We start from the raw sequence: 143,787 nt of genomic DNA on the forward strand, positions 1-143,787 counted from the left end.
TTCTGCACTTATTTTCAAAGGCAAGGTATATCTACTACTGTTTGAAGGTTAAAAGTAAAGTTGGGTATTTCTGTTTTTTGACTTTTCACGTTTAAACACTTGATCTGTCTTGAATTTAAGGCTCCACTTTTTTTTCCCTAGGTAACTACCTAATTACTGCAAGACTGTTTATTAAATCTATCCTTTCCTCACTTTTGCAAATGACCCTTTTATCATATTGCAGATTTTCATATTGTGTGGATATGTTTCTAGACTCCCATTCCATTCTCTTCAACTGACCTGCCTTTCTTTTTTTGTACCAGTCTTCCACTGTTTTAATAACTGTAATTTTTAAGTATTCCAATATTCTTGCTTATTCTTCCAGTTGAACTTTAGAACCAACTCTTGTGTTCCACCAAACAAACCCATAGGACTTTTTTTTTTTTTTTTTTTTGACAGTTTTATAGATCAGCTTGGGGAAATTTGACATCATTATCATGTTAAAAATTCTGTCTAAACCATCCAAAAATGGCTCCCATTTGTTCAAGTCTTTTTGTTGTTTCCTTTGAAGATGCTTCACGTTTTACTTTACTGAGATCTTGTAATGTTCTTCAAGAGTTCTAGGAAATTTTATTATTTTTGTTACCATTATTAAGGAAGTCCTTTTGATTTATAATTTAGTCTTATTTTAGTATATACAAAAGGTAAAATGTTTTCTACTCAGCTACCAGACTCTGATTTTCTTATGGTTTCTAATAGTACTTCACTTAATATTTTTGTGTTTTCCATTTATACAGTCATGTCTTCCAGTTTGCATACCTCTTTTTATGTCTTGCTTGCATTGTCTAGTATTTCTAGAATAATGTTAAAATATATTGGCTACAATGAACTGGGTTGAGATATATACATTTAGTTAATCATATTAAGGAGTATCTGTTGACCCCTGTTTTTTAAAAAAATTAGTCAAGGTTGCATGTTGAATTTTATCACATGCCTTTTCATTTTCTGTGGAGATGATCATATGATTTTTCTCCTTTGACCTTTTAATATGAGTTTTATTAATATATTTTGTACCATCCTTAAATTCCTGAAATAAACTCTACTTGACCATATGTATTACTCTTTCAATGTATTTCCAGATTATTCCATATTTTATTTAGATTTGCATCTGTATTCATCAGTGCAATTAGTCATGTGTGTGTGTGTGCATGCACCTTTGAGCACTACCTTTAAGAAGCTTTGTTATTGATTTTATGCTGGTAAATTGGAAATATTTTTCTTTCTCCTGAGTTCTGGAACAGTTTGCATAACAATGGAATTTTCCTTAAGATTTCAGTGAAATTACCTGGTGCTGGTCAATGTTTGGCAAATAGCTCTTTAACAGCTCTTTTGGTATTTATGGTAACTGGTGTGTGTAGTTTCTGTGTCTTAGCTAGGACCATCAACCATCCATATTGTCCAGGTTTTCAAGTTCATTTCCCAGTGGTGAGCAGAGTTACCCCTTCCTCTTTTGTGTGTGTGGCTCTTTCCCCTGAGTATGTATTATGCTTGCTCCCTTATTTTCTTAATTAAGATAGCTAGTAGTTGGCCTAATTTGCTGTTTTTGTTTGCTTGTTTCACCCCAAGTGGTATGCTTTGAGTGTCTCTTTTATTATTTTTCTGTTTTCCAATTAATTGATTTCCTTAAATAAATGTCCTACTTTTTGCTTTCCTTATTTTGTTGTTGTTTTTTTAACTCCTTGTTAGCATTCAATTTAATCGTTTTTATATTTTCTTAATTATTAATATGAGATTTAATTCTGTTCAGTTCAGTCACTCAGTGTGTCCAACTCTTTGCAACCCCATGAACTGCAGCACGCCAGGCCTCCCTGTCCATCACGAACTACCAGTTTACCTAAACTCATGGCCATTAAGTCGATGATGCCATCCAGCCATCGCATCCTCTGTTGTCCCCTTTTCCTCCTGCCCTCAATCTTTCCCAGCATCAGGGTCTTTTCAGATGAGTCAGCTCTTCGCATGAGGTGGCCAAAGTATTGGAGTTTCAGCTTCAGCATCAGTCCTTCCAATGAACACCCAGTACTGATCTCCTTTAGGATGGACTGGTTTGATCTCCTTGCAGTCCAAGGGACTCTCAAGAGTCTTCTCCAACACCACAGTTCAAAAGCATCAATTCTTCTGCACTCAGCCTTCTTTATAGTCCAACTCTCACATCCATACATGACTACTGGAAAATCCATAGCCCTGACTAGATGGACCTTTGTTGACAAAGTAATGTCTGCTTTTTAATATGCTGTCTAGATTGGTGATAACTTAATTCTGAGCACTGCTTAAATAGGCCAAAACACTTAGGTGTATTAGTGTTGTCATTACTTTTTTATTCCAGGTGTTCTGTTTTTATTTCCTCCTTAACCCACAAGTTGTATAAAAGAAGCCTTTTTTTCCTTTTTTTGCTATGTATTGTTTTTTGTTTTACCAAATAATAGCAGATTCGGTGTGGATATTGGTACTGTTTTCTGATTGCTTTATTCTCTTTTTTTTTTTTTTGGCATCAGAATCAGAGAATGTTATGTGTATTATATTTACTGTGGGGAGTTTATTATCTTTCCTTAACTTTTAATATCCAGGATCATTTTTTTTGACGTATATTCCCTGTTTACAGGATGTAGATTTTATTAGATATTACTCAGTATATCATGTACCATTTAGATCTTCTCCCCTGTACTCTGTCTTATCAGTCTGTCCGTCAGAGCTCCAGTGTTGGTATGAAGGAAGAGGGGCAACCACAGGGCTGTGTCACACAGGCTCAGAGGTCGCAGCCCCGCCTGAGCTCATGTCACTCACTAGGACTGAGAACATAAGCACGTGATGAGGGGAGTCTTCCAGCAAGACGTTGGGGTTTCAGCTGCTACTACTGCTTACCACTGTCATCCACTGTTAAGCTGGAAATAAGTGCATACGACGTTTAGAATAAAGGGAAAAAGCAGAGTGAATTCACTAGGTGTTCACTGAGTCTCTACCACAGACCCAGCGATGCTGCGGTGACCTGCCTGCTGCTCGCCACTCAAGTTGCTTGGCCATTCCCTCACCCTTCCTCCTGAGTTCCAGGGAGAAAAGGACTGCAGCCTGACCCATTTTACTCAAGTGGGCCCCTGTTTAAAAACTGATGGACATCTCTGCACAAGCTTCTTAGGACCTACTCTCAGAAGGGCCAAAATAACACTTCTACTGTATTCTGTTGGTCAAACAAACCACTAAAACCAACCCAGATTCCACAGAAAGACAAATAGACTCCACTCCATAGTAGACATAGCCAAGAATGTGTGACATCTGTAATCCATCTCAGGAGAGTACCTGATGCGTAAGAAACACCAAATTGCCAGAATTAATATCAAGCAGAAAAACAGTGCTACAGTCCCAGTAAGGGTCACTTGTGAACTTCCCTGGTGGTCTAGTGGTTGGGAGTCTGCCAGTGCCAGGGACACACTTCTGATCCCTGGTCCAGGAAGATCCCACATGCTGCAGGGCAACTAAGCCCACTCACCACAACTACTGAGCCCACACACCACCACTACTGAATCCAGTGCTCCAAAACAAGCCACTGCAGTGAGTGAGACGCCCACACTCCGAAACCCAGAGTAGCCTCCCCTCACTGCAACTAGAGAAAGCCCATGTGCAGCACAGAACACCCAGGGCAGCCAAGAATAAATAATGTTTTAAAAAAACATTTGCTAAAAGGATATCACATTAACTCATCTCCTCTGTCATATGTCAAGTACATTAATTGTGCATATCTTGGTTATTAGAAATACAACAATTAGCCTTAGTATATTTGGATGAGAAATCACAGCACTGGTGCAAATTTAGATAAGCACATTTAGGCAGTATGAATGTTAATGTTATTAATATTTTTCAACTAAGTTTATATGTTATTGTAACCTATGGCTTCCTTCATAGCTCAGTCGGTAAAGATTCCACCTGCAATGCAGGAGACCTGGGTTCAGTTCCTGGGTTGGGAAGATCCCCTGGAGAAGGAAATGGCAACCCACCCCAGTATTCTTGCCTGGAGAATTCCATAAACAGAGGAGCCTGGCGGGCTACAGTCCATGGACTCGCAAGAGTCTATAACATATTTTTTTATTTTTAGAGGCAATGTTGTGGATAAAAACAGCCACATTGCCTGCCCTACTCCTTCCTATCATGCAATCTTCAGTAAGTCCCTTAATCGCTCTGCACTTTAGATCTTCATCTATCAATGGGGATGACGGGCCTCTTGGAATATTACTGTATGTAAAGCTCTTGAAGCAGTGCCTGGCTCATCGTAAGGACTACATCTTTGCTATTACTGTCATTGAATGTTAAACAGAAAACATCTCTGAAGCTTGAATTAGATGAGATCTTGTATGTGAAAAGTCCAGAAATACTCATGGTTTCTGAAGATCATGAAGATGTGCTTCCTGGGTGCTTCTGAGGGCAACCACTTCCCCTAGGATCATGAACGTGAACCAGCAACCCAGAATAAACATCAGAATGGGAGCAAGAAAAGGGGAAAAGAAACCGTAGCAGCCCATTTGTGATGAGTTCAAGGGAGTTCCAAGACCCAAGAGACAGGACCTTGCTGAGCCTGGGATCTGAGGAAATTGCCATAGTGACTGAATCTGGAGAAGGGTCTTCAGGGGTCTCCTAGAACAGCAGTAATTTTAGATCACTTAGTCCCCTGTAGAAAGGATAATTAGTGGCTTCCCTGATGGCTCAGGTGGTAAGAGAATCTGCAATGCAGGAGACCCAGGTTTGATCCCTGGGTCCCTCCTCCCTGGAGGAGGGCATGGCAACCCACTTCAGTATTCTTGCCTGGAGAATCCCATGGACAGAGGAGCATGGCAGGCTACAGTCCATGGGGGTCACAGAGAATCAGACACGACTGAGCAACTAACTCTTTCACTAGCAAAGTCCAAATACTTTTTAAAAATTATTTCCTCTTGCTTCTTAAAAAGACTTTGTCAAAATGAAATTTCAAAGAGTGATTTCTACACCCTCGTGTTCATTGCAGCATTGTTTATAATAGTCAAGACACAGAAGTCAAGACATCAACACACGAATGGATAGAACAGTTTGGCATATACTTGTCATCGTTGTTCAGCTGCTAAGTCTGACTCTTTGTAACCCGTGTGTATGTGTGTGTGTGTCATATACTAAGTCTGACTCTTTGTGACCTCTTATGCGCGTGTGTGTGGCATATATATACTCAATGTATAAAAAATGAATAAGCAGTAACGTCAATCAAATAGAATTGGGAAACCAGAGAGGGAGCTCTCACATCCTGCGCTGATAGCAGAGCCTGGGGCAGTAAAGACTCCTCTCCTTTCAAGAACTCAGCCAGTGAAAAGCCATGGACTCTTGGTTTACTGAATCCAACTTCCTTTTCTTGTCTACAAAAGCATTCTCCTTCCCTTACCCTGCGAGACTTGCCTGTGGCTCACCATGGTTGGAGACTCAAATTGCAATCCTTTTTGATCCCAAATAAACCCGTCTCTGGTAGAGAAACATCTGACAGCCTATTTGTTACAGGACAACAAATGGAATTTTTTTTTTTTTAAGTCTCTCAGTCATGTCCAACTCTTCTGTCCATGAAATTCTTCAGGCAAGAATACTGGCATGGGTTGCCATTCTCCTCTACAGGGGATCTTCCCAACCCAGAGCTTGAACTCAGGTCTCCCACATTGCAGGCTGATTCTTCACTGTCTGAGCCACCAGGGAAGTGGCAACAAATGGAACTGTATTCCATGACATGAAAAAGAAGGAAATCCTGCCATTTGCAACACAATGAATGGACTGTGAGGATATTATGCTAAGTAAAACAGGTCAGAGAAAGACAAACACTGCATGATATCATTCATAGGTAGAATCTAACGAAGCATCTCACAGAAACAGAAAACAGATGGGTGGCTGCCATGAGCAGGGCTGCAAATGCAGGAAGACAGTCAAAAGGTACAAACTTCCAGTTACAAGATGAATAAGTTCTGGGGACAATGTACATTAACTATAGCATGCTGACCACGGTTAACAATACTGTACTGTGCACTTGAAAGTTGCTAAGAGAGTTCATTTTAAATGTTCTCACCATATACACATACACAAAGCTGTAATGGGGAGGTGATTGCTGCGTTAACTCACTTTATTGTGGTAAACATTCTGCAACATGTACATACATCAAATCATTCTGTGTAGCCCTTAAACTTATACAATGGTTATATGTCAATTATATTTCAATAAAGCTGGAAAAAATTCTCCTCAAGATCAGTATTGTGGATCTCACATTTTAAAAAGCAAAGCTATGGGGCTTCTCTGGTGGTCTAGTGGTAAAGAATACACATCAAAATTCAGGGGACATGGGTTTGATCCCGGTCTGGGAAGACCCCACATGCCGAGGGGCTACTAAGCCCATGTGCCACAACGACTGAGCTCACGCCCCACAATTACTGAAGCCTGCACCCTGAGAGCCTGTGTTCTACAACAAAAGAAGCCACCGAAATGAGAAGCCCGAGCACCGCAAGGAACAGTAGCCCCCTCTCGCCGCAACCAGAGAACGCCAGAGCAGCAGTGGCCACCCAGCACAATCAAACATAAATAAATAAACCTTTTTTAAAGTGAAACTATTAATAAGAAGAAAATGCTAGAATAGAAATGAAACCTTTGGTTAAAAATAACATCTGATGAGCACAGTGCTACAGACTTTACATGACCTACGTAATTTAAAGTATACAGCCCTTATGGGTTGCTACCACTATTCCAAAAAAAAAATCAAGAGGCATAGAATTAAGAAGGTTAACCAAGAATCCACAGATGACAGATGATAAAGCCAGAACTCAAATCTAGAGCAGTCTGGCTCCAAAGTACAAGGTTTTTAACCTTACTTTATTATATTCTTTCCTGGTGGCTCAGATGGTAAAGAATCTTCCTGCAATGCAGGAGACCCAGCTTTAAACCCTGGGTCAGGAAGATCCTCTGGAGAAGGAAATGGGAACCCACTCCAGTGTTCTTGCCTGGAGAATCCCATGGACAGAGGAGCCTGACAGGCTACAGTCCATGGGGTCACAAAGAGTCAGACACGACTGAGCAACTAACACACACTCATATTCTTTCTAATCAAGGGGGCACTTCCTTTATTTCCTTAAGTATTATAATATTGCTGAAAAATATTTTGCTAAGAAAGCTCAAAATAACTGGGAAGCCATAGCACTGTATGAGTGAGGTCAAAGGGCAGGAGTTTCTGGATGTATATATTAGTGTTGCTGGCAAAAGGGCAGAAGAAACCTCTGAGCTGTGGCATCTTTTTGTTCAAGGGGGACAATGATAGACACTGACATTGGCTGAATTATGTGCCCCAGAGATACCTGGATGTCCTTCTAGTCCCTGGAATGTTGCTTTCTATGGTAAAAGGGACTTTACAGAGGTGGCCAAGTGAAGGATTTACTGAAATGGAAAGATTATCCTGGATTATCTCAGTGGCACGTCCTGCAAGTTTCCCCCCAGGGCAGGTCAATGTTGGTGTGTTGGACCTGGACCCCCCACATTTCTTACCTTGTTAGAGGAAGGAGCTTTTTATTCAAGCTCATGCTATTAGCTATCTGAGGAAAAACGGATGACTCCCCAATATTTAGCTAACAGTCTGCATGAGCTTTGTAGCCCGCAGTCAGAAGTGCTAGAGGTGTAAAGAGTGATGGATGTGGGAATTTTATGATGGTAGGAGTCAATGCTCCTCTGTTTGTGTAACCTGAAGCCCAAGTGTGGCCAGGATTTGAACTTGGCATTAGAGTTTGGTCTCACATGAGTAAACTGAGTGTGTGCTTGGTTGCTCAGTCGTGTCCCAACTCTTTGTGATCCCCTGGACTGTACCCTGCCAGGGTCCTCTGTCTGTGGGATTCTGCAGATAAGATTACTGGAGTGGGTTGCCATATCCTTCTCCAGGGGATCTTCCTGACCCAGGGACTGAACCCGAGTCTCCCGTGTCTCCTGCATTGCAGGCATATTCTTTACCCGCTGAGCCATCGAGGAAACCCAGGTTCCAGAATGAGAGGTTTACCTCAAGCATTTACAGTTCAGTTCAGTCATTTTACCTCAAAAACTCCATTTGTTAAAGGGGAAAATAGTACTTACCTCAAAGAGGTGTTGTGGAGGACAAAGTAAAATAATGCATGTGAAGCCTTTGGCCCAGGACTAACTTGATTCCAGTACTCAGGAAACCTCAGCTTCCTCTTCTGGTATTTCCTCCCTCTGCCCAGGAGGTTCAAGGAAGAGCTCCCTCTAGAGGTGAGCAGTGGTCAGCTCTCTTTCTCTGGCCCTGCAGAGTCAGGGGACCACACCAGCTGTCATGCCTGTTACTGCTGAACAGAGAAAGATGTTGTCCCTGCTTACCACCAAAAGTTCCCACCAATAACCTACATCTGGATTTACACTCTGTATGTGGAACTCTTTCCAAGAAGATCCCTGCTGCCTCAGTAGAGGCCCCAGAAATAAAGTGAAGTCGCTCAGTCGTGTCCGACTCTTTGAGACCCCATGGACTGTAGCCCACCAGGCTCCTCCATCCATGGGATTCTCCAGGCAAGAGTACTGGAGTGGGTTGCCATTTCCTTCTCCAGGGGGATGTTCCCAACCCAGGGATCGAACCCGGGTCTCCCGCATTGTAGGCAGACGCTTTACCGTCTGAGCCACCAAAATCCCACTAATTACCATTAAAAATTATGACTCTTCTTGAATGGAATGATCAACACTTGAATCACTATGCTAAATGGTAAAGGTGAACACTCCTCTCTGAATGAAAATCTTTTACAAAGCAATACCAAAAGCATAAGACAACTTCCAGTTACTACCAAGGGCTGAAAGAATAATTCACCACCTGATTAAAGTACACATGCTGAAGACACAAACACTATCGGTTAAGTATAGTCTTAAATATACATGCAAAAACCTGACTAATTTCCATACAGTGTTGAAAAAGGTCTTTCAACATCACCTTATTTTAAGACACGGGTTTTGTAAATATGGTTATTATTGAGGTCTCCGTCTCTTTGGGAAATAAAGGATCAACATATTTTTTAGAAAGAACAAATATGTAAATCACAATAATAAAACTATAATATTCATCTATAATATGGCTTCCTTGAACCTTTAAAACAATTTTTTCCTGAAAAAATTAATCTGAAACATGCTGAAGTACATGTTTTCAACATATACTGATCTTTATCATGAATTAAATCCTTCCATTGTAACTGTGATCCACAGAGTCAAAGGCTTTGGTATAGTCAATAAAGCAGAAATAGATGCTTTTCTGGAACTCTCTTGCTTTTTCTATGATCCAGCGGATGTTGGCAATTTGATCTCTGGTTCCTCTGCCTTTTCTAAAACCAGCTTGAACATCAGGAAGTTCATGGTTCACATATTGCTGAAGCCTGGCTTGGAGAATTTTGAGCATTACTTTACTAGCGTGTAAGATGAGTGCAATTGTGCGGTAGTCTGAGCATTCTTTGGCATTGCCTTTCTTTGGGATTGGAATGAAAACTGACCTTTTCCAGTCCTGTGGCCACTGCTGAGCTTTCCAAATTTGCTGGCATATTGAGTGCAGCACTTTCACAGCATCATCTTTGAGGATTTGAAATAGCTCAACTGGAATTCCATCACCTCCACTAGCTTTGTTCGTAGTGATGCTCTCTAAGGCCCACTTGACTTCACATTCCAGGATGTCTGGCTCTAGGTCAGTGATCACATCATCGTGATTATCTGGGTCATGAAGATCTTTTTTGTACAGTTCTTCTGTGTATTCTTGCCATCTCTTCTTAATATCTTCTGCTTCTGTTAGGTCCATACCATTTCTGTCCTTTATCGAGCCCATCTTTGCATGAAATGTTCCTTTGGTATCTCTGATTTTCTTGAAGAAAATTCTGAAAGAGATGGGAATACCAGACCACCTGATCTGCCTCTTGAGAAATTTGTATGCAGATCAGGAAGCAACAGTTAGAACTGGACATGGAACAACAGACTGCTTCCAAATAGGAAAAGGAGTTCGTCAAGGCTGTATATTGTCACCCTGTTTATTTAACTTACATGCAGAGTACATCATGAGAAACGCTGGACTGGAAGAAACACAAGCTGGAATCAAGATTGCTGGGAGAAATATCAATCACGTCAGATATGCAGATGACACCACCCTTATGGCAGAAAGTGAAGAGGAACTCAAAAGCCTCTTGATGAAAGTGAAAGTGGAGAGTGAAAAAGTTGGCTTATAGCTCAACATTCAGAAAACAAAGATCATGGCATCCGGTCCCATCACTGCATGGGAAATAGATGGGGAAACAGTGGAAACAGTGTCAGATTTTATTTTTCTGGGCTCCAAAATCACTACAGATGGTGACTGCAGCCATGAAATTAAAAGGCACTTACTTATTGGAAGGAAAGTTATGACCAACCTAGATAGCATATTCAAAAGCAGAGACATTACTTTGCCAACAAAGGTTCGTCTAGTCAAGTCTATGGTTTTTCCTGTGGTCTTGTATGGATGTGAGAGTTGGACTGTGAAGAAGGCTGAGCGCCGAAGAATTGATGCTTTTGAACTGTGGTGTTAGAGAAGACTCTTGAGAGTCCCTTGGACTGCAAGGAGATCCAACCAGTCCATTCTGAAGGAGATCAGCCCTGTGATTTGTTTGGAAGGAATGATGCTAAAGCTGAAACTCCAGTACTTTGGCCACCTCATGCGAAGAGTTGACTCGTTGGAAAAGACTCTGATGCTGGGAGGGATTGGGGGCAGGAGGAAAAGGGGACGACAGAAGATGAGATGGCTGGATGGCATCACTGACTCAATGGACGTGAGTCTGAGTGAACTCCGGGAGTTGGTGATGGACAGGGAGGTCTGGCGTGCTGCGATTCATGGGGTCGCAAAGAGTTGGACTGATCTGATCTGATTGTAACTATACTTCTAAGGCAGACATTTCAGGAATGGTATGCAACAAATTCTATTAGAAATAAAGATGATATTCAATGAATAATAAGCCATTATCCTTAAGATCTGATTAATTTTTAGTGCCTTTTTTATCCTGACACTTTTCACTGGGAGTTCAGTAGTAAATTCTAGAGCATACGGATGTCCATAAAGACTGAACTTGTTTGTTGATCTTGGTTAGCTATTCCATAAATTCCTACAGACTTTAAACATCATCAAATATTCTGCTGTGAGACATTGAGAGGTATCATCCACCAGGCTGATATCTGAAAGGTGGATAAAGAAATGATCTTCCTGATTCAGATTCAAGAGGGTCATCAGTGAGTGTTTCTGCATTAAAAATAAAGCAGCCCCAAATCTAGAAGGCAAGTGCTTCTTGGTCTGCTATTCACTTACCTAGACCCGAGAAGAGTTTAACTCAGACCTATCCCTGGCACTCTCTGGATGGGTGACTTGTCCCTGTTCACAGAATCACAGGACTGTAACAGTACATGTAGTAGTAGTAAAGTTGCTCAGTCATGTCCGATTCTTTGTGACCCCAGGGACTGTAACCCACCAGGCTGCTCTGTCCATGGGGTTTCTCAGGCAAGAATACTAGAGTGGGTAGCCATTCCCTTCTCCAGGGGATCTTCCCGACCCAGAGATTGAACCTGGGTCTCCTGCTTTGCAGGCAGATTCTTTACTGTCTGAGTCACCAGGGAAGCCTAACAAGCTCTTGTCAACCTAGCTCCTCATGTTTCATTTGAGGAGCCTGAGAGGGACTTGTCCAGACTCACACCAGAAGCTGGCATCAGAGCTGGACTAGACTCCTGATTCCCTTCCATGCCACCTACCTGCCTTTCTATCACTGATTCAGGTTTAACCTCATTCCCCTGCCAGGGACTTTGATACCAGTGAGGGCCAGGCGACCAGGGCTGCCCACAGCTCCCAGCAGGGGCATACTGGAGATGCCCAGCTCTGCCCCACTCTCTCCTTGTTCACTCTGGCTCACACACCCTCATCATCTCCTCTTTCTGCCCCATGGACAACTTTTCCTCGAGCTGGAAACAACTCCCTGAAACCCCCTCATAGCCACAAGGGCCTGGAGCAGGAGTGAAGATGGCTCAGAAGAACAGGGAAAGCAAACTCAGGTCCTCCAGGGTTGTGGAGGACTTAAATATGCCTGAACCTGGAAGGTTTGTTTCCCCCAAAACCTGAGCTGCTCAGAAAAGGAAGTCACTCTTTGCTGCTCGGCCTTTCTATCCCTTGAGACCATCAGTCAGAACTGGGAAAGCCTTCTGACTGCTCTCACCTACACACTGGAGAAGATCCTGATGTTGGAAAGACTGAAGGCAAGAGAAGAAGGAGAGAACAGAGGATGAGATGGCTAGATGGCATCACCGACTCAATGGACTTGAACTTGCGCAAACTCCGGACGATGCTGAGGGACAGGGAGGCCTGGCGTGCTGCCATCCATGGGGTCGCAAAGAGTCGGACATGACTGAGCGACTGAATAAGAACGTGTTTCTCTGGGTTAAGCATCCACAATCCTTGTAACCAACCCTCCTTTAAAGTGAGTCTTCTGAGGAGTAATGGTTCCTCAAACACACTTTAGTATATTAGCCAGTAAAACCGATTCTCTAGCAAGAAGAAGGCAAAACAGCAGGAATCTTGCTTCCCGCCATCCTCCAGTGACAATGCCATCAAGTCTGGGGTTGCTGTTTCCTGTCCACTGCGGCCCACAGTCTGGGTGTGGAGGTGGCTGAGTAGGGCAGAGAAAAGGGAGGTAAGGGGTCTCTGGACAAGCTTCCCTTCTGAGAACACCGGCTCAGACTCAGCCTCCACCAGGCAAGATGGCGGATACGGTCCTGCATCTGGACAGCGGTGAGCAGAAGGGGGCTGCGAGCTGGCTTTTCTCCTTAAACTCACCCTCCCTTCTGTGCAGTCAGTGGCTCTCTATGAGCTATTTCTCCCTGCTTCAGTGACATTCTACAAACCCCCTTTTCTGATACAAGTTTAAGTTAATTAAATGTGGAGCGTTTGCGTTGGGTTGTGTTACAGGGCGCTTTGTGGTATCAAGTGTCTGAGATAAAGAAACCTTTGAAGTCATTCATCTGAGTAGTTTCATAAAGGATGTCAACCACCCTGACACCAACCAATCTTATCTTCCTAGATTGTTGTTATGTGGGTAGCTTGGTGGAGTTTCATTATATTTATAATCATTCTTTTCACCTTTCCACAATGGCCTTTTGATAAAAATTGCATTACCTTCTTGGATTTCTTGTTCCTGGCTTGACTGCCAAAATCTATGGCACTCTATTGATGTTTCCTAATTTTTAATCATTTTGAGGTGTGTGTAATCTGAGACTTGAGGTAATCTTGCATTCCATTATTAAAAATGCCATCTCCGAGGTCACATGTGACTAGTCTCCAAACTCGAAGGGTCTTCCCTTTCTCTGTCAGCTGATGGTTGAAAATGACAAAAGATCCAAAGGAAACCCGCTGAAGCAAACACTGGAGAGTCTGAAAGAGGGGTCATCAGACACGGTTGGCTTCAGGAGTGCCAGCATGTCATGAGAACCAGCCCCTCTCCATCTCTCCTTCCTGTTGTCTGTGCTGGCTTAGTTCGTGGGACTACTCCCTGTTGTAGTTGACTCCCTCCAGGATTCAAGTCCAGCAGGAAAGAAAAAGCTTCCCCTCTGCTCAGCAAAAACAAGTTAGGATCTGCTCTCACTGAGCAGATTAGTTAAGTTAGTCTTCTTGGGACCCACGTCATCTCTGAGCACATCACTGTGGCTGTGATGACTTCCAGCCGTAATCGGGAGCACTGAGGTAAGTAGATCAGTCCCAGAGCCTGAGGCGCCATCAGTTCCACCAAGACAAGTGTTCTGAGAATGCACGTGGAGGATTTCCCGCCAAAGAAACTCCACTGACTACCGGCAGAAGGAGGATGAGAATAGACGGCAGAACAGCGTGCGTCCACCACTCTCCACCACTTCCTTTACGAGGGCACTTGATCTTGGTGCCCTTGAAAAATCCCACATTGCTGTCTTTCCTCACACAGGGCTCCTTGGACTCCCTTCTCTCTGACTGTCCCTCTTTGGTCCCCTCTTCCTGCTCCTCCCCTGAGAAGAAAGGGCTGGTCCACGATTGTCCAACCCTAACCCCTCAGCTTAACCACATGGGGGTCAGACTCAGCTTGCCATCATCTCCTCTGTGCCTTTACCTAGCTTGTTCCTTCACCTAGAAAGCCACCCCTCTCCCCACTCCTCCTCTCTCCATTCATGTCCTCTATGCTAGAGTTCAGGCTTCCCTGGTAGCTCAGCTGGTAAAGAGTCTGCTTGCAATGTAGGGTCCCCAGTTCAATTTCTGGGTCAGGAAGATCCCCTAGAGAAGGAATAGGCTACCCACTGTAGTATTCTTGGGCTTCCCTGGTGGCTCAGATGGTAAAGAATCCGCCTGCAACACGGGAGACCTGGTTTTGATCCCTGGGTTGGGAAGAGCCCCTGGAGGAGGGCATGGCAACCCACTCTAGTATTCTTAACTGGAGAATCCCCATGAACAGAGGAACCTGGTGGGCTACAGCCCATGGGGTCACAAAGAGTCAGACACGACTGAGCGACTAAGCACAGCACAACACATGCCCGAAGTCAAATACTCTTTGTGAATCTTCCATCTCTAATTTTCAAGGCAGAAATAAACTCTCCCTTTCCTCTAAACTCATATATTTACCCTCTCTCAAAAGTAGAAACTTCTGGTTTATGTAGTTATAAATTGAAATATGTATGTGTGTTACTGTTGTCTCTTAGTTCCCTGAGGGTGAGGATGTCATTTATCGTTGTTCCTCACATAATTAAGAATATTTAAAACGAAATCCAGATCAAGTGGCTCTTCCGGGCATGGGTATTTTCACTGTTGCAGAGATGTCTGTCTATCTGTTTCCCTTCCTCCCTCCTTCTGCCTCTGTCTGTGTTTTGGTACAGACACATTTTTCATAAAGAGAAGAGATGAGGTGAATTTCTTTCCCCAGAGTGCCTTTTCTTATAAAGGAAAACAAATATCCCTCACCTTTAAAACTACCTCTATGAAAAGGAAACCCTCCTACACTCCATGAAAAGGAAACTCTCCTTACATTCCTACACTCGGGAGGAATGTAAACTGGTACTGTCACTATGGGGAACAGTATGGAGGCTCCTTGAAAAACTAAAAATATAGCTACCATATGATCCGGCAATCCCACTCCTGGGCATACAGCCAGAGAAAACCATAATTCAAAAAGATAGATGTACTCCAATTCATTGCAACACTATTTACAACAGCCAGGGCATGGAAGCCACCTAAATGTCCACCACAGAAAAATGGATAAAGAAGATGTGGTATATACATATATAGAGTGGAATATTAGCCATAAAAAAGAATGCAGCAATATGGATAGATCTAGAGATTGTCATACTGAGTGAAGTCACAGAAAGACAAACATATGGTATCACTAATATGTGGAATCTAAAAAAAATGATACAAATGAACTCATTCAGTTCAGTTCAGTCGCTCAGTTGTGTCCGACTCTTTGTGACCCCATGAATTGCAGCACGCCAGGCCTCCCTGTCCATTACCAACTCCCGGAGTTCACTCAAACTCATGTCCATCGAGTCAGTGATGCCATCCAGCCATCTCATCCTCTGTCGTCCCCTTTTCCTCCTGCCCCCAATTCCTCCCAGCATCAGAGTCTTTTCCAGTGAGTCAACTCTTCACATGAGGTGGCCAAAGTACTGGAGTTTCAGCTTTAGCATCAGTCCTTCCAATGAACACCCAGGACTGATCTCCTTTAGAATGGGACTGGTTGGATCTCCTTGTGGTCCAAGGGACTCTCAAGAGTCTTCTCCAACACCACAGTTCAAAAGCATCAATTCTTCGGCGCTTAGCCTTCTTCACAGTCCAACTCTCACATCCATATATGACCACTGGAAAAACCATAGCCTTGACTAGACAGACCTTTGTTGGCAAAGTAATGTCTCTGCTTCTTAATATGCCATCTAGGTTGGTTATAACTTTCCTTCAAAGAAGTAAGTGTCTTTTAATTTCATGGCTGCAATCACCATCTGCAGTAATTTTGGAGCTCAGAAAAATAAAGTCTGACACTGTTTCCACTGTTTTCCCATCTATTTCCTATGAAGTGATGGTGGGAATACTAGACCACCTGACCTGCCTCTTGAGAAACCTAAATGCAGGTCAGGAAGCAACAGTTAAAACTGGACATGGAACAACAGACTGGTTCCAAATAGGAAAAGGAGTTCGTCAAGGCTGTATATTGTCACCTTGCTTATTTAACTTATATGCAGAGTACATCATGAGAAATGCTGGGCTGGAAGAAGCACAGGCTGAAATCAAGATTGCTGGGAGAAATATCAATCACCTCAGATATGCAGATGACACCACCCTTATGGCAGAAAGTGAAGAGGAATTCAAAAGCCTCTTGATGAAAGTGAAAGTGGAGAGTGAAAAAGTTGGCTTAAAGCTCAACATTCAGAAAACGAAGATCATGGCATCCGGTCCCACCACTTCATGGGAAATAGATGGGGAAACAGTGGAAACAGTGTCAGACTTTATTTTTGGGGGCTCCAGAATCCCTGCAGATGGTGATTGCAGCCATGAACTTATTAACAAAACAGAAAGTGACTCACAGAAAATAACAGAGTTACCAAAGTGGGGAGGGAGGATCAGGAGACTGGGATTAACATATACACCTATTATATATAAAACAGACAACCAAGAAGAACCTATTGTACCGCACAGGGAACTCTACTCAGTACTGTGTAATAACCTATATGGGAACAGAATCTAAAAGTGTGGATACATGTATAACACTCACTTCAATGTAGACCAGAAACTAACACAATATTGTAAATATCTTACACTCCAATAAAAGTTCATATAAATATCAGTTCAGTTCAGTTCAGTTCAGTCACTCAGTCGTGTCTGACTCTTTGCAACCCCATGAATCGCAGCACGCCAGGCCTCCTTGTCCATCACCAACTCCCGGAGTTCACTCAGACTCACGTCCATCGAGTCAGTGATGCCATCCAGCCATCTCATCCTCTGTTGTCCCCTTCTCCTCCTGCCCCCAATCCCTCCCAGCATCAGGGTCTTTTCCAATGAGTCAACTCTTTGCATGAGGTGGCCAAAGTACTGGAGTTTCAGCTTTAGCATTATTCCTTCCAAAGAAATCCCAGGGCTGATCTCCTTCAGAATGGACTGGTTGGATCTCTTTGCAGTCCAAGGGACTCTCAAGAGTCTTCTGCAACACCACAGTTCAAAAGCATCAATTCTTCGGCGCTCAGCCTTCTTCACAGTCCAACTCTCACATCCATGCATGACCACAGGAAAAACCATAGCCGAACTATGACTATGACTAGACGGACCTTTGTTGGCAAAGTAATGTTTATATGAGTTAATATAAATAACTTTTATATTAAAAGAAGTACCCAATAAAAGTTCATATGAATAAACTTTTAAAAATAAATTAATAAAACTACCTTCAAGGTGTTTCCCTTCTAATGACCAAGACCAACACATACACCAGGATTCAGAGCCCAGAGTCTGAGTTGCACTGACTTTTGGTTGCAACACCATCCTTTGGGCGCAGGCCCGGCCCCGGGTTGGCTGGCGGGACTGTGGTTGGAGATGGATACGCCCCTTCTCCCCGCCCCACCCCGCCCCGCGGCCGAGTTGATAAACCTGGACGCGGGGCCCCGGGGCTGTCCCCAGTCACCGAGGAGGAGCGCGCCCCTCGCCATGGCTGCGCGGTCGCTCCTCCTGATCCGCGGGGGGTGCGTCGTCAACGACGACTCCTCGCAGGAGGCCGACGTGCTGGTGGAGGACGGCGTGGTGCAGGCAGTGGGGCGCCACGTGCTGCCGCCCGGGGACGCGCCAGCCGGGCTGCGGGTCCTCGACGCCGCCGGCAAGCTGGTCCTGCCCGGCGGCATCGACACGCACACACACATGCAGTTCCCCTTCATGGGCTCGCGCTCCGTGGACGACTTCCATCTGGGCACCAAGGTACCCGCCCCCGCGCGCCCTTACACCCTGGACGTCCGCCCAGCTCTCGGCTGCCTCTCCGGCGGTCCCCGGACCCCGAGGAGCGCGCCGGGGCGACCCCGCAGGATGTCGGCCCCCAAGCTGAGCTCCCTTCTGGGTGGTCCTCCTCGGGGTGGCGGGGTGGGGGTGGGGCATCAGTTCAGCTTCGGCCGAGCCAGACACCCGTCTGATCCTCTCTTTGGATAATCTGACTCGTTTAAAGCAACCTATTCCCTCACCCCTGTTTCTCTACTCCTCTCCCCCGAACCCCTCCTTTTCTCTGGGTGTTCTGTGAAACTCCGAAATTCCTCCTTAATATGTTAGACTCTTTGTAGTCGACGCTCTCAGCCAAAACCAAATGAAAAATCCATTCACCCAGTAGTTACCGCCTTGACTCAAAAGTTAGCAGCGCACGGCAGGTGATGGTGATGAGCCCACGACATTCACAATTTTTACTGCCACCCGCCAGCCAGCAGAAAAAGTATTCATGCAAGGCCGACGAGGGTTTCCAAGAACGCTGTTGTAGAAACGGTCTCCCAGCGCTAGCTCTCCACCTGACCCCATCCCTTCTCCGACCTGCTTGCCTGGGGACATCAAATTCAGACCCTGATTCTTGGTGATTGAGCGCCTGTGGCTTTCACAGCAGGGTCGAAGGATCAGATTATAGATCTCCCCAGGTGAGGGAGGCCTGGGTTTCTCTAGACACAAAGGCCTAAAGACTCAGCCTATGAAAATAACTAAAACGAAGGAAAAAAAAAAAAAATCAGAAGATGAACAGGGCAGCTTACAGGAACCTGAAGTTAAAACTGCACGCAGCTACTTTGGCTGGAGCCTGACCTGCACCCTTCTCGAGGCTCCCGTTGGGGCTGTGGTGGGAGAGCTGGCTCCTTGGAAAATTCAAGTAGCGGTGTCCTGAAGGTCTGAGCTCTCTGTAGGGGTTCTTTCTCGTTGACTGTGCTGTGATGTGTATGAAGCAAATCCGGCCGTTAGTCCAAATACAGGCTGTGCAGTTTCAAAGCAGTTATGAGGATTTATCCATTACCCTACCGATTTCTAACAGCTTTACTCTCTCTACACCTCTCTTCCTCCACGTTCCCAATCCTCTATGATTGACCAAAATGTTTAAGATAAAAAGAACTATCTGACCCAGGTCTGGGGCAGGCTGCTGACGCCAACATTTGCAAAGCTTCCTCCTAGTTACTAATTATCAGGACAATGGTCAAGGTCTTTTATAGGAAAGATCAGTATCTGTTAAAGAGTATTCACTTCTCTTTTGCTAAAATGTGAAATTTGCTAAACTTCAACAACTTTATGTTGACATGTAAAATACATTTTTTTCAGATATCCAAGCAATTCACGATTGTAGAAAGTTGGGGGAAAAAAATAGAAAAGTAGAAAGAGGAACAGTATTACCCAGAATCTCTCACTCAGTGACAATGTTTTGGTTTAATGTCTTTATGATTTTCATATGCTTTATTTTACATAACTGAGGTGGTGGTGTGCATGTGTGTATAAGTGCATGTACCTGTATATAGAAATCATGCACCCTGTTGTATTAAGTTATCATACGTGCACTTTCTGTTGTCACGGACTCACCATTCACTCGGTGCATTGCTGATGGCAGGGCATTTCATTGACACCTCCATTTATCAAATAGGGAGCTGCTGTTGCTGATCATCAGTCAGTCACCAGGCCCACTAGCATCATTCCCCTTCGTTATTTCCCTTTCTCTCATCCCAGATGAAGCAGCCAAGAAGGGTTAGGATGCTGTGGGAAAGGGACGTTCCTTCTCTCTCAAGATGATTGGTGCATGCCCAAAGATCCAGGGAGGTGGTTCGCAGTTTTCTACATGTTCTTGTCCATTCTGGGATTCCAGTTTGGAGAGGTTTACGATTCCATTACGGTAAAGAATCCGTACAATTCTGTACTGAAAACAGTACAAACTGTTTTTCAGACAAATATAAAGGTAGAGGTACATTCTGAAAAAATACAGGGATTAAATGAACACATACATACTGAACATATAAAGTTGAATTACAGATAAGTATGTGGGAAATAAATAAATGTCATTATCTCCAAGAAAAAAAAAAAAAGAATCCGCCTGCAATGTGGGAGACCTGGGTTCGAAAGATCCCTTGAAGAAGGGAAAGGCTACCCACTCCAGTATTCTGGCCCAGAGAATGCCATGGACTGTATAGTCCATGGGGTCGCAAAGAGTCGGACATGACTGAGCGACTTGCACTTTCACTTCACTTCACACTTCCATACTTAGAAGACAGCTTTTTGTAGCATACTATTTAAAGAACTTACTGGTTGATTCTTTAGGTGTTTCTCACTTATAGAGTATAGTGAAGTCGCTCAATCATGTCCGACTCTTTGCGACCCCGTGGACTGTAGCCTACCAGGCTTCTCCGTCCATGGGATTCTCCAGGCAAGAATACTGGAGTGGGTTACCATTTCCTTCTTCAGGAGATCTTCCCGACCCAGGGATCAAACCCGGGTCTCCCACATTGGAGACAGACGCTTTAACCTCTGAGCCACCAGGGAAAAACATTAAAGGAAAACATGTTTTTCATGAGCTTAGAATTGCAGCAGAAAATGATATGGTCAGAGATAAGGTCAAAGACTGAGCAAAGACTAAATGCATGTTGAACATTAAACAGTACTCACAAAAGGGCAAAGTTGCAAAAGTTTACTTTGAAATCGGTTGGTTGGATCCCAGGAGATATTCACCCTCCCACCCCCACTCCCTAAACAGATGAGACTTCATAACAGGGAACCAGACAGGTAAATAGAGATAAACATGAGCATTAAAGTATTGGCCTGAGTTCTGAAAGAAGGCCATTATGAAGTTATTTTGTCCTCTTTTCTAGAGTCTTCACGATAATTCCCAACGCAGGGTTCGTGGTTTTGGGTTTGGGGAAATAGGGACAAAGAAGTCTTTTGTAAATGCTGGTCATATTTTATACTAAACTTGAAAGACATGAGTACTGTTGAGCAGCCTTTGCTTCATCAATCTGTGCTATGTTTTAGGCACCTTGCTAAGCTGTGCTTTGTCTTCCAACAATCCCAGGTGCCACTGTCTACCCTTTGCAATTAACGAAGCTGAAATGTAAGTCACGTGGCCATGATTGCACACCTAGTAAGTGGCAGAGTGGTTCTTCAAATTCAGGACCGCCTGCTTTCAATACTAGGTTCTCATCCTTTCTGAAATGATGACTTTAAAAAAAAAATCTAAGGTTTAGATTCACCAAAGTGGCAGTAGGTAGATGAAAAACCTATATAAGTAAGGGGTATGTTACTGTGAGATGTCTTTTGTCAAAGACAGAGCAAAGTCAACCTTAAGATATACAGTAGCCTTTCACCTTCCCAGTGCTGCAGGCAGTTAAGGTTGTCAAAATAAATATACACTGCAGGGAGTGGGTTTGTGAGACATTTGTACCTGCATTTATAGCCACATCATCTCTAAGGGTACAGAAATGGGTACCTTAAGTACAGAAAGCCATAAAGTAAGAATGATATATCATGCTTTCAGGAGATGGGCCCCAAAAGGTTAGACCAAAGTGTGCTTCCTGCAAGCACCAGGCTGATCATTTATAATATCTGACAAACAGAAGGGATACTGTTTGTGGTGTTCTACGTATTGATCACTAGGTTGTGATGGAGCCAAATTTAAAAACTGAAATATAGGTCAACCAAAGGTTACATATGTTGGAAATCTAATTCATGTCAGAGGTAGGTTTAAAGCTTATAATTGATTTACTTAATTACAGGTAAAAGCCTTCCATCCGATATAACTAATGGTAATGGCATTCTGCTTTAAAGAAATCACATTTCATTTTGTTATTCTGTACTAGATATACAGTAGTCTTCCAATAATTTAATATTTGTTGTGAAAGACAATGGGATTCTTTATTCAAATGGGTATTGTAAATTAGATAAACTTGAAGGAATTATGACTGCTTTTACAACATCCTGTGATAAGAAAGTGAATTAAAAGAACTCAGTCAGTTTTCAAATATATATATATTTGTATTCAGACATAGACACAGCTTGGAGTGGGTGGACTCACATTAAAAACCTGGCAGCATCAGTGGCTGGCAAAAATATCATTTTTTTTTTTAATTGAGAGAATGCAGAATACCTTTTATGTGAAGGACAAAAAGTCCTCAAAATGATCAAGAGAGAAAATTATACTTTGCTCTGGAACTTTTTGGTAAAATGCCATGATGGTGATTACTTATAATAAGGGAGTGGAAGGTATATGATTAAGCACACATTTATGGTTGTATTTATAGAGCTTCCTCACCTTGTAGAAGAGCTGTGATTCAGAGAGTTTGGTTGCAAACCAAACCTCTTTTCTGTTGCCTCTCTTTTGGAGCGCCAGGATGGGTTTCAGAAGCTGTGCGGGCAAGTCAGTTCCTCTCTTGGTGTTGTCAATCCTTCCTTATCTGTAAAACAAAGCAATAATAGTGAGAACATCTTTGATTAAAAAAAAATTTTAAGTAATGAAAAATATATATTCATCATTCAGGAAAAGGCTGGAAATTATAGTTGCTTAATATATATGAGTTGAATGAAGAAACTGCTCTTTTAAAAAAAAATAAAAGGAAAATACAGAAGAGTATAAAGAAAAATATAGCTAGATCGCCTACAGTTTCAACATTTTCCTTTCAGATTTTTCTTTTCTGGGAGGGACAGATGAACTTTTTGCCTTGTACTAAATTATGCCTTTGAAATCAGCCTTATTCATGAAACCTTTCCCCAGGATCTTCACTGTTGTCAGAGAATATGATTTCTGTGTCCTGTTGTCTTGTCCAAGACTGAGTCCCAGATCTTTCTCTCTGGTCTTATATCTCTTCTGCATCAGGCTTCCATTTCTGCCCGTCTGAATATGTCCCATAAGCGCCTCAGACTTCAAGTCCTCAAATTTATCCTTCTCTTCTAGTGCTTGCCCCATTTTTCTTCCTATCTTTCCCCTACTGTTAACAACTCCACTCTCACCTTGTTCGTGTTGGACATTTTGGTGGTATCCAGCTTTTTTTGGCTTGTGTATAACAATATAACGTAATTCATTGCTCAGATGCTTGATGATTGACGTGGAAATCACCCCACAGGGTGAAATGCCTGGGCCAGCATTGGATCCATCTTAAAAGAGTCTAACACAGACATCCAGATTGCCTTTCAGTTTATGCCCCAGTCCCCACCCACCTCTGCAGCAATACCTCCTAATTCCCGTTTCACTGCATCCTAGCTAATTGTGGATGTTGACTTTTAAAAAATTGATGCTAATTTAATAGGAAAAGCATAGAATTTCTTACTGTTTTTAAACAAGCATTTCTTTAATTGCTGGTAGCAATGGCACCCCACTCCAGTACTCTTGCCTGGAAAATTCATGGACAGAGGAGCCTGGTAGGCTGCAGTCCATGGGGTTGCTAAGAGTTGGGAACGACTGAGCGACTTCACTTTCACTTTTCACTTTCATGCATTGGAGAAGGAAATGGCAACCCACTCCAGCGTTCTTGCCTGGAGAATCCCAGGGATGGCGAAGCCTGGTGGGCTGCCGTCTCTGGGGTCGCACAGAGTCGGACATGACTGAAGCGACTTAGCAGCAGCAGCAGCAAGGATGAGCTTTGAACATTCTTGTGTTAATAGCTTCCATGTTCCAGCTGTAAAAGTGTGTAATTCTATGATTTCCATCAGTGGCTATTTACTGGTTACACATTTAATCTTTGTACTAATCAGAAAACAAAAATAAAACCATCTCAAAGATTAATTTGAAGCCACTCAGTATGAAGTAGGGCTTTGGCTCTATTGAGGGTGTTGTGTGTTAGGAAGCCTTTCACTGAATTTTATAGACTCTGGGACTTGCCTTCTTTCAGTTTTCATATTTGTGTTTTGCATGCTTTTCACTTCCACTTGTTTTCTCCTTCATTTATCTGGACCTCATGTCTTCAGGCTCTGACAGAGGTAGTCAGGAATCATGGTTTCCTTGATACTGCTATCAGGAAGGAAAAGTTTTCCTCTAACCACTTATGTTTAGTTTGGTGGGTAGCTCAGTCAGTAAAGAATCTGCCAGCAGTACAGGAGACCCAAGTTTGATCCCTGGGTTGGAACGATCCCCTGGAGAAGGAAACCAAGGCAAACCACTCCAGTATTCCTGCCTGGAAAATCCCACGGACAGTGGAGCCTGGTGGGCTGCAGTCCATGGAATCGCAAGAGTCAGACATGACTTAGTGACTAAAACCACCCTCTCAAAATAAACTGACAAAAGATAGATTTGAAAGAGAAAAGATAGATTTTTAAAATTCATGTACATTCAGGCCAAGTTCACAGAAAAATGTGATTCAAGAAGGCAAGTTAGAATTAGGGGCTTCCATATCACTTTGGGGCTTCCCCATGGCTTAGTGGTAAAGAATCCGTCTGCCAGTGCAGGAGACACAGGAGATGCAGTTTCGATCCCTGGGTCGGAAAGACCACCGGGAGGAGGAAGTGGCAACCCACTCGTATTCCAGCCTGAAAACCTCCATGGACAGAGGAGCATGGCCCGCTAGAGTCCAAAAGGTCACAAAGAGTCAGAAATGACTGAGCACAGGCATGCCTATCACCTTAACATGGGAAGGGCACCTATGAGAAAACAAATGGCTTTTAGGAGAGACCGACAGGCTCTTAGGAGAATAGATGGAGATACGATATTTCATGACAAGATCTATTTAGTGTGGTGCAAGCTTCTAGTCTCAAGTAGTAAGAGTCATCTTCCTGGAAGGGGATTTATGACAATTCAATTCTTTTTTGAAAGGCTCTGCTTTCAGGCAGATAAAGGAGTTCAGGGAGAAAAAAAAAGGCATCTATTCTCAGATGCCTTCAGCTCAAAATGATTTTTATGCCACAATGGCATATTCTGGACCTCATCACTGCCATTTAATATGGAATAACCTTAAGTGATGGATTTTTAAAGTTCATAATTAGGTTCCATGAATTCAGGCAACAAATAGTTCTTGGAAACCCCCTAAGTGCCAGGCATTATGGTTGGGGTTATAGAGATGAAACCGTGATCTTTGTTCTCAATGGCAGACAGACTGGAGGTATATGGAGCTCTAATTTTTCCTGGCTTTGGTAATAAATTATATGCAGTGAACTTTTGGATGTGTAGGCTTAACTTGAATTTTGTGTGACTGTTTTTGAGTGAACACTTGCAATCTGGCATTTTTCCTTGTGCTTAGTAAACAGTCATAATTGCTGACATCACTGGGCTACATTTCTGATAAGTGAGCTTCAGCACCTGCCCAGAGCCTTCCCCTCAACACTGCTTTGTCCTCTTCTTTTCAGATGTCAAGTAGCAATCGAGGAAGGACACCTCACTTTTTCTGTTACATTTCATTGCCTCCAATAGAGAAATTGTGTTACAGTGATAGTAGTCATGAGTTCTGAGTCCTGAGGATCTGTTTACCCATAAATGCTTAAAATAAAATGAAGCAAATCATAATCTTAAAAAAAAAACAAACAGGAAATTATTGGAGGCATAGATATAAAAATAGACTGTAATTCTGTTTTGTTAAAAGTCCTATTTAACACTGATTAAGTAACTCAGCAGTGGCCACAGGACTGGAAAAGGTCAGTTTTCATTCCAATCCCAAAGAAAGGCAATGCCAAAGAATGCTCAAACTACCACACAATTGCACTCATCTCACACGCTAGTAAAGTAATGCTCAAAATTCTCCGAGCCAGGCTTCAGCAATATGTGAACCATGAACTTCCTGATGTTCAAGCTGGATTTAGAAAAGGCAGAGGAACCAGAGATCAAATTGCCAACATCTGCTGCATCATGGAAAAAGCAAGAGAGTTCCAGAAAAACATCTATTTCTGCTTTATTGACTATGCCAAAGCCTTTGACTGTGTGGATCACAATAAACTGTGGAAAATTCTGAAAGAGATGGGAATACCAGACCACCTGATCTGCCTCTTGAGAAATTTGTATGCAGGTCAGGAAGCAACAGTTAGAACTGGACATGAAACAACAGACTGGTTCCAAACAGGAAAAGGAGTTTGTTAAGGCTGTATATTGTCACCCTGTTTATTTAACTTATATGCAGAGTACATCATGAGAAACGCTGGACTGGAAGAAACACAAGCTGGAATCAAGATTGCCAGGAGAAATATCAATCACCTCAGATATGAAGATGACACCACCCTTATGGCAGAAAGTGAAGAGGAACTCAAAAGCCTCTTGATGAAAGTGAAAGTGGAGAGTGAAAAAGTTGGCTTAAAGCTCAACATTCAGAAAATGAAGATCATGGCATCTGGTCCGGTCACTTCATGGGAAATAGATGGGGAAACAGTGGAAACAGTGTCAGACTTTATTTTTCTGGGCTTCAAAATCACTACAGATGGTGACTGCAGCCATGAAATTAAAAAACGCTTACTCCTTGGAAGAAAGGTTATGACCAACCTAGATAGCATACTCAAAAGCAGAGACATTACTTTGCCAACAAAGGTCCGTCTAGTCAAGGCTATGGTTTTTCCTGTGGTCATGTATGGATGTGAGAGTTGGACTGTGAAGAAGGCTGAGCGCCCAAGAATTGATGCTTTTGAACTGTGGTGTTGGAGAAGACTCTTGAGAGTCCCTTTGACTGCAAGGAGATCCAACCAGTCCATTCTGAAGGAGATCAGCCCTGGGATTTCTTTGGAAGGAATGATGCTAAAGCTGAAACTCCAGTACTTTGGCCACCTCATGCGAAGAGTTGACTCATTGGACAAGACTCTGATGCTGGGAGGGATTGGGGGCAAGAGGAGAAGGGGACGACAGAGGATGAGATGGCTGGATGGCATCACTGACTTGATGGATGTGAGTCTGAGTGAACTCCAGGAGTTGGTGATGGACAGGGAGGTCTGGCGTGCTGCGATTCATGGGGTCGCAGAGTCGGACACGACTGAGCGACTGATCTGATCTGATCTGAAGTAATAGGCTTGGGACAAAACTGAGCATTCAGCTTTCAAATGTGCTTAGAGTCTACATTCCATGTTAACATTTCAAAGAAGGATCTTGAAAACAACCCAGCCAGGGCTAGCAATTTTTTTGAGAAATGGAATTGTGCATGAATATGCAATCTGCACAGCTTTCCCACTTTGCTATTGGAGAAGTGAATCATCTTAATTATTCTACCTCATAATTTCTGGGAGAAATTCATTGGTCTCTCTTCCTTTCTCCCTTAAACATTTAAAGAATATTTATGTACTATAACAGGCATGAGGCATATGGTGATGAAACTACATCAACTAAATAAAAAAAATCTCTGGAGGATGGGATAAAAGTTCCCTAAAGCAGACCAGTAGGCAGCCAGGGCTAAGATCATGGAACTGGGGACTTCCCTGACAATCCAGTGGTTAAGACTTCATCTTTCAATGCAGGGGATGCAGGTTTGATCCCTAATCAGGGAGCTAAGATTCCACATGCCTCACAGTCAAAAACCCAAAACATAAAACAGAAGCAATATTGTAACAAATTCAGTAAAGACTTTAAAAATGGTCCACATTAAAAAAAAAAAAATTCTTAAGAAAAAAAGTCACTGGATTAGAGAAGGGACAAGGAGAAAAGAATGTGGGTGACTTGACTCTCTGATATGGAAAGGAACTCAGATCATGCAGAGCTTTATGAAGCTGTGTGATAACTGTTTTCCTTCATCCTAACAGTACAGGGAAGTCAATAAAAGATGGAAAGTGGCTAGCGTGACTGGGGACAAGGTGACAGTACACAAACTAACTGCTCTGGTCTGGTCAAGAGATGCAGGTAGCACTCTGAGCAGGGCTGGAAGTATGGTGACTCAGGGTGTATGTTGGGGAGGGGATACGTTTGCTGACGGATTGGATTTGGTGATACCAGGGAAGAAGAGAGGTAGACATCAAGGGTGCCTCTTGAGTCTGTGGTTTGCCCAGTTGGATGGGTGATGGTGTGATTAATATTTCACACTTGGGGAGGCAAGGAGTATGGCAAGGTACTGTGGGACATTTCTTTTAAAGTATTTTTATTTATTTTAAATTTCATTTATTTATGTTTTATTTTTGGCCTTGGTAGATCTTCGTTGCTTCATTCGGGCTTTCTCTAGTTGTGGTGCGTGGGTTCTCACTATGGTGGCTTCTCTAATTGTGGAGCACCAGCTCTAGAGTGCATGGGCTCTGTTGCCCTTCAGCATGAGGGATCTTCCAGGACCAGGGATCAAACCCATGTAACCGGTACTGGCAGGTGGACTCCCACCCGCTGGACCACCAGGGAAGTCCCTGTGGAGGACGTCTTTTTACAAAGCTGGTTATGCTTCTGAAGTTAGAATATAAACTGGAATCATGAAATTTGCTTTCCTAAGTCTTAGTGACTATGAGAAAGTTGAAAATTCAGCCAAGTGTTTTTCTCCCTAAGGCTCAAATGTCCTGTTGGATTTCTTTTTGATTCATTTGGGTTGAGCAAGTCCTGTAATAAATTTTAATGAAACAAAGTCACTTATTCCAAGATGAGCTTAGAAATGAAAATTCAGCAGGCCCATAAAAGAAAACACTTGAGATGCTTTCAATAATTATTTATACTCTAATACAGTCTTAAGTAAAATCTTGTGTTATGTAATATTATAACCCTACTGTTGGTTAGAGTTTATCCCAATTTATGTTCGGTCACAGAAAGGAGATCAAACCAGTCAATCCTAAAGGAAATCAACCCTGAATATTCATTGGAAGGACTGATGCTGAAGCTGAAGCTCCAATACTTTGGCTAGCTAATGTGAATAGCCAACTCTTTGGAAAAGACCCTGATGCTGGGAAAAACTGAATGCAAAAGGAGAAGAGAGAGGCAGAGGATGAGATAGGTAGTATTGCTAACTCAATGAGATAGTATCACTAACTCAATGGACATGAATCTGAGCAAACTCCGGGAGGTGGTGAAGGACAGAGGAATCTGGTGTGCTGCAGTCCATGGGGTCTCAAAGCGTCAGACACGACTTAGAGACTGAACAATAAGGTTTGCACATAAGACAGCAAGTGCATGCTCTTCTCTCCCTAAGAGAAGGTTTTAGACAAATTAGAAGGTTTTCAAGGGAGAACAGCCAAAGTAATGAGGCGCTGAAAGAACTGATATATGAGCCAAGATTAGAAGAGGTAAATGCATTTTGTTTGGCTAACTGACAAATAAAGGTGAAGTCAATCATCAGTAAGTACAAAGGAAACAATTAGGTTTTGTATGAAAATATGAAAGGAATTTTCTCTTTCCTGGTTTTCCCTCCCCTAAACTCTTTATTCTTCAAATGTTGATTCTGGCGAACATGTTGTGAAATGAATGTAAAGCAACTGATGTTAAAAGTAATTCAGTGAATACTGACAATCTACAAAGTGAGCTAGGAATGCAATGTTCTGATGAGTTGATTTGCTGGATAAAGTTAATTATCCTGTGAATAGTAGCTGTGTGGAAGCAAAAAGCATCAAGATAGAGCTTTTCCTTGTAACTCTTTCAGGAGCACATTATTTCAGTGACATTTCTCAAAATGATGAACATGACATGAGCTTAATAAAATTTCATTTCCTTTGTGAATTTACAATTCATAGTTCAATAAGATTTGTTTTGTTTTGGTATGGTCTTGGGTTTCCTAAATGGTTGATTTATTTTACCAACCTGTGCATTTCTCCAAGTAGACTCACTGATGCACTGGGACAATAGGCTGGAAACCGTCACACTGAATTGAAGACTGGGTAAGGGGACAAGGCCTGCATGGGGTTGAGGCACAGAGTAGGCAGAAGGTAAGACCTCCTGGACAAAGCTGCAGCCTCCTCCGTGTTCCCAATGAGAATTGCCAACTGTGTGACCCTGGAGAGCCATTTGACATCTCTGAGCCTCAGTATCCTCAACTGTAAAATAAGAAAAGCAATTTCTATCTCTCAGGACTGTAGCAAGGCATCATTCAATGAGTTAATGTACATAAGATGCTTAACACACAGAGAACAAGATGGCGGAGGAGTAGGTGGACGTGGAGTACATCTCTCTCCACGGATACATCAGGGATACGCCTTCAGACACAGAAGTGCATGCAGAACACCAGCTGAGAGCAGGCAGGAGTACCTGACCAGCGGAAAAGAAGATATAGGACCACACAAAACTCAGTAGGTCGAAGGAACTGGGGGGGAAACAGGAGTATTAGCAGGACTGGACCTGCCCTCGGCGGGTGGGGGAACTGAAGCAGGGGTCCTATCCCCACAGCAGGGCAACTGTCTGAGTCAGAGGAGAAACATTTAAGGCTGAGAGTGAAATAGCTGATCTGTGGCAGCCTAAATGGAATGAGAATCAGACGGCTCCTGCCACAGCCATACATACCCCAGACAGGAACACTGGTCTCCCAGAAGGTGCAGCAGCTAGGAGCTGGAGGGATTGTGGAGCAATCCCAGGGTGAGGGCTGCTGTGAACTGCAGAGAGACAGGTTGAGGAGATGTGAGGGAGGAGACTGTGGTGGAAATTGCCAGTGGTGGAAAGCCAGGCAGCCATGGAAGCAAGGCGATACTGCTGAGTCATGCATCAGGGGTGGAGCCACCACCATAGCCTCTCTCTTCTCACAGGCCAGCATCAGCAGCTGAACAATAGGGAGGCTGGCCCATCACATGCCTGACACACTGAGCTACAGAGAAGGACCCCACCCAGGATGCCCCTTTAAGTGCCTTAAGAGCCGATCTACAGAGTAGGACCCCAGCCAGGGAGGGGCCCTGTATGTGCCTGATATGCCAAACAACAGAGAAGGACCCCAGACCAGTTCAATTCAGTTCAGTTGCTCAGTTGTGTCCAACTCTTTGCGACCCCATGAACTGCAGCACGCCAGGCTTCCCTGTCCATCACCAACTCCCAGAACTTGCTCAAACTCATGTCCATTGAGTGAGTGATGTCATCCAACCATCTCATCTTCTCTTGTCCCCTTCTACTCCCACCTTCAATCTTTCCCGGCATCAGGGTCTTTCCTAGTGAGTCAGTTCTTCGAATCAGGTGGCCAAAGTATTGGAGCTTCAGCTTCAGCATCAGTCCTTCCAATGAATATTCAGGGTTGATTTCCTTTAGGATAGACTGGTTGGAACTCCTTGCAGTCCAAGGGACTCTCAAGAGTCTTCTCCAACACTGCAGTTCACCAGCATCAATTCTTTGGCGCTCAGCCTTCTTTATAGTCCAACTCTCACATCCATACATGACTACTGGAAAAACCATAGCTTTGACTAGATGGACCTTTGTTGGCAAAGTCATGTCTCTGCTTTTTAATATGCTATCTAGGTTGATCATAGCTTTCCTTTCAAGGAGCAAGCATCTTTTAATTTCATGGCTGCAGTCACCACCTGCAGTGATTTTGGAGCCCCCAAAAATAAAGTCTTTCACGGTTTCCATTGATTTCCCCATCTATTTGCCATGAACTGATGGGACCAGATGCCATGATCTTAGTTTTCTAAATGTTGAGTTTTAAGCCAGCTTTATCACTTTCCTCTTTCACTTTCATCAAGAGGCTCTTTAGTTCTTCTTTGCTTTCTGCCGTAAGGGTGGTGTCATCTGCATATCTGAGGTTATTGATATTTCTCCTGGCAATTTTAATTCCAGCTTGTGCTTCATCCAGCATGGCATTTCTCATGATGTACTCTGCATATAAGTTAAATAAGCAAGGTGACAATATACAGCCTTGATGTACTCCTTTCCTGATTTGGAACCAGTCTGTTGTTCCATGTCTGGTTCTAACTATTGCTTCTTGACCTGCACACAGATTTCTCAAGAGGCAGATCAGGTGGTCTGGTATTCCCATCTCCTGAAGAATTTTCCGAAGTTTGTTTTGATCCACACAGTCAAAGGCTTTGGCATAGTCAATAAGGTGGAAGTAGGTGGTTTTCTGGAACTCTCTTGCTTTTTTGATAATCCAACAGATGCTGGCAATTTGATCTCTGGTTCCTCTGCCTTTTCTAAATCCAGCTTGAACATCTGTAAGTTCACGGTTCATGTACTGTTGAAGCGTGGCTTGGAGAATTTTGAGCATTACTTTACTAGCGTGTGAGATGAGTGCAATTGTGTGGTAGTTTGACCATTCTTTGGCATTGCCTTTCTTTGGGATTGGAATGAAAACTGACCTTTTCCAGTCCTGTGGCCAGTGCTGAGTTTTCCAAATTTGCTGGCATATTGAGTGCAGCACTTTCACAGCATCATCTTTTAGGATTTGAAATAGCTCAACTGGAATTCCATCACCTCCTCTGGCTTTGTTCGTGGTGAAGTTTCCTAAGGCCCACTTGACTTTGCGTTCCAGGATGTCTGGCTCTAGGTGGGTGATCACACCATCATGGTTATCTGGGTCATGAAGATCTTTTTTGTACAGTTCTTCTGTGTATTCTTGCCACCTCTTCTTAATATCTTCTGCTTTTGTTAGGTCCATACCATTTCTGTCCTTTATTGTGCCCATCTTTGCATGAAATGTTCCCTTGGAATCTCTAATTTTCTTGAAGAGATCTCTAGTCTTTCCCATTCTCTTGTTTTCCTCTATTTCTTTGCATTGATCACTGAGGAAGGCTTTCTTATCTCTCCTTGTTACTCTTTGAACTCTGCATTCAAATGGGTGTATCTTTCCTTTTCTCCTTTGCCTTTAGCTTCTTTTCTTTTCTCAGTAAGACCTCTTCAGACCACCATTTTGCCTTTTTGCATTTCTTTTTATTGGAAACGGTCTTGATCACTGCCTCCTGTACAATGTCATGAACTTCCATTCATAGTTCTTCAGACACTATCTGTCAAATCTAACCCTTTGAATCTATTTCTCACTTCCATTGTATAATCATAAGGGATTTGATTTAAGTCATACCTGAGTAGTCTGGTAGTTTTCCCTACTTTTTTCAATTTAAGTCTGAATTTTGCAATAAGGAGTTCTTCATCTGAGCCACAGTCAGCTCCCGGTCTTGTTTTTGCTGACTGTATAGAGCTTCTCCATCTTTGGCTGCAAAGAATATAATCAATCTGATTTTGGTGTTGACCATCTGGTGATGTCCATGTGTATAGTGTTCTCGTTTTGTTGGAAGAAGGTGTTTGCTATGACCAGTGCATTCTCTGGCAAAACTGTGTTAGCCTTTGCCCTGCTTCATTTTGTACTCCAAGGCCAAATTTGCCTGTTACTCGAGGTATCTCTTGACTTTCTACTTTTGCATTCCAGTCCCCTATGATGAAAAAGACACCTTTATTGCGTGTTAATTCTAAAAAGTCTTGTAGGTCTTCATAGAACCATTTGATTTCAGCTTCTTCAGCACTCCCCAGGAAAGAGAGCCCTCTAAGTGAACAGGTGGAGCTACAGAGAAAAACTGACCAAAGAGGCCTGATCGCCAACTACAAGAGGCTTGAAAAAAGACTCTGATAGGGCCATAACTCCTGCGGCAGAGGCAGTCTCTGTCCCTACACACTTGATGCCGCCAGGGTCCCTGCAAGCCAAGTAGCTGCACCATCTTAACACTCAACTGTCACTGGGGCAGAGCTGCCACTGGCAAAAAATAAGTCTTGCGTCTATGCTCACAGGGTCACTTCAGTCGTGTCTGACTCTGTGACCCTGTAGACTGTGGCCTGCCAGGATTCTCTGTCAGAGAGGGGGGTCTCCAGGCAAGAATACTGGAGCATATTGGCCAGTACTGGTTGCCATTCCCTTCTAGAGCACTATATTTCCTGCTGTGCTAGCCACCAACCCCCTCAGTGCCTGTTGCTGCCAGAACCCCTGTGACACAAGCAGCTACACCACCTCCACACCTTGCCCTCACAGGGGCAAACCCAAGCCCTCCAGGGCAGCCTCAGGAGCTGGGGACCCAGGGGACGACCCACATGTAGAGGTGGAAATAGAACCTCAATTGAAACCCAGAGGTAGAAATAAAACCACAATTGAAACCCAGGGGCAGTGTGTCTAAGGAAGAAGATCTAAAATCTTCCCACCAGCTATACAAGCTGCAAATTAAGTCCACATGATCAACTAAGCAGACTCTGTGTCTGTGGAATATATAAAAGGCCATTGAGAGCTCCCACAAAAGAAAATGCACTAACGCTGATAGCTGTGGACATTGGAGGCAAGAACACACAGGAGTAGAACCAGATTAGAATCTGTCCCACAGCAGATCCAGAGATCAGCGCAATGTTGGAGGACATCCTAGGGAGAGATCAAGCCCTGAGCATTTGGAGTTGGAACACTGACTCCCAAGACCCTAGACTAGCAAAAGACTACCCGTCGTGAATATCAAATAGTGGGAGCTGACACAAAGGAAACCACTTGAATACAAGACCTGGCATCACCCAACCATGAGTAGCACCCTGTGCAGGATGCCTCATCTAAACAACAAACAAAACAAAGATACAATCCCAATCATCAGCAGACAGGATTACCACCTCACTCAGCCTTGCCCATCAAAGGAAAAACAAACAAAAAAACAAAAACTCAGCACAAATCTTATCCTATACAAAGCTCACACAAACCACTGGACCAGCCATAGGAGAGCAGAAACCAAAAGGAAGAAAGAACTCAACTTTCTTCAAGGAAAGAATTCAACTTTCCTTGAAGCCTCAGAAAAGAGGAGACCTCAAACACAATAGCTTAAAAAAAAATAATGAAAAGACAGAGAAATACTGCACAAATGAAATAACAAACTAGAAACACAGAAGTCCAAATAAATGAAGAATAAATAGGCAAACTACCTGAAAAAGAATTCAGAACAATGATAGTAAAGATGATTGAAACCTTGAAAACAAAATGGAGAAAATGTAAGAATCAATTTAAAAAGACCTAGAAGAATTAAAGAATAAACATACAAAGACAAACTACACAATTACCGATATTAAAAATACTCTAGAAGGAATCAATAGCAGAATATCTGAAGCAGAAAAATGAATTAGTGAGATGGAAAATAAAATGTTGGAAATAACTTCTGAAGAGCAGAATAAAGTAAAAAGAATGAAAGGAGTTGAGGATAGTCTCAGAGACCTCTGGGACCATATCAAACACATCAACATTCAAATTATAGGGGTTGCAGAAGAAGAAGAGAAAAAGAAAGGGTATGAGAAAATTTTTGAAGATATTATAGTTGAAAATTTTCCCACATGGAAAAGGAAATAGTCAATCAGATCCAGGGGACACAAAGAGTCCCATACAGGATAAACCCAAGGAGAAACATGCCAAGACACATACTAATCAAACTAACAAAGACTAAACACAAAGAAAGAATATTAAAAGCAGCAAGGGAGAAGCAACAAGTAACATACAAGGGAAACCCCATACACTTAACAGCTTATCTTTCAGCAGAAACTCTGCAGGCTAGAAGGGAATGACAGGATATATTTACAGTACTGAAAGGGAAAAATCTACCACCAAGATTACTGTACCCGGCAAGGATCTCATTCAAAATTGATGGAGAAATAAAAAGCTTTTCAGACAAGCAAAAGCTAAGAGAATTCAGTACCACCAAACCAGCTTTACAACAAATGTTAAAGGGACTTATATAGTCAAGACTGAAAGTGAGAGGATGGAAAAATATATTCTATGCAAATGGGAAGCAAAAGAAAGCTGGACTAGCAATTCTCATATCAGACAAAATAGACCTTAAAACAAAGAAGATTACAAGAGATAAGGAAGGACACTACATAATGATCAAGGGATCAATCCAAGAGGAAGACGTAACAATTGTAAATATCTATGCAACCAACAGGAGAAGGCAATGGTACTCCAGTACTCTTGCCTGGAAAATCCCATGGACGGCGGAGCCTGGTTGGCTGCAGTCCATGGGGTTGCTAAGAGTCAGACTCGACTGAGCGACTTCACTTTCACTTTTCACTTTCATGCATTGGAGAAGGAAATGGCAACCCACTCCAGTGTTCTTGCCTGGAGAATCCCAGGGACGGGGGAGCCTGGTGGGCTGCCGTCTCTGGGGTTGCACAGAGTTGGACACGACTGAAGCGACTTAGCAGCAGCAGCATGCACCCAATGTAGGAACACCTCCGTACATAAGACAAACACTAACAGGCATAAAAGGAGAAACTGACAGTAACACAATAATAGTAGGAGACTTTTAACACCCCACTCACACCAATGGACCGATCATCAAAACAGAAAATTAATACGGAAACACAAGCCTTAAATGATACCTTAGATGAGATGGATCTCATTGATATCTTCAGGACATTGCATCCAAATGCAGAAGAATACACCTTCTTCTCAAGTGCACATGCAGAGTTCTCCAGAGTAGACCACATCTTGGGTCACAAATCAAACCTCAGTAAATTTAAGAAAATTGAAATCATATCAAGCATCTTCTTGACCAGAACACTATGAGACTAGATATCAATTACAAGAAAAAAACTCTAAGAAGCACAAACACATAGAGATTAAACAACACATTTCTAAATAACAAACAGATTACTGAGGAAATCAAAAGGGATATCAAAAAATTTCTAGAAACAATGACAATGAAAACACAACTCAAAACCTATGGGATGCAGCAAAAGCAGTTCTAAGAAGAAAGTTTATAGCAATACAATCCTATCTCAGGAAGCAAGAAAAGCACCAAATAGACAACGTAACTTTACACCTAAAACAACTGGAAAAAGAAGAAGAACAACAACAAAAACCCCAAAATTAGTAGAAGGAAAGAAATCATAAAGATCCAAGCAGAAATAAATGAAAAAGAAGTGAAAGAAACAATGGTAAAGATTAATAAAACTAAAAGTTGGTTCTTTGAGATGACAAACAAAATTGACAAACCTTTAGCCAGACTCAACAAGAAAAAAAGAGAGAAGAATCAAATCAACAAAATTAGAAATGAAAAAGGAGAGGTTACAACAGACAATGCAGAAATACAAAGAATTATAAGAGACTATTATGATCAACTATATGGCAATAAAATAGATAACCCGGAAGATATGGACAGATTCTTAGAAAAGTTCAATCTTCCAAGAGTGAACCAGGAAGAAATAGAAATTATGAACAACCCAATTACAAGCACTGAAATTGAAGCTGTGATCAAAAATCTCCCAAAAAACAAAAGCCAGGACCAGATGGCCTCACAAGTGAATTCTATCAAACATTTAGAGAAGCACTAATGCCTATCCTTCTAAAACTCTCAAAAAATTGCAGAGGAAGGAACACTTTCAAATTCATTCTATGAGGCCACCACCTGGTTTTGATACCAAAACAAGACAAAGACAACACACAAAAAGAAAACTACAGGCCAATATTACTGATGAACATAGATGCAAAAATCCTCAACAAAATTTTAGCAAACAGAATTCAGCAACACATCAAGAAGCTCATACACCATGATCAAGTTGGGCTTATTCCAGGGATGCAAGAATTCTTCAATATACACAAATCAATCAGTGTGATACACCATATTAACAAATTGAAAGATAAAAGCCATATGATAATCTCAATAGATGCATAAAAAGCCTTTGACAAAATTCAGCACTCATTTATGATTAAAACTCTTCAAAAAATGGGCATAGAAGGAACCTACCTCAACAGAGTAAAGTCCATATATGATAAGCCTACAGCAAACATTATTCTCAATGGTGAAAACTGAAAGAATCCCCCCTAACGTCAGGAACAAAACAAGGGTGTCCACTCTTGCCACTATTATTCAACATAGTTCTGGGAGTCCTAGCTGTAGCAATCAGAGAAGAAAAAGAAATAAAAAGAATCCAGATTGGAAAAGAAGAAATAAAGCTCTCACTGTTTGCAGATGACATGATCCTGTACATTGAAAACTCTAAAGATAGTATCAGAAAATTACTAGAGCTAACCAGTGAATTTAGCAAAGTTGCAGGATACAAAATCAATACAGAGAAATCACTTGCATTTCTATATACTAACAATGAAAAATCAGAAAGAGAAATTAAGAAATCAGTGCCATTCACCATTGCAACAAAAGAATTAAATATCTAGGAATAAACTTACCTAAGGAGACAAAAGAACTGTACTCAGAAAATTATAAGATAATGAAAGCAATCAAAGATGACATAAACAGATGGAGAGATATTCCATGTTCCTGGGTAGGAAGAATCAACATTGTGAAAATGAATATACTACCAAACACAATCTACAGATTTAATGTGATCCCTATCAAATTACCAATGGCATTTTTCACAGAACTAGAACAAAAAATGTCACACTTCATATGGAAACACAAAAGACCCTGAGTAGCCAAGACAATCTTGAGAAAGAAGAATGGAGCTGGAGGAATCAACCTTCCTGACTTCAGATTATACTACAAAGCTACAGTCATCAAGACTGTATGGTACTGGCACAAAAACAGAAATATAGACCAATGGAACAAGTTGGAAAGCCCAGAAATAAGCCCATGCACCTATGGGTACCTTATTTTTGACAAAAGAGGAAAGAATATACAATGGGGGAAAACAGCCTCTTCAATAAATGGTGCTGGGAAAACTGGATAGCTACATGTGAAAGAATGAAATTAGAACACTACCTAACACCATACACAAAGATAAACTCAAAATGGATTAAAGACCTAAATGTAAGATCAGAAACTATACAACTCTTAGAGGAAAACATAGGCAGAACACTCGATGACATAAATCAAAACAAGATAATCAAAGAAAATAATAGCAAATGAAACAACTGACAAAGGATTAATTTCAAAAATATACAAGTGGCTCATACAGCTCAATACCAGAAAAACAAACAACCCAAGCAAAAAGTGGGAAAAGACCTAAACAGACATTTCTCTAAAGAAGACATACAGATGGCTAACAAACACATGAAAAGATGCTCAATATCGCTCATTATTGGAGAATGCAAATCAAAACTACAATGAGATATTACCTCACACCGGTCAGAATGGCCCTCATCAAAAAGTCTACAAACAATAAATGCTGCAGAGGGTGTGAAGAAAAGGGAATGGTCTTGCATTGTTAGTGGGAATGTAAATTGATACAGTCACTATGGAAGATGGTATGAAGATTCCTTAAAAAAACTAGGAATAAAACCACCATATGGCCCAGCAATCCCACTCCTAGGTATCTACCCTGAGGAAACCAAAATTGAAAGAGACATATGTATCCCATTGTTCATTGCAGCACCATTTACAATAGCTAGAACATGGAAGCAACCTGGATATCCATTGACAAATGAATGGATAAAGAAGTTGTGGTACATATACATAATGGAATACTATTCATCCATAAAAAGGAATGCATTTGAGTCAGTTCTAATGAGGTGGATGAACCTAGAGCCTATTGTACAGAGTGAAGTGAGTCAGAAAATACCATATTCTAATGCATATACACGGAATCTATAAAAATGGTACTGAAGAATTTATTTACAGGGCAGCAATGGACAAACAGACATAGAGAATAGACTTATGGGTGTGGGGAGAGGGAAGGAGAGGATGAGATGTATAGAAGGACTAACGTGGAAACTTACATTACCATGTGTAAAATAGCCAATGGGAATTTGCTGTATGGCTCAAGAAACTCAAACAGGGGCTCTGTATCAACCTAGAGGGGTGGGATGGGGAGGGAGATGGGAGAGAGGCTCAAAAGGGAGGGAATATATGTATACCTATGGCTGATTCATGTCGAGGTTTGACAGAAAACAGCAAAATTCTGTAAAGCAATTATCCTTCAATAAAAAATAAATTAAAAAAAAAATAAAAGGGATTTCAGTTCAGTTCAGTTCAGTGACTCAGTTGTGTCTGACTCTTTGCAACCCCATGAACCGCAGCACGCCAGGCCTCCCTGTCCAACACCAACTCCCAGAGTCCACCCAAACCCATGTCCATTGAGTCGGTGATGCCATCCAACCATCTCATCCTCTGTCGTCCCCTTCTCCTCTTGCCCCCAATCCCTCCCAGCATCAGGGGCTTTTCCAATGAGTCAGCTCTTTGCATCAGCTGGCCAAAGTATTGGAGTTTCAACTTCAGCATCAGTCCTTCCAGTGAACACCCAGGACTGATCTCCTTTAGAATGGACTGGTTGGATCTCCTTGCAGTCCAAGGGACTCTCAAGAGTCTTCTCCAACACCACAGTTCACAAGCATCAATTCTTCGGCGCTCAGCTTTCTTCACAGTCCAACTCTCATATCCATACATGACCACTGGAAAAAACATAGCCTTGACTAGATGGACCTTTGTGGGCAAAGTAATGTCTCTGCTTTTTAATATGCTGTCTAGGTTGGTAATAACTTTCCTTCCAAGGAGTAAGCGTCTTTTAATTTCATGGTTGCAGTCACCATCTGCAGTGATTTTGGAGCCCCAAAAAATAAAGTCAGCCACTGTTTCCCCATCTATTTTCCATAAAGTGATGGGACCGGATTTCTAAAAGGGATTTAGAAGACAGAAAAAAAAAAAAGTTGCTTAACACAGGACTGAGTGTTTGAACAAGCTCTTCCTTGAGAGGCAAATACTTAGTAGGAGGTACAGGTCTCCTTCCTACATCTGAGTGTCCCCTTTAATTGAGATTACAGAATTGCTGCTGTGACACATGGCTCCCTGGACCCAGTGGAAAGAAGGGAGTATTTCAGCTCTTGAAATCGTGTTCAGGGATTTGAGATAACTTTGGGCTGCCAAAGGACTCTGGGTGACTAGAGAGACCAAAAGAGGCTCGAGGGACACAGGGAGGGATGCTGATGGTGCCCGACCACTGTTGGCCAGGTCCCAGGGTAGCAGCTAGGATCCTTGTGGCAGATGGATGGATGATGCCCTAGTGGTTTGGGAAAAGACAGATTCTGTTTTCCATCCATTGCCCACTCTGGCCCGGGCTGTCCTCTCCCAGGCACTTTGCTCCCATTTTGAGATTTGAGGAAATGGAGGAAAGTGGGAAAGAGAAACAGAGCAAGAAGAAATGAAAAAAGACAAATGTCTGCTCCTTTTCATTTTATTAGGGATGTGAAGCATTTGTGATAAATATGTATTCATGATTAAATTATAGCTAGCCCCAGGAATTTTAATTTGCTGTAGTTTTAATAAAAGTGGCTGTTTGACCATCACATCTTCAGTTTCATAAGAGACTCATCATTACTTAGTTTATATGGCATATATGCATATATGAGTTTGTATCATATTATGTAAAACCTATACTTAATATAATACAACAGGCTTCCCTGGTGGCTCAGATGGTAAAGAATCCTCCTGCAATGCGGGAGACCTGGGTTCAGTCCCTGGGTTAGGAAGATCCCCTGCAGAAGGGAACAGCTACCCACTCCAGTATTCTGGCCTGGAGAATTCCATGGTCAGAGGAGCCTGGTGGGCTATAATCCATGGAATCACAAAGAGTTGGACACGACTGAACACTTTGACTCACACTAAAACCATGTAAAATCTATTTTTTCATCTTTCAAAAGTTAGGCTTTTTTGTAGAAAATATAGCAACTATGGAAAATAAAAGTTAACTAGAGGGAAATGAAGACCCGTAAGTACGCCATCCAGAAACAGCCACTGAAAACGTTTCGTCCTGACTCCGTCCAATTTTGTTCTCTTGCTAAAGGCTGGTATGTTCTGGAGCGTGTTGCTGTGGCTTCTCTCTCTCTCTGGTTATTTCTGCCAACCTCAGGACCCCTCTAGCATCCTCTCCAAGGTCACTGCCACATCTTTCTCCTTTCTTCCTCATGAGTGTCGTTCAGTCTCAGGGCTGTGTCTTTCTCTGTCCACAAACAGAGTGGACATGTGCCCGAGCACCTCACACACAGGCTGCTCTCCACGGAACCCAGGTGGGCTGTCCTCCTCTGTCCCTCATCCGCCGCCTCAGTCACCCCAGACCCCCATCACCCTTGCAGCCTCCACCGCCCTGCCTTCCTCTGGGAATCACTGCTTCACACGTCTTGGTCATCTTTTCAAGTGTATTTATTTTTATCTGGAGGATAATTGCTTTACAATACTGTGTTGGTTTCTGTCATACATCAACATGAATCAGTTGTCTGTGTACATATGTTCCTTCCCTCCTGAACCTCCCTCCCACCTCCCCCTGCCTTTGAAGTACACTTAGTTGATTTAGAATGTTATGTCAGTTACAGGTGTACAGCATAGTGAGTCAATGCTTCTGCAGATTTCACTCCATTATAGGTTATCACAAGATAACAGCTGTAATTTTCCATACTGTGCAATAGATCCTTGTTGCTGCTCTAGTTTATACATAGTGTTTGATTCTCTCAGCCCTAACCGTCCCTCCCTGGTTCCTGCTCTCCTTAGATAGCCACTAGTTTGTGATCTCTGTGAGTCAGTTTCTGTTTTGAGATACATTCTGCCCTTTACCACTTCTCTGCTGATTCTTCCTTGCAGACCCTTTTCTCAGAACTTCTGCCTGCTCTTGGCTGTTCCCGAGAGCACAGGCTCTGGAACCCAATGCCCTGGGTCCAGTCTAGCCTTTGTCATTCTCTAGCTGTGAGAACTAGGCAGTTATTTCATGGTGCTGGTCTCGGTTTCCTCAACTCTAAAACGGGGTTAATGATATGCCCTGCTGCAGAGCTGCTAAGTTGGTTTAAACACTTCGAACATCAGAATAGTTCCTGGAACATAATAAGTAGTCTCTACCAGTTAGATCTTATTACCATTAGTGGCAGCTTCGAGTGTATGTCCTGATACTAATTCAAATCCCAGCCTCCTCTGATTGTTTCCCTTGGGATTTTCCAGCAATCTTTTCCCTCTACCTCTTCTAGCATGCATACTAAGTCATTTCAGTTGTGTCCGACTCTTCGCAACCCTGTGGACTGTAGCCCACCAGGCTCCTCTGTCCATAGGATTCTCCAGGCAAGACTAGTGGGTTGCCATGCCCTCCTCCAGGGAAATCTTCCCAAGCCAGGGGTTGAACCTGCATCTCTTATGTCTCTTACATTGGCAGGTGGGTTCTTTACCACTTAACACCACCTGGGAAGCCCATCTTTTCTAGGAGCTTAGCAATGTTAGCTTCCTTTTCACAATCCCTATACTGTGCTGGATCATGGAAAAAGCAAGAGAGTTCCAGAAAAGCATCTATTTCTGCTTTATTGACTATGCCAAAGCCTTTGACTGTGTGGATCACAATAAACTGTGGGAAATTCTGAAAGAGATGGGAAATACCAGACCACCTGATCTGCCTCTTGAGAAATTTGTATGCAGGTCAGGAAGCAACAGTTAGAACTGGACATGGAACAACAGACTGCTTCCAAATAGGAAAAGGAGTACGTCAAGGCTGTATATTGTCACCCTGTTTATTTAACTTATATGCAGAGTACATCATGAGAAACGCTGGACTGGAAGAAACTCAAGCTGGAATCAAGATTGCTGGGAGAAATATCAATCACGTCAGATATGCAGATGACACCACCCTTATGGCAGAAAGTGAAGAGGAACTCAAAAGCCTCTTGATGAAAGTGAAAGAGGAGAGTGAAAAAGTTGGCTTAAAGCTCAACATTCAGAAAACGAAGATCATGGCATCCGGTCCCATCACTGCATGGGAAATAGACGGGGAAACAGTGTCAGACTTTATTTTTCTGGGCTCCAAAATCACTGCAGATGGTGACTGCAGCCATGAAATTAAAAAACGCTTACTCCTTGGAAGGAAAGTTATGACCAACCTAGATAGCATATTCAAAAGCAGAGACATTACTTTGCCAACAAAGGTCCGTCTAGTCAAGGCTATGGTTTTTCCTGTGGTCATGTATGGATGTGAGAGTTGGACTGTGAAGAAGGCTGAGTGCTGAAGAATTGATGCTTTTGAACTGTGGTGTTGGAGAAGACTCTTGAGAGTCCCTTGGACTACAAGGAGATCCAACCAGTCTATTCTGAAGGAGATCAGCCCTGGGATTTCTTTGGAAGGAATGATGCTAAAGCTGAAACTCCAGTACTTTGGCCACCTGATGGGAAGAGTTGACTCACTGGAAAAGACTGCCCCCAAGGGCAGGAGGAGAAGGGGACGACAGAGGATGAGATGGCTGGATGGCATCACTGACTCGATGGATGTGAGTCTGAGTGAACTCTGGGAGTTGGTGATGGACAGGGAGGCCTGGTGTGCTGCAATTCATGGAATTGCAAAGAGTCGGACAGGACTGAGCGACTGATCTGATCTGATACTGTGCTTACTATGAAAGTGTACTTGCTACCTGTTATTACCATCTGATTATTTTATAATTGTTTGTTCGTATTTCTGTCTCCCCCTCTAGACTCTTTGACTATTCGTGTGTCTGATCATTTGTGTATCACATAGGGGAGTGACCAGGTGAGCCACTAGGAGTCTAGTTTCTTCCATTCAGTTGCTTAGTCCTTGCTCTGTGTAAGATCAAGGAGTGACCAATGTCTAAACACAAGAAACTGGTGATGTGCGTTGCTTCCTGGAAGTCAGAATTGGAGGGAAGATTTTTCATTGCATTGTGCGTAACCACCCCTTTCACTCCATGAAATAGCTTACATAGGGTAGACTTCTGGGGGGTAACAATTTTATTAAAATGTAATTCATATACAATGATATTTACTCATTTGGAATGTGCAGTTTAATGTTTTTAGTACATTGACAGAGCTGTGCAAACATCAGCACAATTTTAGAACATTTTTATCTCCCTCAAAAGAAGCCCAGTACCCTTTAGCTCTCCTCCCAACTTTCCCCAACCCCCTTAACCCCAACAAACCACTGGTCTTCCTACTGTCACTGTGATTTATCCCTTTTGGACATTTCATGTAAATGGGATCATAGGCTATGTAACCTTTTGTGACTGGCTTCTTTCACTTAGCATCATGTTTTCAAGGTTCATCCGAGCTGTAGCAGATGTATCAGAATCTCATTCCTTTTTATGGCCAGATAATATTTCATTGTATGAACACACCACCTTTTGTTTATTCATTCAATAGTAGATGGGCATTTGGGTGGTTTCCACTTTTTGATTATCATGAATAATGCTGCTCTGATTATCTGCGTACAAGTTTTTGTGTGGACGTGTTTTCATTTCTCTCGGGTATATACCTAGAAGTGGAATTGCTAAGTCGTAGGATAACTCTACGAGGAACTGCCAAACTATTGTCCAGAGTGGCTGCGGCATTTTATTTATATTCTCACCAGCACTGTATTTAGTTTCCCACATCCTGCATGTGATGAGACTTTTAATATGGAAAGAATTGTTCTTTAAGCTTGATTTTCTAGTTCAATAGACACGAAAAAGGTATTTTCTTTCAACACTTTAATTAACAGCACTTTCTATTAGAAAAATGCCCTTCATCCTCCAGGGATAACGGTGAGAAGACATTTTAGAAGGAAGAAGGTGAGAAGATTAATCTACATTCAAATAAAAATACAGAGCCTAAGGAATTTTTTCTGGTACTCTCATTATACCCATAGGGATTTCTTAAGAAATGCAAATATGTATTGTTTCACCATGCATAAAGCAATCGTTATCTAAAGATACAGATAAAAGTATAGAATCCTGTATAAATAGTGAGATTTTTGAGAGCAGAAAGAGTTGGAGTGGGACCGAACGACTTAAGGAAAAAATAAAAATCCACTGAAGTAAGCACAAAAAAAGAGATGGAATACAGCTGGTGTACCTGCTGGAACGTGGGAGCACTCCTGGGAGCACTCTGTGTCTCGGGAGGAAGGCTGTGGGGTGGGGGGTAGGGGAAGGTGACATGTGGGCATACCTGGGAGAGAAGCTGGTGGCACTCCCTTCTGTGTTGTAACATAACATGTAACATTGTTTCCTGGTGATGAGATCAACTAACATATGAAAAGTGGGAAAATGCCTAATTCACAAAGGCTCATTGTGAGTTGAAGCTTATGAAGCACTTACCATGAAGCAAACACCATACTAAGCACTTTATATACATCACCTCAATTTAATCTTCCCAGAGACTCTATGGTTTAGGTAAAATCCTCACTTCACAGGTTAGAAATCAGAGGCACCCGGAGGTTAAGAAGCTGCTGTCTACTTTCCCCTGTTCATTGCAGGATTATTCAAAAGTCAAGATATAAATAAATTTACATGTCCATCTATGAATGAGTGGATAAAGGAAATCTGTGTATATACAATGGAATATCATTTAGAAGGAGGGAAATCCTGCCATTTGTGACAACAGAGACGGACCTTGAGGACATTGTGCTGAGTGAAATAATATGAACTCGCTTACATGTGGAATCTAAAAAAACCAAACTCAGAGAACCCAAGAGTAGAATGTGGTTGCCAGGGGCTGAGAAGAGGGTGCGGCGGGGAAAAGGGAGCTGGTGATCAAAAGACACAGACTTCAGTTACAAGATGTCTAAGTTCTGAGGACATGATACACAGGGCAATACTGTACAAGGAAGGAGGTACAAATGAACTAACAAAGGAAAGAGAATTTCCCTACTGGTCCAGTGGTAAAGACTCCACCTGCCGATACAGGGAATGCGGGTTTGATCCTTGGTCTGGGAAGAGGCCACATGCTGAGAGGCCACTAAGCCCAGGAGCCACCAACTACGGAAGCCCACGCACACCTAGAGCCTGGGCTCTGCAGGGAGAGAAGCCATCACAATGAGAAGCCCGTGCAGCACAGCCAGAGAGCAGCTGCCTCTCTCCAAAACTAGAGGAAGCCCGCCTGCAGCAATGAAGCCCCAGAGCAGCCAAAAATAAATAATAAATAAATTTAATTTTAAAAAGGAAAGGAGGAAGGAGTGAGGGAGTGAAGGAATTACTCGGAGTGTAATGTTGAAGCTGAGCTGTACCCTGGAACCAGTAAACCTGTGTGGTCAGTGCCCTTAACCCACGCGCTAGTATGTCTCTGCCTGTGTGTTCTTCTTCACCTGCATCATTTGAACTGTGGTTGTTGTTCAGTTGCCCAGTCGTGTCTGACTCTTTGCAACCCCATGGACTGCAGCATGCCAGGTCTCCCTGTCCCTCACCATTTCCCGGAGTTTGCCCAGGTTCATGTTCATTGCATCGGTGATGCTGTCCAGCCGTCTCATCCTCTGATGCCTTCTTCTTCTTCTGCCCTTGATCTTTCCCAGCATCAGGGACTTTTCCAATGAGTCATCTGTTCGAATCAGATGACCAAAATACTAGAGCTTCAGCATCAGTCCTTCCAGTGAATATTCAGGGTTGATCTCCCTTAAGATTGACTGGTTTGATCTCCTTGCTGTCCAAGGGACTTTCAGGAGTCTTTTCCAGCACCACAGTTCGAAGGCATCATTTCTTTGGCATTCTGCCTTCCTTACAGTCCAGCTCGCACAACTGTATGTGAGTATTCAACCATTGTTTAAATGCAACAGTTAAAAACATACATAACCATCTTGTAATAAAATCAGTGTCAATAATTAGTCAAAGACTTTTGATTTAACAACTTAATAGTTTTTAATCCAGTCATATTGTACCCTAGTATATGCCAAAGAGACTAGAAGTCTCAAGGCAGATCATTCAGGGCCTTGTAGACCACATGAAGGTTAAAGGCTATCCCAGGGGCAGTGAGAAGCATTCAGTTTTAAGTCTTGGAGTCAAGAGGTCACACTTGTGCTTTGAAATTTCCTACTAATTGCAATAAAGGGGTTTGTATTGGAGGAAGTAATAGCAAAACTGGGGGCGTAAGGAGCAAGCCGAGGGGTGACGCTAAGGCCAGAGCACTGGAGATGGATTAGAGGAGACAGCTGAGGATTAAGGAACGATTCAGGAGTTGCCCGAACAAAGACCAGCTGGGAATCACGTGAGTCTTCTGAGAGTCTGTGTGGAACCCAGTCTCGTTAGAGATACAGTTCTCGAGGCTGATTCTAATGAAGTGGATTTTACAGTGATGAATATAGTTCTCTTGAGAAGAAAAAATGTTTGAATCGTCTCCGTTTTTCTATTTTGGCTTTTCTTTACAGCCTCCATTCTGTTTTCTTTGGATCAAAGCCATTTTCATTTCACCAGACATGTCATTCTTTTTGCAGAAGCCCTTCCAGCTCTTTTAATGCTTCAGACTTTAATTTATGGAACATCTATTCATGTCTCTCTAGATCTTTTACACAGGCAGCATCTTTGTGCAAATACCTGGACCCGTCAAATTTGCCCAAATGCTTATAAATGCATGCTATTCAAGGAGATAAATGACTCAACTGGAAAACCGATGGCTAACCTGTTGAAACTCTCTTTGTCATTTCAGGCTGCCCTGGCAGGAGGCACCACCATGATCATGGATTTTGCTATTCCACACAAAGGCCACTCCCTCATTGAGGCCTTTGACACCTGGCGAAGCTGGGCTGACCCCCAAGTCTGCTGCGATTACAGCCTGCATGTGGCAGTGACGTGGTGGAGTGACCAGGTGAACCATGCAGGGGTCCAATTTCTTCTAGTTAGTCCTTTAATCATTGCTCCGTGCAAAGATCAAGGAACGGGCAACGTCAAAACATAAGAAACCAGTGATGTTGGTTGCTTCCGGGAACTCACAATTGGAGCAAAGACTTTTCATTGCATACTCTTTTGTACCATTTGAGTTTTGAATCCTGTGAAATATTATCAATTGAGAAAACTAAAAAAAAAGCATATGAAGATAATAGGATAAATCCCTTATACTGATTCACAATAGTCTTTCATAGTATTTAAATCATGAATTGTAAATACTTTAAATGCAATTTTTAAAAGTACTTGACTTTTCAACTTCAACATCTCTGGGCACTTTTAAGCAGTCTTTTCCCACAGATTAGACTTCAGTTAGATAAATGTTTTTAATATCTGGAAAGAAACCAAGGAAGGGACAGACCAGGAATGTGTTCCAGGCCTTCTTCCAGCTGTGCACTAAGCTGGTACTCTGTTAATATCAACTCCTGGTCAGATCATTTCAAAATCGAATTTCCACAGTCTTCTGTATCTGCTCATTATTTAGACCATGGCAGAAATGATAACATGACTCAGATAGAAAAGAAAGTTTTGTGAGATGTTAAAATATGCTTATTTTCCCCATGAAAACATGTATGTGTACTTTGGAAGAAACCTTTATCTGTGATTTAAATCAATAGCATGTTTTCCACCTTGGACTTAATTCAGAAATCTTTTTGCTAGAAAGGGCTCATGGGGTGACTTTATTTGAAGTCACCATGTAACTTATGTCCCTGCTTCCTCCCAAAATTTGGGTTGTAGACACTAAGTTAATATAAAACAAGTAATCAGATAGTTCAGCAAACATAGTAGCAAGGTTTAGAGTCCAGAGAAAAAGTTAATCTTTTTCCAGAAACTGCAAAATTCTGAGTGAGGCATCTGACCTCCGTTGTGCGTTTAAGGTCTTCCTGCCTGCCTTCTTCTCTCCGGCCCCTCCTTCTGTCCCTTCTTCCTTCCTCCTTTCCTCTCACTCTTGTTTTATAAGATAGCGCAAAGGTGAAGATGCTTGCTCGTACCAGTGTTTCTCACATTTTAATATGTACATAATTCACCTGGTGAATACTGGTAAAGTACAGATTATGCTCAATGAGTGTGTTAGTTGGCTAGGACTGCTTTAACCAAGAAAACAAACTGGGTGGCTGGAACAGCTTCTCACAGTTCAGGAGACGCACAGCCTGAGTGTCTGTGCGGCTGGTCCCTTCCGAGAGCTGTCAGGAATCATCTCTTTCAAGCCTTTCACCAACTTCTGGTGGTTTGCTGGCAATCTCTGGTATTCTTTGATTTGTAGGAACATCACCTGAATCTCTGCCTTTGTCTTCCCATGATGTTCTCTGTGTGTGTGTGTGTGTGTGTGGCTAAATTACCCCTTTTTATAAAGACACCGATCATACTGAATTATGGTCCACCCTAGTGACCTCATCTTAATTGATTACTGTGGTAAATGCCCTATTTCCAAATGTTGACCTGAAACAAGGAGACTGCCTGATATTTCTCCAGCAAAGATGGGCATATTTGAGATCAATAGAAGAATTGCAGTTCAGGGTCTACAAACATGTTGAGCCATGTGCAAGTCCCCACAGGGCAAGGGAAGGCGCAGGCTTTCCTAGAGGGGAGAGGGAAGCTGGGAGGCTCCAGTAAACAGAGTCCATGACTTTCATTGTTCTGGTCCTCGCTGAGAAAGAGAACCCTTTCTTCTGCGCTGACATGCAGGTATCAGAGCTCCCCCTTCTGGTCTCTTGACTCTACTTAATTGAGGGAGTGAAAATCACTCAGCTGCGTCTGACTTTTTGCAACGCCATGGACTACCAGAGTCCTTTGTCCAGGGAATTCTCCAGGCCAGAATACTGGAGTGGGTAGCCGTTCCCTTCTCCAGAGGATCTTCCTAATCCAGAGATCAAACCCAGGTCTCCTGCACTGCAGGCAGATTCTTCACCATCTGACCCACCTTCTACTTATTACTTTTTTTATACAAGTCCGAGGTGGTCCTGGGCTTCCCAGGTAGTACTAGTGGTAAAGAACTTGCCTGCCAAGGTAGGCGACAAAAGAGATCCCTGAGTCGGGAAGACTTGTCTGGAGAATCCCATGGACAGAGAAGTCCATAGGGTCCCAAAGAGTTGGATGTGACTGAAGTGACTTAGCATGTATGCACAAGGTCACATTTGGTACTGGGGGCTAGGATTTCAACCTATAAATTTAGGGGGACACAGTCAGCCCATAGCAGTAGGTCTGGGGCAGAGCCTGGGGTTCTGCATTTCTAGTAAGCTCCCAGGTGATGTTGCTGTGGCTGTTCAGGTACCACACTTTTGCAATAGCAAGGCTTAAACTGCTATGCCGGACCGTCGTGTAGTGGGACTCACCCCAGAATGTGGATGTGGGTGACAGTGATGTTTAACAAGGTCATCTGCAGAAAGGCTCTTCTACTCTGGGAGTCATGGGTATTTCACTTGAGCTATGTGAGTTGTAATTGGGAAGCCCGTAGTGTGAGTTTCCTAACAGTCTAAAGCGGTTTTTCCCCCACTATAAAAATAATAGACTCACGGTAGAAAATTAGAACTTGTAAAAAAGTTTTAAAAATGAGGCACATTATACCAAGTTCTACCCTTGCTGTTGTCACTTAATGCATCTTGAAACTCATTCCATCATTTCAGTGATGTTCACTCTCAACATTTGGGCGTTTTCTGCTCCTTTGCATTCATTTTTCATCCAACAGGAAGTTTTTGAGTGGCCACTATGGACCAGGCACTGTTACAGGATATAGCAACAGATAAACTATACAAGCTTAGCTTACATGTGTGCTCAATTGTGTCTGACTCTTTGCAACCCCATGGACTGTAGCCTGCCAGGCTCCTCTGTCCATGGGATTTTCCAGGCAAGAGTACTGGTGTGGGTTGCCTTTGCCTTCTCCAGGGGATCTTCCCCACCCTGGGATTGAACCCGCGTCTCATGTGTCTCCTGCTGGGGTAAAGACAGGTTCTTTACCCCAGAGCCGCCTGGGAAGCCCAAACTGTACAAAGCTGCTCCTCATATGGGGTGGAAATCCTAGAGGAGGAGGCAGGTCATCAACAAGTAAACATATATGCCAGCTGGTAAAGTGCCATGGAGAAAAGTGAGGAAAATTAGTAAAAGAGTAAACAGTGATGGAAGTGAGTAACTTAACGTGTGATATTGTCATTTTTAAAACTTTGCTCATATAGAAGGAAAAGATTGCTTTGTTTTATTTTGCACTTTTTAATGAGTAGGAAGGTTAACATTTTTTCCATGTTTCTTAGTCATTTGAATTTACTGTTTGAACTGTAAATAACATTTTTCATCTAGAATGTTAGGGTTTTTCAAGTAGAAGCAGCAATAACTCTTAACATTTTTATTAACTAAGCGATAGTTCTATCCTTATTACATATTTTTTATGTTTTATTATATATTTTTGTTCTATGTTATATTTATATGTGTATATTTTTTATGTGTATATGTGTATTTTTCAACTTGTAGAAATTGAAGCAGTTTTATTTGGTCAAATCTTCTGACTTTTCCTTTGAAGTTATTCATCATTGTTGAGACTAGAAACGGACCTGCAAAGGCAATTACCAAACTAGTTTTGATCCTATCTTGTCTCTTATCATTGGTATGATATTATTGTTTATAAGAAGAAATTCACATCTGGTCTTTGTCCCCATTTCTGGCACAGAGCTCCTAAAACGCTTGGAATTTCCTACATGATGAGGGCAATGAAAAGGTCTAGTATGTTAAGTGAAGTGAAAGGCACTCAGTCGTGTCCAACTCTTTTCGACCCCATGGACTATACAGTCCATGGAATTCTCCAGGCCAGAATACTGGGGTGGGTAGCCTTTCCCTTCTCCAGGGGATCTTCCCAACTCAGGGATCGAACCCAGGTCTTCCGCATTGCAGGCGTATTCTTTACCATCTGAGCTACAAGGAATTAAAGAGGTGATTTTTAGACACCACCTAAGGACAGGGGCGGAGAAGGCAATGGCATCCCACTCCAGTACTCTTGCCTGGAAAATCCCATGGACAGAGGAGCCTGGTGGGCTGTAGTCCATGAGGTCGCTAAGAGTCGGACATGACTAAGTGACTTCCCTTTCACTTTTCACTTTCATGCATTGGAGAAGGAAATGGCAACCTACTCCAGTGTTCTTGTCTGGAGAATCCCAGGGATGGGGGAGCCTGGTAGGAGGCCGTCTATGGGGTTGCACGGAGTCAAACACGACTGAAGTGACTTAGCAGCAGCAGCAGCAAGGACAGGGGCTGATTGACCCAGGAGCCAACTGTGTGATTAGATGGTTGAAAATTTCAGTCCCCCCCAACTGACCTGTGAGGCGGGGAGAGGGGCTGGAGGTTGGGTTAGTTGCCTGTGGCTAATGCTTTAATCAGTCATGCCCGTGTAATGAAGCCTCCACGAAACCTAAAAGGATAGGATTTGGAGAGCTTCAAGGATGTGACCGAGTGGAGGTTTGGGAAGAGCGGTGCTCTCAGAGGACACACAAGCCTCGTGCCCTTCCCCCATTCCTTCACCTATGAAGGACCTCTTCCACCTGATGTTCGTCTGTATCCTTTATCATGTCCTTTTATAGTAAACTGGTGATCCAGTAAGTACAATGCTTCTCTGAGCTCTGTGAACCACTCCAGCAGATTAATTGAACCTGAAGAGGGTGCTGTGGGAAGCCCCGATTTATAGCTGGTTGGTCAGAAGTGCAGGTGACAACCTGGATACCCCGTAAGACTGAACTCTTAACCTGTGGACCATGAGGCAGTCTCCAGGTAGTGTTAAAATTGAGTTAAGTTGTAAGATACCTCCTGGCTGATGTCTGGAGAACTGCTTGGTGCTGTGAAGGAACCCCCAATCTCCCCACTCACACACTGGAATTGGTGATCAGAACGTTTGAGTTGGCAACCCAGAAGGCTCCTGGGGCTTCCCACTGGTTCAGAATCTTTCACCTCCAGGAGCTGCCAGTGGGTCAGTTCACATCTTCCACCACCTCCATCTTCTAACTCATCCTGTGGGGTTCAGATGTGACCCCAAACCTTACTTCACATTAGCTCTGATTCCTTCCAGAGACATGACTGCTTCTGTTGCTGCCAAATGGTTGTCTTTTCATGTTCTAGAATAATTTCTTCCCATCTCAGTACCTGTTTCTCTAGATACTGAGAATTTCATATCTAAGTGTAAAAGTGAGGTATTTGGGGGAGGGGGAGTACTATTAACTCTTTCATGATTTAAAAGCATCATAGCCACAACAGTTCATCAGATGATGAAGTCTGAGACGAAGTCTGACTTAGGGGAACGATCGAGGCCTTAATTACATTTTTCTGGAATTCAACTGATGTCCTCATTTTGCTTTGTTTTCTTCTGAATGCAGCACTTTGGAGAATGCTGGTATTGTCTTTAAAGGGTGACATTTTGCTGTGATTGTGGTGCCCTTTTAGGTTAAAGAAGAAATGAAAATCCTTACCCAGGATAAAGGTGTGAACTCCTTCAAGATGTTTATGGCTTATAAAGATGTGTACATGGTGAGGGATGTGGAGCTGTATGAGGCCTTCTCTCGGTGCAAGGAGATTGGAGCCATTGCTCAAGTTCATGCCGAAAATGGAGACCTAGTTGCAGAGGTAGGTAATTGCCGTTCAGAGCTTCCACAGAAGGGAAACTGCCCATGATTTAAGGGGAAGATGACTGGCCGCAAGTAGGTAAATTCATTCAAAGGACTGGAAGAAAGGAAATCCAGGAACTAATTTTCTGTGACTTGGAAACACTTGACTCCATTTACGTGCTGTCCTTGCTGAGTTTTTTGGGGGTGGTATATGCGCTGGAATGAGGAGTTCCCTTTTTCAGAGCAGCCATTAGATCTCAAACAAGGTTTATTCTAAAAGCACAGATATTTTTCTTTGTGTCCCCAGCACTTTTTTTTTTTTTTCATTTAAAGTATGCTCAAGCTGCTGGTTCAGAAAGCCAAAGTGTGGGCATCAGTGTAATCTGATGACTTAGGCAGAGCATTAGGTAGCTGTTTTAAGCCCCACTCTTTTCATAAATTGGGTATTAAAATGTGCTCTGGAGGAATCTAGATGGTATTTATTTCTCATATTAACTCCATCATTAATGCCCGAAGGGTATACCATCTGTAAGATTTAAAGAGCTGTCTCTTACCCTTTCTATTGGTTGATCTTTCTCTCTCCCTGGGCTCAGTTCCCATTAAAGTCTGTGAGAAGGTGGCCACATGGCCAGAAGGTGGGGGAAATGATATGAGGAAAGCATGAGCTGTAAGCTCAAACAGACCAGGGTGTAAACTGGACTCTTCCATGTCCTAGCTGTATGACACCGGGCAAGTCAGTTTGACACTCTGTCTTGACTTCCTGACTTTCTTGTAAGGAAGAAATAACACTTTCGGAGAGGAGAAATACAGATCTAATATCATTCTGTGGGTTAGAGGAGAAGGCAGTGAAGAGTATGAATTGGTAAAGAATAGAACTAACTGCATAATAGCATGAGTCATTTCAAGAAGAATCGAATATGGGGGACTGGAATACTTTGTTTTGTTTGTTCTGAACCAAAGTCTTAAATACAGACACTACTTCTTTTCAAAGGGGCTTCCCTGGTAGCTCAGCTGGTAAAGAATCCACCTGGAATGCAGGAGACCCCTGTTTGATTCCTGGGTCTTTTCAAAGAATGTGATTAGAACAGACCTCATATCTTCTTCACCTTTCCAATCAAAATAATTTAATTGTGAAATATGTATATGAAAAGTTAACAACATGCTATCAGAGTACTGGGGTTCCCAGATGGCTCAGTAAAGAGCCCACTTGCCAAGCAGGAAACATGTGTTCTAACCCTTGGTCAGGAAAATCCCCTGGAGAAGGAAATGGCAACCCACTCTAGCATTCTTGCCTGGGAAATCTCATGAACAGAGGAGCCTGGCGGGCTACAGTCCGTGGGGTCACAAAGAGTCAGACACAACTTAGCGACTAAATAGTAACAAATCAGAGTAGTAGATTATTTTTTACCAAAAACACACACTGTATACCCACACGTTCACACACACTTATGCCAAACAGATCTCAAATAAAAAGCTGGCAGTGTATTTATTTCACATAACGATGGAATTTGTCATTAGCAAAGCTTTCTCCCATGTATGTTCCTGCTGCCTTTTCAGGGAGCAAAGAAGATGTTGGCATTGGGGATAACAGGTCCCGAGGGCCATGAGCTGAGCCGTCCAGAAGCGGTGGAGGCAGAAGCCACGCTGAGGGCCGTCACCATAGCCAGCGCCGTGAACTGCCCTCTCTACGTCGTGCACGTGATGAGCAAGTCTGCGGCAAAGGTGGTGGCGGATGCCCGGAGAGATGGTAATTCCTGAACTGTACCCTCCTTACGACTCAGTACTGTTAGCTGAAGAGTAAGGTGAAACAATGGCAACCCCTATGAGAAAGCTGTCCATGCATTTCCATAGTTTTTCTTCCTGCCTTTTTATTAGCATCCTTTCTGTTTTCTCCCAGTCTTGCACAGGTCTGTCTGTTTTTGCCCTCCTTCAGTCACAAGCTCCAACCTTCACACCACTAACTACCAGTTCTCTAGGGCTTTCAAGGTGGCGCTAGTGGTAAAGAACCCACCTGCCAATGCAGGAGACATAAGAGATGTGGGTGCCATCACTGGGCTGGGAAGATCCCCTGGAGGAGGACATGGCCACCCATTCCAGTATTCTTGCCTGGAGAATCCCATGGACAGAGGAGCCTGGTGGGCTACAGCCTATAGGGTTGCACAGAGTCAGAGCAGTTCTCTAGTGAACTTCAAAGAAGCTTTCCTGTCTCTTAGGCACCTCCATTAACACTTCCAATACCTGAATCAGGGTCATGCAAGGCACATAGTAGGTGCTCAACACATTTCTTTTGAACCAAATTAATCTGTCTCATAGCAACTTGGGCATTGGCACAATGGAAATAATCATCCAGATAGTGTTTTTATTATAATTATTTTAAGGTTTTTAATACAAAGGTATTTTTACTCCAAATTGTTTAATTGCCTCACTTCTATAATTTAATATGTGGTGGTGGTTTAGTTGTAATCGTGTCCGACTCTTGCAGTCTCGTGGACTGTAGCCGTTCAGGCTCCTCTGTCCATGGGATTCTCCAGGCAAGAATACTGGAGTGGGTAGCCATTTCCTTCTCCAGGGGATCTTCCCGACCCAGGAATCAAACCCAGGTCTTATGTAATCATTAATCTGCTTTTGGTAAGACTTAAGGAAGGAAATAATTTCATTCATTGGCCAGTACTGGGAAAGGAAGGATGAAAAACAAATAAGATATATTTTATTCAACACTTTAGACACTCCTGGGAGATGGTTGTGGTTTCTCTCACTTTTAGGAAACCAGATAACCAGAAAGAATTGTATAACTCATCCTGGCTGCATTTTTATAATATAGATTTTTAAAACCATGAAAATAGACTTGGCATGTCCATAATTGACACTAGGATAAATTTTGTCAACGTTACTTCTTGCTGCTTGAATTTCACTAAGAATTTTGGGCAAGCTAAATGCACTTTTAAATGCAGTACATCAAATTAAGAGTAACCTCAGTTTCACACAGGAGTTGATAAGATCTGACTACCATCTCTGTCTTCTCTGCACTGGGAGCAGCTCTCCTGAAACAGCCCTTCATTCCCTGAAAATGTACGCTTGTGCCAAGTTTGTCTCCACTCCCTCCCTGATCAGCTTCCCAGGTAGCACTAGTGGTAAAGAACCCACCTGCTAGTGCAGGAGACACAGGAGATGGGGGTTCAATCTCTGGGTTGGGAAGATTCCCTGGAGGAGGAAATGGCAACCCGCTCCAGGATTCTTACCTGGAGAATCCCGTGGATGTGGAGAGAGGAGCGTTGTGGCTACAGTCCATAAGCTTGCAAAGAGTCAGACACGACTAAAGCGACTTAGCACGCAGGCATGCCCTCCTTGATCAGGAGAACCTCTTCACTATTGAGCCGGTCACTGTCTGCAGGGGTACTAAAAAGACCGGCGACACTGACAGCTGAAGGCCACAGTAGCTCAGCAGCCCCATGTTCCCGGACCACTTCACTTATTCCTAGCCACAGTTCCAGACTGGTGCCATTTCAAGGGACATTGACACAGTGGTCAAGTTCATTGCAGCTGGGGCTGCCACAGTAGGGGTGGCTGGCTCCGGGACTGGAATTAGGACTGTGTTTGGGAGTCTCGGGCTTCCCTGGGGGGCTCAGATGGTAAAGAATCTGCTTGTAATGCAGGAGACCCAGGTTTGATCCCTAGGTCAGGAAGATCCCCTGGAGAAGGGAGTAGGAACCCACTCCAGTATTCTTGCCTGGAGAATTCTATGTATAGAGGAGCCCAGTGGGCTGCAGTCCATAGAGTTGCAAAGAGTCGGACACAACTGAGCAACTAACACTTTCTACTTTCCTTTGGGAGCCTCATCATTGGTTATGGGAGGAACCCTTCTCTAAAGCAGCAGCTCTTCTACGCCATTCTGGGCTTTGCCCTGAGGCCATGGGGCTCTTTTTGCCTGATGGGGCCTCTGTCATCCTCTTTGCCATGTGAAGGAGCCATTTCCACCTCCCATAGTTCTTTCTCCCGTGTCTCCTTTTCCTGTACTTCTCCAGGAAGCCAAGGGAAGATGGTTGGCTCAGGGCTTGAAAGAAGGAAGACAAAATAAATACTGTATTCATAAGAAAAGAAGATCTTAGTACCAGCCATTTCTGGTTGCTTTTTTCTGCCATACGTAATTTCAGTATTAAAGAACACAGCACTTCAAAAAGAACCTTTACTTCAATTTTATTAATCGTTATAGCTTTAGATTTTGCCACCAGGTGGCGCTGTTGCTAGCTCTATGAAATTGGTTTTCTCTATTTTCTGGTAAGTGATGTACCAGGTCCTATAGCTTGTCAGTGAGGTCTGTAATGTAAGAATATGATTTAAGAAACAGCAAAATCAGCAGAAATGGTCAATCTTAACCCACAAGCGATCTGTGATTTTGACCATTCTGTCAGGAAATTGTTTCTGGATCCTGAGTATTTTGATTTGGGATAGAATTCCATTAGCCGCAGAATAAGCCTAGGAAATATTTTAGAATGTAAATCATAGGTAGAAAATTATTAAAATTAATTATGAATATCTTAATATTACTTTAAATATAATTTTATATTTTGAACATGTAAAACATTTACATAGTCCAAAAGTCAAAGTGATACATCAAAAGATGTGTTCTCAGAGATGTCTTGCTTCCTTCCTAGCTTCATCCCACATCCCATAGTTAATTATTTCATTAATTTATTTCTGGGCTACCTTTGCAGTGGTTTTTGTTTTTTTTTTAAAGAACATATGGTTCTTATTTTTCTTTCTCTTCTACTTGAAAGGTAAAATAACACAGTGTTCCCTAACATCCCATAGTTAATTATTTCATTAATTTATTTCTGAGCTACCCTTGCAGTGTTTTTGTTTTTTTTTTTAAAGAACATATGTGTCTTATTTTTCTTTCTCTCCTACTTGAAAGGTAAAATACACAGTGTTCTCGATCTTGTTTTTTCCTATTTGAAAATATGTCCTAAAGGTCAGCCCATGTTAGATATGGAGAGCTTCTTCATTCTTTTTTACAGGTGCAAAGCATGGCACTGTGTTTGTCAACTAGTCTCTAATGATGGATATTTGAGCTGTTTCTGACTTTTAGTTGTTGCAGATAAAACCACAGTGATGGCCTTATGCACATGTTATTTCATATATGTGGAAGGTATAGTAGTCTTGTATTACTGCTGTAACACATGATAGCAAGTGTAATAGCTTACAACAGTATAAATTTATTGTCATATAGTTCTGGAGGGTGGAAGTCTGAAATAGGTAACACTGGGCTGAAACCAAGGTGTCAGAGGGCTGTGTTCCTTCTGGAGGCTCCAGGGGGATACCCTTCCTTCTCTAGCTTCTAGAGACCACCTATATTTCTTGGTTCCTATCTCCCTTCCTCTTCTTCACAGCCAGCTGTGGTGGGTGGAGAACATTCCTTTGTTCTGATCTCTCTTTAAGGATTCTTGGATTATATTGAATCCACCTGTTTAATCCAGGATACTCGGCCTATCTGAAGATCTTTAAGATCTTTGAAGTCTCTCTGCCATGTACATAACATACTCACAGGTGGTAGAGATTAGGTCATGGACATCTTTGGGGCATCATTATTCTATCTTCCACAACAGGGTAGCCTCACTAGAAACGGGACTGCTAGTTCAAATACTTTTTGGACATGGCTAAATCCCTTTGCAAGGTGGTTATAAGTATGAAATACTTAAAATCTCAACCCAAATGCTCTAGTTGAGTCAGACGTACTGTAATAACACTTGTGAAGGTATTCCAACATGCAATTGTTAGGGGCAGCGGAGGTCCAGAATAAACTAGCGTGAGAGATTATTCCATCACTGGCATGTAACTTCTCACAGGTGACCAAGCAGTGTCACACCATTCACATGGTGACCGCGTCAGCCAATCCGAGGGCAGGTCCACGGGGAGTACAGAGTGACAAGAGCTGGCGGGCACAGTGGCCTTTTTCAGTAGATTCATTTACTCCGTCCTTATTATCTCACATAATTTCTGAATGTAAAAGAGCAATACACATCTATTCATCATTGTCTTGCTTAAAAAAGGAATGATTCAGCCTTACAGATTTGCAATATGAAGATTTCCTATCAGTAAATCCTTTTGCCAGCCCATTCTGTCATCCAGGGCCTTGCCGCTCAGGGTGTGGTCCCTGGAACAGAGCATTGACATCCCCTGAGAGCTCGTTAGAGATGCGGATCCTTGGACCTCGTGCCAGATGCACTGAGTTGGAATGTGCCCTTATAACTAGAACCCCAGGTGATTCATATGCATATTAAATGTGAGAATCATTGCTCCCGGAGGCACAAAAGAGATCCAGTTATTAATCGTCTCTATTGTAGTTGCCTAGAAATACAACACTCTCATTATGTTGGATTTTATTGTTATGTTGCCAGCTATATACCCAGAAGATAGCAACCTGAGGGTGAACGATTATAACAACCAACTTTGTTTGTTGAGTGCTTAATACGCACTTGGCACATATTTCAATATATCTTGTTTCAAGTTTTAGTATATGTTATCTCATTAATACACTCTAACATATGTTATCTTTTCAAATTGTCATAACAATGCTTCAGGCAAAATTTTTCACTGTTTTGTGATTGATGAAATTGAGGATTGGGAAAGTTTGGTAAATTAAGCCCAAGTTCACTTTACTAGTAAGTGCTAAAGCTGGGATTCAAGTCTATTCAACCCTAAGTCCACATTTTTAATTACTCTTTACTCTGTTCAAGAAGAAATTGGGTTACAGTGTTGGAAAATGCAGATGTCAAGTTTATATTTGATTGGTTTTGCTTATTGGCCTTACATTTTTTAGAAACATATTTAAAATGTTACTATCATTCTGTTATTTATCATTGTTAAAAGAAAAAAAAATGCCAGAAATAGAAATGATGAAGACTGTATTAAGTAAGAAGTAAGCATTCTCTCTCTCAGCTCAGTCTTGGAACTAGAATTTTTTAACCATATCTATTTTTTGTTGGTGGTGGTTTCCTCCAAAATCCTAAGCCCTAAGTTTGTAAGCAGTGACTTATTTTTTGACAGTATAACTTGATTCTAAGTGGTGAAAAAAGAGCAATCTAACTTACATAAATCTAACCCTCCTGAGTTTTGTTAGTAGTAAATGTCACTTCAAATAATGTTACTTAAATTTATGTGTTTTGGCTAATTTTTTGTGTGGGATCTCCTTATCATCTACTAGGTTCAAAAGAAACCGAGAGTCCCAGTATTACCCTCTCTGTCTCCTCCTGACTTCTGTCGGTTCCGTTATTATCTTCACGTGGACAGGAGTTCCAGCGTTTGTAGTTGGCTCTATAACTGGGCTTCCCGGGTGGCGCTAGTGGTAAAGGAGCCACCTGCCAGGGCTGGAGACGTGAGAGACATGGGTTCGATCCCTGGGTCGGAAAGATCCCCTGGAGAAGGGCATGGCAACCCACTCCAGTATTCTTGCCTAGAGAATCCCATGGACAGAGGAGCCTGGCAGGCTACAGGTCATGGGGTCACTAAGAGCTGGACAAGACTGAGCACTTAACACTTTTTCCTGGATTATCTCTGTTTCTTACTGAGTCAATTTTTCAGTGTGTGTGTGTGGTATTTTTTTAAACATCTTGGCCCATCTTTTTATGTTGTTTGTTTTTTCAAGTGTCTGGTGATCCTGGGCTGTCCGTGTTATGACTGGACACTGCAGGTGGTTGAGCAGGGAGCTGGTGTGGACTTCCTCCACTGTTGAGCAAACTCTGCCCCTAGTTGAGAGCACCAGCAATGAGACTATGGGCTTAGTGAGTGTAAATGGGGCATGGTCACTGGTGAGCTTCAGTTTCAGGTATTGGGGCTTCACACTGTAGCATCAGCACCACCTTAGGAAGCTTAATTCCCTGGGCAGAGGTGGGGACAGGGGCCAACTGCCCCATCTCATCCCCTTCCCCATGCTCACTGCCCTCCCCACCCCAGGAAAAATGTCCGTCATGACCTTTCTGCCCCTTTGAGCTCAGGCTGTTGCTGCCACTACTTCCTGTTATAAGCACTGCAATCCCGTCTGCTTTCTGTCTTCCTACAGTCTGTCAGAACCTCTGGTGAGCCATGGTCCCTCTTTTGTTCTCAGCACAGCCCTGTATTTTGTTCATCTGTTGTACATCTTCACCAGCGTTTGATGTGAGCTGGAAAGGAAGAGAGGGGAATACATGTTCAGTGAATCAACTTTCATTCAAAGCCTGCCGTTTCCCTTTGTTCATACCTTGATATTTCCTTTTAGGGTTCAGCACCTGCAATAAAACGTGAAAAGCAGGTTATAGGAAAAAGAATACAGCTTCCCCGTGCACGCCATTGAAAGCTTGAGTTGCCTTTGACAGTTTGCAAGGAATTTCGATTTCGTGTGTATTTCAAGTCTCAGTAATCCAAGTTGAGCAACTAGATCTAGGCTAGTTCCCATCCACTCGTGCAAAAATGAGGCAAGGGGGTCAGAAGGCTGTCCCTAGAGTGTGTTTCTTCCAGAAGTAGAATTCCCCCTCCGTTGTTCCATACCTCCAGTAAAAAGTTGGGTGAACCAGCTGAAATCGTACCTCGCCTAGGAGTTCCCATCTGCCTACTCTCAGATCTCTTTCACTCACTGTTCACTCTTTGTCTAAATGGTACGGGCGTCTGTATATGTCATGTGCTTCAGTGACAGAGGTACTTTTTACGTTGGTTTGAGTAGCTTTGGTTATCCATGTTCCTTTTTTTTTTTTGCCACATATTGACACATGGGATTATTAATAGTGTTTAAAAATCATTGCTCACCTCTCCTTTCCACCTCCCAGTAGAACATGGATGCACATGAATTTAGTATTTTTCTGGTGCTTTGCTTAGAATGCTGGTGATTTCTCTCTGCAACTTACTTGATGCTCTCTTTGGTGTATATCTGTTATAATTTGTTTACCAATTAAATACTGAAATTTTTAATACTAATTTCTCTATATAACTTGTTTCAATTTGTCTTAATAAAGCATAATTCTGTTTTACATCCATATTCATGTCTTTCAGGTATAAATATGACTCTCACTTGAACTTTTTAATAAAATGTTTTGTTTATACTTCATAAAAAATGAAGTTATTGGATGCCTAATATATGCTTGACACTGCTCTTGGCATTGAATTTGCAAAGATGATTAAGATAATTTTGATTCTCAAGCAGCTTACAATGAACTGGGCTACATTATGGTTGAGTTTTTTTTGTTGTTCGTTTGATTTGATTTTGGTTTGACATTTGTAGAAAGCTTTATTCTTCAGGCTTATTGCTGTAAAACACAAACTTCTCTTCCAGGAAGGTTTAGATGTCTTATTTTCCATTTTATTTAAACTCTACCTTCCCTTCCTCACGTATTCCTCTTGTGTTGGGGACTAAGGGGGAGAAAGGGCCACACAGAGGCCTCTCTCTGCCCATGTGTTCATGCTGCCCCCTGCTTTTTGGTGCTGAGTAGAGTGAACCAACAGAGAAGGCAATGGCAGCCCACTCCAGTACTCTTGCCTGGAAAAGCCCATGGGCGGAGGAGCCTGGTGGGCTGCAGTCCATGGGATCGCTAAGAGTCGGACACGACTGAGCAACTTCACTTTCACTTTTCACTTTCATGCTTTGGAGAAGGAAATGGCAACCCACTCCAGTGTTCTTGCCTGGAGAATCCCAGGGACAGGGGAGCGTGGTGGGCTGCCATCTATGGGGTCGCATAGAGTCGGACACGACTGAAGCGACTTAGCAGCAGCAGCAGAGTGAACCAAATCTCACTTCCACAAGTACAATGAGCTGATGCTTGGTAACCGGTGCTTTTCCTAAGAAAAGATGGGTGTATGCCTGAGTCAAGATGGATTTGAATCTCAGACTTCCTTTATTCTTTCCTGAGCATGAGCATCTGAACCCTCCTTGTCCTTTAAATTTAGAACATGGTGTCTAATTGCAAACCAATTCAAGACTGCCCAGTTTATTTTATTTTTTTATTTTTTTTTAAGACTGCCCAGTTTAAAACACTGAAAAATAAAAAAAAGGAGAGAGAGAGAATTGACCATAAGAAAACTAATGTTTGCTGCTGCAATAAAGTACCACAGACTGAGTGGCTTAAACAACAGAAATTAATTTCCTTACCATTCTGGGGGCTAGAAGTTTAAGATCTTCGGCTTGGCGATGTCAGTCCTTTCTGCGGCCACTGAAGGAAGGATGTTCCAGACCTCTCTCCTCAGCTTGTAATGCTTGCCTCTTCCCTGTGTCTTCACCTTGGGTTCCCTCAGTGTGTGTCTGTGTCCATATTTCCTGTTCTCACAAAAACCCCAGTCTTATTAAATGAGTGCTCGCTTCTAATGACCTCATTTTAACCTAATTAGCTCTTTAAAGCATCGTTATCTCCAAATATAGTCACATTCTGAGATACTGGGGGTTAGGACTTTAACATGTGGATTTTGACAAGGGACACAGTTCAGCTCATAACATGAAGTGATTCCAGGATCCCAGGAAGATGCCAAGTACTTTCATATATGTTAATTTATTTGATCCTCACCAAACTGCCACACTAGAGGGACACTACAATCCCATTTTGCAGATGAGCAAAACTGAGACCAAGAGCAATGACTCTTCTTGCACAAGGTCACCAACTAAAATGAACAAAATCAGAATTTGAATCTAGATCTGTGTGATCTACTTTATTATGCCCCTTCTATGTGTTATCCTTCTCAATTATTTTTTTTTTCTTTATAAGTGTAATGTTTTGAATCTGAAGTCCAGTAAGGTTCTACTCTGTCTTTCAAGCTGGGACAAATTTTTTTCATGAAAGTGTTTGGTCTTCTGTTTGGTAACCAATGCTTCCGCTCTTGGGCACCTATGCCAGCTTTTCTGCATCTTTCAACCTTTTCTAAAAGATGCCGTGACTTGATTAAATGCAGCTCCCAAACGTAGACAAGATGTTAACATCTGCTTTCTCACTTGCATTTAATAAACAGTGATTTTATTAGTGTTGTCTGGCCAGGGATGGGGGCAGTGTGGGTTGATCTGACATGTTTCATTATTTAGAAATCTTAAGAATCTCTCAGAGAGTAGAACTCCTTCAACTGGGAGATTGCATCATAAGTGCAGATTCTTTGTTGGTTTTGAGCCAAAGGATGGAGAAAGAAGGAGAGAACATGCATGGGGAGACAGAGTACAACATACTGTGAAGCTTGCTGAGGCAGTGGGAGGACATTAGTGATGGAGATGTACTATCTCCCAAGGGTTGTTGAAACCATCTGCTCTCGAATATAATCAAGAGAGAACAGATCTAAGACTTTTCATTACCAACCTGTTAAGTATAGTAAATCAAACCAGTAAGTGAAATTGGAAAATTGCTTAACCAAGTCCACAGATCTTATGGTTGACTTTTGAAAATATATATGCTTTTTACCAAGAAATGAAAAATAATACTTTTCCCTGCTAACATAGTGCCTACGTGTGGTATGTTATTAGTGTACTAGGGTTCTATAATTCTCATGTACCACTTACTCCTGTGTCATGGATGAATTAGTCTTATTGGGGGTCAATTTTTTTTCTTTCAATTTTTATGTGGTCTATTTTTAAAATCTTTATTAAATTTGTTACAATATTACTTCTGCTTTATGTTTTGGGTTTTTGGCCAATGACTCATATGGGATCTTAACTTCCTGACCAAGGATTGAACCTGTACCCCCTGCATTGGAAAGCAAAGCCTTAACCACTGGGCAGCCAGCGAAGTCCTGAATGTGCTTCTTTATCTGTCAAACCAGTGTTTGGGTTTCCATGAAGGTCAAATAAGATACATGATCTTCAGTCTACATCTGCAAACTCCAGAGAGCTATACATAAGTTATATTTTTTATTACTACTTTATTTTTGGCTCCCAAATAACAGAACCCACCATTATGCTGAATTATCTAGTTTAATTTTTCACTTTATAGATTACCTAGGCCCCTTGTTTTCTTTTCACTGCTTTCCTGCTGTTTAGCCTTTTGAAAGTGTCTTAGAACCATTGTGAAATACAGGGAAGAGTAATTAGGAATTTTTACTTTTTTTAAGTATTTAAAGATACTTAATGGGGAGTCAGTTGAAAATAGCCCTATTAATGGAGAGTTTGTTAAGTGGCATATCACATTTTAAAGGTGCTAAGCCCTTCCAAGGAAATGGCCTGTCATCTGGTTTCAAAACAACCCTGGCAGACTCCTGGTAGATGCTGACACTTTTAATTTTTCCAGAGAGCTATTAAAATTGTAGAACTTTTGGAACTATATTCCCATACCACCTTGATGGGCCAAATGATTGAACAGAACATGTGATAAGAATCTTTCCTCTGTGACGAAGCACCATGAAAAATCCTGAGTTGGCAACTTGTAAAGTTATTGCAGATCAAGTATCTGAGTTTCTCATTGTCTAAACTATCCGTTAAGAGTTCTCTTGGACTAGGAAGTTCTCTTTTACCTGCAAATAAAATACCCTGTCTGTCCTGTTATCTCTCCAATAAATAGTGCATTACCTCTTAGTTTAGGGCTTTCCCAGTGGCTCAGCAGTAAAGAATCTGCCTGCAGTGCAGTACAGGAGACACGGGAGATTTGGGTTTGATCCCTGGTTCAGGAAGATCCCCTGGAAAAGGGAATGGCAACCCACTCCAGTATTTTTGCTTGGAGACTTCCATGTACAGAGGAGCCTGGCAAGCTACAGTCCATGGGGTTGCAAAAGAGTCAGACACGACCTAGTGACTAAACAACAGAAAGTTCTCAGAGGATAAATTTCATTGACCGTGGTTTGATACTGGGTTAGTTAAGAGGCAAAGTTGGTTAGGCTTCAAGCAGCTTTGTTTTCAGGGTTTTTCAAATTCCTAGGCTCACTGGAAGAAAATGGCTTGTTTGGGGGAGAAATGATCTGTGTGATAATAGTATGCTACGCTCCAATTCAGCACGACTCGGGCAGCTGGTGGCCATCCGCTGTCAGGACTCTCTGAGGACATCAGTGGATTTCAGTTGTATATCAGGATTTTAACTAAGGTCTGGCATCTGGTTAACCAGAGTGAAGTAACTGGGATGCCAGCTTCTCTCTTCTCTGTATTCTCCTTCAAGACAGCTTGGATGTGATCAGGTGGATGCCAGAGAATCTATTATAGTGCTGACAAATGCTAATCAGAGATAGGCTTCTGATTTTAAATTTAAATTCACTATGCGCTATTAACTTTTCTAATATTGTGTGCTTTTGATAGTCTCATTTGCATGATTTTATAAATATGCATTTCTGGCTACAATTTTATTATCTGAGTGTTCTTTTATTTAACGTTAAGCTTTTAGAGGAGGTTTTTTTACCTTTAGAGTGTGGAAAGATGATCAATCTATTTGTGGTTGGGCTCTATGTTGTCATTATCATCAGAGTAGTATAGTGCAGAGATTAGGATTGATGGAATGAAAACGCCTGGATTCAGATCCTACTTCCTCCCCCAACTTGTGTTGAGTTGTAGTTTAACTGTACAGAGGTTGTTTAACTCTACAAGCCTTAGCCTTGCCTTTTAAAATTTATTTATTTATTGAAATATAGTTGATTTACAATGTTGTGTTAGTTTCCAGTGTACAGCAAAGTAATTTAGTCATACATACATATATAGTATGTATGTATATTCTTTTTCAGATTCTTTTCCCTTCTAGGTTATTTTAAAATATTAAATATAGTTCCCTGTGTTATACAGTAGGTCCTTGGTGATTATGTATTTTTTATATATACTGGATTGGCCAAAAGGTTCATTCGGGTTTTTCCATAAGCTGTTAGGAAAAACCTGAATGAATCTTTTGGCTAACCCAATGGGAGTGTGCATTTGTTAATCCTAAACTCCTAATGTATCCCTCCTTTGGGAACCCCTAAGTTTTCTATGTCTGTGTATCTATTTCTGTTTTGTAAATAAGTTCATTTGTATCTTTTTTTCTTAAGAGTCCGCACAGAAGCAATATCATGTGGTATTTGTCTTTCTCTGTCTGGTTTACTTCACTTGGTATGATCATCTCTAGGTTCATCCGTGTTGCTACAAATGGTGTGATTTCATTCTTTTCTGTGGCTGAGTAACGCTCCATTGTATGTATGTACCACATCTTCTTTCGTTTGTCAGTGGACACTTATACTGCTGCTATGCTTTGACTGTCGTTAATATCGCTGCAGCGAACATTGGGAATGCATATATCCTTCTGAATTATAGTTTTCTCTAAATATATGCCCAAGACTCTTCCTTTAATGGAGATAATAATAGCATTTTCCAGACAGGGTTTTTGAGAAGATTCCATTAAAATGGCATATATATCAGCCAGCTTTTGCTAGGTTATGCTCCAGTAACAAATTTACCTAAAATATCAATAGCTCACAGCAGCAGAGATCTGTATTTCATTCATCCATCATCAGTTGGCTCTGCCTCTGCTCCATATTCTCTTCATTCTGAGACACACCTGAAGAAGCAGCTTCCACTGGTCTCATGACAAGACTCATTGTGGCTTTAATAGCTCCTGCCCAGAAGCAGCACGTGGCACTTCTGTTCATATTTAATTGGCCAAAGGAAGTCATGAGGCCAAGCCTAGTATCAGTGAGTGGGTGCAATCATCTACCACAAGCTGCAATGCACATTTACCATAGTAAAGGTTTTACTGACCATAGTAAAGGCTCAGTGAATAGGAGATTTTAGTTTTCAATCTAGAGCCACTGGAGAGGTGAAAGACAAAGGCACATGATGGTTTAGCTAGGACAGGGAGACTGATATTAGGTGTTTGTCAGTCAGATCTCTTAAGAGCAAATGGAGGTGCTGATCACTTCCTTTGAACTTTCCAGGGAAGGTGGTCTACGGAGAACCCATCGCAGCAGGTCTCGGCACGGATGGCACTCACCACTGGGATAGAGAATGGCTCCATGCCGCCCATCACGTTATGGGTCCACCCCTGCGACCAGACCCTTCAACGCCTGACTTCCTCATGAATCTGTTGGCTAAGTAATCAATTAGCAGATGACTGTGAAGTGTTTTGCCAAATTAAGATGTTTTTCAAGTCTTAAAATGTGAAGGATTTGAGTATAGGAGGTTGTGTGATACCAACTTGACCTTCCATTGACCTCCCAGTCTTCTGTTCTACTTGACCTGACAGGCCCTGGGAAGTCCTGCAGTTGGGGACCAAAAAGTATTGGCTTCATTACGTTATGATGTGGTGTCAAAATCTCTCCTGACCACAGTGAAATCAGATCATTTTTCCTGAAGTTTTCCTCTGCTTTGATTTTTTTGTTGTCTTTTCTATCTCTTGTTGCTTAGGGCCAGGTCTCTTCCGTATGCCCTATTTTTATCAGACAGAATATTCTTAAGTATTTTCCATGTTGATATAACCCAGGAATTGGATATGCCTGTGGTAGAGATACAAAAGATGATGATCTAGGGAAGAGCCACAGGTAAAAGACAAAATCCTGCCCTCAGAGCAGGTTATCCCCATGAAAGACCATTCAGACCATTTACAGATGCTTTTTGGCATGGGGGGGGGGGTGCATTATGATCATTTTTGTTGATGAATACACCATTCGTGGATATTTTGACATTCCCCATTCACAGATACTCAGATCTGAGTTAACAGAGAGCTTTTCCCAATAGACTGTACAAGAGTTCACTTGCCACTTCCTTCCAGCCTTGAAAAGCTGCTCATTCTCCATTGCGGTTTTCTGAGTTTCAGTTGAGAATGGGGTCAGGGTACCAGAGAAAGGTATGGTAGTTTCCTCCTGACATTTTCTATCTCCTCACCCACCCCTGCTCTCATGTGTGTCTCTTTTACAGCGATGACCTAACCACCACAGGGTCTGACAACTGTACTTTCAACAGCTGCCAGAAAGCTCTTGGGAAGGATGATTTTACTAAGATTCCCAATGGAGTGAATGGTGTTGAGGACCGGATGTCGATAATATGGGAAAAAGGCGTGGTGAGTGTCACGGAATTCAGTTTGTTTTGGTGAATTCTTCAATGAGGATCTGGTCTATTTTAGGACCAAAGTTCCAGAAGACTTCATGAGAAGCTTCTTGATTGTTTTCACAGAAGTGGCCACTGGGAATACTGCCGCATCACCACCTCCATGCCATCTCCCCAGATAATAAGGAAAAATACTTTTCTTCTCTGCATAGTTTAGAGGATGCTTTGCACCATGGTGCAGACATCAGAGTATAAGTTTAGATTGGGTACCAAGAGGATTGTTTTTGAAGTCTTTGAAATCTAATAGCCCTTCTATCTGATTTCCATGTTTGTGAATCCCAGTTCCTCATGTGTCACTGATATAAACACTTGGAATGATTGAAAAGACATGAAGGGTTTTTATTACATTTGTACCCCTTTTTCATATAAAAACATAAATGTCCCTTTTAAAGAACTTTTGAATATTATGGTTAAAAAGCTACTGTATGAGGTCACATAAATCATAAATCCAAAGCACAGACATTTTCTTTTAATTTCACAGTTTAGAAATTTCTACCTGAGGATGAAGAATAATCAAATGGCTAAATGTTCATACATGAGCCTATCCAGGTGGCTGACGAGTGTAGTTGTAAAGATCAGCAGTGAAGACTTGCTGGGTAGGACCTGAGGTCCCCAATGTCATGCCATCCTCATCCATCTCTCAGAACCCCTCCCTTCAATGATGTAGTAATCACATCTCTGGACTTTTTTTTGAGGCAAAGACCCTTTGATAATTAAACAGACCTTAAGGATGCTCTTGCCATATAAGTGTGTATAGGGATAAACTCTCAACATTAAAAAAAATCATTTTAGAAGGATCACATCCCACTGAAATGTGTCCATATTAAAATCTCTTGCAGCAGACTGTCCATGACTGTTGGTTCATGTAGATTTTAGTAGAGCAAAAACTGAACCTCTTGGCTGATTTTTCTTTTTTAAAAGTCTTGTCACCTGATTTATAGGCCTATCTTATTTTAATTCTGTAGTATTCTATATAATATCTACATGATTATCTTATACATCTTATCTATAAATCTTAGGTCTGCAGTAAATAATCCAGATCGTAAATGTAGCAGGTAGTGGAAGTATAAAGAATTGGAAGTCCTGTTACCAATGTTTAGCTCTTTTCTCTGTGATTCTGGGAAGAATGGGAAAAATTTGTGCAGATGTTTTGTTAAGCTGATAGGTTTTTGAAAAGTTACTTTCAGGCTTCCAAATTTAACCCCATTCATCCCCATCATTATCACAATGATTGTTTAAGATTTATCAGTATTCACAGATGTGTTTGGCCTCACAGTATACAAAATTAGGTGTGGTTCTATTTGGTTCTAAGAGATACAAGTCTCCTGCTTTTATCGATAAGAGATTTTTAGTGTTTTATGATTTATCAGAAAAAGAAATGTATTTTCTTCCTTGAATTGTTTTCCAGCACAGTGGCAAAATGGATGAAAACCGGTTTGTGGCAGTTACCAGCACAAATGCAGCGAAAATCTTTAACCTCTATCCAAGAAAAGGAAGAATAGCTGTGGGCTCAGATGCTGACATTGTGATTTGGGACCCAAAAGCCACAAGGTAAGCCTAAGTTTTTGTATTACTTGGCCTCTCCATGGAGAAAAAGCACTAACTTGCAAAGAAATTATTCATTGGCCTTAATCAGCCATTTCTTCTTCAGTGATTTATTTAGGCAGGCTCAGGTATTATAAGCACAGGGTACAGATTTGACTGTACAAACATTCTTTTGTTCTCTTTGGCATAGAAGATGCAAAAGTTGTGTTGCTTACCTTCTGTGGAAATGCATATGTGTATAAAACCAATGTGAATTTCCCAGTTCAGTGCTGGGCAAGCGCCTGAGTTCACAGGGAGGAAAGGTACAGAGCAATGAAGAAAAGGAAAGGCTTAGTTTAAAAAGGGTTGCATTGAAAACTCGAAATAATTATAGCCTTTTTCAAGCTTTCAGATAGAAAAATTCCAGCACAAAGGATGTCACTTTTAGCCACATTTTCCAGCTCAGTTCATCTTGAGCCTGTCGTTCCCAGTAGACTCCGGCTTTTTTGTTTCCAATTTCCATAATTCTATGTTAGTATGGCAGGTTTGGCCAATTCTACCAACTCAGAAAAGCATTCGGTAGAGACTGAAGCTTTGTTAATTTCTCCTGATAAGATGTTGATGCAGACAACATCTGCATCCTGATCGTGTTTTTCATAAACTCTGCAGCTGTTAATAGAGAAAACCCCACATACTTTCACATTGCACATGTGTGTGCACAAGTGCGTGTCGATGCACATGTGTGTGTGTAAATGGGGATAGGTAAGACCGTCTACTATTACCAAGAGACATTTGTTTAAAGGGTTTATGTGGTGGTAAACAAAAGTCTATGCAAACAAACCCTGTTTTATTGGACTTCAGATACGTGTTTTTAACTAATTGAGGGATTGTGGCAAACCTGCTTGGAGCAAGTCTGTTGGCTCCATTTTCCCAACAGTATTTGCTCAGTTTGTGCCTCTGCATCGTATTTTGGTAATTCTTGCAATATTTCCAGCTCTTTCATTATTATTGTGTTGGTTATGGTGATCAGTGGTCTTTGATGTTACTGTTGTAATTGTTTGGAGATGAGCTGAGCCAGTGTAAGACAATGAATTTGATACATGCTGTGCATGCTCTCACTACTCTACTCGATGGTCATTCGCTTGTATCTCCCCTGCTTCTTGCGCCTCCCATTCCCTGTAACACAACGGCATTGAAATTACGCCAGTTAATAACCCTATCAGTTCAGTCAGTTCAGTTGCTCAGTCGTGTCTGACTCTTTGCGACCCCATGAATCGCAGCACGCCAGGCCTCCCTGTCCCTATAGCAGCCTCTAAGTTTTCAAGGAAAGGGAACAGTTTCATGTCTCTTACTTTAAATCAGAAGCTCAAAATGATTAAGCTTAGTGATGAAGGCACTCTGAAAGCTGAGATAGGCTGAAAGATAGGCCTCATGCATCAAACAGCTAGCCAAGTGGTGAATGCAAAGAAAAAGTTTCTGAAGGAAATTAAGAGTGCTCCTCCAGTGAATACATGAATGATGAGAAAGTGAAACAGCCTTGTTGTTGATATGAAGAAAGTTTTAGTGGTCTGGATAGATGATCAGACCAGCCATAACAGTCCCTTAAACCAAAGCCTAATCCAGAGCTTTGCTGCTGCTGCTAAGTTGCTTCAGTCGTGTCCGACTCTGTTCGACCCCATAGACGGCAGCCCACCAGGCTCCCCCATCCCTGGGATTCTCCAGGCAAGAACACTGGAGTGGGTTGCCATTTCCTTCTCCAATGCGTGAAAGTGAACAGTGAAAGTGAAGTCGCTCAGTCGTGTCCAACTCTTAGCGACCCCATGGACTGCAGCGTACCAGGCTCCTTCGTCCATGGGATTTTCCGGGCAAGAGTACTGGAGTGGGGTGCCATTGCCTTCTCCAATCCAGAGCTTTACCTCTCTTCAATTCTGTGAAGTCTGAGAGGTGTGAGGAAACTGCAGAAGAATATTCATAGTTTGAAGTTAGCAACGATTTGTTCATGAGGTTTCAGGAAAGAAGTTGTCTCCATCACATAAAAGTGCAAGGTGAGGCAGCACGTGCTGACGTAGAAACCACAGCAAGTTATCCAGAGAATCTAGCAAAAATATTTCGTGAAGGTGGCTACACCCCACAACAGATGGTCAATGTAAATGAAAACACATTATATATTCCTGATATCAGAAGAAGATACCGCCTAGGACTTTCATAGCTAGTGAGAAGTCAATACCTGACTTCAAAGCTACAAAGGGCTAATGCAGCTGGTGACTTTAAGTAGAAGCCAGTGCTCGTTCACCTTCTGAAAATCCTAGGGCCCTTAAAAATTATGCTAAACCTACTCTGCTTCTACTCTATAAATGGACCAACAAAGTCTGGATGACAGTACATCTGTTTGCTGAGTATTTTAAGTCCACTCATGAGACCTGCTTCTCAGAAAAAAAAAAATTCCTTTTGAAATATGACTGCACCTGGTGACCCAAAAGCTCTGATGGAGACTCATGCTGTTTTCATGCCTGCTAATCCAACATCCATTCTGCAGCCCATGGATCAGGAATAATTCCAACTTTCAAGTCTTATTGTTTAAGCAATACATTTGGTGAGACTATAGTTGCCCTAGATAGTGATTCCTCTGATGGATCTGCAAAGTCAGTTGAAAACCTTTTGGAAAGGATTCACCATTCTAGATGCTGTTAAGAACATTTTGATTCATGGGCTGTGGTCAAAATATCAACATTCACAGGAGTTGGGAAGAAGTTGATTCCAACCCTCATGGATGACTTTGAGAGACTCAAGACTTCAGAGGAGAAAGTAACTGTACATGTGGTGGAAATAGCAAGAGAACTAGAATTAGAAGCCTAAGGTTATGAAGTAATTGCTGCAATCTCATGATAAAATTTCATGGATGGAAAGTAGTTTCTCATGAGCAAGCAAAGAGAGTGGTTTCTTGAGATGAAGTTACTACGAAGGTGTTGAAATGACAACAAAGGATTTAGAATATTCTGTAAGCTTAGTTGATAAAGCAGAGGCTGGGTTTGAGAGGATCAACTCCAATTTTGAAAAAAGTTCTGCTGTAAGTAAAATTCAATCAAACAGTCTTGCATGATGCTGCAGAGACATTTTTTTTTTTAATGAAAGGAAGAGCCAATCATTGCAGCAAACTTTATTGTTGCCTTATTTGAAGACAATTTCCAGACTTCTCTTGTGGTCCAGTGGTTAAGAATCTAACGCAGGGGACACGGGCTCCGTACCTGGTCAGGGAAGATCCCACAAGCTGTGGGGCAGCTACTGAAGCCTGCACGCCCTGGAGCCCTTGTTGTGCAAGAAGAGAAGCCACCACAAGAAGAAGCTCGCTTGCCTAGAGAAAGTCCTCACAGAGCAGTGAAGATCCAACACAACCAGAAAGAAATAAATAATAACAAAAAAGAAGTTGCCACAGCCACCGAAGCCTTCAGCAACCACCATCCTAATCAGCCTGCAGCCATCCACATCCAAGCAAGACCCTCCATCAGCCAAAAGATTAGGACTTTGCTGAAGGCTCAGATGATGGTTAGGCCTTTTTTAACAATAAAATAATTTTTCATTAAGGTATGCATACTGTTTCTTTAGACATAATGCTATTGCACACTTAATAGACTACAATATGATCATGACTTTTATTTGCCCTGGGAAACCAAAAAAATTCATGTGACTTGCTTCATTGTGATAATCGCTTTATTCCAGTGCTCTGGAAGCAAACCTGCCCTCTCTCCAAGGTATGCCTGTATTCTTCCAGATTCATTATTCATGGAGTCTCCTCTTCAACCACCTATTCGACCCCATTTCTCACATTCTGCAGTTTTCACATTGAAAAAGATGAATAATGATAGTGCAAAAAATTCTGACTGTGGATTAGAGAAAATTCTTAAAGGGTTGGAGAAGTAAGATATAAGTCAAAGAAATCCAAAGAGAGCTAGATCATTTCAGTACATCCTGCCAAGTAAAGATAACATTTCTCTGTGTTTCAAAAGGACATTAAAATAAGAAAAGTTTGTTTGTTTTTTTAAGATTCTGAGAGTCAGAGAAATAGAACCCAGTAGTTCATCTGCCTCCCTGATCACCACAGGCAAAATAGCTGAGAACACCTAAAAATAAAAAAGTATTGCAAAGAATGACACCAGCCAAACTAGATAAATGTAAAATAACCATAGTAATACATATCTTATTTTGGTGTAACACTTTCTTAGGTTATAGAACGTTTTCGCATTTCTTATGTGATTCTAAAAAAAAACCATCTGAAGTAGGCATAATAATTATTATCAATATCTCATTACAAATGAGAGAGTGGACATTCAGAGACCTTAAATGATATGCCTGGGTCCTGCAGCTTAGCATTGATGACCTAGGATCAGACCTACACAGCAGGCTCTCAGGCTGTGCTGGTTTTCATTATGCTTAGCCTTTAGTTATATACAATAAGCAGACATCAAGAGAGAAGACTCAGAACTAGTAATCAAAGGCCAATATATAACCTTTCCCCAAAAGACACATATATAAAAATGTAAATATTTAATTTTCTGTTATCATTACTGTTATAAAGTGAAGGACAGGTATTATATAAGAAATATTAGAGAACTGATAAAAAAAAAGTGGTAGAGAGAAACTTAAAAGCACAGAGGCTTTTTGGCTTGACCTTAAGTTAGTTATTTTAGGCTAGAAATTAGGGAAATTAAGCAAGTAATATATAGATCTTTAAAAAGAATAAGAACTTAACATCTGGATCATTATAGGCTATTATTCTGAAACAAGTGAATAGGAAAGGAAGGACAAAGAATGTTATAGAAATCGGTAGCTAACACTGGTGAGAGAGTGGTCTAAATTTATATAGTCCAAAAACATGACTCAAAGAGACATAATCACAGCCTATAAATATCTTCCAAGCAACAATATATGTGTAAGTAAAGGAAGCGAATTATTCACAACCTGGAGTTCAGGTCGTTTTTCTTTGTCCACTTGTCTAAGGAAGACAGTGCTTTACACCTGAGCTGGTGTCATTCTCAGACATTGTAAGAACCAAGGAGACTCCTAAGGCTGGTACCACGGGAGATAGATATCCCGGAGAAGGGTTAAAGAGAAGATCCACAGGGACTGGCCTGCATATGGCTGTCCACATGGCTAGGAATTAGGACAGTCAACACGCAGAGTGTTTCCATTTCTCTCTTGTCTTTGAGGGGCTTCCTTGGTGACTAGACGGTAAACAATCTGCCTGCAATTTAGGAGACCCAAATTGATCCCAGGGTTGGTGAGGAAAATGGGAAAGATTTTCTTCAGCAAAGATTAAATGAGAGGAAAAGTGAGGAGAACATTATTTCCTCACACTTTTAACTTACTGCAAGTTATCAATAAATAATTGTTGAAAGAATGAATGAACAGAGATGAATAAAGGATAAAGGATTTTCTGAGCAAAGGAGGAGGAACTGGTTTACAGGTCTCCTTTTCCTTGTGTCCCCTTTAGTTTGAGGTTGGGAAGCAATTAGCTTTTTAAGCAACTCTTATAATAGGAAAAGAAAATGAAGTTAACAGAGAGCTATCTTCCTGGTTCATGCACGCATTCACTCAGCAAGGAGCGGCGCTGAGAGACAGGCATGAGGGTCAAAGTTATACAAGAGCCAGGCTCTGCCTTCGGGAAGCTGACAGTCTAGGAATGTGTTAAGAATACCGCATGCTAGGCAAAAACAAGGCACCACCGAAGTTCAGAGAAAGAAAGATCCTTCTTGTATTAGTGCAGTCATTGGCAAAAGACCTACAGGCCCACCATCAAGAGAGAGAAAACGAGACTTCTAATCCTGAGTGTGTGTCAGTCGCTCAGTCGTGTCCAACTCTTTGTGACCCCATGGACTGTAGCCTGCCAGACTCCTCTGTCCATGGAATTCTCCAGGCAAGACCCCTGACCTGAAAGTCGGATTAAACATGGAGGTCAGATAAACCGAGGCATGGATAGGAGGGTCTGTCTGGGTGGAGGCAGGTAAGGTTTGGGGTTACAAGGCAGAAAGAACAGGTTCAAGATGTGGAAGGGAGCAGAAGGATGAGGAGGCCGTGGGCTGCCTCTCTTCCAGTTTTAATTTTGTTTATTACAGTTTTAAATAGAGCTCATCTAGTGGGGAAACATTATTTAATTAAATGAACAAATAGATGTATCTATAGGTTTTTTATTTTCAACATATCCCTTCTTATTTTACATGATTTTATTATTATCTGAAGGCTGGTGATGTGAAAGCTTTCTGTCTAACCACACCATTGGAGATTGGACAGAATTTTCCTTCCAAATTTCCTCAAAAGGTTTTAGCAAAAGCAATCGCCCCACTATGTCAAATGAGAGCAATGTGCATTTCTCCCAAGAGCCTGAAGGGGGAGCGCACAGCCCGCCCTGAGCTAGGGGCCCCAACGAGGCCAATCTAGCTGCTGGTTATGCAAGAACAAGCCAGCCCCTGGAGGATGGATGCACTTGCTAATGATTTTTGGCTTCATGGTACATAGATGTTTTCCTTTCTTTTTTTTTTTTTTTTAATTCTCATTACTTTTTAATGGCATGTGAGGTAAGTATGCTTGCAACACAATCTGTAACCTTAAAAATGGGTTGCATTAAAGTGACTGAGGGAGATGAGAAAGAAAAGCAGTACACCAAGCTTTTTTTTTTTCTTTTAAACTTGTAAAAAGCCAGATGATTCCAGAGTGAGGAATCTGACATGTGATGATGGATGTTGAGACAGGACTGGCAGTGGGAGTCTGTAGAGACAGTTTGGACATCCTGATGAAAGATTACCTAAGACGTTGCTAGCCTGTAAAAATTTCTGCAAAAATCAAGTGCAATAGCTCTTCTGTGTCATTGCACAATCAAAACAAACTGCATTTCGTGCTTATGGAGCATTCACCTTTTTTGGAAGTAAAAAAGAGTCTGCTGTATGCAGCATGACAGCCCACGGAGCCGGGGTCTATTGCTTGTTACAGAGGTATGTGTCCTAACACGTCACAACTTGAGTCAGAGCTTCAAATTTTGGACACGTTGCCAATCTAAATGTTTGGCCCATTTCTGCAGGATATCTTGGAACTTAGAATCAGGAGCACGAGATCCAGAGTGTGATTTTCATGTGATGTCAAGACAAAATCTTTCAGTATTACGTGGTGAAGACAGAGACCAGTCAAATTGGCCAACTTGTTAAAAACCTTATTAGTGAAGATGGCATGTAAGTTACTTGCAAGCCCATAGCAGCAGCAGTAACTCAGGTTCTGACAATTTAAGACTATCCTATGAGCTTCTGTTCTTCTGTATTCATTAAATAGCACTTAGTTACTATGGCAACTGTCCCTTTTCAGTATTTATGAGCTGCAGGGTATCTCACAGAATCTCAAGCACACAAACACACAGCTAACCCATTGTGTACACTGGAACATTTCATGAAGACTCCTAGCCTGGACTGTGTTTTACAAAGCAGGCATACTTTGCTCACAGTTATTTGTGTGTATTATTTTTTAAATTCAATTATTGCAGGTTTTGACCTTGAATATGCCATTCTTGAAGGCATTGTGCTGTCTTTCCTGCTTAATTTCCTTCCCTTTCTCATTGAAGATAGAGATAAATGAATTTAACTATATTCAGAGAAGAGTAATGACTTGCAGCTTATGAAAGTGCCCTCCTAGATCTAGAGAGGGCCTTGTGTGTGAAAGAAAGCAGGATAAGAATGATGGTTTCATCCTTGGGCAGTGGGGATTGTGGGACTTGGGGAAAAACAAGAAATAGGGAGTAAGGTGCCCTTTGGTAAAGGGTGGTGACTGTGGTTGATTATTACAGCTGTGTCATCAGTGACTATTTCATGGAAGCTACCGGGCATTTCCCCTTGAGGTTGGACATTGTGTACCATTTAACTAATTTGTACACTATGCTTTTCCTTCTCAAAAGGAGTGTCAGCACGCCCACATACTAGCACACATTCACAGACACACAAACACAGCTACCGCGTCTCTGCTTGTAAATGCTGGTCAGCCTGAAGGCTCTGCTTTTAATGCCTGTTTCTAAGACTGTTTATAACTCACGCCTCCTCTAGTCCCCAAACCCACACTATTGCAGCACACATCCTGTGGGTGGAGGGAAGAGGGCCAAGCCTTGTACCAGATGGGCGATGGGAAACGAGGATGATTTACGCCATGATTGTTCACTGGGTTGCCTTGCAGACGTTCACGGGGGCAGCATGGCGTCCGGTGAAGGTCGTGCAGCCTCTGCTTTCGCACAGCTATCCAAGCACCCACAACGTAGTAGATCTACCATAGATTTATAGAGCAATTATGACAGTTCTCTGGCAAATGGTAGCAAAGTATCTTGAGGAATAAATGACTTTTGCTAGTCCACACAAAATCTAGCCTACCTGCTGCGGCAGGAGCAGAACCAGGTTGTAAAGAGAAAGCCTTGGCGGTTCGTTCCTTCTCTGTCTGCCACATACTGGGTATGACCTTGGGAATGTTATTTAGTTTTTCTGAATTTCAGTCTCTTTATTTGTAAAATAGGGATGATGATGATGTCTAATCTCATAGCATTGCTGTGTACATAAAATGCTTGGTATAATAAACCAAATAAAAAACAAACTATTTGAAATGCTCTGTACATAATTAATGTTCATAATTAAATGCTGTGTACATAATTAATGTAGTGCCTGGCATGCAGGAGGTGCTCAGTAGTTGTAGGTAGTCAGTGGCAGTAGATGGTCAATTGATTAAATAAGTGGGAGCTAGTGTTAACTATAATTGTGATTCAAAAGCAGACTAAACAGTACTAAAATTATATGAGATCATATACCGTACAGTACTAATATTACATGAAATTATGCTAAAATCATGTGAAAGCTCAATCTCTTGTGTTTCTTACACACCTGCAACTTGCAGCAAAAAGGACTAAAATGAAGATGCTTAGATGGATTCTTTTGGCTAAGATAACCTGATTAAATCAGAACTCATGTGCCCCTAGAGCTGACTCCTTTAAGAGATTATTTGCAGTGAAACAGTTTCAACAAACCACTAAGATCCACTCTGTGACCTTCAGAAGATATTTGCTTTTAAAAAGTTTTGGACTACACGTGAGAAAAGCTAGCTTGCTGATTACATATGGATAAAATTTTCTCTACTATTTATTCCAGTTTGTTTATTTAAACATGTTCTTATGCAACTGAACCTTTCAAGTGAACTAGAAATGATTTCCAAGGACTTCACTACTAACTGCATTTTTTTCCAAATTATAAAATAAAAGCAGCTTAGAAACAGATCACAGTAACCCATCTATCACTGATGGTTTGCCTTTGCCAGAGTAAGCACAGTTTATTTTAAGCATTAGGATTTGGGCAAAAAATAAGCACCAAGGGGAGGTGGTTGTATGAAAGGCGTAGTCTTTTCTAACTAAGCACCTGCTATATTTTTCTTCCTACCACACATGTATCATACATTTTTCTGTCTTTGGCATTTGCCTGTCTTATTTACAGCTATATCCCTAGGTACCAAAACAGTGCCAGGAATACATAGCAGTTCAGTAGTTATTTGCTGAGTGACTAAACCAGATATTAATTGTCTTGGGCCAGTGAATAAATGTGACTTTAAATTTTTGGTTGGGCCTTGTTTATCTGTTCCTGAAACAAGTTCAAGATCCAGGTTTTACATTTTCCCATCTGAGTTGGAAAAAAAAGAAAGATCCTTGGCACTTCTGTCTTCTCCTTCCCCAAGGCAGTGCTCGACAAGGATACATTCCAGAGTCAGGGGCCAGTAGCATTGCCAGACCTAGCCTGGCCACGAATGTGGCTGAAGCCAGATTGGATTCTTTTATGGGTTAAATGATTCTGTGTTTTGGTCACAGACTCACCCCTGATTCTGGTTAGTTATCTTAAAAACATGGGCCCTTGGTTATGGAAGGGTCAGGAGACAGAGTGAAAATGGATGGGAGGAAATTTAATATCAGTACCTGCAAAGAATCCCAGGGGGTCCTTGTGTTCTTAAAGCACAGCAAAGAGCCATAGCTTCCTACAAAAACCTTTAGAGAAAACATCAGTAACAATGCATTGTTCTCTGTGGAAGATGATCTCAGTGGAAGTCTATTTGGAGGCAGTGAGTCATTTAGGAAGGCAGTCTTTTTTAATGATCTGAGCAAAACTCAACCCCCCTCCCCGCCACACACACAAACCTTAATGTAAGCTGATTTACCTTTTTTTTTTTTTTTTTTAAATCTGGGGTCCTCAAAGTGTGGTCCCTGGACCAGCAGCATCAGAATCATCTGGGAATTTACTAGAAATGCAGATTCTCAGGTACCTCCTGGGCCTACTGTCTCAGAAACTGTGTGTGGAGCCCAGCAACCTGTGTTTTCACAAGCCCTCCAGGGATTTCTGATGCTTAGGTTTGAGCAGCACAGGTTCTCATCGTGTATGAGAAGACTTTGGAACTCAAAATCCAGTTAACTCCCCAGAGTTCTTTATAGCCCCATTTGATTATTACTTATTTTAGGGAACTTACTACCTAACCAAACAGCTTAATCTTTCCTGGGAAGGTTTTAATTGTTAGGATGTACTTACTTTGGTTGCATTAAAAAGTACCTCCTTCCAGTTCCTAACATGTTTGGCCTCTGAAGCTACAAGGAATGTGTCTACACTCTCAGATAATAGTCCATTCATTCATTTATTTAATCAAACACTTGAAGAAAGACATTGGCTCCAATAAGTCATCCCATCACCAGCTAAGCATCCTCAGATCCCTCAGTGGATCCTGAGGACCATAATTAGCAGAATCCCAACATCCTGGGCACACCTCTGCTCACCCTTCTCTTGACAGACACCTCTCCATATCCTACAAAGATGCAAGTCCCAGAACTGGATCTGACTCTGCTTGTAATACCACCAGAGCAGGAACTTGTGAAGATGACTGGTTTTATAACTAAGTAAAGAACTCTTCTGGAGAAAGAAATGGCACCCCACTCCAGTACTCTTGCCTGGAAAATCCCATGGATGGAGGAGCCTGGTAGGCTGCAGTCCATGGGGTCGCTAGGAGTCAGACACGACTGAGCAACTTCACTTTCACTTTTCACTTTCATGCATTGGAGAAGGAAATGGCAACCCACTCCAGTGTTCTTGCCTGGAGAATCCCAGGGACAGGGGAGCCTGGTGGGCTGCCGTCTATGGGGTCGCACAGAGTTGGACACGACTGAAGCAACTTAGCAGCAAAGAACTCTTCATTACCTTCATGACATTTTTCTAGGATATATTGTGGTGGCCAAAGGTTCATTTGATTTTTCCCATAACATTCTACAGTAAAAGCCAAACTAATCTTTTGGCTGACCCAATACCTTATGAAATTGCCATTTGTAGATTAAGAATATGAAATATGAGCAATTGTATGGAGTTTTAATATCTTATCACATTTATTCAGTCAATAATATAGAAACTTGTGTAAGGCCTTCTCTGGTATTAATATTTATGTTAAGATGATAGGATTATACTGAATGGTTGTTTTTGGTATCACATTCTTAAGTCCACTTGAGCAGATAGTAATTTACAGTGTCCATAATCCTTCAAAGACACAATATTTAACATAAACAAAAGGTACAAAGAACAATGCAATGAACACTTGCATATTAACCTTCCCAAAGCCATCTCTCCCCTCCCCCAGTAAACACCTTGAATCCTGGATTTGATGTTTATTGCTTCCATGCATTTCTTTCTATTTGTGCAATACATAAATGCATCCCCAAACACAGTATATACACAATATATGTATTCTGTGTACTTTTGGCTTTATATGAATTGTTCCACATATGTACAGTGTATTATGTTTATGGCACTCATCTGTGTTGAAATGTGTAGGTGCTTCACGCATTTCCACTGCTGTATCATATTCTATTTTATGAGTGTAGCGTGATTGATTATATATGTGCCAATGCTGGAGGATGTTTAGGTTGTTTCCAGTCTTTCACTATTTCAGACGCTGTATCCATCCTTGGTACCCTGGGAGAGTTTCTACAGGACATCCATTTGTTTTATATCAAATGCTGTCAGATTTTTGCCAGTAGAAATATATACAATTGCATGATTCTTTGTAAGTAAACACAGAACTTTCCATTTGTCTGTAGTGCATTTTATCTTGTCCCACATTCATTTACTCAGTCATTAAGAATGGTATATTGGACCCCTTTGTTGTTCAGTCGCCAAGTCCTGTCTGACTCCTTGCGACCCCATGGACTGCAGCACGCCAGGCTTCCCTGTCCTCACTGTTTCCCAGAGTTTGCTCAAACTCATGTCCACTGAGTTGGTGATGCCACCCAACCATCTCATCCTCTGCCGCTTCCTTCCCCTCCTGCCCTCAATCTTTCCCCAGCATCAGGGTCTTTTCCAGTGAGTCATGTGTCAAAGACCACAGTAGGCAGCTGAAGACAAAAGTAAGACACAATCCCACTCTTTACTCGGGGGTAGGGGGAGCAGGGCAAGGCTAGTGGGGAGGTGGTGGCTTTTGCTTTTTTTGCTGCAGTTATTGTTTTCTGAACTGCAAGTGTGACATTCCAGGATCAGCCCTCACTAGCAGAGCGGGACAGAATGTGGAGCTGGGGTGTGGGTGGGAGGAAGTGGAGTTAGACAACTTGTGCTCAGGATCATTTCCTGTCCCTTGAGATGACGCAGCAAATATCCACCTTTAGACCTGGCCCTGTACCTATTTTGTTATTCTAACTTCATCCCTCATCCTCTTAGCCTTGATCCAGGACACATGCACACAGACATATAACTGTTTCCTATTCATCAGGGACTCTGGTTATAGCCTCACATGCTTTATGCAAACATACATGTTGGTCATGATTTCCCCACTCTCATCACGTATAAACTGAGATTAAATTTGTATTCATATATATACACACATGTATATGTATAGGTTCATGAAGAGCAGGCCACCCCAGACTTCAAGATCACAGCTTCTTCGCTGGGCTGTAGAGAAGCAGACTGCATGTAATGTCCTCAGTGACAAGTGTGTGCTTGGCCAGCGAGTGACATAGGTCCCTGCAAATCTGCCAGCGCTCTGGGACCGCACTTCCCAGCACATCCTGGTGGCTGGGGGATTCTCTGAACACCAGAGGACAGTTGACGTTTTCCATTTAAAAGGTTTCCTGCGCCTGCAGAAACTCTGCGCCCTCCCAGAAGAGTGGCCAGTGCAAAGCAGAAGCGAGCTGGGGAAGGAGAGTCAGGGTGCATTAGGTTTATTTTGCAGCTGCAGTTGGAGTCAAATTAAACCTACTGCCTAATTTCCTTTGTCTAACTTGTTTTCTCTTTGGCTGGAAGGCAAATGGATCAATATTGTTTTTTATGCAGAGATTATGTTGCCTGAAGGAAATTTCCCATCAGTTCCCTGTGCCTGCCTTGGGTCCTGTAATTGGGGCTGCATGCTGACCAGGCATCTGGGCACCCCCGGGCATGGACACAAGTCCCATCATCTGCATGGTGCCCACAGAGGGCGGCCTTCTGGAGGGGGTCACAGGAGCGGTGCCTCCAGGCAGAGCTTGCTGTTTGTGCCAGGCCTCTCTGCACATTCTCTGGCCATACGCTAACACAAACAGCTAATTTTATTTTTTCTTTTCTGTGAAGCCCTTTTCCCCTCTACCTTTTCTCTCTTTTCCTATATTTAGAATCCTCTTCGCCTCTCCAAAATTTCTTAAAGGTTGTTTCTTTACATTTCTGTGGTAATATTTTCTTCCTGTCTCCCTTCCCAACCCCGCCTCCAATGTGATTCTGTCCTTTTTTTTTTTTTGGTCACCAGGGAAGGAAATGTTTATACTACGCTCTGGGTTCTATTCTCCTACCCGGCATTTAAGAAAAGCTAAGAGTCTGGAGGCAGAAAAATGAGAAGGCAGTTTAGCCTCACACACAAAATTGGAGCACTCATCTGTGTAGAAGGGTTGCTGAATTCTTTATGCAGTGGAGGTGGGAGAGAAAGATAGTATTGACCAGTTATTTATAAACATGCATGTATTATATGCTCACTCAGTATAAGAAATGGCATTTGTAAACACTGCGGGGGACATAAATATAAGGTGTAACACCTGCCATCTAAAGCTGCATTCTGGTTGGATAGACAGATATAAACCTAGGAAAGGATAAGGGAGCTCTTGGAAGGGGAAAGTTATAACCTGTCAACACATCAGTTCCAGAAGAGGGCAGGGTCTCGTGCACTTGATTCCTACCAATGGATGGTTCAAATAACTGTCCTGAGTTGAGCACAGAAGATTGAGATGGGCTTGGGAAAGGCGTAGAACTAACTGAATCCTTGCGGGGAGGATCTGGACGAGTAGACAGGGGGCAGTAAAGCCCTCCAGATGAAGAAGTCTGGGCGAACTGAGGGAAAATGGAAAAGATAATTCAATAGGCAATCAAGAGACAGAAGAGGCTGGGCAGAGAGGGGTCAAGAGGGCAAGCAGCTGGAGACAAGATTAGTCCTGAAAACTGCCAAGGGCTTTGAGTGGTGGTTTAAGTCCAGCAGATTTTCTCTTAGGCAGCACGAGCTATTGAATGTCTTTGTGTGAGGATCTGAATTGATCTAAATCTGTGCCTCCCTATTTTTACATGGCATAAGTAGAAAATGGTTATTTGTAGAGTGCGTGGCAGTAAAGAGAAGGGGATCTGGAGACTGGAAGGAGAATACAGCAAAGTCGACTTGTCCTGGTTTGCCCGGAACCGTGCCAGTTTTCCAGTAACGCTGAAAGTCTCACATCCAGACAAAATCCTCAGCCTGGGCCTATGCCAGGACTGCTTGGCACTTGCGAGGATGCTTTTGGTCAAAGGTGACTAGCTTAGGAGCTCTGCCCACACTTGGTCACCCTGGGATCTCAGAGTTTCAATCTTGCATCTGGGCTCATCAGTTGGCAAACCTTGATTAAAGAGCATTTTAGGGTCATGAGTGTACAGGTGAGGTTGGAGTCTGGGCGAACAGTCAGAAGGCTATTGGTGGAGTCTGGCTTGAGTGAATAAGGCCTCAAACAAGTAATGGCAAAGAAAAGGAATGGAGGAAAAGGAATTGATTTAAGATATTTTTCCCTGGGGGACATAAAAGTCTCCTGACAACTTGGAGAAAGACTGAAAATTGAATGAAGTAGAAATGACTTCAAAACAACCGCAGCTTTTTTCATTTATGACCCAAGCATTTATTGAGTGCCATCTGGGTGCAAGACATCATACTCAAAGCTGAGTGAGAAAATGTGTTCCCCTTATGAGCTTAGAGCCTAATTGGACAGATTGAAACAAATCTCTTCATATTTACTATAAAGTAAAAGGTAAGGGTGTGTGGCACAGTAGTTAAGGGTCATGAGATTCAGAGCAAAACTGGGTCACTAGATTCAAATCTCAGATACTAGCTACATGACCTTGGATGAGTTACTCACCTCTTCAGGTCTCAGTTTCCTCTCAAACACAATAATGTAGATATGCGAATCATAGTACCAAGCTCTGGGGCTTGTTGGAGGAGGAGATAATACCTTTCACATGATGTGTGGCATAGGTAAAACTTGAAGCACGTTAATAGCTTTATCGGGCTTCCTTGGTAGCACAGATGGTAAAGAATCTGCCTGCAATATAGGAGACCTGGATTCAGTCCCTGGGTTGGGGAGATCCCCTGGAGGAGGGCATGGCAATCCACTCCAGTATTCTTACCTAGAGAATCCTCAGGGACAGAGGAGCCTGGTGGCGACAGTCTATGGAGTCACAAAGAGTTGGACACGACTGAGAAACTTAAGCACAACACAGCAATAGCTTTATCATTATCACATACAAAGTGATAAGAGATTTCTCAACTAGCAAAGAAGTATCAAAGTAAATGACTTTTATGATTCGAAAACCTATGGGAAATTTAAAAAAAGCTTAGAAGAATCAACAACGGTTTCAGAATTCCAGTTTGTTTCATCAATCATAGTTTCCATCCTGTTTACAAATCCTCTTCTGCACACTTAGTTTGTGATTGGCATGTCACTGGGGTGCAGTTGTTCCTGTGGTTTTTACGAAAAAACCCCCTTAGATGTCACATTGCAAAGCAGTATTAAGCAGCGATGGCTGTCTGACCATGTGGGGCAGTGTCTCCAGAGAAGGCTGTCTGGGTAATTTCTTTATGTTAGTTATAACTTGGAATACATTTACAGTTTTTAAGTCTTTCTCTCCCTCTCTCTCTCTTTTTTTTTTTTTTGGTTTTAAATCCAAATTTCTGATTATTTCTATTGGCTGAATTACTAACAGCAGAATCACTACATCAAAGAATATATGAATTTAAGGATTCTCTGCATATGTGGTTACCTCCTCACTGTTCCTGACCAACTCTGAGCACAATCTTTTATTTTCTTTGATTTTTGCTACTTTTTTGGGTAAAAATTCTTACCTTTCAGCTACAAATTGCCTATGTTTGAACACTAAGGAAGTTGAATATTTTTTCATGTTTATTAGCCATTGGGCTTTTTTTTTTCCTTGTAAAGAAATATCTGTTCATGTGCTTTGTATATTTTTCATTTGGTAACATATTATTGTTTGTCTCTTCATTTAAATGGTCTGTCTTATTTTTTGAAAACTCTCCAAGTTTTCTTTTGAGAAATAAAACCTATAGTTACATGAAAGTGCTTTGCATAAACTGTAAAGCCCTATATGCACATTATTATTATTGAAAGATTGGCCTTGTTCATATGTTAGAGTCATACTTACAATAAAGAGGTCCTTGCAAATTCAGAAATAGGCTTGAGTAGTGTGAGCTTTATTCAGGTTGGAATTTTTGTCTGTTTTATTCGCTGCTGTATCCCCAGTGCCTAAAACAGTCCATGGCATGGAGTAGTGATCAGTAAATATATGTTAAATGAATGAGTATGAGATAAACACATAGATGGATAGAGATTTTCTACAATGTTCCACCAAGATGACTTCATTTTCTTTTTCGCCTCAAGCTGGAAGCAAATGGAGTTGTGGATAGCTGGCAGGTCAGGACTGTGAAATAGTATTCTTATCATTCTGGACTTAGGAAACTCATTTCTTAGAACCTAACTTTCTTTTTGGTAACATTGTAAGCCTAATTAGTAATTCTACCTCATTTATTTAAGTGATAAACCAGAGACAAGAAGAGTTTAATGACCCAAGCATGGCTTTCAGCAATATGATAAAAGACTCAAGTTGTTGCTTTGTTTTTATATAAGAGCATTTCTAATTCCTAAATATATGGCAAGCCTCCTAGTCTTCCCATGCCTCACTTGTTGTTTTCTGGCAATAATGAGAATAAACTGTTCACAAGGTCTAAAAGAAAACATGACAGAATGCCTTAGAATTGATTCATTCTTTGGTCGCCTAGTTTGGGGGAAAGGTTTTGCATAGAAATTTATGCTAATGAGTTTAATCTCCTGTATAGACCTAAATTCAACTACACACAGGTGCCTGGGACCATCTTCTTTTCTAAAGTTTCTCTGTTCTGTTTTTATCTCTAATTATCCTACCTCAAATTAGTTTTCCTTTTAAGGTGCTTTAGTGTTTCTGGAAGAACATGGGGTAAAATGTGCATTTTGCTCCAGACTTGTTTCCTGGATGGATCACTTACAGTGGGAGGCAGTACATGGTGGTTAAGTGCTTTGTGTTTGAGGCACACAGACTCTTATTTATGATCTTAGGTGAGTCACTCAGCTTCCCTGAGCCTCAGTTTATTCATTTACAAAATAAGTATTTTAAAAACCCTGCTCCTGTTGGATTGTGAGGATTAAATAAAATAGTGCATGTAAAGATGCTGGCATAGGGTCTGACAAATAAGCAAGCAGTAAATAGAAGCTGCAACGGAATGTTATTTATCATTGTCATGTTCATCATACATGGCTTGACCATGGCCCCTAAGCCACTGAGGTGCCATTAGTGACTGTAAGAAAATCAAGTGAAAATGTCAAAGCAAAAGCCAAGAGAGAGAGATCCCTGTAAGAAAAGATCCCAGAAGTAGCCCATCTAGGATATATCAGTCAGGGTTCAAACAGAGAAATGGAACCACCTGGAAATATAGATACAGATGTATACACACATGCATGTATACATGTGTATGAGCAATAGATATATGCTCACATGTATATATACATACATGGACTTCCCTGGTGGCTCAGTGGTAAAGAAGCCGCCTGCAATGGAGGAGATATGCATGCGATCCCTGGGTTGGGAAGACTCCCTGGAAAGGGATGTGGCAACCCACTTGAGTATTCTTGCCTGGAAAATCTTGTGGACAGAGGAGCCTGGAGTCAGAGTAGCTGATGGAGGCTGATGAAGACAGAGCAGGAGAACCCAGGGGGGCTTCTCACCCCTGGAGATGAGGTGGTAGATCATTTGACCCGCAAACTGGTTGCTGCTTCACTTCCACCCTCTAAAGCCTAGATGCCGTGATAAATGCGGGTGTCTGTTTTAAGATAAAAACACTGAGAGGTTCAGAGATGTTATTCATTAGCTTCAGACACACGGCTGAAAAGGGCAGAGCTGGGATTCAGAGCAGACCTGGTTGGCTTGTGTCTCATCTCTTTGACACTGCAAAGTGACAGCCTCCCTAGAGGGCAGGGAAGGAAGGTGCGCCTGCAGCATAGACGTTAAGACGTGGTCTCTGGACTGAGACCTCCCTGCACTCAGACCTCTCAGGTTTATAATTTGGCTTCTCCACTTACAGATGGTGAAATCTGGGTTGCGTTACTTAACCTTGGTTTGCTTCAATTTCCTCATCGTCAAATGGGCCTGATTATAATCCCCTAGTCAAAGATTATATGTAGAGTCAGGGCATTAATACAGGTGCATTCTCTGCAACAGTGCCCAGGGCTGTAAGCACCCTGTTGGCAGTTGTTACCCCAGTTTGCTCAAGTCAGCGGGTTTCTGCCCGTCTCTCTGCAGTGGCAGAGCGCTTGTCCGGCCGCCGCTGCCTTCGCTGCTTCACTATGGGTGAGCTGCCCTGAGGCGGCTCGGTGGCGGGCTCAAGCGCTGTCAGTTTCTCCCACAGCATTTTGTGCAACTTTTCAGCATCACCACCTTGGATTCTGAGCCTCGCCTGCTCGAGGAGGACAGAGGTGATGCTGCCGTGACCACAATTAGCCCCGGCGCCTGCTCCTTTGACCCGACAGTGCTCCCTTGAAGCAGCTGCCTTTTAGGTCCGGTCAAGTGGAAACTAGACTACTGTATTGCTAATTGGGACTTTGGGGTTGTGCTCATTCCTCCAAAATGCTCTATTTTTGGAGGGTCAATGAAACGCTCTGGTGCACCCGGACGGAAATAGATGATTAGCTGTCACCAGCATTCTTGCCCAGATGGAAAGCAGATACTCACTGTTGAAAGTCCCAAGTGTTCTAGTAACTTTGTCAATGAGTGAAGATTGTGATGCTCTCATCCTTGGGGCAGGGGGTGCTCATGGATGGTGGGGTGTGATGAAGGAGGGTGGAGAGGGAGGGGGTCAGTCTGCCAGTGTTTATTTCCTGCCCTGCCATATGTACTTCCTGTGCAACTCAAGCAAGTTTCTCAACCTCTCTCAGTCTCGGTGTCCTCAACTGTTCAACAGAGATAATAATCTGGGCTGTTGCGAAATGAGATAAGGCAGTGCACATGGAGGAAACTGGAATATAGTTTAATGGACACTGATCACACCTGGAATTTGCTGGATGGTCACAGTTGAGTCCCCTTCTGCCCACAAGTATTTGGTCACCCTTTTTGTCCTCCTTTGCACTTTTAAAATTATTATTTTCTTTACCCCTTTTCTTTCCTCTCTCTCTTTCTCCCCTGTCCTTCCATTTTTTCTTTCTGCATCTCTATCCCTTGTCAAGATTTTAGGTCTTTTTTATTTGTTTGTTTGTTTGTTTCTTTTTGCTACAGGATGCATTTAGAGCTGGAGAAGGAAATGGCAACCCACTCCAGTACTCTTGCCTGGAAAATCCCAAAGACGGAGGAGCCTGGTAGGCTACCGTCCATGGGGTCGTGAAGAGTCCAACACGACTGAGCGACTTCACTTTCACTTTTCACTTTCATGCATTGGAGAAGGAAATGACAACCCACTCCAGTGTTCTTGCCTGGAGATTCCCAGGGACGGAGGAGCCTGGTGGGCTGCCATCTATGGGGTTGCACAGAGTCGGACACGACTGAAGCAACTTAGCATCAGCAGCAGCAGCATTTAAGAGCAGAGGTCAGTGAACTCTCCTTTTGTAAAGGGCCAGAGAAAAAATATTTTAGGTTTTATGGTTGCTACTATTGTTGCTACCTCTGTTGCTACCATTCAACTCTGCCATTGTGATACAAAAGCAGCCACAAGTAATGTATAACTGAGTGAACATGGCTATGTGCTGCTGCTGCCGCTAAGTCGCTTCAGTCGTGTCCGACTCTGTGCGACCCCATAGATGGCAGCCCACCACGCGTCCCCATCCCTGGGATTCTCCAGGCAAGAACACTGGAGTGGGTTGCCATTTCCTTCTCCAATGCAAGAAAGTGAAAGTGAAGTCCCTCAGTTGTGTCCGACTCTTAGCAACTCCATGGACTGCAGCCTACCAGGCTGCTCCATCCATGGGATTTTCCAGGCTAGAGTACTGGAGTGGGGTGCCATCGCCTTCTCCAGGCTATGTGCTAGTAAACGTTATTTACAAACACAGGTTGTGGGCCTGATCTGACCTGCAACCTCTGATAGTTTTCCAAGCCCTGATTTAGGCTTTTGGGAGATTACAAACTCTTCTTAAACATCCAAGGTCAGCGCCTTCTCTGGACACCTGGGACTCTGGTTCACACCATGACACCGGGGAAGCCTCTGGTATCTGAGTGGCTCTTGTGGGGTATTATACCACAGCACAGCCTTTAGATAGAATCAAAAAAGTGATGGGGAAATGTTACTTTGTTATTCACAATTCATGTCTAAAAAATTTTAAGAAAATTCCCTTTAGATACTTGGATCATCAGTGACTCCATCCATTCAAAGCTGATTGATGGTGTTTGAGCAGTCAGCATGAGGGAAGACTTGCTAGCCATGGCAGAAATACATAAGCATAGCACTTTGCATAGTTAACGACCAATAGTCTCAGGCTACTTCTGAAAGAATGTGTAGAACCTGCATTGCCATTAAATCAAGCTGCTTTTCATCATTACGTGGAAGCCTTTTTACTTCACAGACTGAAGTTCAAGGTCTAGCTTTGCCACATGCTAGCTGTGTCCTGGAGAATTTAACCTCTTTTGACCTCAGTTTTCTCATCCGTAAAATGGGCGTAATGATAACACATCAATATCATAGACTTACTGCAAGGATTAAATGAGATAATGCTTTCAATGCCTATGACAGAGTAAATCCTAAGTATTTTGGTAATGGTTATTATAGCAGATGACAGTTTTGGAGTTTCTGAGGGCCCCTATTTGAAGGGACTTGGAAATGGAATCATGCGACATTCTATTTGCCTCAGGAATGCTGGAGGCCAGGGGTCCATTCTTAGGTTTGTGGAGTTGGAAATTCCCTCTGGCTTCTTTACACAGTTCACTGGCAGCCACGTCCATGGATCTCTTTCCTGGCTGTAGACTTTGCTCTTCTTCACTAACACATCTCACTCCTGGTTGTCAAGAAGTTATCTTCCAGTGTCATACCACATTCCATCTGCCAGCATTTCTGCTTACTACCTCTTTTTATTCGCTTCAGCAGGGATGGAGGGAAAATAGGTCATCTTTTTCCTTCCAAAAAAAAAGTTGTGAAGTCCCTCTGACATTTCTGTTATCCAGCGTTCTCTTTTTCCATCCCTTTATTAAGAACCCTACTGTCTTCCCTTTATATTCCAGTAAACCTTTTTTTATTCCTAAAATATGTTATTAGAGCTGAATAATTATGTTAATCTTAAGGACCTGGCCTATTCTGATTTTCAGGAAGGATATTATGTGAATTTAACCTAGAGTATTGCTGTGTGGAAAACCTACACAGCTTCCCCAATGACTCAGCTATAAAGAATCCACCCATAATGCAGGAGATGCAGGTTTGATCCCTGGGTGGGGACAATCCCCTGGAGGAGAGCGTGACAACCTACTCTGGTACTCTTGCTTAGAGAATCCCATGGACTGAGGAGCCTGGAAGGCTATAGTCCATAGGGTCACAAACAGTCGGACATGGCTATAGTGACTGAGAGAGCATGAATTGCTGTGTAGAAAAACCACGTCTTTTTCTGCCCAAGTTGCCCCCATAGTTAGGGTATCAGTGTCATCTTGCCAGGAGCAAGGCAGCTTCCCAGGAAGGGTAACAATGTAATTACAAGGCCAAGTCCACCCCTTCACCCCAGAAAGTTATTTCTGACTCAAAACCAATATGTTGAGCCCACAGACAAGCCTTCTGAAAGCTAACAATCAAACCTCAGCAATAAGCACTTACCTGTTTACCATTCATGGGACATGCATCCTAGAATCATGCTAAACTTTTGCTGATTCACATTCAGCTCCTGTTCCTTTGAGACACTAAATTATTTTTAGTTCCTCACTTTCTGAAAACTACTATATAAAACATGAAATATTTATGTTAAGTAGTAATGTCAAAATTAGCTAATAACTTATTTTCAGATAAACAAATATGTATGCAAAGTGCCTTCTGTTTGCTCAGTGCTGTGTGAGGCACAGGGGGTGAAAGATACAGTACCTCCTTCCAAGGTCAACTTGTTGTTGTATTTATTAGTCACTCAGTTGTGTCCGACTCTTTGCGACACCATGGACTGTAGCCCGCCAGGCTCCTCTGTCCATGGGATTCTCCAGGCAAGAATACTGGAGTGGGTTGCCATTTCCTTCTCCAGGGGATCTTCGCAGCCCAGTGATCAAACCCAGATCTCTCCCGAATTGTAGGCAGACTCTTTACCATTTGAGCCACCAGGGAAGCCCAAGGTCAACTTTATAGAGTCTAAATCCAGTGTATCTAACTGCAGTCTTTACCATATCCATGACCTGTAGAATATAACTCCAAGGACAAAATAGCTGGCTTACCTGATCAGTTTATTTCTGTAAGTCAATGTTTGGGCAGCATTTTTATGATTCTGCATTGAATGTTTTGTCATCCATGGAGCACCAATAGAGTTCCAAGTGATTGTCCAATTTAGATTTAATAACGTGGCTGAAGCAATTCCCATTTTCTCTTCTGTGGGAGGCGGTGCAGAAGTCTGCAGAGAGGATGGAAGATTGATGGGTGCAGTGAGCAGCAACTTTGCTTAATAATGAGAATGCACTTGAAGCAGCACCATTTAGCATTTCCAGAGAAGTGACTGCTTTGCTCCCCATTTATATAACTTGTCACATCCAAGAAATTGACAGAGAAGTAGTTTGAAATGGACAGTTGGAACACACATTAAAAAAAAAAAAATCTTCCACTGTGATCAGCTGGAGAATGACCAATCTCAGTTTAAGGAATAGCATCCTAAACCTCTCATGGCTAAACAGAAAACAGACTTAAGAAACACCAGAAAGTATGGGACAAGCTGCTTCCCATTTGTTCCTGGTGGAGGAAGAATGTTTTCACTGATTGCATGCTTTGCAAGTAACTTCTCATAGAGCTTTCAAGGGGCTACATTGTCTAGTGGTTAAGAGTCCAACTTCTTATCTCATGTTAGCTACATGAACTTACAAGCTGTGTAACAGAGCATGAGTTACTCACGTTTTTGTGTCATCATCCTTGTCTATTGCACGGGAGAAAAAATAGTATCTACCTCATATTGTTGTTCAGTCAGTCAGTTTAGTCGCTCAGTCGTGTCCGACTCTTTGCGACCCCATAGACTGCAGCATGCCAGGCTTCCCTGTCCTTCACCAACTCCCAGAGCTTACTCAAACTCATGTCCATTGCATCGGTGATGCCATCCAACCATCTCATCCTTTGTCGTCCACTTCTCCTCCCACCTTCAGTCTTTCCCAGCATCAGGGTCTTTTCAAATGAGTCAGCTCTTTGCATGAGGTGGCCAAAGTATTGGAGTTTCAGCTTCAGCATCAGTCCTTCCAATGAATATTCAGAACTGATTTCCTTTAGGATGGACTCCTTGCAGTCCAAAGGACTCTCAAGAGTCTTCTCCAACACCACAGTTCACAAGCATCAATTCTTCGGCACTCAGCCTTCTTATAGTCCAACTCGCACATCCATACATGACTACTGGAAAAACCATAGCTTTGACGAGATAGATGGACCTTTGTTGGCAAAGTAATGTCTCTGCCTTTTAATATGCTGTCTAGGTTGGTCATAACTTTTCTTCCAAGGAGCAAGCATCGTTTAATTTCATGGCTACAGTCACCATCTGCAGTGATTTTGGAGCCCCCAAAAATAAAGTCTGCCACCGTTTCCACTGTTTCCCCATTTATTTGCCATGAAGTGATGGGGACAAGATGCCATAATCTTACTTTTCTGAATGTTGAGTTTTAAGCCAACTTTTTCACTCTCCTCTTTCACTTTCATCAAGAGGCTGTTTGGTTCTTCTTGGGAAGCTTTAAATGGTTAATATCCCTTCATGTTCAATATAGAAGGTACCAGAACACAGTGTAGACAGATGAGGTGTATATATATATATTTTTTAAATTAATTTTTATTGGAGTATAGTTGATTACAATGTTGTGTTAGTTTCTACTGTACAGCAAAATGAATCAGCCGTACATGTACGAATATCATCTCCCTTTTGGACTTCCTTCCCATTCAGGTCACCACAGTACATTGAGTAGAGTTCCCTACACTATCCAGTACGTTCTCATTCATTATCTATATTGTACATAGTGTCAATAGTATATAAGTGTCAATAGTATATAGGTGTCAATCCCAAACTCCCAATTCTTCCCACCCCCTCCCTTTTTTTGAGATAAGATATATTTTTGAAGAAGCCACTAATAGACCTGAGACAATTCTTTTAACTTACTTTTGGTTCTCATGGTAAGAATCTATTCATGCCATGGACGAAGTAGCTGAGTTGGAGAAACGATAAGAAAACACCTACACAAGTGACTTCTCTGGGGTCAGGAAGACCCGCAGTTATTCTCAGGAATTCTCGTCCTCTCTCCAGTGTCCTCTCTGAAAGCACACGGACAGTGTTGCCATCTCCCGCAGGCTTTGCTTCAGTGATTTTCTCATCTGTAGGAGCACGCAGCTCTCTGATAGGAAGCTATTTGCAAAGGGACAGAATGTTTTTCTGTGGCTGTGATGTCAGTGGTATCAAAGTTATTGACTCAGTTGAAAAACAGCTTAATGTTATCTTCAGGGCTTCTGCTTTCCTGTCAGCTCAAGCCTTGGAGATGTGTATAATTGGGACTCGCTAAGACAACCTTGACACCCCTCTGCAGAGAGATGTGCCTGTTTGATACAGGCTCAAAGCTCGTTTGACAGAGAGCAGCTTTTCCCTTGGGGCAGGGTGACCACAGAGAATCTGCTAATGAAGAGTCAGTGGTCCAGGAACCCAGCCTCACTTCCCAGATGGGAAGACTTTAATCATTCTTATCTTTCCTGTCACCACCGGGACAGACCAAGAGCCTAGCCATCCAATCGATAATCAAAAAGAAGGTATTTCTTATAATTATTCCTCTCCTGAGCTGGCTTGCATATCATTAAGTTGAAAAAATGTTTGATGATGAATTTCACAGCTCTTTGGTTTGACTTACGAATGGAATCAGAGCACCACCCCACATTCACATCTATTCTGTGGACAGATGTGGTGGAAAGTAGCTTCTGATTTCTTTTTGAGTAATAGACCTTTTGAACTGTTCCTCAGACATCTTGGGCTTTTCATTACAGGAATTACTCTCCAAAGGCCAAAGTCTTTATCAGTCAGGGTCTTTGGCTGCAAACCAGAGCAAGTAACTTACACTCAGGTGAGTAAAAATGGTCTATGAGAAGGTCATGGGGAGCTCATAAATCAAAGGAATAGTCTATGGGCCAGGCTTTGAAAGAGCAGAGCCCAGAACAACCATGGACAGAAGAAGTTGATCTGTGTTCAGTGATGTACCCTCCAATCACTTTTATTTATTGGTTTATTTTGTCATCCTGCCAAAGATTCAAAGTCTTGGGAAACATTGAGTTTTCCCGTCTCTTAGCCAGGGAAGAACAGGGCACCATGTGTAGCCATCTTGCCAGATTAACTCCAGTGGGAGAGAGACATTTCTTTTTTTCTTTTTTCTTTGGCCACAGCATGCAGAATCTTAGTTCTCTGACCAGGGATTGAACCCACCACCCCTGCAGTGGACACACTCGGATTCCTAACCACTGAACCACCAGGGAATTCCTGAGAGGGTTTTCTTAAAGAAAAATCGGGGGTGGCTGAAACCACCGGAAGGGAGAGTGAATGTCAAGGGTTGAGACTACAGTGCTTGCTACACTGCATCTCTCGGAATAGGACCACGTGTGGCTGAAATACGCTGCAAAGCTCCCATTTGTCACCTGCTCCAGTTGGTCTCCCAGTGTTGCTGAACCTTAGGATGATGACATGTTCGTCCAATGACTGAATCCCTTTTAGTCAGAGCCCGGGCATGTTGTCCTTGCTTTCTTCTAAGATGGCTAAAAGAAAAAAGTGTATCAGGCAGGGTTCTTCAGCTGCAAGCAAAAGAACTCTAAGCTAGGTGGTTAAACAAAAGAGGAACGTGTTAAAAAAACTGGTGGCTCAGAGAATCTCCACGAGGGCCAGAAGACCAGGCTGAGAGGATGCGTAACTGGGACCCATGCCCCAGGTCTCCCACAGGATAGTGGAGAGCCCCAGGGCTGTCCCTGGGCTCAGTTACCATGGATGGTTTGACTGAAGCAGGGCTTGAACCCTAGTGCTAAACCTCTGTTACAGCTGGCCTGAAAAACAGGATTGATCCATCTCTACCTTCACCAACATGGATTCTGTGGCACCTGCTTCCTGAGCCAACAGCTTGCCATGCAAAGACTGGTGTGGGGGCACCATTTTGGAGGAGGCCAGGTCACGTGACGGGGTCAGCTGCAAAGGCGTCTGAGAAGTGTGTTGTGGCTTCTGCCTTAGAGCAGAAGGCCTCTGCCTTGGAGGAAGCATGTTCAAAGGGACAAGCGTCCTTACAAAAGCAATTGTGTGACTTTGAACTTATGCTTATTTCATCAGTGGACCACATCTTTCACGGTGGTAGTTTAGTTGCTAAGTTGTGTCCGACTCTTGTGACCCCATAAACTGTAGCCCGCCAGGCTCCTCTGTCCTTGGAATTCTCCAGTCAAGAATACTGGAGTGGGTTGTCAAGAATACTGGAGTGGGTTGCCATTTCCTTCTCCAAGGGATCTTTCCAACTCAGGAATTGAACCTGGATCTCCTGCACTGCAGGCAGATTCTTTACCAACTGAGCTATGAGGGAAGCATCTCCCATACTACACTGGTAATAAGTAGATTTTAAATACATTTTGTAATAATTTTATAAACCTTGTGATGATACTGTGTTGTATTTTTTTGTTTAAAACAAATATTGAAAATGTACCACAAGTTTTAAAATCTTCTTAAAATGGGGTTACAGATATACCAGTTTACTCAAAAAGAGGCAGTGATTACAACCTCTCAGAGGTTGCTTCAGTATCAAACTGGGCAAGCTCTTGCTGCTGCTGCTGCTAAGTTGCTTCAGTCGTGTCTGACTCTGTGTGACCCCATAGACGGCAGCCCACCAGGCTCCCCCTTCCCTGGGATTCTCAAGGCAAGAACACTGGAGTGGGTTGGGCAAGCTCTTACACAGCTGTATTTCAGTCTTGTTATCCAGGACATGAGGTGATAATACTTATCTATGGACTTGATCATGTTGACAATGTTGGTATTGCTAAGTATTGTTAGGTATTGATACACAAATGTTTCGTATAACTGGATACAATACAACTAAGAATGATAATTGTAACAATGTTTATTTATTTATTACTAATGAGCTAGTACAGTTCAGAAATGTTAAGTACACAACAGAACTGTAGGACTGGATGTTTACATTCCATTTAAGTCAGCATTCTATTTCCAAAACATACAAAACATAGTAACTGATTTAGATAATGCTAAACCACAGAGGAAAATGCCAAGTTTCACCCTGGGTTATCAGGGTTAGCTTCTAGAGGGACCAGTATTCTTTTTTCTTTCCTTTCCTTTCCTTTTCTTTCCTTTCCTTTTGTTTCTTTTCATTTCATTTCGCTTCTTTTCTTTTTCAGCTTTATTGAGATATAACTGACATGGAACCAGGATTTTTGAGCAGAATCTAGTTAGTGGAAGGTAAAAGAAGTTGGCATGGCAGGGGCAGGGAGAGGGCAGATGTGAGCAGTGAGAAGAGCACCCAGGGAAAGAGAAGATTCAGAAGTGTGAAAGCACAGAAGGAACTGGAGACTCTCAGCTCAGCGGGAAGGAAAAGCTGGGTGAGGAATGACACCCTGTCAGACACCTTCCAATGTGAGAGTGGAAGCACAGAGTTTTGCTGCTGGTGATAATGCCAAGAATTTACATTTTGTGTTAATTGGACCTCATTTACATAATGCCTTATAGCGCATCACTTAGATGTTGCCTAATTGCCCTCTTTCTCTTGCTAACCCCAACACTGAGAAAGTCAAAACCATGATCTTTATTTTGGCTGAGGCAGAGAAATCTGATTTGGTATTTTGCTGCCACAGATCTTTTGCTCTCATATTTACTTGTTTTTTGTGTGTTTGTTTTTCCTAGGCACACAAGCACTTTGTCTTGTATATTTCCTTGGCATTTGTCCACATGATATGTGTTCACCCATGCTTTCTGGGAAGTTAGGAAAACCCAACTTTTTTCCATTTAAATCTTTCCCAGTGTATTCTTAATTCTAGTCTTTCATAGATATGCCATATTCCATTGAGTAATCATTGGAAAATTGTTATGCTTCAGTTTTTCAATAGTTTAGATATTGTAATGGCAATTTTTGTGTATAGAACTTATTTCTTCTGTTAGATTATTTTCCTAACAGCATCTGTAACTCTTAACTTTCTGCTTAGAGAAATAAAGTTTTATAACTTATGGTTTTCTCTTTCTTGCCTCCCAATCTTGTACGTAAACAACCATTTCAGCATGAATTACTATGCATTTTATTTTCTCTCTACAGCAGCCTTACTAATGCATCAGTCTAGACATGCTTATGTAACATACAACAATATAAGCCCCAGAGCTTCTGCCATCAGTGTAACTGTGAAAAGCAGGAACCCAGTACCAGACTATGGCACTATCAGAGAGACTGTGTTGGTCATAAAAAAGTCACTGTAGCCTGAACGTCTAAATCTCCTTTATATTGTTTCCTAGATTTATTTTCTTTAAGTCTGCATCTTTTATCACCAACTCATAACTTATTCATAACTCATTCTATATCTACTAACCCTTTGACTGTTTTATTCATTTCCTTACGTTAATGACATCACTTGCTATTTGATCAGTACTCTTCCCGCCTCCTTAGTGTTTGAAATTATTGTTGTTGTATTTGTACCCACCTGCCAATCATTAGTGATCTTTTAATGTTTCTCTATATGAGGAAGTTGATTGCTAAGGATACTGAAAGCCGTTTTTTGGCAGTATACACTGGCCATATGACCCAGCAACGCCACTCATGGGAATATATAGTAGAGAAGAGCTCACAACAAATATGTACGTGAATCTTTATGACATCTGTATTCATAATCATCAAAAGTTGGAAACAACCAAAATGACCTTCAGAAGGTGAATGGAAAAGCACTCGGTAGTGCATCTGTACAATGGAATGCGTGCATGCTTGTGTGCATGCTAAGTTGCTTCAGTCGTGTCTGACTCTTTGCTACCCTATGGACCATAGTCTGCCAGGCTCCTCTGTCCATGGGATTCTCCAGGCAAGAATACTGGAGTGGGTTGCCATGCTCTCTTCCAGGGAATCTTCCTGACCCAGGGATCAAGCCCACATTTCTTCAGTCTCCTGCATTGGGAGGGGTTTCTTTACCACTAGTGCCACCTGGGAAGCCCATGCAAAGGAATACTACATGGCAATTAAAAAGAAATGAACTCCTGATACACACAACAACTTGGGTGAATCTCAAAACAGTTATGCCAAATGAAAGAAGTCAGATTCAAAAGGTTACCTACTCATTGATTCCATTTATATGACATTCTTGAAAAGAGACAGCTACAGTAACAGGGAATAGATCAGGGTTTTCCAAGAGTTATGGGGGAGGGGAAGTTGTGACTACACAGGAATGGTGTGAGTTATGGGAGGTGATGGGACTGTTTTGTGTCCAAAGTGTTGGGAGGATAAAGCTTCTATCCAGGTGTCAAAATTCACAGAACTACCACTAAAAAAGTAAATTTATTGTAGTTAATTTTAAAAATATAAAAAGGTTGCAGTTTCATCAAAGTAGTCATAGGTATTTTGACAAGTTATATAATCTCTCGAAGTCGCAATTTATTTACTTGTCAAGTGTAGAAAATACTCTCTATCTTGAAGCAGTGCTATAAAGATGAAATAGGATGTCATAAAGTATCCACCTGGCATAAGGAAGCTCCTCTCTTTTCCATGCTGATATTTCTCATTGGGAGCAGATTCTTTTTTGTGGTTATCATCATCTGGGCTTTTTAAACAGTTATTTGGCTTTTGGGGAACAGACTGGAGCTAGTGAGGGTTTCAAGCAGAAATGTGACCTGATGTGATACTCATTAAAAAAAAAAAAAATCATTTGAGCAGCTTTGTGGGGAGGGGTGAGGAGTGCAGAAAGGTAGGAGTTGAAACACGGAGGGAGCTCTCTGGTGGCCTAGTGGTTAGGATTTGGTGGTTTCACTGCAGATGCCCTGGATTCTATCCCTGGTCAGGGAACCATCCCACATGCAGCACAGTACAGACAAAATGCTAAAAAAAAAAAAAAAAATAGAGTGGAAACATGAAGAGGTGTTGAGGTTGTCCAGATGAGAGATGGTTGTGGTGTCACCGAGATGACTCAGTGGGACAACAGAGTGGGAGAAAAGTGGGCAGGTTTGAGATCTTTGGGGGAAGAGGTGGAATCAATAGGCTTGATGATGGTTAAGGATTGAGGAAACATAGTTGGAGGTAGCGTTTATTGAGATGAGAAATTCAAGAGAGGAGCAAATTCAAGTGTGTGGACTGTAGTCATCATAGAAAATCAAGAATTTGTTTGGACGTGTTAAGGAGTGGAAACCCAACAGGTAGTTGGGTACGGGGTTCTGGAACCCAAGACCAGGCCAGTGTGATCCCATTCATTTCCACTGGAAGTGGCTCTGTGAAGTTTCCCAGCTCTGACCCTCCAGATTAGGACTGCAGGGGAGCTGTTAGCTGCTATTCCTTCGACCTAACCTTGGGATTTTTTTTTACAAATCACTTTTGTTTAATCCATTCCTGAGAGCAAGCACTTGTAGAAACTTCAGGTTATGCTTGTATGGTCCAAATCCACTGCTGCCAGATTTTCTTTTTCATTTTCCATTTAATGTGATTTAGGGAAAGGAGACACCCAGCATTTCCAAATATCCAGCCTGGAAGTCATATTGTACATGATTGAGAAGTATTAATAAACTGCTGAGACAGCTGATAAATATGCAAACATGTGACAAAATATGCTAAGGGATTATATGCTAACATATTTTGTTATTTATATTGTGCTCAAATTTCCAGTTTTGCCACAGACAAGGGAAAGAAATTCAAGATATGATTTTCCTTGAAAGCTACCCTTTAACTATTACCTCTGGGAATGGAATGGAATTTGGGGAGAAGTATTGAGGAAGCCTCAACTGTGTCTGCAAAAAGTTAAAATTCTGTAGAGTTGGGTATTGGGTCAGTGTGTTCATCAGACTCATCTATTTGAAATATTTTATAATTAGTATTTTGTTCTTTAAACATATACATAAAAATAACTTAAAATCATAAACATGAGAGACAATGCCCTTCTTCCACCCACTCCACCTCTTTAATCACCATAAAGAGTGATCTACTGGGTTTTTCTCTCAGAAAATGTAATTACTTTGTAATGAAATGTTAATGCTATGTTCTATTCTTAAAGTCACTTGTTCCAGTAATAAAGCTATGGCTTAATAGAGTTGCTAAATTTTCTTCTAAGCCATTCTTTTAATATTTCATACTTGTCAAGTGAGCCAGGCATGATCAGGAGAATCTTTGTTTTTACATCAGGACCATTTCGGCAAAAACTCATCATCAGGCTGTCAACTTCAACATCTTCGAGGGCATGGTTTGCCATGGGGTGCCCGTGGTGACTATTTCAAGAGGCAAAGTGGTATACGAAGCTGGAGTTTTCAGTGTCTCTGCAGGAGATGGGAAGTTTATTCCTCGTAAACCGTTTGCTGAATATATTTACAAACGGATCAAGCAACGGGACCAGGTGAGTTTGGGCCTGCAGGGGCTGGACTGTCACGTGCTCCTGGATGTTGGTGCTGGTATTATCACATACAGTGGGGTAACATATTCCTGGGATGTCAGAAAAAGTTAGGGATACATAGAGCTTTCAAAGAAAAAATCATTACTGGATGGATGCATTTTCCTTTGCAGATTACTGCCTATTCAGGGTTTCCTAATGGACCAAGTCGTGTTTTCCTAGACAAGTTCAGGGCCGCTATGGACCTTTTGGCAATTGCTGTTAGTCAGGCTCGTCTCACAAGTAGCCATCCAGAAAGATAAAAGTGCCACCGTTTTACACCTGAGAGAAAAATGGGAGGGAAAGTGGGAAAGACTGTGGAGAGCCATCAGACTGCAACTCAAGCCCAACCCCAAGGAATGAGAGAGGGAGAAAAAACAGCGTGAGGAGCATCCTAGAATACCATCTCATACAAACTAACAAAGGTTGAGCAACCTACAGACAGCCCATGAGCCCGTTCCTGCGTCCAGCTACGTGGCGTGCTGTCATTGGCTGGGAGCAGCAGTGGGAGGCATGGCCTCCCCTACGAACAAAAACATGACATTCAAGCTCAACAACTGCCCCTTGAGAAACTACGCTCCCTGTAGTTGAAGGTCTGCAAGGTGCATCCTGGCTTCCCCGATAGCTCAGTTGGTAAAGAATCAGGCTGTGATGCAGGAGACCCCGGTTCGATTTCTGGGTCAGGAAGATCTGCTGGAGAGGGGATAGGCTACCCACTCCAGTATTCTTGGGCTTCCACGGTGGCTAAGCTGGTAAAGAATCCGCCTGCAATGCGGGAGACCTGGGTTTGATCCCTGGGTTGGGAAGATCCCCTGGAGAAGGGAAAGGCTACCCACCCCAGTATTCTGGCCTGGAGAATTCCATGGACTGTATAGTCCATGGGGTCACAAAGAGTCGCACACGACTGAGCGACTTTCACTTTCACGTTCAAGGTGCATTCACGGCAGGGTTTGGGGTCAAGTAAATATGAATTCTACCTTGACTTCACATTTCCTCGCTGTGTGGCCAAGCTTCTCTGTCGTCCCCGGGCTGCTTCCTCATCTCGAAATCGAGGATAGTGTTTTCTCCCCAGGAGATTGTAAGAGTCAAGTGAGATTGTAAAATATAAGGCACTAGTGGGAGGTCTATAAATATCAGTTCTGTCTCTTTGTTTTCCCCCTTTGATGACTGAATTTATAATAAAGTCTTTGTAATAATCCTGTTGTTACAAGAGAGGTATTAAAAGGTATGTTCTTTTACTATGTCTTGCATTTCCACGTTTGTTTATTTAGGTCATGCAGTGTTTTCAACAATTTTAAAAAGTCATTTCACTAAATACACTAACATATCAAAAATTTCAGATTAAAATCATCTAAACGGCTGGTTTGGAAGTGATGGAAGGCAACCAGTGCCTTCAATCTCACAGGGTAAGACTAGGCTAGAGCTGGGTGACAGAGCCCTGCAGAGGCAGCCTTTATGACTTTCATCTGCAGGCTTCACTCATTAATGTTCCCAACCTGACTACATAACCATTACAGTTTATAACCCTTGGATTAGTTCTAAGGCTTCCTTGTCTTTTTACATTTTAAAATACATTTCTCTTTTTCCAAAGTTCTCTAGCTGTTTTCTGATTCATTTCATTTGGATCTTGTAGTCTCTTTGATTTCTTCCCTAATGTCTTGTGAAATGTTTTTGCTTGTGGATTCTCAGACTTTGTTTTAAATAAGATTCATCCTTTCTTCTTCTTCTTTAAAAATCACTTCCTAAAGCTTTGATTTAGTAAACAAGTACTCTGGAATGCTGTAAATTCTCAGAATGTTACAATTCGTCATCTACTGTATTCCAGTCAAAATATTTAAGGTTGCCATTTATTTTGTTAATTTGTAAATGTTGACACTGACAGGTGACAGGTAGGTAGAAACTATAAGGTTTCCATGTATTTCTAAATATCATATGGTAAATTACAGCAATACTAACATTTACTGAGCTCTTACTGAGGCAAAGCACAGTGCTAGGGGGTCTTGTCACTGTAACAACCCTGTGAGTGAGGGAGTATTTATTATTTTCCCCACTTTAAATATTAGGAAACTGAAGCTTCAGGAAATAAAGTTCGTAATGTCATACAGGTCATATATGGCAGGACCAAAACATAAACTCTAGTTGTCTGACTCCAAAAGCTATATGCTTAAGCAATAAACCACATATTGTAAAACATAAAGGTTGACTTAAGTGAGTTAAATAAGTAAGTGTTAGTCGCTCAGTCATGCCCGACTCTTTGCCACCCCATGGACTGTAGCCCATCAGGCTCCTCTGTCCCTGAGATTTTCCAGGCAAGGATACTAGAGTGGGTTGCCATTTCCTTCTCCAGGGGATCTTCCCAACCCAGGGATCAAACCTGGGTCGCCTGCACTGCAGGCAGATTCTTTACCTACTGAGCTACAAGGGAAGCCCTTAAAGTGAGTTCAGTTCAGTTCAGTTCAGTCGCTCAGTCGTGTCTGACTCTTTTCGACCCCATGAATGGCAGCACGCCAGGCCTCCCTGTCCATCACCAACTCCCGGAGTTCACTCAGACTCACGTCCATCGAGTTGGTGATGCCATCCAGCCATCTCATCCTCTGTCATCCCCTTCTCCTCCTGCCCCCAATCCCTCCCAGCATCAGAGTCTTTTCCAATGAGTCAACTCTTCACATGAGGTGGCCAAAGTTAATGGGAGGTAAATTATTCTGTACTAGGTTTGGGAAAAAATAATTAGAGACATTGATGGAAGCTAGTTCATTCATGACACTCGTAGTAGTAATACAAGGAATAAACAGAAACGTAGACTTAGAAGTGGTAGATCCAACAGAAAAAGTGAAAGGGTTAGTCTCTCAGTCATGTTGGACTCTTTGCGACCCCATGGACTGTAGCTCACCAGGCTCCTCTGTCTGTGGAATGTTCCAGGCAAGAATATTGGAGTGGGTTGCCATTTCCTTCTCCAGGGAATCTTCCTGACCCAGAGATTGAACCCAGGTTTCCTGATAGACTGTATTTAAAAGACTGACTTTGCCTAAGTCTTCCTCCTGTTGGGAAAATGTTTGAGGCAGCCAAGATCACCACATGATTGGCTTTATCAGTTCTCTATTTCAATTGTTGGGTGTTTTGTTGGCAAAATTAATGTCAGCGTCATTTTTTTCAGAGTTCACCATCAGTTTTGTGAGTTAGTTTCTTAATATTTTCTTCTGATCTCAATTTTGAAGGTATTTTAGTCCATGATTGCTTTTACAATAAGTAATAGTTGTCATTATAATATGTTGTTCTGAGTACTTATGATCTGTCAGGCACTGTACTTGGTATAATTAATAGTTTTTATTTTACTTAATCTGAACAGCAAGCCATGTGAGAGATAGCATCATCCCTGTTTTACAGAGTGGAAAATGACTCTCAGCAAAATTAGGTAAAACTTCCCTGGGCTAAGCAGTGAGGAATCATAAGAGCCAGGGTTTGTGATAATGCCTTCCAGATTCTCACTATACCATGGGATTTCAATAGAACAAGAAAAAAGAACATAATTGTGAAACCCAAATCATGGGGAATCCATTATTTTTAAAAGTGTTAATGTGGAGAAAGTATCAAATAAAGTGGATAAAAAGAGGTTTGAAGATTGTGTGGAGATGTTTCAGATCTTTTTTTTAAATCTCCATTAGGCAAAGATAATTTTATAGAAGAAACATATCACACTGAAGGTAAGAAAAAGAGCTGTTAAGAATCCTAGATTTTATGTTCACATGAAGTAATGAGAGCTTTTCCCTTGGTTTTCATTTAAAATGTTCAGACTTCTCCGTGAGTGAGGATAAGAGTTTGAAGGCAAGCAGGAACTGCGCACACCACTTCTCCTGCTCACCTGTTATCCTTCCCAAGAACATTAATCACTCGCCACTCTGGACTCCAAAGCACAGATTGTAGAGAAATGCCAGGGTTTCTCAGTCCCGGAACTCAGCTGGTCTCCTGGCTAGAATGTTAGTTCTTTGAAGAACTTACTTTGTTTATGCCCAATACTTGCTATCTAGTAGGTGTTTGATAAATAGACAAATTGCAAATGGAAGGAACAAAGACTATAGTTTCAGAGGCCATGGACAGGAATTTAGATTAATTTGCACAGAAGATTGTCCAGTGCCTTGTCCCAAACAGTGGGGTTATCTGTAAACTTGATTTCTATCGATGATTTTATGACTTAATAAAAAACTTAGTATCATGCTGTGCAGCTGTCACTGTTAACAGATATTAAAAGGAAGTCCAAAGGAGAGAAATGACATTTTAATGTAGTTTGACAGCTTCAGGAAATTGTTACTTTAACATTTAAACAGCGGATCCTTAAGGGAAAAAAATTAGATCAGGAGATGAAATATCAAACTTTATTTGATAAACATAATAATAAAATATATATTTCAATTCAATATAAAAAGTCACGTATGGAAGAGTACTGGGGGATTCAGGGAAATAAAAATAAAAGAGGAAGAAAAAAAGTACATTGTCCCTGGTATCTGTAGGGGTTTTGTTCTCAGAATCGGCAGGTACCAAAATCCACAGATGTTCTAGTCCCTTAGACTGTTGTCCCTTTCTATCTGTGCATTCAACCAATGATGCATATGGGGGCCACTGTAACAGCAACTGAGATGTTCGAGAACATTTTGAAAGAACAAAATCAATTCACATGTGATTCATTCTTTACCCCCCTCCAAAAGCTAGCTCTTTAGACTCAAATGGTTTATTATTTCTAGACTTTTGTGTGTTTAGAGTGTTACATTTTTTTACCAAAGCTTGGAAGTATAGACATTTTTCCGATCATCCCCTCTTTTCTCAGTAGTAAGCAACCCAATCTCTTTTGTAAAATAAGAGTCATGTGGCATTTTCTGAAGAAGCAGGAATAGCTGCATGGAGTCATGCATGGTTTCAGAATACTGCTGCCCAAGCTTTTAAACTGGCTGTACCTTTGCATCTATACACATAATTTGCCATTTAGATACGATAAAATTGAGTGAATGGCTGATCTAATCTTTGAAATGGGTGTCCTCCATTTCTTAAATGACAGTTTTTCAATGTCTTTCTCAATGTGGTAGCTCAAGGAAAATATTAATAATTGAAGTCATCATCAACTGCCATATAATTCTAATTTTCCCAGATGGATGGCTAGTAATGAATAAAGTAAGTAGATCTCTTCTTACTTACACTTACAAAAGGTGAGCTGTATATTGGAGCCACATGTATGTATCCCACCCCAGCTCCTTATTCAGTGATGTTAGTTTGGTAGCTTGAAATCAGCCATGGTGGGAGCATTTACAGGACAGAAAGAGGCACGTGCATTAAGTCAGGGCTTTAGGAGTGACGAGAGAAAGGGAAGGTGGGTTGTCAACATTTACCAGCACATCACTGTGTACAGAGACTTTCTAAATGCTTTCTTTTCATATTTCATCTAACCATTTAACACTCAGTAAATATTTGCTGAAAACCAATTAGGTGTTCACGTTGTTCTGGAGAAATAGCTCACAGAGTATTTTGAACATTAAATAGAAACATTTGGTGGATTATAAAACATTATCAAAATGCGAATTTTCATTGTTATAGATCACCTCTGTTGAGTCTAGTGATTCACCATCCCTTGGCAAGCTCAGTTCCATAAGGACCTCTGAGAGCCTCGGCGTTCATGAGGTACTGAGTACCTGTCTAAATTCACCAGCCAGGTGTGGATTTTATTCTCAGACAGTCGCTGTTCCAAAGGAACAAAGGAGCTGCTTGGTGTTAGGTCAGCGTCTGCTTTTGGTATTTGGAAGTTCTGTTGTCTTTATTACTATTTTAATATCTTAGCCTCCATGGTCAGCATTGTATTAGGAACTCCATGGAATTCAAGATTCTTTTCTATGGTCTTGCTCATCAGAAAATCTAGCATCTTGGCATTCCACTCTCTGCAGACAATACAGTTAAATTTTCTATCAACTTTAAGTTTCCTCTTTCCCCTGATCAGCTAACTAAAATGCAGTTATGCAGGTATAATGATTACAATTAATATTTATTCTAGCACTGCATATTGTGATATAATTCTTTTTTGTCTTTCTATTAACTCATCATAGTAACAATCATCATTAAATACTGTGAACTCAAACTGAACTCTCATCTATGTGAGTAAACCACCAGCACCCTGCTGGGTGAGGTGCCATCCGTGTTTCCTGTATTACTTAGGATAGCCTTTCAAACTGTTTTACTCTCAAGCCCTTCTATTTGGTTGTGAATACATCAAGACAGGAAGAACTGCTGGCCTGGGCTGATCATCTAATTTTGACCAGCCTGTAACAGGGCGGAAAGATGCCACCACCCAGGTCAGTCTCCCAAAGCTGTACATTCAGAACCCTAGTCTCTTGAGGTGCTCCTTGAGAAAGGTGTCAAGTGATCATAGATAATGCTACCCTCAGGTGATTCTATCGCCCGATATCATCTACAAAGTTTGAGAAAAAAAAAAGTCCCGCAGTCAAGAAATCTTTCACTTAACAAATGTTTATTAAGCCCCAGATGCTATTTCATCTTCCATGTGTTGGGTATGATACAGGTACAACTAAGACAGCAGTTCCTAGGCTCAAAGAACTGTAATCAGCTATAGTTTGTTGCTGCTTAAGTTCTCATTCTGTTTGAGATGCTAGTTACGCCTCCCTGTGAGGAGGTCATTAGCCATTTGGATAAAGGAGTCTGGGATTTGGGAGAGATTGGGGCTGGACACAAGATTCAGAAATCCTGGCATATATAAGATTTAAAACCACAAGTCTGAGGCCACCAGAGAAGAAAGCAACCTTGAGAAAGAGCTCTGGGGCTGTCAACCTTCAGAGGTTGAGGAGGGTAAGAGCCAGCAAGAGAGCTGAAGAAAGCTGACGGGTGAGGCTGGAAGAAAGTCAAGAGAACACAAGAAGAGAAGAGACCTACTTCCTTTATTCAACCCAGAACCCTCTGATGCTTCATCCTGGCCTTTCTGTGAGCTTTATGCTGCATTAACATCCTCTAAGTAATAGGTGTGCCCTTAGTTGGGAGACTTGGGATGGAGTCCTGTCATTACTGTACTCCTCCTGGATACCCGGGAAAGAAACCCGCTTGATTTGGATTCCCACTCCTAGGACAGCCTCTGAAATTATGCCAGATGCTGGTGCCCCTTGGACAGTCTCCAGGACACCCCTAGGGCATGCCCTCTGAGGGCATGCCAGATGCCAGTGCCCATGTCCAGGCTGAGATGGAGACTTGCCGTTTGTCACCAGAGAGAAGCCACATGACTGCTTTTCCTGAGAGCTGCAGTGTCAGTCTACTTGGAAAACAAATGGGCAACTGAGCTCTGGAATAACGCAGGGACAGCTTCACATTCCGCAGCACCGGCACCGTCACCTTTCCATTTCATCAGAGTGAACATCACTGAGGTTCTAAAATGTACACAGAGTACAGTGCCCCGGGCGATAAACAGTACAAAGATGAACGAGACCTGGGTCTAGCATTAAAAGAGATTATGTAACCATGTCCGAGGATAAGAAAAGATGAAAAGGTTGAAAGGACTACAAGGCTTGAGATCAGAACTTTTCTTTGATCCCTGTCCGCTTGTCTATACAGGGGAAGGCTGTGACCTGTGGGGTGGCAGAAAACTCCCCAAAGAAGGTCAGTCTGTGCCGAAGTGGCCGTTGGCCATGGCCATTCTGGTGGGAAACCGGTCCCTGCCCATCCAGAGCCTCAGCGGCAGATGCAGAGGGAAGCTATGTGCAAGTGACACCTGGCCAGTCGGGTCAGAGCTGTTGGATGGGCAGTGTGACCACAGTGACCAGCCAGGCTGAGAGGGGCCTTGTGGCCTTGCTAGTACAGTGACTGAGCAGCTGGAAAGCAGTCTTAAGACAAGTGCAAAGGGCAAGTGCAACCTGGGGAGCAGCTCAGTGGTGAAGCAGAACAAAAGAAGATGAGGGAAACTGAGTCAGCTCTGGCCAGGACAACAGACGCAAAGAAGAGAGAAGCTCAGATGAGGGATCTTTTCCCACCAACACCCTCCACCCTCAGTAGGGACTTGTCAACTATTTACTGAATACTCGTTATGGAGAAACAGAGCAATACACTGTCCCTGAGTCTGCTGGAGGAGGCAGACTATTACACAAAACCAGAAAGTGGTAAGCAAGATACTCTGATGTGGCAGGCAGAGTTAAAGCTTCCTGGGCTGACGATTGTCTGGGCTGAGTTACTGAAGGTCCATTGCAGATATTTAGGTAAAAAAGAGGGTGGGCATGCCACAGTGGGAGAAGACATGTTCCTGGCAGAAAGATGTTAGGAAGGACCCTGATTCACCTGGTTTGAGTCATCCCTGAGCCTGCAGTTGGGTCCAGGGAAAGGATCCTTCAAGGGACCAGCAGCCAGCTTGTGGAACAAGCCCTCTCCTGAATGAGGATGGTAGGGCCCAGACTTGACAGCCCCATTTAAATCACCAGTGTTGTCCCTAAGGAGTCCAGGAGAGACCAAAAAGTACAGATGAAAACCACAGACAGAAAGGTTTCAAAGGAACTGTTGTGGGAACCGGGAGGTGGGAAGGGGAGCTGATGAGGAATACACAGCACAAAGGCAGGTGACACGGATTATCTGCCCACCGATGTCATTTTCTCCAAGGGCTGTGAAAAAGCTGATGATTGAACTGAAATATGCCACGGGTTTTGCCAAGTGCAAATAACCACTAGAAAAGAGAAAGACGTGAGACTTTAGATTGTCGGTAAGAGAAAGGTTGAAGGAAGGTGGAAACAAATCCTGGTTTGCTTGGACGGTCCTGGATTATGCCTGTTCATTATGTTTAGTACCCTTTACGCACTCAGAATGTCCCAGTTTAGATGGTAAATTTATGATCACTTTAGTTTCAAGTGTGCTTCCCCAGTGACTCAGGGGTAAAGGACCTGCCTGCAATGTAGGAGACACGGGACACTCGAGTTCAATCCCTGGGTCGGGAAGATCCCCTGGCGAAGGAAATGGCAGCCCACTCCAGTACTCTTGCCTGGAAAATGCCATGCAGAGAGGAGCCAAGAATTGGACAGAACTGAGCACACTCATGTTGCAGGTTGTGCTGCATGTCTTAGGTTTTTATACATACCGCTGGGCTTGGAAAGTGAACCAGGAGAAGGAAAAGCCTGGAGACTTAAGACCTGAAAGGGAGATTGTGATCAGAGAGTGGGGAATTACGTGAGTGTAAAGTTTCAGGTGTTGATGGGCTCCAAGTAACCATGATGTCCAGGGGCTGGGTGGCAGCCATGAGAGGTTGGTGTTTCATTTCTCTGTGTCGATGTTCAAGGTGATGACAGGATCCAGGGTGAAGGAAGGGACTTAGCTGACAGTGAGCCGAAGTGGAGGTTCAGCAAAGCATTCCATTGGACACAGGAAATGGACAGAGGCATGGACTTGTGTGCAGAGGTCAGGGGTCTTCCTATTCACTGAGTGATCAGCTTGCTTCAAATTCTGCAGCTGTAGGGATGGTCTCCATCTTGTTCTCTGCTTTATCCTCTGTGCCTGGGGCTCGTGTGTACTCAATAAATATCTATTGAATGAATGAAGAAAATGCTTTGTATCTGGGAAATCTCATGTGCCTGGGATGTGGGTTTTATTCCCTCCATTTCATAGGTGAGTAAGTAGGCTCAGAGGGGCTTATTAACTTGCTAGTTTCCTGTAGCCAGTAAATGGCAAAGCTATTATTCAGACTTAGACCTGCCTTTCTCTAAAGCCCACACTGTTGATCACTATCAGATATTAGTTTTGATGGTAAAAATAAGACAAACATACACACATACATACACACATACATATTTATTTGTTAAGAGCTTATTATACACTCGGCATTATTCTAAATGCTTTATTTACATATATTTAATCCTCTCAACATGTAATTCTCATAACCAACTTATAAATTAAGTGCTGTTACCATCCTCAGTTTACAGCTGAAGCACAGTAACGTGCCCAGGCAAGCTGGCTCCAGAGCCCATGCCCTTAATGATGGTGGTTTACAATTCACCTGACCTGTCAGGGAATTTGTTTCCACACTGATGAAGAATATAATTTACTTCTTATGAATCCCTTTGTTTAGATAGTCCTGATTTCAAAACTCTGGTCAAACACTGAATTAACTCTGGCTGAATCCAGGGTCCCGCTACCCAGTTGGCCAGCAGAGAGGTGTAGATCCAGATGGGAAATTCTGTGGAAGGCCCGTTACAAGCAGAGACGATCAGGAAAATGAGGAGACGTACACACAGATTGCTAGAATCTGCTAGAATCTGCCGCAAAATGCTGGAAGTCTTAAGACATGTACAACAAAGAACCCTGGGGACACAGACACCTGGGATTGAAGCCACGAGAAAAGATAAAACATTTGATAAGCCTGTACGGTGGTTATAGAACCCAGTGTGGGAGGGTATGGTAGAGGTCCCAGAGAAAGTTGCGGTGGAAAGAATGGTGTTAGCATGTGTTCCCTGGGCCTTTGTCTGATGCAGTTTAATCCCAGCCAGAGAAAGTGGGCTGACACAGGTACCTGCAGTCGCTGGGAATTTCTGTGAAAGGGTAAAGAGTACGAGGCACATGATAAATTCACTGCCTCGTTTTTGATCTCACAGTTCATTTAGATAGCAGAACTTAGCTTTGAATTCAAAAAGTCAATAAACCACAAGAGAAAAATGAAATGCTCTCTTTCAGACTTGCATACCTACCCCCGTGAAGCGCGAACCCTATAAAGGAGAAGTCATCACATTGACATCCAAAGAAGACTCCACACACGGGACCAGGAAGCAGGCCCAGCCCTGAGCCACGTGCTGTGGGTAAGGGACGGTGGGCACAGCAAGGTTTCCTGCAGCACAACATATGACATTGCTGCTGCTAAGTCACTTCAGTTGTGTCCGACTCTGTGCAACCCCATAGACGGCAGCCCAACAGGCTCCCCTGTCCCTGGGATTCTCCAGGCAAGAACACTGGAGTGGGTTGCCATTTCCTTCTCCAATGCATGAAAGTGAAAAGTGAAAGTGAAGTCGCTCAGTCGTGTCCGACTCTTAGCGACCCCATGGACTGCAGCCTACCAGGCTCCTCCGTCCATGGGATTTTCCAGGCAAGAGTACTGGAGTGGGATGCCATTGCCTTCTCCAACATATGGCCTTAGCCTATCTCTTTTTTCCTGAACGGTTGAAGAGTCCAAGATCAAGGTCAAAGACTTCCAAGTGACTTAAGATTCAAGGATAGTTTGGCCAAAGGGCAGACTGATAAAAGACCTCTTGACGCAGAACACTTGGGTGAGCCTCCCAAGTTGAAGAAGGCCTTGAGCTAGCTGGAGATTTATTCTCTGAGATGTTAGGGAACATTGCACAGAGGCTTGCAAAACCAGATATAAGCAAGAGGCTGGTAACACAGAGGGCCCTGCTGTTGAGGAAGGTTGCTACTACTTAATACCAAGAGTGCAAGTTTATAGTCAAAATGTATAAACTGATTAGGACTTTATCTGGAAGTAATGAATCTTCCTATTGTAAAGGCAACCATTTCTAGAAGCTAGAATGAGTGAAAAATGAATCGAATGTTGCTTTAGGTGTAATTTTTCAGGAAAATTATTTGATAGTATATGATAAGCTTTATTTCACACTTAGTTTTAGAATAATATTACAGATATGGTCATTAAAAAAAAAAATTTGAGTGCTTCATCAGTTTTCTCTTTTTGCATTCAAATCTGTCCTCTTCAAGCACCTATGATCATCATCTTTGTCAATTTTCTTTTTCTTGTTTTTTTTTTTTAATTATTATTATTTTTTCAGTTGTTTTCTGGTCCCGCTCTGCCAGGTACCTATTTGGTTGGGCTTTGCTGTGATTTAAACATTTCTCTAACATCATTTCTATTGACTTCATGAAATCTACATGTTTTGTTTTGCAACTTCACTAGCCTCCATGTTTTTTTTTCTTTTTATTGTGTAATATAGATTCAGATTTGCAACATGTCACATCAGCAAAAGATTACAGAAGAGGTTGACATGACGGACAGGGAGAGGTGTTTGTGTTAATTAGGGACACTGTCTGTCAAAGGATTCATTTTACATACAAATCCAGTTAGGCATTGCTGGTTTGCACATTATGCTAACCTGTGCTTCCTGACATAAACCCTGAGACTGTGATGGGGTGCTGTGTACTCCCAGCCGTGTTCTCTTTCATTTGAATGTTGTTAAGTCTTTAATAATGCTGTGAAGCCAACAGTTCCAGCTTTGTTGTCATTTCCTGATGATTGGAATTATTCTTCCAATCCAAGAAAATTGTGTTAAAGGTTCAGAGGAAGATTAGCAAGAGGAAGACATTCTGTTGAATGGTGTAACATGCTATTACCAGCATTTGTAGGAGCAAGATTGGTGTTTACTTTGATTATAACATTTCTTGGGGGTTAGGCTTCGGTTCTGCATCTCTTTGTGAGGGAGAATGTTACACTCATTTCCTTTTATTCTGTTCAAAGGTAAAATCAGAGAAAAGGATGCTGCTGTTCCCATCCCAGTTAAATGCTGTCAACCCGTGGAGAAGCAAGCCTTATTTCAACTCCCTAAGATCCTTTTGAAAAAATAATCTCTCTAGGCTTCTTTGATTTCCTTTCAGAAGCAATTGCTGTCTTTCTTACTGTGACTTTGTTGCTGTGTAAGATTGAAGATATAAATGAATATTATTGTGAGATAAAAAGTCAGTGTGAAAATTCATTGACGATACTTTAAAATGTCATCTTTGCTTGTACCAGATTTCTTACTTTGAATTTTTAAAAATCACTTTCCCATTTAAAGTTTTATAATGACTACATTTATTTTAAAATAGCTAACTCTGTGATTTTACATTCTATTGTAATTCACAAGCATTTAGATCTTTAGTATAATTAATAAACATTTAGATCTTCATTTTATATCCTGTTATCCAGTCATGTGTATCTTCTCCTAACTAATGGGATTGGGAGTCTGGGAGGTTGGTTTTGATTCAAAAGCATAATTTCTTGAGAGACATCTGCTTCCAAACTCTTGGAAATCAGATTTCTCAGCAAACCCCATGTAATCAAATAGAATACTCAACCTTAGAATACCTCCAACGCAAATTATCCAATCACACCAATGAACACAGGATTTGAGGGCATTAAATGGAATCGGTGTGGCTGAAAGATGCTACAATGAAAACTTCCCTCCCCATGCTTCCTGGCCTATGCTGTGATCCTTCATGTATGCAGAGAAGCTGAGCTTATATTTCTTCCCCTGGGTAAATAGGCCAAGAGGGATTTTAAAAACATGTCGTAAAATCCAGGCACTTATGTTCTCAAGGCAGGCAAATCTGCCCCAACTTACTCACTTAGATGTGGGATGTATTCACACTTTTGAGAAAGGGTGGTAGAAATCCAGTTTTGTGCTGTTGTTCAGTTGCTAAGTCATGTGCAATTCTTTGCAACCCCATGGACTGCAGCATACCAGGCTCCTCTGTCCTTCTCTATCTCCCAGAGTTTGCTCAAATTCGTGTCCATTGAGTCAGTGATGCTATCTAACCCAGAGAACCATCTCAACCTCTGCCGCCCCTTGTCCTTTTGCCTTCAATCTTCCCCAGCATCAGTTCAGTTCAGTCGCTCAGTCGTGTCCGACTCTTTGCGACCCCATGAATCGCAGCACGCCAGGCCTCCCTGTCCATCACCAACTCCTGGAGCTCACTCAGACTCACGTCCATTGAGTCAGTGATGCCATCCAGCCAACTCATCCTCTGTCATCCCCTTCTCCTCCTGCCCCCAATCCCTCCCAGCATCAGAGTCTTTTCCAATGAGTCAACTCTTCACATCAGGTGGCCAAAGTACTGGAGTTTCAGCTTTAGCATCATTCCCTCCAAAGAAATCCCAGGGCTGATCTCCTTCAGAATGGACTGGTTGGATCTCCTTGCAGTCCAAGGGACTCTCAAGAGTCTTCTCCAACACCACAGTTCAAAAGCATCAATTCTTCGGTGCTCAGCCTTCTTCACAGTCCAACTCTCACATCCATACATGACCACTGGAAAAACCATAGCCTTGACTAGACGGACCTTTGTTAGCAAAGTAATGTCTCTGCTTTTGAATATGCTATCTAGGTTGGTCATAACTTTCCTTCCAAGGAGTAAGTGTCATTTAATTTCATGGCTGCAGTCACCATCTGCAGTGATTTTGGAGCCCCAAAATATAAAGTCTGGCACTGTTTCCACTGTTTCCCCATCTATTTCCCGTGAAGTGATGGGACCAGATGCCATGATCTTCGTTTTCTGAATGTTGAGTTTTAAGCCAACTTTTTCACTCTCCTCTTTCACCTTCATCAAGAGGCTTTTGAGTTCCTCTTCACTTTCTGCCATAAGGGTGGTATCATCTGCATATCTGAGGTTATTGATATTTCTCCCGGCAATCTTGATTCCAGCTTGTGCTTCTTCCAGCCCAGCATTTCTCATGATGTACTCTGCATATAAGTTAAATAAGCTGGGTGACAATATACAGCCTTCTTTTCAAATGAGTCAGCTCTTTGCATCAGGTGGCCAAAGTGCTGGAGCTTCAGCTTCAGCATTAGTCCTTCCAATGAATATTCAGGATTGATTTCCTTTAAGATTGACTGGTTTGATCTTGCAGTCCAAGAGACTCTCAAGAGTCTTCTCCGGCACCACAATCCGAAAGCATCAATTCTTCAGCGCTCAGCCTTCTTTATGGTCCAACTATCACATCTGTACATGACTACTGGAAAAACACAGTAGTGTTTTTGATAATATGGATCTTTGTCGGCAAAGTAGTGCTTCTGCTTTTTAATATGTTGTCTAGGTTTGTCATAGCTTTTCTTCCAAGGAGCAAGAATCTTTTAATTTCATGGCTGCAGTCACCATCCACCAAAGAGATTTTGGAGTGCAAGTAAATAAAATCTGTGGCTGCTTCTACTTTTCCCCCTTCTATTTGCCATAGAGCGATGGGACTTCATGCCATGATCTTAGTGTTTTGAATGTTGGGTTTTAAGCCAGCTTTTTCACTCTTCTCTTTCACCCTCAAGAGGCTCTTTAGTTTCTCTTCACTTTCTGTCATTAAAGTGGTATCATCTGCATATCTGAGGTTTCTTGAGGTATCTTGATTTCACCTTGGGATTCATCCAGGCTCACATTTTGTATGATGTACTCTGCATGTAAATTAAATGTACAGCCTTGATGGACTCCTTTCCCAATTTTGAACCAAGCAGTTATTCCATGTAAGGTTCTGCTTGTTTTTGATCTGAGTACAGGTTTCTCAGGAGACAAGTAAGGTGGTCTGGTACTCCCAGCTCTTGAAGAGTTTTCCACAGTTTTTTGTGATCCATAGAGTCAAAGGCTTTAGCATAATCAGTGAAGCAGAAGTAGATGTTTTTCTGAAATTCCCTTTCTTTCTCCATGATCCAACAAACATTAGCAATTGATCTCTGGTTCCTTTGCCTTTTCAAAACCTAGCTCAGACATTTGCAAATTCTTGGCTCACTTACTGCTGAAGCCTATCTTGAAATTAGTAATCATTCTCTGCTCTCCCACAGTAGCATATTGGACACCTTCCAATCCGGGGGCTCATCTTCCAGCATCGTATCTTTTTGCCTTTCATACTGTCCATGGGGTTCTCCAGGCAAGAATACTAGAGTGTGTTGCTGTTTCCTTCTCCAGTGGCCCACGTTTTATCAGAACTCTTCCCTATGACCTGTTCAGTCTTGGGTGGCCCTGCTTGGCATGGCTCATAGCCTCATTGAGTTATACAAGCCCCTTCACCACAGCAGGCTGTGATCCAGTTTACTCAAACTGTCATTTATCTTGACTGCAGAACAAAAAGGATGATGAACTATTGGGTTGGCCAAAAAGTTTGTTCAGGTTGTTAGTAAAACCGTACAGCTAAAGCTGAATGAACTTTTTGGCCAAACCAGTAAGAATGGATACTTTTGATTTGGGGTGCTGGAGAAGACTCTTGAGAGTCCCCTGGACTGCAAGGAGATCAAACTAGTCTATCCTAAAGGAAATCAACCCTGAACATTCATTGGAAGGACTGATGCTGAAGCTGAGGCTCCAATACTTTGGCCACTTGGTGCGAAGAATCTACTCATTGGAAAAAATCCTGATGCTGGGAAAGATTGAAGGCAAAAGAAGAAGGGGGTGGCAGAGGATGAAGTGGTTAGATAGCATCACTGACTCACTGGACATGAATTTGAGCAAACTTTGGGAGATGGTGGAGGACAGAGGAGCCTGGTGTGCTGCAATCCATGGGGCTGCAAATAGTCAGACACTACTTAGTGACTGAACAACAGCAACAATACATCTACAGAAGAATCACAGGGTTTTTTTTTCCTTGGGTGAAAGATACCTTAAAATATCTTACCACTTTTCTTCTCCATGTTGGTTGACAATAAAAAACTGGATAATATGATAACCAAATTCTCTGAAAAGAAAATATTGTTACTTTCTCATCTAGAAGCCAATTTTCACTCATCCTTTAGAATTCAGGTTAAATATCGCCCTCACTCAGAGGTTTCCCCAGACCCAACATGGTAGGGTTAGGTCCAATTTCTGACCCTCCATATCAGGGCCACCATGTACCTGATCCCATAGTACCATGAGTGAGTGAGTGAGTGAAGTCACTCAGTCGTGTCCGACTCTTTGCGACCCCGTGGACTGTAGCCCCCCAGGCTCCTCCATCCATGGGATTCTCTAGGCAAGAATACTGGAGTGGGTTGCCATTTCCTTCTCCAGTACCATAGTGCCATAGCTACCTGTTTTACTTGTCAGCCTCCTCCAGGAAACTGAAAACTTGTTCAGGGAAGGACCATCTGGTCCACTGTTACTTCCCCAGCATCTACTAGAGTGTTAACTGTTGGGCATCTGATGGATCATTATTGGAGGACATGAAGGAGTTCCTGCTAAGTTCCTAGATTGATACTGTTAAAGTTAGTGTGAACTTTCTGTTACTTCCCCAGCATCTACTAGAGTGTTAACTGTTGGGCATCTGATGGATCATTATTGGAGGACATGAAGGAGTTCCTGCTAAGTTCCTAGATTGATACTGATGAAGTTAGTGTGAACTTTCAACAAAATAAGGATAAATGTTATGGAGTATTTTAGTGTGGTGGTGGTGATTGATTTAGTCGCTGTTATGTCTGACTCTTGGCAACCCCATGGACTGTAGCCCTCCAAGCTCATCTGTCCATGCGATTTCCAGGCAAGAATAATGGAGTGGGTTTTGTTTCCTCCTCCAGGGGATCTTCCTGACCTAGAGATCGAACCCAAGTCTTTTGCATCTCCTGCAATGGCAGGCAGGTTCTTTACCACCTGAGGGACCAGGGAGGGCTTTAAATGAAGAATACTGATTCATTACTAGTATTTGATGGATTTCTTTGGGAGAATGAAATAACCATAGGATCTGCAACAACAAAATAATTTGAAATGAATGTCAGGATCCCTTTGTTGCTCTCATTAGGTTTTGTCATGATAATGTTTATAGAAACATAGTTCTAAATAATGACATAAGGTGATGGAAAAACATAATGCCATGTTTTTCAGGATTGCTTCTGGTACACAAAATAAGGGTCCCTTACTCACTAAACAGTTACATTCTCAAGTCTTGTCCGAAGCCTAGACGGAATTAGTAGCTTTTTTTTTTCCAATATTCACTACTTCCTCTGATAAACAGCATGATATACTGGGATGCAAAAGTATGGGATCTAAACTTCTGTTTCCTAGTTTGAGGACTTAAGCGGTTTTTAAAATTAAAATACAAGATGAATTTATCAAAACATACAAAAGCAAAAAAAAATTGACATAATCACATTTATTTACCTATTATCTGTTTAAAAAATAAAAGTTTACAGCTGAAGAGCCTGTGTACCTCTCTATTCATTTCCCCTTCCTCCCTGAAGGTAACCAATATCCTGAATCTGGTATTTTACTCCCATGTACAACTTTTGTATCTTTGCTATATATGTATGTATCTCTAAGCATTGTTTTGTATGTAGTTAAATTTCATAAAAGCATTATAGGGACTTCCCTGGTGGTCCAGTGGTGAAGGCTCTGTGCTGCCAATGGAGGGGGTATGAGTTCAATTCCTGATTGGGGAATAAGATCACACATGTTGCTCAGCCAAAAATTTTAAAAAAACATTATATAGGATATATAGGTCTTTTCTAGGCTTTTTTTTTTTTTAGTATGTATTGTTTGGTTCACGTATTTGGAAGTTATTTGTTCTGATAGGTCTAGCGCTAGCTATTATCCATTTTATTGCTATCCAGTATTTCCTAGTATAACTGCACCCCACAGTCTACTTACCCACACTCCTACTGATAGACATTTAGGCTGTTTCCATTATCTTGCTACCACAAACAACACTGCTCTAAGCATTTTTGTACCGATTTCCTTGTGTTCACTGGACATTTCTCTAAGGTGAATGCCTTGAGCCAGACTGTTGGTTAGATACTGGCAAATTCTTCTTCAATGTGGAAACTTATGCCCTCCATAACAGGCTAAGGGTTTCTGTTCCTCCAGATTCTCACCAACATTAGATATTGTCCAACTTACCAGCTTTGCCAATCAAGAAAGTTATCTTATCCTGTCAAATTTATCTTATTGGAGATTTAATTTGCATTTTCTTGAGTGCTAATGAGGTTGAGTTCCTTTTCATCATGCAGTTTAATTGATCTTACTAAGCATCAGTTCCTTCATTTATAAGATGGAAATAATAGCATCTTCCTAATGCACATGGATGCTGTGAGGATCACAAAGCCCATACTGTGTGGTCAGCACAGGCTAGCTAGGACTACTGCTGATAGGAACATGATGAATTAATAAACAGCTCACTGCCCAGAGACTGCCAGAGTCTCGACTGTTCCCTTTCTGTGGGGAAGCTCACCAGGCTCAGGAGTGCCAGCTCCTCTGACAGCTGGAGGAGCATGGAAGCCAAGGCTGGAAGGGCGGAGTGAATGGGTACAGGGTGAGGGAACAGCGTGGGCCTGGAGAGAACTCTGAGGTCAGCGGGCATGCGGGCCCTGAGGCCTGGACCAGCTGAGAAATCAGCAGAGCTACAAGAGGACACACGGAGGATGAGCAGGGCCTGGCTCTCAAGCGACGCCTGCAGGTCCAGCAGATCCCAGGGCCGGCATCTGCGGCTCCACCTGGGACCCGCTTTTCAGCGTTTTCTCTTCCCCTCTGCCTGTCCACCGTAGGGGAGGCAGCATCCTGTGGGGGAGGGATTGTGGGCCTGTCACAGGCTTTAAAGTCACAGAGCTGGGTTTGAACCAGACGATCTAGATACTTGACCTTCCTGAGTCTGTTTCCCCATTGGTAAAGAGGAAAGAGTTAATAATACTTCCTCACTTGGGGCGCTTTTGAAGGGACTAATTGAGATGATATGGAAGGTGACTTCTGTGCTCTTTGCCCCTCCCGCCACCTGTTTTTACTCTTTTATTTGCCTTGTTTCTCATTTACCTGCTGTTGATTAGATTAATTAGATTTCTTTGTATCAAGCCCACTTTCTCCCTCTCCTTCTTTTTGGACAGTATCTATAGACATGTTAAAAGAAAGAAAAAGGCAGTGGGTCTATCATTTACCATTAAACGCCTACTGCTTATAGAACACAAACCAAACCCCTCAGTTTTTTGTTTGTTGTTGTTTAATATTTGTTATTTGCCCTGTCTTAGTTGCAGCCTGTGGGAACTTCAGGTGTAGCCTCTGTGGGTCTAGTTCACTGACCAGGGATCCAAGCTGGGCCCCCTGCATTGGGAACTCAGAGGCCTAGCTACTGGACCGCCAGGGAAGTCCCCCCAAGTCCCTCAGTTTTGGCTGCCACTGTCCCTCAAATGTACAGTGAGTAGCACAAAGAAGTGCTCAATGAATTCGTCTCAGGAAAAGAAGACAAAGAAGATGATGGTGATGGAGGAAGAAAAGAGAAATAATTCACAAATGAAGATGAACAGTATAGCAAACCATTATTTGTGTTCAGGGGTCAGGAAGGCATTTATCTCAGGAGCTATCCATAGGATATCAGGGAAGTTTATAAAATTAAAAATGACCAGTTGTGAAATACATTTGCCCACTTTTTAATTTAGCCTATACAATAATCTAGCATGATAAAATAGCTATGTTATATTTACTGTTCAAAGTATTTGCAACTGCGTTGTAATTGTAAGTTCCTCAAGGGCAGGGACGGTTTCTTAACAGCTCGTGCCCCAAACAACACCAATACAATGTTTTACTCAAGGCAGACCTTCACAATGGGCTTGGTGAACAAAAATTAAAGTACTGTGGCTGAGACAATTTAAAGGAAAATGTCTGAGTTTGGAAAGATTTGCTGAAAGACAAGGATTTTAAATCCTGTTGATGAAGACAGTCACACTTGGCAGAGGAGAAAAAGAAGGATGTTCTAGGAAAAGGAACAATATGGCCAGTATGGCAAGATCAGAGGTCAGCTCATCCAGGGCCATCCGCCATGGAGGTTCACTGGGGACAGGCCACTGTGGCTCTATGAGCCAACGGAGGTTTCCATAACAAGCTGTTGGAGTTAGGAAGCATTAACAGGGCTTTTTCAAGCATTGCTCTTCATCTTAGAATAGGATGTAATCTCCACAAGAACACAGAACCTTCAGCATTTTCTTTAATGATTTCTATAAACATGCTCGACTGACCATTAATGTAATATTTTTTAAGCCCCTATTGAAACCATGCAGGACCCTCTAGGGCTCCTGGGCGTAGAAGTCTTTCTGTGCTCCCTGTTTCTTGTTTATAGGGAATAGATTCCAGCCCCCATGACATTTCTTGATTTGCAAAGGGCAGATTGGAACTGTTGCTCATCAGGGAAGGGGGGGATGCAGAAACAAGGGAGGAGACCACCCGAGCCAGATTAAAGGAGTGTGGGCCCTGCACACACCCTGATCCTTATTAGCAACTCCACCCTTGAACCATTGCTATAAAACTCCACACCACATCCTCCTGGGTCGGGACACACAGTTTTTGAGGCATGAGACCGTTGTGTTCCCCTTTGCCTGGCCAACAATAACGCTATTACTTTCTAAGATTTGATTTAGGAACAGGTTCACAGATGAAGAGTTTTCAGCATCACTGTTAGGTGTCTAGACCACCATTGGAACTCCCCCATACCTCGTGTTTATGCCCATCCCATTCTCACCTAGTGAGACTCTGATGGTCAAGTCTCCATCTTGACCAGGTACAGCCCCCACAGGGCTGAGTGAGTGCCCACTCCACCCCCTCCAGGGGCATTTCCTCCCATCAGCACCCTGGGAGCTGTCCAAGCTCCACTCACAGCTTTGCAGACAGACATTTGGGAATTATTTATTCTCCACTCCCCCTTCTCTCAGGGCCTGTGTTCTTTTCTTAAGTGGTTTACAATTCTCTGAGTTGCTTTACACCTTATGGCCAGCTTGCCGTCAACTTGCCATAAAGCATTCTCTCGTCTGGGGAATTTTAGTAACAAGACCGCTTGCTTTCTCTTTTCTAAAAGAACACGCTGCACCCCCTCCAATCAATATTTACTGGGTGTAGGTCTGCTGAGAGGGAGAGAGGTTTACAGTGCATTAAGAAGATGTAGACACAGCCCTCAGGGAGCTTATAATGAAACTGTTATGGGGAAAGGAGTCAAAAAGTTACTAAGATTCTTAGGAGTGGATACTATGCCAGTAGTGCTGGGATTTTGAGGGAGTTGTCAAAAAAAAGGAATTTTCTTGCTATGTTTTTTTATTTTTTTCTTCTCCTCCTCCCTTTTCTCCTCCCCCTCCACCTTCTTATAGGCAACAAAAGAAAAATGAAGGTTTCTGAATCCTAGAATCTACCTTTATGTCACGGATCTAATTAAAGAGGAAAAATTGAAGATATTTCTCTTTATTGAAATTCGTTGGAGGACAATGGTTTAACACTAAGAAGGAAAGATTCTTAGAATAATTTGTGGGGGGGTAGGGGTGGTGAAGGCAAAGATTCAGAGCCCCAAAAGTTGTGCCTCATGCACCAGAGGGCACCTGACATGGACAAGGAGCCCAGGATTTGGGGTGAAAGGACAGCTTTCATCACAGTGTGCGGTCTGGGGCAAGTCTCTTTCAATCTCAATTTCTTGATCCATAAATGGAAATGGCAATATCTGCCCTGCTTACTTTATTGTGTTGAGCTGAGTGAAACTTGTGGACAATTAAACAGTATGAATGTAATGAGGATAATATGATTATAAACTCAATTTCAGGACCAAAAAGTCAGCTATTCTAGAAGTTGAAAAGTGAAAGTGTTAGTCCCTCAGTCATGTCCGATTCTTTGTGACCCCATGGACTTGTATCTGGCCAGGCTCCTCTGTCCATAGGGATTCTCTAGGCAAGAATACTGGAGTTGGTTGCCTTTTCCTTCTCCAGAGGATCTTCCCAACCAGGGATTGAACCCAGTATCCTGCATTACAGGCATATTCTTTACCATCTGAACTACAAACCAATTCTGAAAGTTGGTTTGTAGTAAAAAAAAAAAAAAAAAGACTCAGAATGAGAGAGATTGTAAAGGCCATAGGAGACTTAAAAATAAACTGGTGAGATCACTGTCATAACAGAAGGGCACTTTTGAGGGGAGGGTGCTAAGAAAAGGAGAAAATAACTGAGAACTGAACAAGTTTAACAGGGCACAGAGAAGGAGGAGGTGTTGCTGGGTCCCACTGGAGGAAGCTGGAGGTATAGTTCACTGATATGCAGAGCAATTGGGGTTAGGGAAGAGCTTATAATGTGAGCATTTACTATGAGTCATTGTACCATCCCTATTGAGTGCCACATGCAAAAGCCAGATCCCAAAGGAGGCATGGCAAGTGGAGGCTAGGACGGCATTCAAGAACTCATGGAGAAGATGCACTGAGCTGGAAGAATCAGGACAGTGAAATGAGGGGGACACTGCAGGCAAGTTCTGAGAAAGCTCAACAGGAGGCCATGGGAGGGAAGAGGTTAGGACAAGCTCGTGGATATCTGAGCCCAAAAGGCTGCCAGGAAGTACAAAGATCTGACGTAAGGATGGAGTTGGAAGCCAAGAAGATCAGTTCAGAAGGAGCTGGAATCCTAGGCGGCGTGACAAGGATGCTACTGGATCTGGAAGGAAGCTTGGCAGACACCCTGGGTTAGGACCAGAGCTGCCAGGCACAGAGAGGCTGGATTCCCAGGAACAGGACATGAGGACAGTGGTTAGGTCTTGCTCATCCAGAGACCTCAGTCTCCTTGTGACCTGGAACCACTGCTTCCTCCCTGTAGCCTCACCCGCCCCGCATAGTGCCTGGCCTTCAGACTTGATCAATGTCTGTTGGAATGAACCAATGAATGAAAGACAAATGAGTAAAGTCAAGTTCAAAACACCCAACAAACCATGAATTTTATTCCCCTCTCTGGTGGCTTCGGGCAGCATCTGGCTCTCCTTCTAGTGCTACATAGTTCATGTGGAACCACCCTGTGATCCCTCCTGAGAACTCCTGACCATCTAGCATGTCTCCTTCCCTTCCCTTCACATGGTGTGTGCGCTCGAGATGGCCACGTTCCACTCAGTGGCTTGTCTCCATGGCAACTTGCTCCTTCATGATGCCACGCTCGCCCTGCCTCTCATTACCAAGCATTGCCGTATCCTTTTCAGATGTCTAACCCTGGCAGTTCCCAGTGTGTTTACATCCTGTCCGGATATAGAATGTCTTACATTAACAGAACATTGTCTTCTCAGAAAATTAACTTTAAAAATTGCATTTAAACACATTATGGCATGATTTCTTTTTTCCCACTAGAAATAAAAATTTTCTCAACAACTTCTTTGCCAAGAAACAAGTTCCCTTGTCAGCCAGCCATGTTCATTGATTCCTTTCAAAACTTTTTTCTCCATGTGTATTGTAAAGCCCTGGAAAGAGTCTCCAGGAAAAGCATTTGGTTCCTGAAGTAACATATGGCTCTCAAACTCTCACCTACATCGGCAGACTCTTCCTCCTGCTGGTCATTGCCATGGGCAGACCGCAGCGACCTCAGCCTTGGCACTGATGAAAATCTGAACACCATTCCAAGAAAAAGGAGGTACAAAAGTCACAGTGCACGTAATGTTTTTCCCTTTTGTACCTGAGAAGGTCCATTTTTTAAAAAATTTATGTATATATATTTTTAATGTAAGACCACTTCTTCTACCTGTTTTTGGCCATGCTGGGTCTTTGTTGCTGTGTGCAGGCCTTCTCCAGTTGCGGTGCTCCAGCTTCTTGTTGCGGGCTCCAGCTTCTCGTTGCGGGCTCCAGCTTCTCGTTGCGGGTCTCCAGCTTCTCGTTGCGGGCTCCAGCTTCTCGTTGCGGGCTCCAGCTTCTCGTTGCATCGGCTCCTCTCATTGTGGAGCATGGGTGCTAGGTGTGTGAGCTTCAAGAGCTGAGGCTCAGGGGCTTAGTTCCCTCCCCACACCCACCCCAGCATGTGCAATCTTCCTGGACCAGGGATTGAACCCATGTCCTCTGCACTGGCAGGCGGATTCTTATCCACTCACAGTGCACATTTAATTTCATTTTATTGTGTCCTTTTTATTAGACTGGCCCATTTGTGTCTTAAGGCTCCCGACCTGCTTTCATCACTTTAATGAAGATGGATCTAGCCAATCTGTTCTTAGAATCCATCTCAGTCCCCTCGTAGCACGAGTCTCGACCTCAGTCTCTTTCTCAGCTGTCACCTATATTAAGAAACACTCAGAGGAGACCCACTAATGGTGGTTCAGGATCACATGATCTTTTCTTTTCCAAGGTGGATTTTTACATCTGCAAGGAGAACTGTCTACCACACACCTGCCACATGTTGCCAGTGTGGGTGGGCTTGTCCTTGGTGCAGCAGCTCATCCTGTTCCTCCAGTGGGGCCTTTCACCACTCCTTGCCTTCCTGCAAGATAACAGATGGATCGCTACACTTGGTGTCTCTCGCTTATAAGGTCCCTCAGCTCAGTGGATTGCTGGGATCTTTCATCTAGAGCTTTTCCTCAACTCCCAGTGAGCCTCTATTAGCAGACCATTTATTGTGGCTAAGATACAATTCCAAGTTCCATAGAGCAACTTTCCTCTGGCTGTACATCAAAAATTCAATTCTGAAGGACCTACTGTTAGGCACAAGGAACTCAATATTTTTCAATAACTGACATGGGAAAAGAATATATATATATATATATATATATATATATGAGAATCATTTTGCTTTATGCCCAAAATTAACACAGCATTATAAATCAGCTATGCTTCAATAAAAAAAAAAAAGAAAAAAATTTCAATTCTGATTTCTCCTAACTTCTTCGTATCTGAATTTAGCAGTAGAATGCATCAGAGGATAATGTAAAGTTTATCCTAAATGTGCACCTAAGCTATGACCCAGTAAGAGATATCTTTAAAAGTGTTGGTTCTGCATACTGTATATACCATACAAGGGGTAATTCCCTAAATGGGAAAGAGATTCTAAACAGAGCAAATGTATGTATATGTACAGTTGATTCATTTTACTGAACAGGAGAACTGAACACAACATTGTAAAGCAACTGTACTCCAACAAAAATTAATTTAAAAGTTTTTAAAGGCTTTAAAATAATAGTGAGCTTGCCTAAGCTCTGTGTGTCTAGCAGATCTGGGCAAGTCAGCTGACCTGGCAAAAGAAGGAAGAGCTGCCCTCTGTTTGGATGAGGTGGGCGTACATTGGTGTGCCCCTCCACCTGGTCAGCTTCCCTACAGATTCTCAACCTGGTCCCTGCCCGCCGTGGAGTCTGCCAGCCCTAGGAGGGGAGGAAAAGCAGGGGCCCTGAGCCCGAGCCCAAGTTCAAGGCCAGAGCTGGGATTGTTAATGGCAGGGGTGAAGGGAAGCCTACAAAGGAACCACGGGACAGGGAGGACCAGAGAACCTAGGTCACAGAAGCTAAGGTCTTGTCCAAAGATTCAGGGACAGAATTTTCATCTATTTTTAGATGAAGTAGCAGGATGTGGAAACCAAAAAAAAACAAAAAAAAATGGTCAGTTCTCCCATACTGCACAATGGTGATGACTTATGCAAAACATCCTCTTTTCCTATTTTTAACTAGATCACAGAAGCTGCGTCAAAGGACTGGCTGCTGACTAATCCTGTTGAGACACCTTTCTCTGAATTGCATAAATGCCATCTACGCTAGAGAACATTCGAGAAGGGGGAGAAAAACTGTTAAAGACTACTGCACACGGGGCATCCTTATAAATAGTCTTCTGAGTGGGATTGAAGTGTTCTGGGCCACAGCTTTCTGGGAGTTGTCTAGGATTTCATGGCTGAATGAGGCAGACATTCAAGGAGAAATCATTCATTTACTTAAGCTGAATTAATGGTCCCATGACTTTCTCACATTCCAAAGTACAGTGACGACTGTTTTTCAGTAGATTACCTGGAGAAGAATGCTGGTTTTTCAGAAAAACTATTATCTTGTGGTATAAATATCCCCACACCAGGAACAGATATTTTATTAGAGAAAAGGAGTCAGGAACGAAAGCAAAGGGTTCTCAGTGCTTTATGGATGAGAACCACGTCATGCCAATGGAGGCCCTTGAACATCAGCAGAGACCTGAGCCATCACGGAAGGCAGCCCTTCTCCACTGTACTGGAGGGGAGATGGCGCTGCTGGAGATGCTGTGGGGACCGGATTCCTCCTGCCTCCCCGGACTCACCACTTCCTCATGCTCAAGCAGACCCCCAGCGGCCAGTCTCTGCATCTCTTTGCCTGGGAGCTTTTTTCATAACTGAGGGAAGTCAGATGTGCCAGGGGATACACACCACCCAGAAGCAGCACCAGCCCACAATCAACAACTGGCAGGACTTGATGTATAAATACCCCAGGCCCTCACCCCTCAGTGGGGTAACCCCTAGGTATAGGGGCTCCAAGCTGCTAACACAAAGAGAAAGTGGGCTGCAGGCTGTGGTGGGTGGATGTTGGCTAGAAGTTAATGTAATAATGTTGGTTTGCTTTCAAGGTATGTATATGAGTCTCTGTGTATATCTGTATGGGGTGTGTGTGTGTATATATATATGTATACACACACATATATGTATAGACATATTGAGTGTATTAATATATATGTAAGTGTATATATATATACATACAATAAATATTATATATGATGTTTATGTACGTTACCTTCTATTTACAGAAGGTGATACTGTTTTTCTGTTTGCAATGATATTACAAAGTTTCCCTTTAAAATAAACTTATTTAATAAAAAATGCTGGGTTGATTTAAAGCACATGTAAGTACATGATAGAACATGAATTATGCTAATATGATAAAAACTGGGGAAGGCTGTGCATGAATGACTAACGTTAGTCTGGTATCTCCTGCCTCAGATTCTGCTGGTGCTGCAGAAACTGTGGAGAGAAAGGAAAGCTGGCTTCAGGTCACCTGCCTCAGTTTCAAGCAGGGCAACTCTGTGTTTGTTGGGTTGGGAATCAGTAATTTAAAGATTGAATTAGGAATACAAGCTACTAGATATAAAACAGATAAACAACAAGGACCTACTGTGTAGCACAGAATTATAGAATTATATGCAACATCTGAATTATATCCAACAACAGAATTATATTCAATATTCCATTATAATAACCTATAATGGAATATAACCTGAAAAAAACCTGAATCATTTTGTTGTATACATGAGACTAACACAATATCATAAATCAACTATACTTTAATTTAAAAAATCCAATGTTGGCATTGAATTGTACATCTAAAAACTGTTAAAATGGCAAGTTTTATGTTATGTATATCTTGCCACAATACAAAAATATAACTTTTTTTAAAAAAAAGAATGAATTAGAGGAAGGGAGGTTTACTGCTTAAAGGAATATTAGTTGATACGTTTGCAAATTTCAGGAGTCCGGCATTCAGTTGATCAAGAAATTGGAGCCCAGAGAGATTAGATGACATTTCCTAGTTCCCACACAGAGGTTGTGAAGGGTGGGTTGCATTCTCATAACTCCCTCCCATGCTCTTCCCACTGTGCTCACTTCCTGAGGTAGTGGGACTTGAAGGATAGGAGGAAGTGAAAGAGGAGCAAAGACTGGAGAGCGCTTTACAGGTGGGGAGGTCCAAGAGCTCGAAGGTGTGAAGGCGGAATGCAGGTGACTCTTCCCAAGCCAGGTGGGAAGAGCTTTTTGACTGAAGGGAGGGTTGGGGCAGAGGAGGGGTGAGGAATAAGGTGAGGAAATAGGCTAGGATCAGACTGGAGGGGAGCTCAAATGCCTGGAGCTGACTCATTGGAAAAGACCCTGATGCTAGGGAATATTGAAGGCAAAAGAAGAGGGCCGCAGAGGATGAGATGGTTAAATGGTATCCCGGACTCAATGGACATGAAAAAATTTGAGCACACTCTGAGAGATAGCAAAGGACAGGGGAGCCCGGTGTGCCGCAGTCCATGGGGTCACAGAGAGTCGGACATGACTGAGTGACTGAACAACCAACAAGAAATGCCTGGTGTGTGTAAGTCGCTTAGTTGTGTCTGACTCTTTGAGATCCCATGGACTGTAGCCTGGCAAGCTCCTCTGTCAATGGAATTCTCCAGGCAAGAATACTGGAGTGAGTAGCCATTCCCTTCTCCTGGGGATCTTCCCAATGCTTGGGGAGGAGAATGTTAACTCCCCAGGATTTGTGATCCAAATCTCTGATCTGGGAATTGACAGATCAAAACCAGGCTATAGAATGCAGCATGGTAAAAAGTAACTGTGATCAAATATCGCTTCATGAACATACAATTTACTTAGCCTGTCTATGCCTTAGCTTTTTCATCTATGAAACAGCAACAGCATCAGAAGTTCCCACTTGAGATTTTGGTAAGGATTACTGGAAATTATATACCCCAAACAATGTCTGGTATCTAGTAAGGGCTCAGAAAATAATAGCTACCATGATCTCCGACTATGCCAAAGCCTTTGACTGTGTGTATCACAATAAACTGTGGAAAATTCTGAAAGAGATGGGAATACCAGACCACCTGATCTGCCTCTTGAGAAATTTGTATGCAGGTCAGGAAGCAACAGTTAGAACTGGACATGGAACAACAGACTGGTTCCAAATAGGAAAAGGAGTTCGTCAAGGCTGTATATTGTCACCCTGTTTATTTAACTTATATGCAGAGTACATCATGAGAAACGCTGGACTGGAAGAAACACAAGCTGGAATCAAGATTGCCGGGAGAAATATCAATCACCTCAGATATGCAGATGACACCACCCTTATGGCAGAAAGTGAAGAGGAACTCAAAAGCCTCTTGATGAAAGTGAAAGAGGAGAGTGAAAAAGTTGGCTTAAAGCTCAACATTCAGAAAACTAAGATCATGGCATCTGGTCCCATCACTTCATGGGAAATAGATGGGGAAACAGTATCAGACTTTATTTTTCTGGGCTCCAAAATCACTGCAGATGGTGACTGCAGCCATGAAATTAAATGACACTCCTTGGAAGGAAAGTTATGACCAACCTAGATAGCATATTCAAAAGCAGAGACATTACTTTGCCAACAAAGGTTCGTCTAGTCAAGGCTATGGTTTTTCCTGTGGTCATGTATGGATGTGAGAGTTGGACTGTGAAGAAGGCTGAGCGCCAAAGAACTGATGCTTTTGAACTGTGGTGTTGGAGAAGACTCTTGAGAGTCCCTTGGACTGCAAGGAGATCCAACCAGTCCATTCTGAAGGACATCAGCCCTGGGATTTGTTTGAAAGGAATGATGCTAAAGCTGAAACTCCAGTACTTTGGCCACCTGATGTGAAGAGTTGACTCATTGGAAAAGACTCTGATGCTGGGAGGGATTGGGGGCAGGAGGAGAAGGCTGGATGGCATCACTGACTCGATGGACGTGAGTCTGAGTGAGCTCCAGGAGTTGGTGATGGACAGGGAGGCCTGGCATGCTGCAATTCATGGGGTTGCAAAGAATCGGACACGACTGAGCGACTGATCTGATCTGATGATCTCTGAGGGGCTTCCCAGGTGGGGCTGGTGGTAAAGAACCTGCCTGCCAACGCAGAGGACGTAAGAGAAATGGGTTTGATCCCTGGGTTGGGAAGATCCCTTGGAGGAGGGCATGGCAACCCACTCCAGTATTTTTGCCTGGAGAATCCCATGGACAGAGAAGCCTGGTGGGCTACAGTTCCTAGGGTCATTCAAAGTTGGACACAACTGAAGCAACTTAGCATGCACACATGATTTCTGAGGTCTGAACTGACTCTAGAGATGGAAGTGCCTTGGCTGAGCTAGCTCATAGCAGAGCCAAAATTAGAAGTCAGATCCTATAATTTCTAATTCAACATTGTATCATATTTTAAAACAGTGGGTTATTTATTTTCTGATACAATTATTTATTTCTGATATGCATTAGCATTTCTACTTGCAAGGCATAGGGCTCTTATTCTTTGTGGGCAGTCACTACAATGGTTTCCTTTTAGAAAAAGAATTTTTATCAATATCTTTCATTCTCTAATTAATATATTACATTTAGAGTGAGTGCACTGTTTGCTTTGAAAAAGCCAGACTTTCCATTTTCAGCCAACTGATGTTGCAGCCTTACTTTAAACCTTATGAAATTATGACATTTAGAATATAATAACTATTCTGATTGTTTCTTTGTGTCTGTGGAGAAAACATTTATTTTGACCAAATGCTATCTTTTCCCTCTTTCATCAAATGGATCATACTTATGATCCAAGTGCATCTGTTGTTCTTTATGATTCATTGATCAACCATGAAAGAACAAACAAATCAGATGCTGAAACTTGGGTGGTAGGTTATCGGTGATTCTCTCCAGGAGACTGCAGTCTCCTAAAGAATCATAGACCTGAAGAGATGGCTTCTCACTGAGGAACAAAAGGTTTAAACTTCACAGTGGGAAGCCTCCACTTTTAAGATCTGCATCTAAGAGATGGGCTACCAAGACATCTAACTTTGAAAACCAATAAGGCTCTGTTCACAAGCCCCATGAGGCTATAGGGAGGTGGGCTCTTAAAGGGTTCCTGTCCTGGGATGCACCAGCCTGAAAGCTCAGGGTATAGGGCAGAGACAGAGTGCTTGGACTTTGTGAGAGAGAAGCCCAAGTGCTGATCTTGGAGTTGGCCTGGGGGCAGGCATCTGATCTGACACGCATTTGGGGGCCTGCTGGCACTCTGAGGGGGGAAGTTAGGGGTCTGGTGGCCACTGTCTTGGCTCTCACCACCTCTGGACCCTGGGATTCCCCCAGTGGAACTTTTATAGGCATCTGGCTCTCAGTCTTTGCAGCTGCTGTCCAGGGGCCACTCCTTGATTGCCTGGCTCTGATAGGCAGCCAGGCTTGCATGCCTGGATCCCAGGGCAATGTGGCAGTCTGCGAGATGGTTCTTGGTTGGTAGCCACCCGGGGCAGTGCACAGGTGGTGATCTGAGGTGCTCCCCCAAGTCCCACACGAGGCTCTCTGTCTGGGTGGCCTCTTGGCTGGTCCTGGAGCTTTGACCGGAAGGACAGGACCACCTGTAAGGCCCTGTGGATGCAGATGTGCTCTTGGGGCAGGTAGGCTATTGCAAAGCATCTCTGCGGCCTCCCACTGCCTCACTGTTGCTTGTGGATATCTCCCAGATGGAAGTGCATATGGTCATCTAGAGCCCCAGTTTGGGGGGTTGCTGCCCAGGGGACACCTCAAGATGATGGCCAGGGAGACATACCTTTGCAGTCCTGTAGCACTGGTATAGACTTACATGCTTTAAAGTTGCTGCCTGACAGTCTGGCTTCTTAATCACATACCACCACATGGCACGTTGATGCTGTTCAGTCACTAAGTTGTGTCCTACTCTTCATAACCCCATGAACTGCAGCACACCAGGCCTCCCTGTCCTTCATTATCTCCGAGTTTGCTCAAATTCATCTCCACTGAGTCAGTGATGCCATCCAGACTTCTCATCCTCTGTCACTCCTTTCTCCTCTTGCCCTCAATCTTTCCCAGCCTCAGAGTCTTTTCCAATGAATCAGCTCTTTGCATCAGTATTGGAGCTTCAGCTTTAGTGTCAGTCCTTCCAATGAATATTCAAGGTTGATTTCCTTTGGGATTGACTGGTTTGATCTCCTTGCTGTGCAAGGGCCATTCAAGAGTCTTCTCCAGCATGACAGTTGGAAATCATCAATTCTTCCGCCCTCAGCTTTCTTTATAGTCCAACTCTCACATCCATACATGACTACTGGAAAAACCATAGCTTTGACTATACAGACCTTTGTCAGCAAAGTGATATCTCTGTTTTTTAATACACTGTGTATGTTTGTCATAGCTTTTCTTCCAATGAGCAGCATCTTTCAATTTCGTGGCTGCAATCACCAACTGCAGTGATTTTGGAGCCAAAGAAAGTGAAACCTGAGACTGTTTTCACTTTTTCCCCATCTATTTGCCATGAAGTAATGGGACTGGACGCCATGATCTTCATTTTTGAATGTTGAGTTTTAAGCCAGCTTTTTCACTCTCCTCTTTCACCGTCAAGAGGCCCTTTAGTTCCTCTTCACTTTCTGCCATCAAAGTGATATCATCTGCATATCTGAGGTTGTTGATATTTCTCCCAGCAGTCTTGACTTCATCTTGTGAGTCATCCAGCCCAGCATTTCACATGAGATACTCTGCATACTAGTTAAATAAGCACGGTGACAATATACAGCCTTGACATACTTCTTTCCCACTTTTTAACCAGTCCATTGTTCCATGTCCAATTCTAACTATTGCTTCTTGTTCTGCATACAGGTTTCTCAGGAGGCAGGTAAAGTGGTCTGGTATTCCAATCTCTAAGAAATTTCCACAGTTTTCTGTGATCTACTCAGTCAAAGGCTTTACCTTAGTCAATGAAGCAGAAGTAGATGCTTTTATGGAATTCCCTTGCTTTTCCTATGATCCAGCGAATGTTGGCAATTCGATCTTCAGTTCCTCTGACTTTTCTAAATCCAGCTTCTTTATCTGGAAGTTCTTGGTTCTGCTGAAGCCTAGCTTGTAGACTTTTGAGCATAATTTTGCTAGCATGTGAAATGAGTACAATTGTATAGTAATTTGAACATTCTTTGGCATTGCCTTTCTTTGGGATTGGAATTAAAACTGACCTTTCCAGTCCAGTGGCCACTGCTGAGTTTTCCAAATTTGCTGGCATATTGAATGCAGCGCTTTAACAGCATCATCTTTTAGGATTTGAAATAGCTCAGCTGGAATTCCATTGCCTCCACTACCTTCGTTTGTAGAATGCTTCCTACTGCCGACTTGACTTCACAGTCCAGGATGTCTGATTTTAGGTGGGTGACCACATCACCATGGTTATCCAGACTACTAAGACCTTTTTTACATAGTTCTTCTGTGTACTCTTGCCACTTCTTCTTCATCTCTTCTTCTGCTGTTAGATCCTTGCCATTTCTGTCTTTATTGTGCCCATCTTTGCATGAAATGAAAACTCTAAATATGAAAAATAATCTTCTACAATCTCACCAGCAATCACTGACTTTTTCATTCACGCCACTCTCTAATCTGTCCAGTTTATTTTCAGAATCTGTAATGACTTTCATTTTCTTATATGGTGATTTAAAAATACTATATTTGTTCAGTCAAAAAAAAACCCACCTCTCTTAAAAAGTTATGCATGTGCTTACTAAACACAGCATTAGTTTCTAATGTGTATGTCAGTGATAAATTTACGAATATCCTGGATTACCCTCCTTATTTTTTTCTTGTGCTCTCTTGCAATAGTTCCTGGACTGACTTTGCTAACTGGTGCTTGTCAAAATAGATATTTTATATTCACCTCTTCAATTCAAGCTTACTACACTTCACAGATATAGTGGTTCCAAACCATGATATAGTATAAATAACAAGCAATTAGCTTGTAATTTTATTTAAAAGTACAAAGTTCCAATTTCAAAAGTTTTGCATGCATTTTCCATAATTATATGAGAATCTTTTCAAAGCTGCTTTTTAATCTTTTGAGTTTCCCTGTCTAACTTTGCCAAATACATTGATAGTAGTAATAAATCTTTACAATAATTATTTTTAAACAAATTTGCTTAGATTTTAAGACAAGTTTAATTTTTGTAAGCAATTTTATAAATATAGAAAGATACTGGGCATTCTTGAAAGCAATGATTTAAAAAGCTGATCTAATAAATTCTCTGGTGTATGAACTTTGATGAATTTATATATGGTGTATGAACTTATATAAATGCACACCACTATATCTTATGTTATCATAAGGCTTAATGATTATGGTCTTAGGGTAACATGAAAGGTTTCTTTTAAGTAGTACCCAACATCTTTAAGCAGAGAAGGCAATGGCAACCCACTCCAGTACTCTTGCCTGGAAAATCCCATGGATGGAGGAGCCTGGTAGGCTGCAGTCCATGGGGTCACTAAGAGTCGGACACAACTGAGCAACTTCACTTTCACTTTTCACTGTCATGCATTGGAAAAGGAAATGGCAACCCACTCCAGTGTTCTTGCCTGGAGAATCCCAGGGACGGGGGAGCCTGTTGGGCTGCCGTCTATGGGGTCGCACAGAGTCGAACACGACTGAAGCGACTTAGCAGCAGCAGCAGCAACATCTTTAAGAGAACAATTAACTGTCTTTACTTGGAGGCAGTGTGAAGGATTGGTGACTCTAATCATTTTTATCAGAGTAATTAAAGTAAATGAGTTAACCATATCATTAAAACTTATTTTGCCTTAAATGCAACAATAATAATAATTGACCTCAGTGGTCTTTGTCAGTATTACTGACTGGGTGAAAAAGTTAGTGCTTACTTCCTTAGACAAAAATGTATGATATGGGAAGATGTAAACATATCCCATATTATAATTTGGATTGACTAGGATCTAACAGAAAAAGCAGCAGATACAGAATCTAAGAGGAAACACAATATTTAACATCCTCAGTATGACAGTAAAAGAAATGTATTAGTATGAAGATTTTTAGAATTTTTGTATCTTATTGTCAAAGAGAAACACAACTGATAACAAATATGGAGTCAATGAGGGCATCATAATGACACTTATAGCAAAATATGGCCACCAAGTGCAGATTCATGAGATGAGAAAGAGTGATTTAGAACATGTGATACAGTTTATAAGCCATTAAAATTAGAGGTGAAAGGAAGTTGTATTAAATTACTTAGGGCAATATCTTTCTGCCTCTACAAGATTAAGAGAGCGCACTTCACAATAGATGTCTTCAGAAATTTAACTGACCATTCATTTAAATCTAAAGTGGATAAGCTGAAATTTAATAAGCATTTTATGTCCTATATTAGATTGGCCCTAATAAGCAAGTCTGAATCTTGTTTTCAAGAGGAAAATTGCCTTTGATGACCAGCACCTCTTTGCCTGTCTGTCCTTCCAGTAGGGACGAGCTCTTCAGAATAAGGGCAAGCATGCCTAGCAGATAATAACAGCAGGACATTCTCCAGGTGTCTGGCGAACTGTTCAAAGTCATGGTCCATTAGAAACAACAAAGGTAATTTGGTTTCAAGGAAACTGAGACCCCTTTACCAACGCCTCTAGTGCCCTTCTCCTAGAGAAGAGGGGTAAACAGAGCATTCAGTTTAGAGCGTTCAGACGAGGGCAGAGAAACAGGCCACTGTTCCCTGAAGGCACTGCCTGCTCCATGCCCTTGGGACTTAGCAAAAGCTACCACATATTATTGTTTATTGTCTAAGCATACGTCTGTCTTCCTGACTAGACTGAAATCATCCCAGAGGCAGGGACAAAGGTGAGTTATCTGGGCATCCCCAGCACCTTCTATGTGCCCTATGCAAATTTTTGCTGTGGATAAAGGTGATATTTTTAGGTAAATAAGTAAGCTAGTTAATTAATAGAATTTAGAAAGGATAAGGATCCAATTTTCTCTAAAAATTGAGTAGTAGTAGTAGTATTTTTAATTTTTCATTAAAGTATAATTGATTTATAATGTGTTCTTTTCTGCCATAGAGCAAAGTGATTCTGTGATATATGCACATTCTTTTTAAAATATTCTTTCCCACTATGGTTCAGCATAGAATACCGAATATACTTCTCTTTGCATACAGTGCATGTGTGCTAAGTCTCTTCAGTCCTGTCCAACTCTGCGATCCTTTGGACTGCAGCCCGCCAGCCTCCTCTGTCCATGGGATTCTCCAGGCGAGAATACTGGAGTGGGTTGCCACGTTCTCCTCCAGGGGATCTTCCTGACTCAGAGATCAAACCCGCGTCTCTACGTCTAAGCTGCAATGGCAGGAGGGTTCTTTAGCACTTGGCCGCCTGGGACGCCTGTGCTGTGCAGCAGGACCTTGCTTATCCATTCTATATAGAAGAGCTTACATCCGTCACCCCCATCTCCCACTCCTCCCCTCCCCAACGCCCTCTCCCTTGGCAACCACAAATCTCTTCTATCTGTCCTTGAGTCTGCTTCTGTTTTATAGATAGGTTCATTTGAGTCATATTTTAGCTTCTACGTAAGAGTGATATCATATTGTATTTGTCTTTCTCTTTCTGACTTACTTCACACAGTATGATAATCTCTAATTGCATCCACGTTACTGCAGATGGCATTATTTTGCTCTTTTTTATGGCTGAGTATTATTCCATTGTGCTGATATATAGGCACCACATCTTCTTTATCCATTCCTCTGTGGATGGACATTTAGGTTGCTTCCATGTCCTGGCAACTGTAAGCAGTGCTGCTATGAACATAAGGGTGCATATGTCTTGAATTATAGTCTTGTCTGTGTATATGCCCGGGAGTGGGATTGCCAGATCGTGTGGTAATTCTATTTTTAGTTTTCTGAGGAACCTCCATGCTATTTTCCATAGCAGCAGCATCAACTTTCATTTCCAGCAACAGCGCAGGAGGGTTACCTTTTCTCCACACCCTCTCCAGCATTTGTTATCTGTAGACTTTTTAATGATGACTATTCTGAACTGTGTGAGGTGGTACCTTATTGTAGTTCTGATTTGCATTTCTCTAATCAACAATATTGAGCATCTTTTCATGTGTCTACTGGCCATCTGTATTTCTTCTTTGGAGAAATGTCTATTCGGGTCTTCTGCCCATTTTTTGACTGTGTTGTTTGGTTTTTTGTTGTTTGTGTTGTTGAGTTGTATGAACTGTTTGGAAACGAAGTCCTTGTCATTTACAAATATTTTTTCTCATTCTGTAGGCTTTTTGTTTTGGTTATCGTTTCCTTTGCCATGCAAAAGCTTGAAAATTTGATTAGGTCTCATTCGTTTATTCTTGTTTTTATTTCTATTGCCTTGGGAGACTGACCTAAGAAAACATTGGTACAATTTATGTCAGAGAATACTTTGCCTATGATCTCTTCTAAGAATTTTATGGTATCATGTCTTATGTTTGGGCCATTTAGAGTTTATTGTGTGTATGAGTGTATTCTAACTTTAGCAGATGATTTTTTGCCTTAGTTAATGTGGGGCAGATCCCTTCTCTAGGAGAAATAAGTGTCAAATGAGTAAAAAAAATCACATATCATATCAATGTATTAATATATATATTTGTTTAGAAAATACAGTAAAGCATAAAATCATTAGAATATTTATAAAATCCAAAACTACAAATTTATCTTCACCACAGGTCTTTTTTGGTCAAAAAGTTATGCTAATTAAATCAACACTTATCAGAGTTTGGGCTCTAGAGCTGGTCCTATGTGCTATTAATAGCTATTACAATTAAAATTGTACCAAAGTTTAATAATTTGAGAAAATTTGGGGTGAAACAAAATTATATGATATTCCTTTATTATAGGGTTTCTCAAAGATCTATTATTAAAGGGTTTCTTTTAATTCTTAAAAATTATGCCAACATGCTTTATGGATCTTCAAGGTTGGAAGGCAGCTGATACGGATTTATTAACATCATTTATCTCTTTTATGAAACAACTAAGGGATTAGTGGTTTGAGGAACACACTTTGGGAAATGCTGACTCAGACAGAATTCTAATGTAGGCTCCTTCTGCTAGAGAAATTTCACCATTGACGACCTGTATTTAAAGAACTGCAATGTAAAACTTCCTGGAATGATGGTTCTCAGCGCTGGCTGACCGTTAGAATCATCTGGGAACTTTAAACATGCGGAAGCCAAGACCCCATCCTAGGCAAGATAAGTCAGGGTTTCTGAGGGTAAGTTTCCCATCGAGAAGATAGAAATAATACTACCAACCTCACAGGATTATCATGAAACATAAATGAGATCATATGTGTAAAATGCCCACTCCAGTGCCCAAAACGAAAGTTGTCTTTGAAAAAAAAAAAAAAAAAGTTTCTTTCTAGGGATAATGTAGAATTTCAATTTAAAAATGTAGAAGATACTATGAAAATAGAAAATCACTATTTGGCTGGCACTGTTTTGCCTCCTTGAATGCAAAAACTAAAGGGTAAATGTATGATGAGAAACAGGATGTTTGCCTAGTCTCAAAGGATTTCCTCACGACATACTTATTCATTACAAAGGGAAAAGAGCGACTTCAACAGTGGAAGAATCTGCGGACCCCATCTTCATTAAGCAAAGAAAGGTTGCCTCACTAGTAAGGAGACATGTCAACATGACCTACCCCGATCTCGTGCATTGAGACGAGCATGTCAGCACTTCTGCAGTACCGTTGCCAAAAAATACGTCTCCAGGGTTTCCTTACTAGGAAACATCGGACAAACCCAAATCAAAGGACGTTTCACAAAATAACTGGCAGCACTCTTCGGAAGTGTCAAGGTCATGAAATAAAAAGAAAGACACACTAAGGAACTGTCCCTGATCAGACGAGAGTGAGGAGCTATGACAAACACCTACAATGTGTGAGGCTGGATTGGATCAAGGACCAGTCCTTGGGACATTAGTGGGATGTTAGTGGGACAATTGGTGAAAACCAATGAGTTTTGTAGAGTCTGCATTTTCCAAACGCTATTACCTGGTTACGACAATTGTGCTGCAGTTATATAAGATGGTAACTTTCGGAGATGAGGGGTGATAGGTAGGTGGAACGTGGTACTATTTTGCAACTTTTTTGTAAGGCTGAAAAATTTTCAAAATGAAAAGTTTTAATACATTTGATGTGTATTTCTTTCCTACTTGGACACTATATAGAAAACAGAATCAGTATTTTTTTTTCTTAGGTATTATAGAGGAAATATGTCTCTGTGCTCTACAGTGTATGTTGAGTATCGTGAAAAAGAGGCCCAAGGTGAACATTGTAACCAGTCTTTCATATGATGTTAATAAATGTGTTCTCTAAATAAATGTGGCTAGCGGATTTGGCAAAGAGGAAAAACCAAAGAGATCCAGGAAAGTAGAGGGTAGGAGAGAGGAGATGGTGGGAAGAAATTGGGAGCTGCTGGAACGGGTTTTGGAAACAGTTCTTGAGTAAGGCTGCAGGAGGCAGACAGACAGTTGCGAGAATAGGAAATAACCATGAAGGATATTAAGGAGGGCAGAGAAGGGACAGAAGCACTGAAAGATATTTTCCTGGCATCATACATGTATTTCTCCTTGATATTCGCTTGTGAGTCTATAGTAGAGATTTTTATTTTTTCTAAATTTTTCCTTTGAATATTAATCTGTGCTGAGACTCATCCTTGAAGGGCCTGGGTTATAGTCCTGTTACACTGACACACAGCCCAGACAGCGTGCCTGGTCTGTGAGACAGACAGCTTAACCGTTTACCTGGGAGCCCTTTATGGAAAAAGTAGCTTGACCCTGCAAACTTAAGCCGCTGAAGGATCCTGCTGGGCAGTTCTCTCTTGCTGGGGATGAGGAAGGGCTGCCATCTGTAGACTTGAGAAGGACTGCTGGCACAGGGTGGATGAAGAGCTGTGTGGGGTCTCTTCTGGGTTGTCTTCACTGGCAATGTCCATTTGTTTCTTCCCAATCATTTTCAAGACTGGAAGCCAGAAATGAATCTGAAAAGACACAAAGTTGGATGAATGAGCATTAGAATTATTTCAGCTGCCACTGACATAAACTTTTCAAAAGACTTTGAAAATGGCCAGAAAAACTTATCCTTAAGGATTGCCTTGGTCTTTCATTGTCTATGAAATATTTTCCGATTCTGTAAGTTG

General features: G+C 42.1%; 2 protein-coding genes across 2 annotated transcripts in view; one reads left to right on the forward strand and one right to left on the reverse strand.

Annotated features, from left to right (window-relative positions):
- The first annotated feature begins 17,692 nt into the window (after positions 1–17,692).
- DPYS (dihydropyrimidinase) lies at positions 17,693–116,638 on the forward strand. The gene is made up of 10 exons (XM_019973950.2): positions 17,693–18,004; positions 48,098–48,256; positions 53,749–53,928; positions 55,467–55,656; positions 68,721–68,877; positions 69,700–69,841; positions 71,297–71,439; positions 103,500–103,707; positions 114,424–114,545; positions 116,207–116,638. Exons 1-9 carry the CDS (start codon positions 17,741–17,743, stop codon positions 114,529–114,531), a joined length of 1,551 nt encoding a protein of 516 aa, XP_019829509.2. The 5' UTR covers positions 17,693–17,740; the 3' UTR covers positions 114,532–114,545; positions 116,207–116,638.
- Positions 116,639–140,097: 23,459 nt separating this feature from the next.
- The window catches only part of DCSTAMP (dendrocyte expressed seven transmembrane protein), a 10,339-nt gene continuing 6,649 nt past the window's right edge, over positions 140,098–143,787 (reverse strand). Inside the window, exon 3 of the mRNA XM_019974113.2 lies at positions 140,098–143,628. Coding sequence (XP_019829672.2) covers positions 143,434–143,628 — 195 coding nt within the window. The 3' untranslated portion in view covers positions 140,098–143,433. The remainder of the gene's footprint in view (positions 143,629–143,787) is intronic.

The sequence above is a fragment of the Bos indicus genome, chromosome 14 (assembly GCF_029378745.1).
Source record: "Bos indicus isolate NIAB-ARS_2022 breed Sahiwal x Tharparkar chromosome 14, NIAB-ARS_B.indTharparkar_mat_pri_1.0, whole genome shotgun sequence".
Lineage (NCBI taxonomy): Eukaryota > Metazoa > Chordata > Mammalia > Artiodactyla > Bovidae > Bos > Bos indicus.

What these genes read in the sequence shown, in the direction of transcription:
- DPYS (XM_019973950.2), top strand. Translation starts at nt 17,741, where the DNA reads ATGGCTGCGCGGTCGCTCCTCCTGATCCGCGGGGGGTGCGTCGTCAAC. An exon ending in ACTTCCATCTGGGCACCAAG is followed by an intron (nt 18,005 to 48,097) that starts GTACCCGCCCCC and finishes TTGTCATTTCAG; the next exon opens with GCTGCCCTGGCAGGAGGCAC. An exon ending in TGACGTGGTGGAGTGACCAG is followed by an intron (nt 48,257 to 53,748) that starts GTGAACCATGCA and finishes GTGCCCTTTTAG; the next exon opens with GTTAAAGAAGAAATGAAAAT.